The sequence below is a fragment of the Sturnira hondurensis genome, unplaced genomic scaffold (assembly GCF_014824575.4).
Source record: "Sturnira hondurensis isolate 20B ecotype Veracruz unplaced genomic scaffold, ASM1482457v3 Scaffold0006849, whole genome shotgun sequence".
Taxonomy (NCBI): domain Eukaryota; kingdom Metazoa; phylum Chordata; class Mammalia; order Chiroptera; family Phyllostomidae; genus Sturnira; species Sturnira hondurensis.
In genome coordinates, this window is record NW_028079480.1 from 3,066,876 (window position 1) to 3,170,170 (window position 103,295).

Below are 103,295 nucleotides of genomic sequence, written 5' to 3' on the forward strand. Positions count from 1 at the left end.
ATAAAAAAAACAACAACAAAGTCACACAGTGACAGGTAGTATAAAAATAAATAGAAAAACAGAATAGAGAGTGCAACTGGATGGATATTGTTTTATTTATTTTTATTTTATTTTATATATAAATTTTATTGTTTTTCAAGTATAGTTGTCTCCATTTTCCACCCACTATGCCCCCTGCCCCACCCATCCCCACTTCCCACCCTTGAACTTGCCCCATTTGGCTTTGTCTAGTCACTGTGGAAAACTATGGAATTTCCTCAGAAAACTAAAAATGGAACTGCATTTTGACCCAGCAATTCCACTGCTAGGATTATACTCTAAGAACCCTGAAACACTGATCCAAAAGAACACATGTTCCCCGATGTTCACAGCAGCACAATTTACAATAACCAAGTGCTGGAAGCAACCTAAGTGCCCATCAGTAAGTGAGTGGATTAAAAAACTGTGGTACATTCACACAATAGAACACTGTGAAGCAGAAAAGAAAGAAGGAACTCCTACCCTTTTTGACAGCATGGATGGAACTGGAAAGCATTATGCTAAGTGAAATAAGCCAGGGGGTGGATATTGTTTTATAAGGTGAGGTGGGCAAAGGCCTAAGGGAAGTGAGGGAGCGTGCAGATATCTGATGGCTGAGTGTTCCAGGAAGAGGGAACAGCCAATTTAAAGGCCCTAAGGAGGCCCTGGGAATGAGTATGGAGGCCAGTGTATGCCTGGAGTGAAGAGGAGATAGGAAAGACATTCCAAGTCTCAGAAGTAGTAATCAGGAAAGGTGTGAAAGTTAAAAAGGCAGAAGTACATAATAAGCAGAGTAAGGAAACTGCAAAGAGTGCAGTGTGCCAGCAGCATAAGGCACGAGACAGGTTTGGCAAGAGATGAGGATGGGACCAGATTCTCGGAGAGCTTTTCTAACTGTAGGCAGTGAAAAGCCACTCATTTAAAACTGTTTTTTAAAAAAGAAAAAACATGCATGCAAAAGGTAAAACATTCAAACAGTGAAAAACTGTATGTGACTAGAGAGCCCCCTTCCCTCCTCTGTTCCGGTTCTTCCCAGAAGCAACATTATTACTATTTTCTTTTGACAATTCTTGTGATATCCAGGTTTTTATCACCATGCATATATATAATGCTCTTGCACCATTTTGGGCACAAGTAATAGCACTTTTACTAATACATGTAATTACAAAATTCATGTAATTATTTGTGGAATGATTTAAAGAACTTTACAATTATATGTTAGACTTAAAGTATTTCTTAAACAGTCAAATGAAAATGGTTCACTGCAGACAATTACACAATTTGGGGGAAAAATTTTATTTGAGAAGCACATACAGCACACACGTAAAGAAATGCATTTAACACAGAAAAGTCCTGCGTGCTCATCTATGAACACTTTCTGCCTTATTCTTAAGTGACCTATCAATTCTAAAACCATAAACAACTAACACTAGCTGTGTAGACATTCTAAGTGCCATGGAAATGAACTGCATGAATGCAGCATTTCTTTGCAACCTTGTCTTTCCACAGATAACAGTTGGCGGTACCACAATCAACGTGAGAGATTTGTTAATAACAAAACTTCATATACCCTTTAAACACAAACATTTAAATAAAAACTAAAATTTTGATCAGTTTTCTCATACACAATTAGGTTTTAATGTGGGAGAAAAAAACATTCCTTCACTCACCTCTCTACTTTTTTTTACTTTTCAATCTCAAGTTTGGTCTAAGACTGACATCACTACAAATAAATAAGGTCTTCTCTGGCACCAGCCTATGCAGATATATTGTGGGGAGGATGCAGAGTGAGGGGTCCCAGAGGCTGAATTTGCAGTCCCTGCTGTCTGTGGGAGTGACCCAAGAAGCCCCAGTCTCCTGCAATGTGAGAGGTGAATTTTCTTCCTCTTACCCTCACCTCATAGGAAACTTCTCTCATCAAACTTTGGAAATCTGCATCCTTTGATGTTTTTTGAACAAGTACATTGTTATATAACATTTAAGTAAACTGTATAAATACTTTTCTTAGAACTATAAAAAACTATAAGAAACTACACAGTTTCCTAATTAGATCTCTGTCCACCCTTTCTTGAGGGGCTTCTAGGGTCTCAGTGGGCTGCCTTGGGGCCACCACTGGGAGAGGAAAGCAGCAGGAAAGTGCCAGAAGAAGAATGGGGAGTTCACTAAGAAAAAAAAAAGAAGTCCTAAGGACACAGGGACAAAACCAAAGGGGGTAGGTTCGAGGGTTGGGGGAGAGGGGTATGGTGGGATGAAAATGGAGATAACTATACTTGAACAACAATTAAGCAAAAAGAACTTTAAAAAAAGAAAAGAAAGAAAGGAGTCTTAAGATTTGATACAACCATTTTCTCCCTTTTTCGCAGGATCAGGAAAACTCATTAGTTTCCTGGGAGTCCCTTACAAATACTTGGAGCTGAAAGAACTTCACACCAGCAGCAACCCAAGTTAAAGCTTTTGAGAAGCTCCCAGAAGCTGACCTCAGTCCTCAACCCAACACACCAGGTTTTCCTATTATTCTTCATCAGCGAATTAATCTTTTACTTTATGAGAGGCAGTGATCTGAGGGTTTCTTTCTGAATAACTTTTCTACCTGGGATTGCATCAGGCCAGCATCAAACATACCAGCTTTACTTTAGTAACTATAACACTGTAAGGCAGGGTTCTCGTTCTTAACAGGTCATCAGAATTACCTGGGGAGCTTGTTTAAAATACTGTAGGTTCTAGATCTCCACTCCCAGAGGTTTGGATTCAGTAGAGGCCTTGAGTGGAGTGTGGGAATCTGCATTTTCAATGGGGCGATCCAGGTGATTTTGATGAAGGTGGTATGAGGCCCACAATTTGAGTAACACTTAACACTGGCTTTAGAGGGAAAGGCCGGAATTGCTTCTTTCCCAGAATAAAACCCAAGGCCACCAGACTTTCCTAAAGAGTCCTTCTTGAAGAGGTACCTGGTGAGGAGGTCATCTAGACTCATCGTTAAGGACTTAGGGAGTGCGTTTTCATGGTGCCCCATTCTATAAGTGAACCAAAAAGTGGGTTCATACTTGGCTGAACTTGAGGATAAGTTGCAAAATACCAAAGTACTGGAAGAGTTCAGGTTGCTTCTGGTCTGGGAGCCCAGGGTACAACTTTTCCTTTTCCCTTCTTCCTTTTCACTGTTGTCGAGTTAAGGAAGCCAGATAGACCCATACAGATAATATGTTGTTCGGGTATGGATGAATGTACACAGCAAGAGCAAATTCCGTATGGGGAAATTCAGAGGAGTGAATTCCAGTTTGATAGACGGCATCAACAATTGACTGTATATCAGTGTATGGCATCTGGATAGGAAATCCTGCAATCTGGACCAAAAGACAGAATAACATGTAAACCTACATTACAATCATGTAAGTAATTGTATGCAGAAAGATGACAGAAACCTCAAAGAAATGGTAGTCATAAAAAAGTCATAATTATTTTGTGGTTGCTTACTATGTCCTAGGTATAGTGCTAAATGCTTCATATACATACCTAGTTCTCAAGCAAACATATTTTACAGAGAAGCAGAGCCAAGTTGTTTGATGCCAAAGCCTGAATGAACACTTAGCATTCCACATACTTGCACCCTTTCTAGAATAGCAGATTGCCAACAAGAAAATTGCTTGGTCTTATAAATGAGGGATTTAAGTGAGCATGTTGGAAAATTTATTTAACATTGATTCAGTTTGTATTTATTAAGTGATAACTGTGAGACAGGAGTAAAGGCGTATGCAACACAGACCTACATAAAATTACCCAAGAGGAATCATGAACCTCCTTCAGGCCTTAGACTGTTCACTTCAGGAGGCTTCCTCTAATCCTTAAACCTGTTCACATGCTCTTTTCATGTGATTGCATAGTACACTGTCCTTCCTTAGCTTATGTCACAAAATACATTGCAATTACATGTTTTCTGGTCTAACTAGTTCACAGTTTCTATGAATGCAAAAGGTTGTAGCTGTTCTGCTCACTGTCATAACGCCAGTGCCCAGCACGCATTTGTATCCTGGCACACAGGATACAAATAATGGCTCGCATTTACTAAACACTTGCTGGACGCTAGGGTAAATATTACCTTACTTCATCCTCACCACCACAACCACAAAACAGATCACTGTTTTTATCCCTATTTATATTGCACAGAGGAGTAGAAAGTACAGAGAAGTTAGGTGGCTTGGTTAAGCTAGTTAATTGTTGAGCCAGGATTTCAGTCCCAGCTACAGAATTTAGTGCAGGTTTATGATTGTGTATTATCAAGTAGTCAGATAATTTTAAAAAGGACTCCAAATTTTAAACCTTGGCATATATTTAACTGTTTCACTTATCAGTTTACCCCTAATTCTATTAAAATTAAGGCAAAACAAAACAACTGACTCCCTATTCATGAATGAATAGTAACTACAGATCTTTCCCTTGCAACCCAAGTACCAACTCCCAACAAATTCCTTCCTTTCCTCTCTCAGAGGAGACATATCTCTCTACAAGATAGAAGGGAGAAGGAATCTCACTCTTGGGAGGCTGGGCCTTTCAAAAATCCACTGGACCAGTTCACAGAAAAGAGGAGTAGGCGGGTTCCCAGAAGGGGGGGGGTAGGATAAGGAAAGAAAAGGAGGATCCTAACAATATACCAAATGCCAACCGAGTTTGGTTATGAACTTGATGAATTTGAGATGCCTTTTTATCATCCAAGATCTTGTCAAATCTATGAGGGAAAGTCAGGTGAGAAGTTGAGGGTCGATGTATAAATTTGAGAGTAATTTTCATAAAGAAAATATTAAAGCTTGCCTGGAGTCCCCTTGCCCAGAACCAAAGACAGGAAATTCATTCTATGACTACTACCTGGAAACCATTTTTCAGTTTCTCAGTTGCAGGTGGTTTCCTTTTGGGCATTTCTTTCCAAAGTTTGTGGCTTACACATCATAAAGCATAAGACTGATTCCAAGAAAACGTTATGCAGCTTGATCAAGGAAATAACTGTTCACTACATTTAAATTCTTTTGGTCTATAAAGAAATGCATCTATCATCTAGGATCAAGATAAAAGGTATTTCAGGGATATTTAAGATGCCTATTACAAGGCAATTACCAACACAGATAAAACAAATGTAATTAATGCATCAAATAATATACAAACCCAATAAAATTGTAGTAGTCTGTCAAATTCACTCTCTTCTTCAGAGGAAACAAAGCTTCCGGTGCCAAGTTCTAGCTTAGGAAGAATTTGTCGCAAAACAGAGGTACATTGTCGATTCCAACGTGTTGGCTGATTAGGTCGCCATTCCATAATTTTACATTTCAGAGTTCTTTCAATCCTACCATAAGATTGTATTTATGACAAATTACAACTCATTTAGTAAATGTGAAAGGAATTTTGCCATTTTTACTTGAGCATGAGAATGATACATATTTAATTTAGGAGGAAATCAGACCTCTATGGCTAGGGATATCTGCCACTATTCACATTAGTCAAGTCTGAGAGAAGAAAGTGCTTGCTTGGCTTGGGAAAGCGAGAAGCTCCCTGGGGTAGTCCAGTTACCAGTGTGTAGGTTGCTACCTTTCAGGAGTGATATGACATCTACTGCCTGATTACTGGGTTGATATTCCTATTCTCTAAGATTATCCTTTGACATAAGATGTTGGATCCCTAAGAGACTGCAAAAAATCCGAATCACAAAAATTCATATATCAGGCCTGGGATGTTAGTAGAGATGGGTTTATCAGATCAGTGAAATCAGTACGCAGAGATGGGAGGCTGGTAAGTGTGATCATCTGTTTCCCCTACAGTTACGTACACTCCATAGAGCGGGGATTTTGCCCGTATACCCAGCCCCCAAAGTAGTGTTTGGTGATGAACTGTTCCAGGGAGGAGAGAGGTGAGGCACAGTGTGGGCTGGTTGACGGGCTTCCTTCTGGGAAGCCTGTCCTCTGTGCAGAATCAGTGTGTGCTACAGAAGAAGCTGCTGGGACCCCCTCTTGGCCGAGTACATAGTGTAACTAAGTAGCTTGGAGTTAGCAGGTAGTCTCAGTAGTAGCTAGGCAATAGAATCACCTTGTAGGACTTTATCAGAATGTTGATTCAACAAGTCTGGTCTGATACCTATATATTTAAATAGTTCAGAAGGCAATTCTGACGAAAACCAGAAGTTGGGAACCACTTCCCAACTGCATTTCTTCCCTTTTTGTTAAGAACTGGAAAAGAAGGAGGGGAGCAAGAGGTAGGGGTTAAATGCTAATGAAAGAAGGGAGTGTCAAAATGATTTTTTTTGTGCTCTGTTTGGATTAGTGGGCATCAGCTTACATGCCAACCTGCTATGACAGCATTAACCACTAGAGCAGACAGATCTAGAAGTTTCTAGCATAGAAACTTCTAGACACACCTGGAGTAGGAACAGGGCCTGCTGCAAAGATTGTGACCCTTTAAGCTTGACTGAACAACTCCTTAGGGTGTGTTTGTGTGGGGGAGAGAGAAAAGGGGTTAGGGAGGGGGAGACCCTAGAAGGTTCAGTATTGATGTTTCTACCACCCATCTTGGATGTTTTTACCAAGTTGTGGGCCATCTACCTTCATGTCATTTAAAGAAGTATTAGCTACTGCATTATTACCATAGAGTCAACAGGCGTCTGTGTCGAGGACTTCCCAGCAGCAGCCCACAATGTCTCCCACAGGCAACCATTTTTAACTTGGCCTGTCATGTCAAGGAGCATCTGGGGCGGCAGAGGAGCCACTTTTCGATGCCTGCACCAAGAGACAGCTGGCTCAACGGGGGTAACTATATGATCTCCACTGCACGCTTCTGTTGCTGAATCTAATAGGTATTTTGAGAGGCTGGTTTAGAGTGCAATAGAGTGAAATAATCAGCGCTCTGACTCTATTTTGCTCAAGGCTGCTGTGTTCTTGCATACAGACATTCTACATTAGAGGAATTCTCCTTCAGGCTTGAGTTTTTACAAAAACAGCCCCTTGCTGGAAGGTGCCTCTCCAAAGGAGATAGGGTACATGTGTACAAAAATAATGACAATTTATCAAAGATTTGCAGGAGCCTCAAAACTGGACTCATATTAGCTGGGGTCTTCCTCAGACCCCTGCTGGTACCCAGATATCTGCAGTCATCAATCATCTCTTGCCCCTCCATTTCCCCTTCCCTTGACATAAAAGAAGCCTGAATGCTGTACTTTCTTAAGATGGATTTGAGAACCTGCTAGGGTTCCCATCTTCTCAGTTAGCACCTCCTCAATCAATAAACCTTTCCTTACTTTAAACTCTGACATTTTGAGTTTAGCATTCAAAGTGTTGAGCACTAGGACTTTGAACCAGTCATGAGGACTGCAAGGTGGCTGAATGAGGGATTAGGGAGAAAACATGACAACCATAATATCACTTTATAGAGCATACCTGTTCTTTAGATCATCCACCATGCCCTTATTAGTATCAGAATAAATGATTTCTTCAGGCTGAAATACAAACAACTAAAATTAGAAAAAATTCTAGGGGGATTGCTAAGTATAATGAGGAGGAACTAAAACCTGTCTCATGTGGCAAAACCACTGAATCACAGAGGCACAAAGGTAAAACACAAATAACAGAGTTTTCTTTGATTTTAAATCTACTTTGCCAGAGCATGGGAGGGGGGGATGAATTTACAAAAAGTATTTTTCATGGGTTAGACAACTATGCTGCTGTCAATTCATGTATTCAAACAAGCATTTGACATGCTTTTTGATTCTCCCAGATAATCTTTGCAGCAGCACAGGTCTCTCCCACTTACTAACTATGACCTTGGTTGAAGTTACTTAACCACTCTCAGTCTCAGTTACGACATCTTAAGAAAGGGACAATAATGTTACCTACTTCTTTGGGGTTTCATGAAATTCTTAAAATAAAGTAGTACATGTAAAACCTGGCACATATTGCTCAATAAACACCAGCTATTATTATTATCATTCTTCTAATGTAGTTTATCATCTTTACTCTTTTGAGTACTTGTTTCTTTCAGCAGCAGGAACCAGGTTTTTGCATTTTCACGCGCACACACACACACACACACACACACACACACAGTCCATCTCAATCTCCCCTGTCCCCAGGACCTTGCTCCGGCACCCCACCAACAGAGATCAATGCTCTACCACATTTCCCACCAGCAGGATTTGCTGGGAGGAGGGGAAGATTTCTCAAGTTCACGGCTACCCCAACCCAGTCCTCCCCTCCTTGCAGGGCTCACATACACAAGAGTGAGGGGCTGAATTTATAGCTTTTACTTTGGATATATCTGAGCTGAGAAATGGAGGCAGATAGAGAGACAGGAACAGATGTTTCTTCCTCATGAGTGGAATGAGGGTTGTGATTTACAAAGGAGGCAACACTTGTTAGGCCTCTCAGTCGCAGAAAATTTCAGGAGTGATTTGAGAACGCTGTCTGTCAGATGACGACCTAAACCAGAAGTTCCTAAAGTGTGGCCTGGAAACCTGTTAGAGATTCGGACTATCTACCCCCATCTCAGACTCACTAAATCGGGAACTCTGAAGCTGGCCCAGCAACTCCTGTTTCAGCAAGCCCTCCAGGTGGTTCTGATGCCTGCCATAGTTGGAGACCCACTAGATTAGGAAATGGGGTCAGGACTGCAAGTTCCCCACAACAGAACACAGCAGGAGATGGGAGATACTGGAGAAAGGCAGTATGAAATCCAGCACCATCTTGCAGGGGCCACCATCTATTCCAGGCTGGACAGGTAGACTAGACTGAATTCCCTAACTGCTGTCACCAACCATTATCTGCCCCCTCCAGACCATGTCCCTTCCCCCATCCCCACCTCCCTCTTTCCCAACTGCATGATCCAGGCAACTCTTGTGGATTAGTTAGGCCCCCTTCAGGCCTGAGAAAGAGATCTGGGTTACACTGATTAGATAAATTTATGGAGTATTAATACACTTTCTTTTTCTAGCAAAGGCCCCTTTCTTTCAGGGAACTCATAACCTTTAAAATTTTAAAAGAGGTGATCCAAGATGGTGGTGGAGTAGGCAGAAACTATATTAACCTCCTTCCAGGACCAAACTGGAATTACAACTAAATTATAGAAAAATTATCCTGAAAAACCAACTGAAGACTAGCTGGAGAAAAATCTTATAATCAAGGACTTACAAAGGAAACCACACCATTGCATTGAGACTGGTAGGAAGTGTGGAGGCACAAGAGGGCTGGCTGGGCTCCCACACACAGCCTCTGAAGTTCAGGAGAGATATTTCAGTGGCTGGGGATTCCCACTGAGAAGTGTGGGGTCTAAAACCCAAGCCAGGCTCCCCAGCTTAGAGCACCAGAACCAGGAAAGATGCCCACCTAACACCCAGCTGTGAAAAGCAGCGAAGTTTTTGTCTGCCAGGGAGAGATAGCTAGAGATGTGCAAAATTTCATTTGTAGTCACTTACCCTGGGCTCTGGTGGAGGGCAGACAGGGCAGATTAGAGCCACATGAGGAGAGTCTGGGGTTGATGGCTCTAGGGAAGGAGCTGAAGGGTCAGCTGCCAGGATCCCTGTGCTCAGTCATTCCTCATACTGCAGAAGCCATCATTCTAGGGCAGAGCTCTCTCCTCCATGCAGTATTAGCCTTGGGATGAGCAATGGCCCCACCCACAAGAATTTTTCCTGCCCCACCCTGTAGATCTTAAACCATGCCAAGGAGTACAGCCAGAGGCCTTTTTAGCAATTAAGCCTAATGGACAGCCTGCAGGCAGAGGCAGATCTCTGGGTGCCCTGAGACTTTAGTTGACCATCCCCTAGGCTTGGTGCTGGTAAATGCCAGCCTAGTGTGCAGCTTGGGCTTGGCAGAAGTAACCACGAGCTGATAGTTCCAAACAGATTGCCCAGGGTCAGTCACTGGCAGCATCTGATGTAGTCTTTGCAGATCTACCTAATACACAGAAACAAATAAAAAGAGGCAGCCAAAATGGGAAGAAAAAGAAACAGACCTCAAGTGAAAGAAAAAGAGAATTCTCCAGAAGAAGAGATAAATGAACTGGAGGCAAGCAATTTATCAGATATAGAGTTGAAAGTAATGATTAAAAGGATGTTCAACAGCATGAAAAAAGACATAGACACCATAAAAAAGGTCTAGTCAGAAATAAAAAATGCAATATCTGAAATAAATAATACACTGGAAGGAACACACAGTAGATTAGAGAAAGCAGAGGATCAAATTAGCAATTTGAAAGACAAAGTATAATAGAAAAAACACCAAATCAGAGCAATATACAGAAAAAATAAATTAAAAAATGAGGATGGTTTAAGGGACATTTGGGACAACATGAAGCATAACATCTGTGTCACAGGGATACTAGGAGGGGAAGAGAGAGAGCAATGGATCAAGAACCTATTTGAAGAAATAATGACAGAAAACTTCTGTAACCCAGTGAAGGAAAAAGACACACAAATCCAGGAATTGCACAGAGTCCCAAACAAGAGGGACCCAAAGAAGCCTACACCAAGACATATCATAATTAAAATGGCAAAGCTTCAAAACAAGAAGAGAATCTTAAAAGCCCCAAGAGAAAAGCAGGTAGTTACCTAGAAGGGAGCTCCCATAAGACTGTCATCTGATTTCTAAACAAAAACACTTCAGGCCAGAAGGGCATGACGTGAAATATTCAAAGTGATGAAAAGCAAGTACCTACAACTGAAGCTACTTCACCCAGCAAGGCTATCATTTAAACACTGAAGAAGAAATAAAGTTTCCAAGACCCCTCCCCCAACCGAAAAAAAACTAAGGAGTTTGTCACCACTAAACCAGAATTATAAGAAATGTTAAACGGCTTATCTAAAGAAGAAGGAGAAGGAGGAGAAGAAAAAGAAAAAAATGAGGAAAATAGTTAAAAATAAAATGGTAATAAATACATATCTATTAATAATCACTTTAAATGTAAATGGCTTAAATGTCCCAATCAAAAGACATAGGTAGCTGAATGGATAAGAAAACAAGATCCATTTATATGTTGTCTTCAAGAGACCAGCCTCAAAATGAAAGACACACACAGACTAAAAGAAAAGGGATGGAAAAAGATATTTCATGCACATGGAAAGGGAAAAAACCTGTGGTAGCAATACTTATAGTCAACAAAATAGACGTTAAAGCCAAAGTTATAGTAAGAGGCAAAGAAGGACACTACATAATGATAAAGGGAAAAATCCAACATGAGAATATAACCCTAGCAAACATTTATGCACCCAACATAGGAGCTCCTGAATGTGTAGAGCAGATCTTGATGCATATAAAGGGAAGGACTGACAAAAGTACAGTCATTGTACAGGATTTTAACATCCCATTACTTCAATGGATAGATCTTCCAGACAGAACATCAACAAGGAGACAGCAGCCTTAATGACACACTAGATCAAATGGAGCTCATTTCACCCCAAAGCAGCAAAATAAACATTCCTTTCAAGTGCACATGAAACGTTTTCTAGGATAGAGCACATGTTAGGACACAAAACAAGTCTCAATAAATTAAGAAAATTGAAATCATATCAATTACCTTCTCTGACCATAATGCCACAGAACTAGAAATCACTCACAAGGAGAAGACTAAAAAATCCCTAAAGACATAGAAGCTGAATAACATATTATTAAACAATGAATGGGTCAATAATGAGATCAAAGGAGAAATAAAAAGGTACCTTGAAACAAATGACAATGAAAACACAATGACCTAAAATCTGTGGGACATTGGGAGAGCAGTCCTAAGAGGGAAATTCATAGCATTACAGGCCTATCTCGAGAAAAAAGAAAAATCTCAAATGTACAATCTAACTTCATGTTTAAATGAGCCTGAAAGATGATGACAAACAAAGCCCAAAAAATGGGTAGGAGGAAGGAAATAATAAAGATCAGAGCAGCAATGAATGAAATAGATTCTAAAAAAATACAAAAGGTCAATGAGTCCAAAAACTAGTTCTTTGAAAAGATAAACAAGATTGACAAACCTTTAACCAGACTCATCAAAATAAAAAGAAAAAGGATCCAGATAAATAAAATCAGAAAGTAAAGAGGAGAATTAACAACTGACACCAAAGGAATATAAAGGACTGTAAGAGAGTATTATAAACAAGTATGTTCCAACAAATTGCAGAAGCTGAACCAAATGGAAACTTTCTAGAAACATAAAAATTCCCAAAACTAAGAAAGGAAGAATCTAAACAGATTACAAGTAGTAAACAGACAGATTACAAATAGTAAAATTGAAGCAGTAAAAACAAAAACAAAAAACCAAAAACTCCCAACAAACAGGATCCCTAGACCAGATGGTTTCACAGGTGAATTTTACTACACATTCTAAAAAGAACCAACACCTCTCCTTCTCAAGCTATTTCAAAAAATTCAAGAGGAAGGAAGACTTCCAAGCTCATTTTACAAGGCCAGCATCATAGTTATTTCAAAACCAGATTAAAATACTACAAAGGAAGAAAATTATAGGCCAATATCCCTGATGAACATAGTCGCTAAAATCCTCAACAAAATATTAGCAAACCAAAAGTAATACATCAAGCCCTGGCTGGTGTAGCTCAGAGGATTGAGTGTGGGTCTGCAAAATAAGGGATCACAGTTCAATTCCCAGTCGGGGTGCATGCCTGGGTTGCAGGCCAGTTCCCAGTGGGGAAACGCATGAGAGACAACCATACATTGATATTTCTCTCCCTCTCTCCTTCCCTTCCCCTCTAAAGGTAAATGAATAAAATCTTTTTAAAAAGTAGTACATCAAAAGATCTATACCATGATCAAGTGAGATTTATGCTGGGGATGCAAAGTTGGTACAATATCCTCAAATCAATAAACATGATATACCACATAAACAAAATAAAGAATAAAAGCCACATGAGCATATCAATAGATGCAGAAAAAGTATTTGATAAAATTTAGCACCCATGTATGATAAAAACTCTCAGCAAAGTGGAAATAGAGGGAACACACTTAAACATAATAAAGGCTGTATATGACAAAACCATAGCCAACATCATACTCAGTAGGAAAAAACTAAAAGCATTCCCCTTAATATTGGGAATGAGACAGGAATGTCCACTTTCACCTCTCTTATTCAAAATAGTACTGGAGGTCCTAGACACAGCAATCAGACAAGAAGAAATAAAAGGCATCCAAATTGAAAAGGAAGAAGTAAAACTGTCATTATTTGCAGATAATATGATACTATACATAGAAAACCCTAGAAATTCTACCAAGAAACTACTAGAACTGATAAATTAATTTAATAAAGTAGCAGGATTCAAAATTAATATCCAGCAGCCAGTTACATTTTTATATGCCAATAATGAGATATTAGAACAGGAAATTAAGAAAACAATCACATTCACAATTGCTTGAAAAAGAATAAAATACCCAGGAATTTTATTCCTAGAATGTAAAAGACCTATACTTGGAAAATTACAAGACACTGAAGAAAGAAATTGAAGAAGACACAAATAAATGGAATCATATACCATCTTCACAGATAAAAAGAATTAACATCATTAAAATGTCCATACTACCCCAAGCAATCTATAGATTCAATGCAATTCATGTCAAGATACCAGTGGTATACTTCACAGGACTAGAACAAATATTCCAAAATATTATATGGAACCACAAAAGACCACAAATAGCATCAGTGATCTTGAGAAAGAAACAAATTTTGAGAAATCATGCTACCTAATATCAAACTATACTATAAAGCCACAGTAATCAAAACAGCATGGAACCAGCATAAGAACAGATAGATACACAGATCACTGGACCAGAACAGAGAGCGCAGAGATAAACACATGCCTTTATAGTCAGTTAGTATTTGACAGAGGAGGCAAAAACATACAATGGGCTATAGGCAGCTTTATTCAATAAATGGTGTTAGGAAAATTGGACAGATATATGCATAAAAATGAAACTAGACCCCCTTCTTATGCCACACACAAGAATAAATTCAAAATGCATTAAAGACTTAAATGTTAGACTCAAAACCATAAAAATCCTAGAATAAAACATGAAGTAAAATCTTGGGCATTGCTTGTGACAATATTTTTTTCTGATATATCTCTTCTAGCAAGGGAAATAAAAGAAAAAATAAATGAATGGGACTACATCAAACTAAAAAGGTTTTGCACAGTAAAGGAGAAACCATCAACAAAATAAAAATACAACCCACTGAATGCGAGAACATATTCACCAATGATATATCTGATAAGGGGTTAATATCCAAATTTTATAAAGAATTATAAAACTTAACACCAAAAGCCCCAAACAATCCAATTAAAAAATGGGCAAAGGACCTGAATAGACACTTCTCCCAGGAGGACATACAAAAGGCCAATAGACATATGAAAAGATGTTCATCACCACTAATCATCAGAGTGCAAATAAAGCCACCATGAGATACTACCTTTCACCTGCCAGAATGGCTACCATCAAGAAATCAACAAACAAGAGCTGTCGAGGATGTGGAGAAAGGGGAACCCTTCTTCACTGTTGCTGGGAGTGCAGATTGGTGCAGTCACTGTGGAAAGCAGTATGGAGTTACCTCAAAAAATTAAAAATGGAACTGCCTTTCAACCCAGTAATTCCACTTCTGGGAACTTATCTGAAGAAACCTGAAACACTAATTTGAAAGAACATAAGTACCCCTATGTTTATCTCAGTTTTATTTACAGTAGCCAAGATCTGGAAGCAGCCCAGGTGCCCATCAATAGATGGGTGTATAAAACAGCTGTGGTACAAGAGAATGCTACTTGGTGGTGAAGAAGAAGAAAATTCTGTGATAGCATGGATGGACTGGAGAACACTATGCTAAGTGAAATAAGCCAGTCAGAGAAAGGCAAATACCATATGATTTCACTCATACGTAGAATCTAGTGAACAAACTGAACTAACAATCGAAATAGAATCAGACTCAGAGAGAGCAGGCAGGCTGACAGCTCTGGGGGGAATGTGGAAGGATTAAGCAAAAAAGAGAAAGAACTCATGGACAAACACAACAGTGTGGTGATTGTGGGTGGGGGGAGGTAGGTAGGAGGAGGTGGAAGAGAGTATAAGGGGGATAAACAGTAGTGGAAAAATACAATAAAAAAGAAACTTAAAAAATGAAAATAAAAAGCTTAAAGAGAATTTCCGTTTACTCATTTCTGAGTACACATGTTGTCATCATGCACACTCAAATTTGTGTTCTCAATTATGATAACAAAAGCATTGTTCACAGAGTGGTTATCATGGTATGTATTTGTCAAGGCAGAAGATCAAGGGCCATCCATTAACCTACCAGAAAAAAATCAGTAGAGATACAAGTCAGAGGCAACTATGAGTTTTACATTTATGGTTCTACTTGGCAAAAGGTTTAGAGTCCACCCTCAGCCAGAGTGGCTTTCAAACACACAATTTTGATCATGGCAGCCCTTGCATTTGTAACGTTAGTTGTTGACTGTCCTGAGGATAAAGGCCCAAATCCCTACCAGAATTCTGCTCATTCCTGAGCTCATCTTTGCTCACTCCCTGACAGCAGCAAAACTGGCCTTTGAGCTGCTTGACAGACATCTTCTTGCTACTGCCCATCTTTATGCCCACTGTTCCTGCTCTCTCCTGGGACCATTCTCTTTTCTGATTTTATTCCAGGCCAGCTCCTGCTCACCCTTCCTCACTGTGCTGGTCATAACTTTTTTCCAGGAAGCCTCTGCAGCTCTCCTTCCTGTCAGGTCCTCTAGCTATGCACCCCCAAAGCACATTCATTACTTCTCTGATAGCAGTTATCACTCCATACTGCAAGTGTTTGTTTCCTGCTCTTTCTTCCTCCAGAACACAAGTCCCAAGAATACTGAGACATGCATTTTTCCTTGTGGCACCTTTACCTAGCATAGTGCTGGCTCCTAGTGGGCACTCAATAAACATTAGCTGCATGAATAGAAGAATGATTAATAGTAAACAACAAACCTCACTTCTAAATATATCATTCTCCCTCTAGAAAAAGCAATGTTTCACTCACAACTTTGGGATGGGACGAGAAAGATATGGCCTGTGGGTTCTGCAAATGTGGTTTGCACAAGAGAGATAAGCACATTTCCCTTATAACAACTTAACAAACAGGAAATATATATATACTCATATATAAATATATATTTGTATAAGTATATATCTATATATAGGTATTATATATGTATATATTTATAATACAAGGGATATATATTTACACATTAATTTATAAACATATATCAGGTACATTTATATATTTATCTAATATATATGTATATTTATATATTACACCTACTGTATATAATATATTATAACTAATATATATGTATATATAATATACATATATATTATATATAATATAATATTTTATTAGATAGTAGAATGGGAAATTCAGAAAACAATCACATTCACAATTGCTTGAAAAAGAATAAAATACCTAGGAATTTTATTCCTAGAATGTAAAAGACCTATACTTGGAAAATTATAAGACACTGAAGAAAGAAATTGAAGAAGACACAAATAAATGGAATCAAATACCATGTTCATAGATAGGAAGAATTAACATCATTAAAATGTCCATACTATCCAAAGCAATCTATAGATTCAATGCAATTCATGTCAAGATACCAGTGGTATCTTGACAGAACTTCACAGAACTAGAACAAATATTCCAAAAACTTATATGGAACCATGAATAGCACCATATACATATATAATATATGTGTATAATATATAATATATAATACCTATTATATGTAATATATATGACATATATAGGTATAAATATATACCTATATTTATATGTTAGGTATATAATATGTATAATCCACATATATAAAGCAGATAAACATATGCTTGCAGCTGCATGGAGAATGTTTAGAAGGATGCATAGAATGGTTATTTCTTAGAGAGCAGAAAGAGATGTGGAAAAGGAGAGAAACTCTTCACTTTATATGCTTTGGTACTGTCTGATCTTTCCCCCCAACCACCCAATCTTTGCATTCTTTCATATTCAATTTAGATATTTAAATAAAGTGAAACAGTACATATAGACTTGAAGTACACTGTATACTTCTCTCTGATCTCATTCCTTTATTTTATTTCCCCAAAGGTAACTTTTAACCTGAGCTTGGTATTTATCTTTCCTATAAATGCTTTTATGCTATCATTACATGTCTATATATACATAAACAACGTACAGTTTTCAAACCTCATATAAATGTTTTTGTGTTATATGTGTCCTTTGACAAGTTCTTTATTTTGCTTAACATTACATTTTTTGTATTCATTCATGTTGCCATACATGGCTGAGGTCAGTGGTTCTCAACCTTGGCTGCACACTTGAATCAATCACCTGGGGAGCTTTATATACAGAGATATAATGAATGCATGGTCAAGTTGAGAACTATTGTAAACTGGTTCATACTTTTTTTTTACTGCTGTATAGAAGTTTTCATAGTATGAGTACTTCACAAATCATGTATCAATTTTCTGGTTGATGAATTTTTCCATTTTTTTTCTATTTCAAACAATTCTGTAATGAACATAGTTATACTTGTCTCCTTGTGCAAGGTCCTATAGGGTATACTTACATACTTAGGAGTTGGCTTGGAGAAATCAAAGTTTGAGCATCTTCAACTTTACAGATATCACCATACTGCTTTCCAAAGTGTTTATAGCAATTTATACTCCCACCATTTCTCTGCCTCTTTGCCAACACTTGGTATCATCACACTTAAAAATATTTTTGACAATCTTATGCATGTGAAATCGTGTTTCATTATTTTAAATTGTATTTCTCTGATTATGAGTGAGGTTGAGCATTAAAAGTTTCTGCTCCTATGAACTGTCTCCTGCCTATTTTTGTATTGTTATTTTCTCTTTATCTCATCCCCTCCCTTTTCCCCCTGGGCTCATAGCTTTCAGTTTTTGGATTTTGCCATTGCCCGCAGCCTGCCACACCATGGCTCATTCAGAAACAGCAGTTGAAATAGAATTTGGAATACCAAGGACAAAGCAATCCAGAGTGTGTCACAGGTCCAGTGTGACACACACTGAGCCCATGTGTTGATTGAGTTGGTACCTCAGCCCAGGTTTGCGCTTTGCTTGGCCTCCTAGCCCTGGGCAGGGAGTCTGCTGCTTCTCTTTCCTGTCCTCTTTCCAGGTTAGCCCAGACTCTGGCTTGATGACAGAGAAAACTAGGCTTTATTAATATTGCCAAATAATTCAATAAGTAACCAGCTATATAAACATAACAAGAGCTGTCAAAACTGGTAAAGATTAGAAGCAAGGGCAACTTTCACACTGACACAGCTAGAAAAATATGATTTACCTGTATGCTTTGTGCTTGTGTCCCTTGAAAATTTTTTGGAAGCAACTGTTTCCAGAAACTTTCCTTTGAATAGTCAAAATATACAGCCATTGGTGTATTATTTTGTTGAATATTAAACCAGACCTATTAAAACATTAATATAAAATCGGTACAGGCCCATGCGAGAACAAAACCCATGGCTGGTTAGGATGGAGCAAAATTTTACAGTCCTACTACCGGATGAGGTGGCAGAAGCCAAGGCAGGTTCTGAGGCAGAAGGTAAAGGCGTTCCAGGCTTACGTGATCATTAGACTGCTCATTGGTTATTGGCCCTCAGCCTTGGAGGCACTACAGAATCACCTCGGGGTGGGGGGATTTAGGGGTAAAAAATTTCCCTGGACTCACACCCCAGGGATTCTAATTGAACTTTTATATTTACTTCAACATTCCTCATGTGATTCTAATGTATAGCCAGGGTGATGGATCACTGATTTGATTTGAGGAGGTAGCTCAAAGATTTTTCTCACACTGTACACTTACATTTCCATCATCAAACAAACAGTCTACACTTTGTAAAGGACAAAATGGGTCAAACTGCTTATGACATTGTCCAGTTAATGGATTCCAAAGCAAATATTCATCAGTTTCATGAGTTAATACATAAGCCATGTGCCCCTGTATGAGGAAAAGAAGTTAAAGTCATTTGAGGTGGGTACTTGATTTAACACATTTTTGAATGTGAAAATTACAATGTAAACACGTGATATCTTGGATTTCTAAAAGCCTTTTCTGGGGCCTTGAACTTTTTTTGGAAAGGAAAAAAAGTTGGAGCTCCAGAAACCTTTAGGCCCAGGCTAGCGTGAGGATTCAAATGAGAGCTTTTGAGCCAGTGCTGCCTCCTACGGTGGGTCCTACAGACGCCCCCTCATGGCAGTAAGACACACTGTTCTAGCAAAATCAGGACAATTTCCTAACGGCTAGTGTTCTGAGGTAGGGGCACTGTTGTCTAATTCACACTACGGTGCTACGTGGACTAGCCCTGTTTTGAGTAGCATGTACTCAGAAGAGGGGGTGAGCACCACAGAGTTTGGGAACAGAAACTAGCTTTAGGCTCTGAAAAAGCCAAGTGAAGTTAAAAAGCTATTAAACTAATTCTGAGAAAAAAATCAGGAAACAATTTGAGAAATAAGAATCATTGTGTTATTGAAGTGCAAACTTCTCTTGGCAAAGAATTAAAATTTCAGGTAACAATAATAATGACTATTTCCCATTCATCGAGTGTTTATATACATCAGGTACTCTATTCAGCATTTGCACTGATTTTCCTGCTTTGATTCACTCCAAATTCTGTGAGATAGGAATGATTGTTATGCTAATTTTCCAGATAACAGTCGGTTAAGGGACACATCTAGGGTAACAGTAAAAGGCATGGTTCCTGTTTTGGGAGAAGATAGCTGAAGCTCAGAGAAGTAAAGGTAGAGAGCAGGCTGACGGCTATGGGTGGTGGTGGTTAGGGGGTGGAGGGATAGAGGAAAAAGGAAAAAGAACTCCTGGACATGGACAACAGTGTGGTGACTGCAGGGTGGGGGGCATAATGAGGATAAATGGTAATGAAAAGACAATTAAAATAATTTTTTAAAGAAAAGAATGAGATCACAGAGTTAGTAAATGGCACTGCTGGTTTTTAAAACCCTCACTGACCAACCCCCACACCCATTCTCTTAACACTGTACTGGGTAGCCTGCTTTCCCTAGCTCCAAATCTCCTGTTCTCTCTCACTGTGTTCATCTCCTTTACAGTAGAGCTGAGGCTTTGCCTCAACCACAAAACTGAGTTTAAACACAGTTGAGGGGTGCTACCCATGATAGTAACTCACAGGTCTAAAAGCAAATGTTTATTGAAATATTGTTGACTGTTTGCTGCCATCTCGTGGCACTTAAAACTACAGCAGGAGGCCATGCGGGGAAATTAACCATAGGCTTTCAGCTGACACAATTGTGACACAAAAATAAAAGCTATGCCAAGGGAATGTAGAGAAATGAGCCATTAGGAAAAAAAAACCCATAAAACTAGACGGGAAATTATAACACATATCAAGACTATTTAGGTTGAAATAGAAGAAGTTTGAAAGAAGACAGCTTTTTGGATGTATGAATACAGGAGTATATAATTAAGTTGCAAAAATTTCAGGTAGGTAAACATGAATTTATGGCCCATTTCTTGTGCAAGTAAAAACAGCAATGGAGAGTGGGGAAAAGTCTTTCTTAAGGATCTTAAAATACAGTATTAGGAACACGAGAAGATGATGGTGACAATAGTGGTCACAGCCACTACAACTGCGACTGTAACTCTACCACCACCGTCCCTGAGCAGTTACCTCGAACCAAGTGCTCTTCTCAGTGCCAGATATTTACTGTTTAGTCTAATATTTCTAGTAGCCCCATATTACTAGTACTGTTTAGAGAGAAGAAAAACAAAAAGAAGTCATTCTTTACACTGTAGAACTTTTGATGAGAACCAACATTATCCAGACTAAATAATTGCTTGCCCACAAAATTCCTTAATTAGCTAAAGATGGAAACTTGGGGTTGAAATCTTTCAAACCTGCAGCTGATAGCTGAATATTTCTGCTTACACTATTTGAATACTAACTCCAGCACTTACCTCTAACATTGAGGTTCCCAGGAGGACCAAAGCTTTCTTTCCGAAATACAAAAAGAAATTACAGAGAAGTATGGCATGCTCCTCCTTGTTTCCAATAGCCAAATCGATGCAGCGCTAAGGCAAAACAAAAGCAACAGGAATAACAACAACAAAGAGATGGAGGAAAGAAAGTTGAGTAACGAAATCAATACCAGGCTGACTGCAAAGCCAAAAGCTCTGGGACTGTCTGCCTGACAAAACACTAGGGCGTTAGGAGGCGAGAACCTTACGGTGGAACACAGGGTTCCCTTTACTCCAGGACAGTTAATGTGGGCACTGCGTAAGTGACCAAGTAATTTATCATCCAAAGTGGGACATTTTTATTTAGACAAATAGTAAACTGCCCTGGGCATACAGGGGTGTGTGGACTGGTATTTTAGGGAACCTCATCTGATAGGAAATAACAGAGTGCTGGTGTCCTCTGAGCAAGGAGGAAGGGATCCTTTGGGCAATAGTGCTACACTCTGTTCTGTGCCAACACAGTGCTTTCATCTCAAAGAAAGAAAGAAAGATCTTAGCTGGGACTCAGTCAGGAAAGAAGACTGAAATTTCTTCAACTCAAAGTGCTGAACAGCTGGGCTGGGTGTATTCAAATACAGGGGTGGGCAAAAGTAGGTTTATAGTTGTAATACAAATAAATAATATAAGAATAAATAACACTATAAGAATAAACTCTGTTTGGCATACTCACAACTGTAAACCTATTTCTGCCCACCCTGTAAGTGGTGCCTAATAATGCAGTTGTGGCGGAGACCAAACACGGCAGAGGTGGCAGACTGGTGGACTGCGACCTGGTTCTACTGTGCAAGTGTATTCTGTTTGGTCCCAGAATGTTTGTTCAAATTGGGAGATCTCGTGATAAAACTCTGGGTTTCTGGCTTCTCTTGGAAATTGAAACACATATGGGCCTAAATGTTTTTGCTGCAATTGGCTGTGGCTGCTGAGTGGCAGCCACGCCGTTTAGACAGGACATGTGCTTTCTAGCTCATTACAGTCCTAGCGAAAGGGCTGTGGCAGCCAGGGAGACCGGGAGGAGGGAGCTCAGGAGGTCTCAGAAGTGACCATTTACCAACCAGTCTGAAAGCTTCCTAACGTTTTTACTACTGATATAGCCACATCAGTACACACAGGCTGAATGTGATGGTGGGGGATGGAGGTTAGGGAGGACGGTAACATAGCTTTTCTGAAAGAAAACTGTGGACAGAAGAGTGAAGAACAGAATATGAGTAGTCTTCAATGTCCGGCCAACAAGGTCCCCTGTCTGGATCTCATAAGAGGAGGAAATGGATGAAAGTAAGAAACCAATACACTGAGTTCCAGATGCTTTGTGTGTGTCAGCCAGTCAAAACCCTTGGATGATACACATGAGGAAATTAAGATTTGAACCAAGGTGTGACCCCAAAATGTTAGGTAGGAGAAAATAACTCAGGTCTTGTTACAATCTAGTTAGTTATCCACACGGACACCACATGGCCAAAGAGTTCATGTCGGTGGGAAGACATATGCCAAGAAGAATCTCACGCCTGTAGTAACATCTAAGTTATGGGTAGTGTTTGGAGTTGAGGGGGGTGTATTTGCCTGATGATTACATTTTAGTTCTGTGAGAGTCTGCCTTTCAGCATGCTGCAGGGTCATACTATGCCTGAGCACATTCTAATTAGTGTGAAGAGTCTCAGAAGAGTCTGGAGTTAATGACACCTGTTTGAGTTCCACCAGACTTGAATCACTGAATCCCTAGTACCACATGCTTGTGTCTCCCCGTGTTCTCACTGAGCAGAACACAGGGAAACCTGCCTGTAAACTAACCCTGTGCTCCCTAAATCCAATTCAGCTCAATAGCCTCTAAAACATTCTGAATACATTCTGGGATCATCAGGTCCAGATAGAAAGTGTTTCTCTCCTAGACTCCCATCATACTAATATTTTCCAATGAAAAATATTTATGAAATATTTTTATTTATAATAAAAGAAATAAATAAATACTGCCTGCAAAATTTATAAGTGCGGTTTATAACTGCTAAGTATAAAGATAAATAAGAATCAAGTCTTCCTCTTAATAAAAGGAGATTAACCTTAGGATGTACGTGTAGAGAATGGGTTGGGTCAGTACATAAGCAACTAAATATTGTGTAAGGTAGAATGGAAGAAGCGCTCTAAACAGGGTTGCCAGATTGGGGGCAAAAACAGAATGCCCCATTAAATTTTAATTACAGATAAACAAATAATATTTTAGTATAAATATGTCCCAAATATTGCATGGTGCCTGTATTTTAGTTGGCAACCAATCTAAAGAGAACTTCAATTCATGTGCTATACAAGCTCTTCATTCAAATGTGAAGAGACTGGGAAACCTGGGGGGGGCACTTGCCCTAGACCTCAGGGTGTGGCAGATCCATAACATCAAGCCATGTTTCTCTCTGGAGCCTGTCATAATATTGTACCCCTAAAACTCCTATCAAATAAAAGTGTCTATGAGATACCACATATAACATTAAGGTTTTTGGTCTTTCAGAATTATATCTATGGACTGTTACTAGAACTGCAAATGATTTGTTTAATTATCAAATGCTTTCATTTTCACCAGGCAAAGTACTACATATTCTAAAAACAGGTTTGTTTGAGGCCCTGGCTGGGTAGCTCAGTTGGTTAGAGCCCTGTCCTGGTACACCAAGGTTGTGGGTTCATTCTCCAGTCAGGCATGTGCAAGAAACAACTAGTGAATGCACAAATAACTGGAACAACAAATCGATGTTTCTCTCTTTCTCAAATCAATAAATGAAAACAGTTTCTTTAAAAGAAAAATAATTAAGAAATACTATAAATTTTTATTATAAAATGCAATTTGTTACCTCTGATGTCATCCATATATCAAAGCCATCATTTTCATCCAGTATATCAGGTATAACAGGGATTAAAGATACAAAATGAGCAATGAGGTCCTAGAATAATATTAAGCAACATTTATTGAGTGCAGACTATATGCTCATCACAATGTTTTAAATGCCTTATTATTGCATTTAGTGTATCCTGTGAAGTACATACTATTATTAATTTTGTTTTACAGAAGAGGCAACAGGCTTACCTTGCCCAGCACCACACAACTAACAAAATATATGGGGTCTCTAGGAATTAGCCTAAGTCAGCCTGATTCCAGAGCGTGCCTGTTAACCATTACATTTCACTGTAATAAATTATGAAAAATTTAAACATAATATATCCCATATATATTTAAAATATTACTGTTAAAATTAAAAAGAGATGTTGAAGAATAGCATAAGTTTGATTTGCTTTTAGGTTCAAAATTGGAATTATTTTTATTAATATAAGCTGTTATGAGCTTTCCCACTCTAGGACTGGAGACAAGGACTCAGGCTAAAGTAGGAAAGAAGAAATGGATACAAAACAAATAATAAGTTAACATAGAAAGTTCACTAATATTTTCATTAATTTACAATAGCTGCCACTTATGAGCTATTATGACCTCCTACACTGTCATTGTTCACAGTCCTTGACGAGCAGAGGAGGTAGGTTTACGTTTTTAAAAAACACAAATACTGTCTTTGAAATAAATATAAAAGCACTAATATCTCCTTGGACTTGGGGCATCAGGAAACGCAGACAGGAAGAAACTCAGGAAGGAAAAGAAGAATGTAGCAAAAAACAACCTAAATTAGAAATTTTGGTTTTAGCTTAAAGAGTCCAGCGAAGGGAGCTTAACAACAGACAAGTAAATATTCTGAGGAAATCCAATAAACTCAATCAAAACTGAATCACTCAAAACAAAATGTATGAGTGATTTTTCCTAGACGTTCTTTAATCAAAGCTTACTTTTTTTCTCAAAGGGGAGACATTATGTACTTCTGACTTCATATTTTGCTTTCTCAAAGTGGAAGAAGCTATATCCTCTTGAGTCAATACTGAGTATATCTTCATTTTATATGAAATTAAAATTTGAGTATTTGTCTCTTTTGTCAGCTTGCAAATAGATGGGCATAAAGTCCCATAAGGGTGGGGTGGAAAGCGTCAGCTGGCAGTTTACACAGAAAAATACAACACTTTTCTGCATCCCCACATACAACAATGAGTAGCACTCCTGTGAGAAGCAACCCTTAGAAGGACACAACCCCTTCAGGTACATAACTTTTTATTTTGCCTGAAAGTCAAAGAAATCGTTGCATCATTTTCCAAAGATTGATAGAAAAGCTGTGAAGCCAGGATGCTCATGTGAGTGGGTGTGGCAACAGCGACCTCTAGTCAACGGGGATGGGGGTGGGGGCAGAAACAAAGGGGATCAGAAGGATCTTCCATCGGGGCTTAGGAGGACACATTGCAACACCGGTGGTTTTTCTCTCAGGAAGCTATCTTTGAAGGCAAAGCAATTTTAGTAAGAAATTTGGAGTTGAAATTAATGTTAAAAATAAGCTAAAATATATAAATTTTGAGTGATGAAAATGGAGATGGTTGCACAATTTTGTAAAGATACTAAAAATCACTGAATTGTACTCTTTAGATGGGTTAACTATATGTTATATGGATTTTCTCTCAGTAAAACTACTAAATAAATATAACTTACAAGAGTTGCATTGGAATCATGAAGAAATATGTCCAGGAGCTGTTGAGGTGGGTTCAATGCCTTGATATATCTTGTTACTAAGATTTGTTTCCCATCATCATTAAATACAGTAGTTATGATTCTTCGGTTGGGAAATATTGCTTTACAACTTTTTTTAAAAATCTGTGCTCTGTACAAGACATCTGTTTGATCTGAAAACTAATATCAAGTTTAAAATATTTCAATACTGGTCCACATTGTTCCCACAGGAAAATATAAAAAACTAATGTTTTTCTTGCCAGCTCTGAAATTATTGTTATTGATTTTTAAAATACTTTACACTTCTTTAGTGTGAGCAAAAATAATTCAGTGTCAAACATACCTTGTCTAGTTCTGGATTACAGGTGATATAGGATATCTGAGGTTCAATGGTAGCAAAAATATTTAAAAAGGTACATTCTTTTAAATTCTGCCCATTATAATCTTCTTTAGGAGACATGTAAGTCTTACTCCAAGTATACCCAAGCAAAATGGGTGGGATATTTACTTGGACTGTTCCATTGATCTGAAAGAATGTATTAACACAATCAATTCTGCACAATGAAAACATCGGCCAAACGTAGTGTAGCCCAGCTCTGTCTTCTCCACTGGACGAAGCAGGCTTGCATGGGCACGTGCTGGTTCAGCTAACATGTACTTGTACAAGGATGATCAGGTTCTCCATGGTGATCTGTTCACAGGTGCCCTGGACACCCTGGGTCTCTGTCTAACATGTGCTGTGCAAAGCGGGCAGGAGTAAGAAAGGGATAAAATGAGGAAGTTACTGTACCAGAGTGATAAGAACGCTGAAAAAATCTAATTTGGGCTCAGAGAAAATGCTCAAAGACAATGTCACAATTTTTCATTGGGTCTAGAAAGAGAAAAAACTGCCAGAGCAGGAAGGGCAGCCCACAGGTCCACAGGAGGAAGGATCCTGTGTGTATGTGTGTACCTGTGTGTGCAGGGAGGAGCTACGTTAGAACCATAACAACTAATGATCACAGCTGACAGTTGTTGAGCACTGCGTATGTGCAGGGCACTGTGCCCAGCCACAGATACAGATCACGCCCTTCAGTGAGGTAGATACTGCTCTTCTCTCCATTTTGTGGATAAGGAAACCGAGGCTCAGAGAATTTAAGTCACATGGGCAAGATCACAGCACAGGCAATAAGTAGTGCAGCCTGGATTATAACCCAGGTTCATCTACCTTTGAAGCTCACATTCTGAATTTCCTCTCCATACTACAGTCCTGCTGAAACTGAGAAATATCTCCAGGGATTTACAAATGCAGAAAGCCCCATTCCTTCCAACAACTTAAATTTCTATTGCTCTTTACTTGCAACACTTTATATTCACAACATGCTCCCTCATGCAATCCTGTGATTGCATGTTATACAGACATTCCTACTCCTCTCCCTAATACCCAGTCTCCTTTCTCACCAACAGTTTTAGGTGGCAACATGACAGCCACGTCATGGGTAAGTCACATTCACAAGATATAAGAGGTCTGCAAGGATTTTCTGCTCAAGTGTCTGTTTTTCTGGTACGGGCACTGCCACGTCTTGCTTCATCCTGACTCCTGTCTGCAACATGACTATGAGGCTGGAAGTGCAGCGAACAATTTGCAGTTATAAAGATGAAAGACACGTGGTGAGGACAGTGGAACGGAAACCCAAAAGTAGCTTGGATTCTTAAAGATATTCTCGAGCTGCTGCACTGGCATCTAGACTTCTTTTTAGGTGAAATAAATAGACCCCTTACCTCAGCCACTGCTAGGTTTTCTGTGGCACAACCAAATGCATTATTAACTAACACACTAATAAATCCTTCTGAGTCAAATGCTCTTGTTTGCTTGACAAACTCATCTCTAGGACTTGACTCAAAAGTTATCTCCTCTGTAAATATTTCCCTAATCTTTCATTCTCCTCCTCATTCTCCTCTTACCCTCCCAACCCCTCTGAACAACCCCCTTCTTCGACCCCTCCAAACCAGGAAGAGTAAGGTGCTCCCTACTGTATCATTGTACCTACCTCATAACCCTCTCGAAGCCCTACAGCATTATGAGGTTGTACTGTAATGTGAGATTTCTTCTACAGACAGTGAAGTCCACTAAGGTAGAAAATTCATTTCTGAATATGCTACATCTGGCACAATTCTGTAAGTAAGTAGCAGAGCTCAAAATGGAATCTAGGCTGGAGTTTTTATATTTTGCTGGTCATGTAGGCATATTCTTGCCACATCACCCAATAGCAGAGCCCTCTGGGAGTATAACAGAGACAAGTGCTAATCCTAAGTCTCAAGGTTAATGATAAACACTGTCGAGAAGCTGAAGCTCCTGAAACCCATGCTTACAAAGCAACATCCTTAACCAGAACATTTGTGAATTTGGTCCTATTAAAAGTTATATCCAAATATAAATGTTGCTTAAAGACCCAAAGCTAGCTGTGCCATCTGTATCAATATACACTTTAAAGTTTTAAGAAGTAGATTTGGGGGTGTCTTCTGTTCTGGAGACCGCTAAAACCTTCAAACACTCCAACAATTCAGTGGCTCTCAAATAAAAGATCCCTTTAACAGATGTAACAACCTGCCAACCACAGAATCTAATTCAGAGACATCAGACAATGTTTCTATTGGCCAAAGGTAAAAACTTAGAATAATCAACAAAGAATAATTTTCCATTACCTCAGATTGTTGCAGAAGAGCAGAGAAAGGGAATACAATAGATCCAAGCCAATTATTTCTTATATATGAATGACCACTGTAGTTCCTGAAACAGTGATCCTGTTAAAATAAATAATTTTTCTATTATTTACTTTATATCATGTGATGAATAATTTTACAAACTTATAGGTAAGTATAAAAATCATTCTCTTTCTTTTAAAAAAACAAGGCATAGACAGAAAAAGATATTTTTCTCACTTTTTAATGTCTTTAAAACATAATTGACTATTTAAAGCCAAATAATAACCAGTTGTGGAGTTTATGACATATGAATGACTATTTACACTTTTAATGTAAGACATTTACTCTAGTAGATATACTCAGTGCAGCAAACTTTAAACATCTACTAAAGAACACACTAAAGAATGTAGGAAAAGGCTCTAACTGGGGTGCTGGGAAGCCCTGTTGGCCAGCATGGTGCTCTTCCTTTCCCACCCACCATCTGTGCTGGAACTACCCTCATGATGCAGAGTCTCCTGAACAGCCTTACGCAGAGGCCATAGCTCTCAGGGTTGGACCCTTGGATACAATGGGTTGGCCAAAAAATTTGCGTTTTTTTCCCATAAGATGGCTCTAGTAGTGCGTAGTTGTCTTTAACTTTATTCAAAACAACTTTGTTAGATTGTGTTGGGTATATGCAGCTTTCATACCAGCGTGCATATAAAAACCTTAGCAAGTTTTTGAATTTTTGTGTAACCATTTTAATATTGCAGATGGAAGAATAAAAGCAACATTTTTGGTATACTATGCTTTCTTATTTCAGGAAAGGTAGAAACACAACTGAAATGCAAAAAAAGATTTGTGGACAGTGTATGGAGAAGGCGCTATAACTGATTGAACATGTCAAAAGTCATTTGCAAAGTTTTGTGCTGGAGATCTCTTGCTGGACGATGCTCCATGGTTGGGCAGATCAGTTGAAGTTGATAGCAATCAAATTGGGAAACTAATTGAGAACAATCAATGTTGTACCACTCCAGAGACAGCCAACATACTCAAAACATCCAAACCAATAAAGGTATTGGTGAAAATGAAAAATATGTCCTTTATTTTATGGAAAAACTAAATGGACATTTTGGCCAACCCAATAATATAAAATGTAAAGGCCAAGCTCTAGGATAAGAGATTCCTCCTGATCATCAAAGAAATTTTTTTGCTGGCAAGCAACTGGAAAACTGGAAGATGGACATACTTTGTCTGACTACAACATTCACCAAAAAGCCCACTCTTCATCTTGTGTTGACACTTCATCTTGGTGCTAAGAAAAGGAAGAAGTCTTACACTACTCCCCAAGAAGAATAATCACAAGAGAAAGATGGTTAAACTGGCTGCCTTGAAATACTATAAGGTGGATGAGAAAGGCAAAATCAGTCACCTTTATGAGAATTCCCTTCAGATGAATGTGGTGTGGGATTTTTTTAATCCTCACCTGAGGATATTTTATCATTGATTTTAGAGAGAAAGAAAGGTAGATAGAGAGATAGATTGGGGGGTGGAGAAAGAGAAACATCGATGTGAAAGAGAAACAATGATCAGTTGCCTCTTACACATGCAACCTAAGTATCTGCCCTGACCAGAAATCAAACCTGCAACCTTTTTGGTGTACAGGATGTCACTCCGACAAACTGAGACACCCGGCCAGGACTGGTGTTGGAGATTTTATGGCCTGCCACTTTGACAGACAAAATGGCAAATGTTGTCTGCCCTATGGCTTCAAGAAACCAGAAGACAAATAATTGGAGCCAGGAAGGTGTAAAGCCAGGGTGATATGAAGCCAGGATGACTAAACCAGGACAACACATACCATCACCTGCCTTATTAGAATGGACTGTGCTTGCCTTCACATAGGGAACTTTCTAACCCCCTCTCATGATCTCCTTATTCTGCTGCCTATTTCCCTCTTTACAAAAACCTCTGCCTGTACTGAGATGTTGAGACGGGCTTTGAGACATGAGTCCCCCATTTTCCAGATGGCTTGTGTCTGAATAAACCACTTTCCTTTACATCAGCACTTTTCTCTCGAGCGTTGGCTTTCTGTTGTTATTGAATAAAATCCGTATGCTTTAGGTATCAGACTTGGGTGTGACAATGTTGCCATACTATTTAGTAAAAGAAAAATCCTGGCTTATATTCTTGCCTGCCTCTCATAGACTGGGTTGTAAGGTAATTATAGGCCCCAAAATTTCATTTTCTGCTCTAATTTTTATGATTTCCTTTCTTCTACTCACTTTGGGCTTTGCTGTTCTTCTTCTAGTTTCTTTTAATTGTAAAGTTAGATTGTTTATTTTAGATTTTTCTTGTTTCTTGAGATAGGACCACAATGCTATGAATTTCCCTCTTAGGGCTGCTTTCACTGTGTCCCACAGATATTGGGTTGTTGTGTTCTCATTTTCATTTGTTTCAAGGCATCTTTTGATTTCTTCCTTGATTTTGTTGTTAACCCATTCATTGTCTAGTAACATGTTATTTAGCCTCCATGTATTTGTGTGTTTTACAGGGGTTTTGTGTGTGTGTGTGTGTGTGTGATTTATTTCTAGTTTCATACCACTGTGGTCAGAAAAGATGCTTGAGAGGATTTCAATCTTCTTAAATTTACTGAAACTTATTTTGTGTCCTAACATGTTGTCTATCCTAGAAAATGTTCCTTGTGCACTAGAAAAGAAAGTATATTCTGCTGCTTTATGGAAAAATGCTATGAAGATATCAATTAAGTCCATCACTTCTAGTGTGTCATTTAAAGCCGCTGTTTCCTTGATTTTTCTGTCTGGAAGATCTATCCATTGATGTCAATGGGTGTTGTCTTCCTCTCTTTTTATGTCCATCAAAATTGGCTTTATATATGTAGATGCTCCTATGTTGGGTGCAGAAATGTTTATGAGGGTTATATCCTCTTATTGGATTGCTCCCTTTATCATTATATAGTATACTTCTTTGTGCTTTATGATAGCCATTGTCTTAAAGTCCATCTTGTCTTATATAAATATTACTATCCCAGCTTTTAAAAATTTCCATTTGTATAAAATACCTTTTTCCATCCCTTTACTTTTAGTTTGTGTGTAGCTTTTATTCTGATGTGGGTCTGTTGTAGATGGCCTGTATCTGGGTCTTTTTCTCTTACCCATTCTGCTACCCTATGTATTTTGATTGGAACATTTAAGTCACTTACATTTAAAGAGATTATTGATAGGTACATATTCATTGTCATTTTACTCTCTGAACTCTGTTCCTTTCTTCTTTCCCTCCTCCTCCCCTCCTCCCTGCTTTGTCTTCAAAAAGGGTTTTTTTAAACATTTCTTGTAATACTTATAATGAACTCCTTTAGCTTTTTCTTGTCTGGTCAAACCAATCATTGAGATAATTCATTTATGAAAGAAAAAGTTTGTAAAGCATTCTTTTGGGGTTTCTAAGCTCTACTTTTTGTTAGTTTAGATCATCAGAAAACTATATTCAGTTCAGCTTTTTGAACAGCCATGACCAAATTACTCTTTAATATTTTACCCTCAGACTTTATTGAGAGTTGATAGAAAATGTGTTCATAATACTATGTCTGTAGCTCCTGGACTGAAAAACATTGTCTTTGTGTTTCTTAGTAGTTCTGATAGAAGGCTCATCCCTGAACCATACTTCAGGGCCTAGTTCAATTTCTCGGAGGTTGACCCCCAATCCCTCCATGTAGAATTAATTGCACCTTCAGCAGTGTTGCCATAGAATTTGTTAGACATTCATATTAAAGCTTAATCAGAGCCCCAAGAGAAAAGGAAACACTTTTAGTGCCAACTTCAGTAGAAAGGAAACTAACATTTATTATAGAGCTTGCTATGGTACTAGGCACTGTGTTGGGAACTTTTATTTATGCACAAGAAAGACAGTAAAGAATTTTAAAAGTTTGATGGAATAAAACTGCCTTTCAGGAACCACTTGGTCTTTTCTGTAGAGGTAGTCTATTTTCTTGGATCAGACCATGAGAAATATATAATCCATTTTTGCTTATCTTTCTTTCTTGGCTACCAAGAAGCTCACATTTTAATGTAATATTCAATGGCAGAAAACTAATTCTCTAAATTCTTGGTATATTTACCCCTCTTCCTCTTCCTACTATATATGGTTTATGATCTCTGCTATTTTTGAACTGACTTGTTACAAGTACGGTTTTATTTTAAGCTTCCCCAAATCCTTTTTAGAAAATGTTAGAAACAGATATTGCATCTATGTTACTAGACTTCATTCAAGCTGACCTTAGAATTATTTCAACATTATAATTATTTTACTTTACCTCATGTTTTTCAATAATCATTTCATCAAAAATGTTGATATATATATTATCTCTTATTTTAGATAAACTTGAGAAGCTATAATCATGTCCTGGTGAACTGTAAATAAGAAACATATTTAAATGCTTAATTTATTTTATAAGAGCATTATTTATAACAGACTAAAATTGCCTGTGTTTTTTGTTATAATGTGTAAGCTAAGAAAAAAACTATGTACTTTGAAGACAACTGCTATCTTTTATTAAAGCCAGTATGTGCTTTATTTATCTCTTAAGATAACTTGTGTGAAGAATCAAAATGTTTAAGTGCCAAACAGAAAGACTTTCTACTATAGGCATCCAATGCAAACAAATTATCTGGAGTACAGTGCATTAAGATGTTCCAACTATCTTAAATTCTGCTAGTTTATGCTAGTTCACACACACATGGTTAAGCTGCTCTTCTGCTCTCAGCTAAGAACTTATTCTCTTCCCCACATTTATTTTCTCCAACCAGAAACTGAAAAATGGAGTTCATTCAATTTTGCAAGCTGTCTGCTAATGGCTTACTTGATTAGATACATTTTTGAAGGTAGCCGAATGAATAGTATAGTATATCATAAGCAGAGAGCTTTCACGCTCAGCTCCAGCTCGTGTATCGAATCTCAGTGTAACTTAACAGCTCAGAGAAGTTAAATAACTTTCTCAAGCTAATGCCACCAGCAAGTGACAGCCCTAATCTGAACCCAATTTTGACTGCCTGTAAAGGCCAGGCTCTTTTCACTATACCATCTGCCAGTGACATTATTTGTTGAAACTTGTTGCTTAAGAAAACAGCTATTATTACAAAGAATTTCCAATAGCTTGTCCAACTTTCTGAGGCCTGCAGACAAGTGACAACTGAGAAAATGTTGAGTTTAGAGAATAATTTGAAAGTAGAAGACTCCTTATTTTTCTAAGTGATCAGCCGACTTCCCTACCCTGCTCCTTCAAGGGTTCCCCTTCATGCTGCAGTGTCTAAGACAGGACAGGGAGGCCATGTGAACTTACCACCTTATGCCAGCAGGAGAGATGATAATTGTCATCTCCAAGACATTTTTGACTATGTCAACTTAGTACATACTTCAAATCACTCAAGTCCTACATTATGTTACATTTTGCATTCTACTCAAATTTTGCTCAAATTTCACAATTTCTTTTCCAAGGTAACACTCACAAGGCTAATATTTACTATTTATTTATTATTTTCTCTACCCCATTTGAACATGGTTTTTAGTCATTAAAATGTCATGTGGAGAAGGGAATAGAGCTCTTGTATCTGAGGCCATGAAAAGTGGTGGCTGAACGGTGTTGCATTAGCTGAACCCTCGGATCCACCTGGCTGTAGTCTGAGCGTGCTTATGGCTTATTTCACTGCCATTATTTCAAGAATGCAAATACTCTACAGCCTCTTTCTCTTTAGGTCACGTATAAATTTATTTATCTTACTGACTAATATATGCTATCCTAAGTTCATTAATTTAATACAGTATACTTCTTCCAATTCTAATGTCTAAAATAAAATACCAAATATCTCCACACATACAACCACATTTTACACCTTTGCAAACTTTTTAACCACATACACTTTTATATACTAATTACTTAACTTAATGTTATACAATATAACTGATTTTCCTTTCAGTCAATATTCCCCTTCACATACAAAGAGTAAAAATAACGGTCAGGTAAGCAGATATCAGAGAACAAGGCAAAACAAGAAGGACAAGGTCCACACAGGCAGACAAATAACAAGGCTATCTGCTTAAGAACTCTGGCTAAAGGCTCTAAAAATACCATGAGCCTTGTTGAATCTGGAAGAACAGACTTGATTTCTGCTAACAGCAGAAGTGTCAAAAGCCGGTAAAATTTCAAGATATACCAGTCTATTTTTTCCCTCAGGCTGAAATAATGGCACCAACAGGATCCTTCTCTTCTTGCAAATCTTGGTTAGGGGCCACAGGTTTTCACTTTAAGGAGTGGTGGCTGGGATGTGAATTTTCAAGTAGTACAGACAATTTCCTTCAGTGGGATAGGTAGGGGGTTCTGTCAAAGCTCTTTGGCAAGGCAGGCCTGGGGAAAGTACTGGTGGTTGCTGACTCTGTGTTCCTACAGCTTCCATCTGAGCCCTCAAAGCTGTTAGTTTGTGTGGAAAGTGACTGAATGACTGTAGAGTTTTCTGGTTAGAGCCTATAGGCAAGACTTCATTTATATAATCTTCTAGGAAAGAGAGTGGCTGGAAATTGAAAGGAATAGACAGATTGTTTCATTCTGAGAATCAGGACCCGCAAAGAGCCAAGGTCAAGAACACAGTTGCTGGAGGAAAAAGCAGCACTGGAAGCCCAAGTTCCAGGAGACCATTAGGTTGGCATTCAAAAGAACCGGGAGAAATTCAGGAGTTAAAGTCAGAGTGATGCCTTCATTAGGTCCCTGCAAATAGTCAGGAACCACATGATCTACAGAAAATATTTGGAGGAGAAGGAGGAAAGGGCTTCAGGAGAAGAGAGGGGACTTTGATAATGGATAGAGTTGATAGTCCTTTATATAGCCTTCATCCCAGTGAGAGCTAAAGATATATAAGGAATGACAACTGAAAATTGCTAATCAAGTTTAGAGAACAAATTTAAGCTCTGTATCTCAAATTTGTTTTTATCAGTGTACTTTAGTTCCAATAACAAAACCTATTTATATAGCCATAGCATCAAATATAAATCTTGAGAAAGAAGATCAAAGGTGGAGACATCAGTTTCTGATTTTAAACTATATTACAAAGCTATAGTAATCAAAACAATATGGTACTGGCATCAAGCCAGACATAAAGACCAATGGTATAGAACAGACAGCGCGGAAATAAATCCTTGCATCTACATCAGGTCAATTTATCTTTAACAAGGTTGCCAGAAATATGCAATGTGGAAAAGCTACCCTCTCCAACAAATGGTGTCAGTAAATCTACCTACATGCAAAAGAATCAAACTGGATCCTTGTCTCACACTATTGACAAAAATCAACTCAAAATGGATTAAAGACTCAAAATGTAAGACCTAACATTGTAAGGACCCTAGAAGAAAACAGGATGGAAAAGCTTCATGAGATTGGTTGTGGCACTGATCTCATGCCACAACCAAACACCAAAGCATGGGCAACAAAAGCAAAAGTAAAAAAGTTAAGCAACCTTAAATCTTCTGCACAGAAAATAAAACAATCAACAGAATGAAAAGGCAACCTATAGCATGGAAAAAATGTTTGTAAACTATATGTCTTGTAAGGGGTTAATTTCTAAAATATATAAGGAACTCATACAACCCAACAGTAAAAAAGCAAATAATCTAATTTTAAAATGTGCCAAAATGTTAACAGCTATTTTCTAGAGAAGACATACAAATAGACAACAGATATAGGAAAAAACACTCAATAATTGGTAACTAATAATAAAATGCTCACTAATCATCAGGGAAATGAAAATAAAAACTACAATGAGATATCATATCACACCTGTTAGGATGGCTATTATCCAAAAACCAAAATATAAGTGTTGGTAAAGATGTGGAAAATTGAAACCTTTGCACACTCTTGGTGGAAATGCAAAATAGTACAGCTGATAAGGAAACAATATGGAAGTTTCTCAAGAAATTAAAAGTAAAACTACCATATGATCCAGCAATCCCACATCTGAGTATCTAAAAGAATTGAACCAGGATCTCAAAGAGATGTTAGCAATCCTATGTTCACTGTAGCACTATTCACAATAGCCAACAGAGGGGAACAACCTAATGTCTGTTGACAGATGAATGGAGAAGGAAAATGAGGAATACACACACAACAGAACACAATTCACCATAAAAAAGAAGGAAATTCTGCAGTATGGGACATTGATGAATCTTGAGGACATTCATGCTAAGTGAAATGAACCAGCCACAGAAAGACTAATNTAGTACAGCTGATATGGAAACAATATGGAAGTTTCTCAAGAAATTAAAAGTAAAACTACCATATGATCCAGCAATCCCACATCTGAGTATCTAAAAGAATTGAACCAGGATCTCAAAGAGATGTTAGCAATCCTATGTTCACTGTAGCACTATTCACAATAGCCAAGAGATAGGAACAACCTAATGTCTGTTGACAGATGAATGGATAAGGAAAATGAGGAATACACACACAACAGAACACAATTCACCATAAAAAAGAAGGAAATTCTGCAGTATGAGACATTGATGAATCTTGAGGACATTCATGTTAAGTGAAATGAACCAGCCACAGAAAGACTAATACTTCATGATGTCACTTATACAAGGCATCTAAAATAATTAAATCATAGACTCAAAGAGTGGCTGAGTGTGGGATGGGGTGGGGAATGGAAAGTTACTTATCAAGAGGCCTAAAGTTTCAAGCAAGCAAGATGAGTACGCGCTAGAGGTCTGCTGTACAATATCGTACCTACTGTCAATAATATATCATACACTTAAAATATATTAAGAGGGCAGATTCTCCTTCATGTTAAATGTTCTTCCCACACTGAACAATAAGTCAGTAAATTCTGAGTACAGCAAATTACCCTAAGTAATTCTGGCTTACATGGTTGTGGGACAGGCAAGTTGAAAACCTTTAGGGTGAGCCGGTAGACTAAAGGCCCAGAGAAGAGTTACAGTTCGAGTGTGAAGGCAGTGTGCTGGCAGATTTCCCTCTTCCTAGAGGGAGGTAAGTCTTTCTTTCCCTTAAGCCTTCAGCTAACTGGAGGAGCCTCATCCATGTTAAAGAGGGACACGCACACCCTGTTGGTTCTGTTTTGCAGGAGAACCAAATTAATGCAATGTTATGCTGGAAAAGGCAAAACTACAGAGGCAGTAAAAAGATCAGTGGTTGCCAGAGATTCCAGGGGAAAGATAAAGGGATGAGTAAATGAAGCACAGGACATTTTTAGGCCAGTGAAATTGTACTGTATGATATAGTGGTGGACACATGTCATTATATGTTTGTGAAGACCAATAGAATGCATAACACAAAGAGTGAACCCTAATGGAAATTGTGGACTTTGGTTGATACTGACGTGCCGATATTGGCCCATCAGTTGTAACAAGTCACCACAGTGATGCTGAGGGAGGCTGTGTGCGTGTGTTGTGGGGAAAGGATACGTGAGAACTCTCTGTACTTTCCACTCAGTTTTATGGAAAGCCTAAAACTGCTCTAAAAAATAAAGGCTATTGTTTTTTAATGGGAAAAAAAGGAACTCAGTCTCAGAAATCAGGGAATGTAAGTTAAACCACAATGAAAATATCATTGTAGATCCACCACATTAGAAAAATAATTTTTTTAGAAAAATAAATTTAAAAGTACAAAATGTTGTTGAAGATGTAGCACAGTAAGAGCTTTCATACATTACTGTTGGGAGCATGTATTAGGATAATCACTTTAGGAAAACAGTTTGGTATTATCTGGTAAAGTTGCAGTTGAATTCAACTACTACCTAGCAATTTCACTCCTAAACATACGACCTACAGCAGAGGTTTTCAAAATGTCCCTTAACTAGTGGTATCAATAACACCTGGGAACTTGTTAGAAATGGAATTATCAGGTCCTACCCTGGACTTACTGAATTTGAAACTATGGAGGTGGGCCCAGAAATGTTTTAAGAAATTGTATAGGCATTCTCCTTACCAGGAGCATGCCCACACCTTTTTTCCCTAGAGATGTGCATCTCCTAAATTCTAAGGGTCCCCAGGAGGCTTGCAACCAGGGGAACAATGGACAGTGACAGCTCATCCCTGGGTAACCCCCTGAACCTGCCCCCAAGGCCCCTTTTCTCCAACTTCCCAGTGAGCCAAAGCAGCCCCACCTGGGGTGGGGGTGGGGAGAGGAGCAGGAGAAGGGAAGTGAGGGGGAGGGGGAGGAGGAGAACAACCACCACAGGTGACTTCTAAATCACAGAAAGGTTTAAGAGGTACTGACTTATAAAGAAACTCTTGCATGTGTGTGCCAGATGACAGTACGAGAATGTTCAGAGCAACACTATTGCAGTAGCAAAACATTAAAACAAGCCAAATGTGCATCAACAGGAGAAAGTATAAATTATGTCTTTTTATATTAAGATGTTATTTATTTTTAGAGAGAGGGGAAGAGAGGGAAAAAGAAGGAAACATTGATAGAGTGCCTCTCACATGCCCCCAACTGGGGATCTGGTCCACAACCCAGGCATGTGCCCTGACTGGAAATCAAACCAGTCACCTCTCGGTACGCAGAGCAGCACTCAGTCTACTGAGCCACACCAGCCAGGGCTACACTGTGCCATTGAAATACAGCAGAATACTATACAGACGTAAAAATGAAGGAAGGGGGGGAGGGAGCGATTGAGGGAGGAGGGGAGGGAAGAAGGAATACGAGTATAAACAAGGATGAATCTCTCAGTTAAGAGTAAAGAAACAAGATTGCAGGTGATTCACTTGATATAAAATTGAAAAACATGTATAAGTAAATACTACATAGTTAGGGATAAAGTGATCTAAAATTATAAGGGAAGAGAGACAGTGGTAAACCCAAATTCATGGTTGTTATGTGTGGGGGGCAAAGAAAGGGGATTCTGTTCGGTATTGGCACGGGGGAGCCTTCAAGGGTATGGGTACTATCTACTTTTTAAACTGGAAGCTGGGTATACAGGTATTCACTTTATTATTTTCCTCATAACTTATATTTGTATATACATTAATATACATTAATATCTATGTAAGAAATATCTCATAATTTAAAAGCTTAAAAGCAAAGCTTATCTTACCATTATTTTAAATAAATGACTCAAATAATTTTATTTGTTTTTTTTAAGAAGCTGATGAAAACGGACTCCCACTTACATAAAATCCACTTTAATCTCCTCGTTCCAGCATGGATGAGATCCACTTGCAGTACTGGTCTGGTATGCAGTGCGCTGAAAGGAAACTTCCACAAAAGGGTGGACAGTGTCCTGAAACACATGGCGAACACTGACTAGGTTTCTGTAATATTTTACAGAGTTGACAAAAGACAGAAGGCCAGGAAATTACTTGGTTACTGGTGGACAACTGGATGGCTTACTTTTCCTACCTTTTCAAACAACCATTATTCACTCATTCACTTAATAACAATTTATTGGTCCTATTCAAGATCTAAAGATATTACTTTTCTAAGATCTAAAGATAAATGAAACTTTCCTTTATGGATTTTATAGTCTATTTGGGGAAAATAAAGAGGTAACTGAATTGCAGATGAATTAACTTACAAATAAATTACAATTTATTTGAATTACAAATGAATTGAATTTGAATTTAAATGAATTACAAATAAATTGTAAATGAAATGTGAGAAATAAAATAGAAACCTGTTCCAGATACAACAGTTATTCAGGACAGGGAATGTATTTTCTGGGGGTGAGGCTCACAAGAAGAGCGTCACAGAGAAAACACTGCCCCGGCTTGAGTTTACAAATGTTACCTGATAACGTAGCCGATAATATGGAGCTGTGTGGAGGCTACTGCAGGCAAAGGCAAGGGTATGTGCACAGGCTTTCTAGAACAAGCAGTAGTATGTGCCTAGGTAATATTGCTGTTGGGTGGAAAGAGATATGATGCGGCTGACTGGCTCGTAAGGGCCAGATCATTACAGAATTTTGTGGGCATTCTAAGGAGTTCGAACCTCATTCCATAGACCGTGAGAACAGGGGAGCAGGGAGTGAAATGGTTACAGTTACGTTCTACAAAAAGCACCTTCATTGTGTTACAAAAAGTAAACTGGAAGTCTAACAGATTAGAGATGGGAGAGACGAATTAGGAGCCAGTTGCAACTCAGGGCAAACGTGATTGAAACTGTACTTTATAAAAGTGCTAAATACTTACCTCATTTAAGATCTCATCTGAGGCTACTGATTTGATTGTTTCTTTATGTCTCCGGCGAGATGCGGATGATGTCAAATAAGTAGGTGCATCCAAGGCTCTTCAGGAAAAACAATAGAGAGAGAGGCACTTTAATTAGTTTGTTAGTTTTGTTTGGAGTGGAAGATTGCTGCCTCTGGGAATGGATATATATAATCCAGTTACCCTGGACTTTACAGAGTTCACTTTGGATTTTTATATTGCAGGTGGTTAGAGCTAAACATCCGAAAATCACTGCTCTGCAAGGGTGACTCCGACCGCTGGAATATGGATCGGGTCCAGTCTACGATCAAGTTCTCCTGGGCAAAAGGAGAAAACTACAGCAGATGATACTTTGAGATGATATCCTCCTCATTTTACAAGTTTTTTTTTTACAAATTGATGATTATAGAAAACGGTGGTGATTTTATGAGGTCATTTCACAAGCAGCATTTGAAATGTGCATTTGTTTCGAGAATATAAATTCTGTTAAATAAATAAGGTTGGATATAAACATAAGCAAAACATTGAAAAGGTTTTAACTACAGATTAGTAGTTAGTAAGCAAAATACCTGTTTTTCACATGCAGAATTCACAGGGTGTGTTAGATATCAGATAAACAATAGAGCATGTAGGTTGTAAACATAGAGAGGTACATACTCAACTTTACTGAGGCACCTGGGCACTAATAGCCATTTATGAACCATACATAATACTAAATAGGTCAGAGACACTCAATATTCAGGATACACTAAATATACATGAGTATTTAATACTCACAATGCCTTAAAGTGCCTTGAGTGATCTCAACCATGATACCCATTCTGGCCCCACATATCCTCTGCACAAGAAACACAAATAAACCCCCTGAATGCTTGCAGAAAGATGGGTAAGACCTGATTTCTGCAGAAGTCATCTTAAATGGCAAGTTTAAAACAGAATCTACTCTCTGCAGTGTTGTAGTTCCAACACTGAGAGGGGTCGTGGCAGAGAATAATGTCCTTGGCAACAGTGGCTCCACAAGTTTTCCTAATATGGACCAGAGATTTGATACAGTATCCGGAAATATACATGTTCAAGTTACTTTGGGCATCTCAAACTTCTGAAAACTCTTAATACACGGCAAGTTTGACAGTAAGTTTGACTATCCAAATGAAGATTTCGACTGGTTCAGCTTCTGTGTATGGAGCATTAATAAAGTGCAAAAATAAGCAAGTTGGAAAGCATGGAAATTTACACTTAAGACAGCTCTTTGGTAACTCTAAAAATTGGTGGATATTGAACTTACCTATTAACTGTTGTTTTCCGACAAGGAATATTATAAGCCCTCAGGATTCTGACGAGAATCTTAATATCTCCATCACAGACAGTCTGTGCTGCCACTTTTTTCCTTTCTTTCCTCTGAGGCTTTAACTTTCTTCGTCGTTCAACAAGCTTACAAACTACATACGTCAACTGACTGAAGAGTAAACATGATGAGTCACATATATACAAGATAACTTAGTTTTAAAAGATATCAATTTTAAGAATTAATTATTATAGATGAGGCCATTATTTTGAGCCATATTCTCTCTGTTGTGGAGGGGAGACAGCTGTTCCAAACCCAGGAAGGAACACTTTTCGGAGCACAGAGGAGATGCCATGCTCACTCTATGCCCTTTGTGGACATGGGCCAACAAGAGACAAGGGGACAGAAAGGTAATTCATTTGAACATGATAGTCTTCAGAATAACACATTTTTTGAGACTCATTATCTTAAAAATGATTAGAAACTCAACCTTTCTACATGAATTTGAAATAGGAGCTATTTACATATGCTGCCAACCCTGGTAACATAAATTCTAGCTCTACGGTCACACCCATTTTTCCCCAAAGACTGAAAATAAAACACAATAGATTTCAGCAGCCTAAACCAATTAAAACCTTACATTGGTAATACCACCAACTTGCCAGTGGCCCCAGTGTGGCTTCCCAGAAGTATCCCTACTCCTGTTCCCACCCCTAAGTTCCACAGATGGAACACTATGAAGACTGAATTACTCCAGCCAAGGCTCCCCCATCTGCTGTCCCTGGACCACAGTGCCCTTGCAGGGCTCAGGATTCCCGGTTTTCTTTTTTCATTGTTGTTCAAGTACAGTTGTCTGCATTTCCCCCGCCACTCCCCCCAAACCCAGCCATTCCCATCTCTCTCCCCTGATCCCACCCCTCCTTGGTTTAGTCCATGTGTCCTTTATAGTTATTCCTGAAAACCCTTTCTTCTTGTCTTCAATTATCCTCTCCCACCTCCCCTTTGGTTACTCTGTCAGTTTGTTCTTAATTTCAATGTTTCTGGTTATATTTTGCTTGCTTGTTTGTTTTGNCCCCCCCCCCAAACCCAGCCATTCCCATCTCTCTCCCCTGATCCCACCCCTCCTTGGTTTAGTCCATGTGTCCTTTATAGTTATTCCTGAAAACCCTTTCTTCTTGTCTTCAATTATCCCCTCCCACCTCCCCTTTGGTTACTGTCAGTTTGTTCTTAATTTCAATGTTTCTGGTTATATTTTGCTTGCTTGTTTGTTTTGTTGATTAGGTTCCACTTAAAAGTGACATCATATGGTATTTGTCTTTTACCACCTGGCTTTTTTCACTTAATATAATGCTCTCCAGTTCCATCCGTGCTATTGTAAAGGGTAAGAGCTCCTTCTTTCTTTCTGCTGTATAGTATTCCATCATGTAAATGTACCATAGTTTTTTCATCCATTCATTTATTGATGGGCACTTAGGTTGCTTCCAGAACTTGGCTATTGCAAATTGTGCTGCTATGAACTTTGCGGTGCATAGGTTCTTTTGGATTGGTGTTTCAGGGTTCTTAGGATATAATCCTAGCAGTGGAATTGCTGGGTCAAAAGGCTGCACCAGTCTGCATTCCCACCAACAGTGCACTAGGGTTCCCAGTTTTGAAAGGGTTAGATTACAAGATCAGTGTGTGGGGCCATCCGCCATGGCTTTCTCACCAACAGTCTCAGGACAGGAAAATCTTAAGGTAAAACCAGCCCAAGACAAAAGTTTTTCTTTTCTTTCTTGACCTAAAAACTACCAATAAGGAGAGTACTAAAAACTAAAATACTATAAAATTGAGAGTACATGTCATACCAGTATGTCAAAAATGCAATATTAAAATTATCAATACATTTTAGGTTACTATATTTCATTTCATTCTTTAGACATATAACTTAATTAACATAAATACAGAGAACTTATTAGAGAATTTTGAGGGTATTAGCTTAAAGTTTTATATTTCATACTTCATAATAATTTTAGTACGTACCTTGCAGATACAATTTCTTCATAATCAGCCACAATATCTGATAATTTAAATTTGCTAACTTTGACAATCCTTTTCATTATCAACTTTCTCATCTACAAAAAAGTTTAGAATTTAAGAAATGTGTAATTTATATTTTAAGATCACATATACAATGCTACTGGCACCACTATTTTCACCCCTAATTTTTGCAAGTAACGAATAGAAAGGTGGATTAGATGAGTGAAAATATGGTTCTGTTTGCTTTCATCGCTGCAATCATTTTTTTACCCTCATCTGAGGACATGCTTATTGATTTTTTAGGGAGGGGAAGGGAGGAAGAGAGAGAAGGAGAGAAGCATCAATTGATGGATTCTAGCACACACACACCCCAACCGGGGACAGAACCAGAACCTAGATTATGTGCCCTGACTGGGAATCAAACCTGCGACCTTTTGGTTTACAGGACATGCTCCAACCTACTGAGCCACACCAGCCAGGATTAAAATCATTCTTAACTCTCACATTAATGTCACACAAAAGCAAAGGGATTTTTTCTATTTTTTTTGTCCTTCCATGTCCATTACATGTCATCTCAACACATTACATGTGTTCTTATTTATCTCTTTTTACACCTAATTCACAGTCCACATGTACAGAGCCATTCTTCACCAAAGGAGATGATTACCCTGTGAATGCATTTCTCTAACAGCTGCTTGTAATGGACATGAATCTTGATAATCAAACTCAAAGAAATATAATCACGTTTCTGTATTTCCTTTCAGTCAATTCTGTCCGAACTTTAATCATCCCTTTATTCCTTGAACTGCTGTGGTCTACTACCTTCCTAATAAATGTAAGGATTGTGGCAAAAGGCTGATACCTTTCTTAAAGTGAACTTTTAGGTTAAAACCAGTGCAAAAGTCATTAATGTTCATGTTTAAACAGGAAAAGTTGGGATGTGCACTAATAATGAGTTTTCTGTCTATTGAAGTAACCTCAGCATCAACAGTGTAGACCAACAGTGTACATTTACAGATGACAAGTAGCCAACTCTGAAAACAAATGAACCGAACAGAAAACCCCTCAGTGATGAGAAAGAAGTGATGAGTAAGTGGGTTTTTCTGTGTGACTCTCTGGGAAGAGTATAGTACCGTAATATCCAGCAGACCAGTTTTCACAAAAGTAAATGCAAACATAAATGGTAATATTATTTTGTTGTTACCTTTTTCATAAAATTGGCAGAATTAATCCTCTGTGCAGTAATAGAATTCACATCTGAAAAGGACACATCCTTCTCTATCTGACTTTCACACTCCTAAACAGAGAAATAAGTTAGTTTCACTTCTTGAATGTAACAGTTATATATGGCATGCTCCAATAAAATGCTAAGTATTTATTCCACTTCATGTGTAGGAGACATTGGCAACACTCTGGCACTGACAGAAAAAAAACACATTTCTTTCACATTCTCCCACTAAGAATTAGCTAAAAACAGTTTATGATTCTATTCTGTTTGCTTCTAGGATGAGGTCCTTCCATCTTTTAAAACAGAATAATGATTGAGAAATATTTGTGATTGAGAAAATCATGAGAAAATGTGACGATGATTGAGAAATATTCTGCGTACATGCATTTATCTGGTGATCGCTAAAAACAGGAGTGGGAAATGGTATAACGGTCAAGAGAGTGGGCTTTGGAGGCACAAAATCCTGGGTTCAGCAACTGTGTGGTTTGGGAGAAAGTCGATTAACTGCTGCAGATCTGTTTCCTCTCTCCTACTAATCGTAATAATAATAGTAATATTAACAACAACAATAATAATAATATAATACAACCACCTATGTCACAGGATTATAATGAGACTTAACTGAAACAGTATCTGCAAAGTGCATGACGCATACTAAGTAGTCAATATGTGTCGATTATAACCAGCAACTTTAATTTTACATCCAGTAGTTGGTATGAGATTATTTGTCAGGATGCTTCATCTACATAATTTAAAATAAATTTGCATCTGTCAATCTACATTTGTGAGGTACATCCCTAATGCAAATAGAAATCATTACATATTATAAGTATCTTTAAGACTACACAAAAATAATGAAGTAGATACTTTAGAACTAATAGACCTGTTACAACAAACACTATTATCAGAATTCAATTTATTGAAATAAATTTTGTTGTTAAGTAGAGAGTTTTACTTCATATTATATTAATATTTTATATTGCTTTATCTATTTTTAAAATATTCATATTAACTTATAGTAGTTACTTAAATACTGTGGATATTATTTATTTGTTATATGTGTTGGACATATCTTTTCCTAATCTATGGGTTTTAACTTTAATATTATCAAATTACTCATTTTCTTCTTCATAATTTATGCATTTTTAAATTACAGTTACTGGGGTGCCATTAGTTAATCAGATTATATAGGTTTCAAGTGTTTTTTTCTGTGGCACATGATTTGTGTGTTGCATTGTGTATCCACTACCCAATGTCACATCATCTTCTGTCACCATATATTTGGCCCCCTTTACCCTTTACTATCTCCTACCCCCTTCCCTCAAATAACCACATTACTGTTGTCTGTGTCGGAGTTTTGGTTTTATGTCCCATATATGAGTGAAATCATATGGCTCTCAGCTTTTTCTGACTCTCTTATTTCACTTATAATAATATTCTCAAGGTCCATCCATGTTGCAAATGACGGTATTTCATCTTTTCTTATGGCTGAGTAGTATGCCATTGTATGCATGTACCGCATCTTCATCAACAAGTCATCTATCAAAGGACACTTCAGTTGCTTCCATGTCTTGACCACCATGAATAATGCTTTGAAGAACATAGGAGTGTATGTATGAAGTCTGTCTGGAAAAAGTCCAGCCATTATTAATATATTGAGAATGGTTTGTATGACATTGATACAACCTGGCAGTCAAGGAGAGTGGACTGGAATGCACATGTGTGAACAATGATGACTTCACTGTACTAATCAATGGTGGCAACACACACTGTGAACATGTGTACTGCGTGGCCATCATATTCAACATGAATGAGTAGAGCAATGAATCTGCACCACATTTTTCATTAAGCTTGAACATTCCTCCATGGAAACTATTCAGATGATTCAGAAGGCCACAGCTATGGGCAACTGGTGATCGGCAGCTTCATCATGACAATGTGCCCACTCATATATCATGTCTCATGCAGAGTTTTTGGCAAAACATGCAATCATCAAGATGACCCAGCCCCCTACAGCCCAGATTTGGTGCCCTGTTACTTCTGGCTTTTCTCAAAACTAAAATCACCTTTGAAAGGGAAGAGATTTCAGAACTTGATGAGATTCAGGAAAATAAGACAGGCAGCTGATAGCCACTGGAAGAACTGTGTGAGTTCCCAAGGTGCCTACTTTGAAGGAGATTGAGGTGCCATTGTTCTATGTACAATGTTTCTTGTACCCTCTTTAAAAAATATTTATTTTTTCATAGCATGTGGCTGGATACTTTATGGACAGACCTTATATCTCTGAGAATAAATGTTTTCAAACTTTTCAGGTAGATACCCAGAAGAAGGATTGCTGAGTCATATGATAGCTATATTCTTAATTTTTAAAAGAACTCCCATACTATTTTCCATGGTGGCTATACCAGTTCACATTCCCACTGGCAGTGAATGGAGGGTTCCTTTTTCTCCACAACCTTTGTAACACTTGTCAATAGTTCTCTTGTTGATCATAGCCATTCTAACAGGTGTGAGGTAGTATCTCATTGTAGTTTTTAAATTGAATTTATTGGGGTGACATTGGTTAATAAAATTATATGGATTTCAGGTGTACCATTCTATCATATATCATCTGTATATTGTGTATTTCATTGTAGTTTTGATATGCATTTCCCTAATTACTAGTGAAGTTGAGCATCTTTTCATATACCTGCTGGACATTTGTATGGCTTTTTGAGAGAGATGTCTGTTCAGGGACTTTGCCCATTTTAAAATTCTATTGTTTGTTTTTGTTGTTGAGTTTTGTGAGTTCTTTGCGTGTTTTGGATACTATCCCCTTGTCAGAGCTGTTGTTTGCAAATATTGTAAACTCCCACTCAGTTGGTGGCCTTTTTGTTTGTTGGCAGTTTCTTTTGCTGTGAAGAAGCTTTTGAGTTTGACATAGTCTCATTCATTTATTTTTGCCTTCACTCCCCTGGCCTTTAGGGTCAATTCATTAAATCTTCTCTAAGATCAAGGTCAGTAAGTTTAGTTCCTGTTTGCTTCTATGTAATTTTTTGTTTCAGATCGTGTATTTAGGTCTTTGATCCATTTTGAATTAATTTTTGCACAGTGTAGTCTAGTTTCATTCTTTTGCATGTGGCTTTCCAATTTTCCCAGCACCATTTATTGAAGAGGCTTCCTTTTTTCCATTGTATGTTTTTGGCTCCTTTCTCAAATTGTTTGCCCATATTCATGTGGGTTTTTTTCCTGAGGATTGCTTTTGTTACTTGGGGTCTTTTGTGATTCCATACAAATCTGATGGAATCAGATTTTATTATTCCAACAAGGAATAGATTTTTCATTCTATTTCTTTTAAAAAATACCATTGGGATTTTAATGGGGATTGCATTAAATCCACATATTGCTTTGATTAATATGAGCACTTTAACTATGTTGATTCTCCCAGTCCATAAACACAAACAGCATATCTTTCTATTTCATGTGGTTTTCAATATCTTTTAATAGCTTTGTAGTTTTCATTATATAGGTCCTTCACATCCTTTGTTAAGTTTATTCCTAGGTTTTTATTCTTTTTGTTGCAATTCTAAAAGGAATTATTTTTTTCATTTCTTTTCCCCAAATTTTATTGTTAGTACATAGAAATGCAGTGGTAGAAGTTTTGGGTTTTCTATATAAAGAATCATGTCATCTCCAAAGAGTGACACATTTACTTCTTCATTCCCATTTTGGATACTTTTTATTTCTTTCTCTTGTCTGATTGCTCTGGATAGGACTTCCAGTGCTATGTTGAAGAAGAGCAGTGAGAGTAGACATCCTTTTTTTGTTCCTGATTTTAGAGGAGGAGCTTTCAGTTTTCATCATTGAGTATGATATTAGCTGAGGGTCTGTCATATATGGCTTTTATTATGTTAAGATACTTTCTTTTTACACCTATTTTTTAAAGATTTTATTTATTTATCTTTAGAGGGAAAGGGATGGAGACAGGGAGAAAAATATCAATGTATGGTTGCCTCCCATGAGTCCCCTCCTGGGAACTGGCCTGCAACCCAGGCATGTGCCCTGACTGGGAATCGAACCATGATCATGTGGTTCGCAGGCCCACGCTCAATCCACTGAGCTATGCCAGCCAGGGCTTTTTATACCTATTTTAATGAGTATTTTATTCATAAATGAATCTTGTGTCTTACCAAATGCTTTTTCTACATTTATTGGTATATCATATAATTTTTATCCTTGATTTTGTTAATGCAGTGTTACCACATTGATCTATTTGCATATGCTGAACCATCCTTGTCCTCTGGAATGAACCCCACTTGATAGTAATGTATTATTTTTTAGTGTATTATTGTATTTGACTTGTATTATGTTTAGAATTTTTGTATCTGTATTCACCAGTGATATTTGTTTTCAGGGTTTTTGTATGCATGTTATCCTTTTCAGGTTTTGGTATCAGAGTTATGTTGGCCTCATAAAATATGTTAGTAACTATTGCCTTTTCTTCATTTTTTTTGGAAGAGCTTCAGAAGGATAGGTATCAAATGCTGTTTGGATGTTTGATAGAATTCACTAATGAATCCATCTGGTTCTAGACTTATTTTTCAAGAGGCTTTTGATGGTTGTTTTAATTTCCACACTGTTGATCTATTTAGATTTTCAGTTCTTAATTCAGTCCAGGAAGGTTACACATTCCTAAGAATTTGTCCATTTCTTCTAGGCTGTTGAATTTGGTGGCATGTAGTCTTTCATGGTATTCTAGTATGACACTTTGTATTTCTGTGGTCTGTGGTAATTTCTCCACTTTCATTTGTTTTTGTTTGTTTATATGAGTCTTTTTTCCCTTTTTCTATCATGAGTCTAGCTAGGGGTTTGTCAATTTTATTAATCTTTTCAAAGAACCAGCTATTCATTGTATTAATTTTTGTATAGTCTTTTTATTCTTTTTCATTCAATTATGCTCTTTTATCATTTCCTTTCTTCTGCTGACTTTGGGCTGCTTTTGTTCTTTTTCTAGTTCTTTAATATGTAATGTTATGTTGTTAGATGACATTTTTCTTGTTTCTTGAGATAGGCCTATAATGATATAAATTTCCCTCTTATTACTGCTTTCGCTGCATCTCAGAAGTTTTGGTATGTCATACTGTCATTCTCATTTGTCTCTATGTATCTTTTGATCTCACCTTTTATTTCTTTTTTGACTCAGTCATTTGTTAGTGTGTTGTTGAATCTCTGCTATTTTTTTTGGGGGGGGGTTACTTCCTTTTTGCAGCTGATTTCTAACTTCAAGGAATTGAAGCCAGAGAATATGCTTGGTATAATTGCAATCTTCTTAAACTGTTGAGGCTAGTTTTGTGACCCAACATATTGTCTACCCTTGAGAGTGTTCCATGTGTAGTGGAGAATGTATAATCTGATGTTCTGGGATGAAAGGCTCTGTAAATGTCAATTATGTCCACTTGATCTAATATGTCATTTAAGGTTGAAATCGTTTATTGATTTTCTGTTTGGATGATCTGTCTAGAGTTGTCAATGGAATATTTACATCACCAACTATTTTTGTCAGTTTCTCCCTTTAGTTTTATTAGTAGCTGCTTTATATATTTCAGTGCTCCCTGACTAGGTCTATATATATTGAGAAATGTTATATCTTCTTGATGCAGTGTCCCCTTTATAAAATATCGATCTGATTCCTGTTACCTTTGTTATCTTTAAATCTATTTTGTTGGATAAGTATGGCTGCACCTATTACCTGTGGATATTATTTGCTTGGAGAATCACTTTCCATCCTCTCACTCTGAATCTATCTTTTTCTTGCAGCTAGATGTGTCTATTGAGGGCACCACATGGTTGAATTTTGGTTTTTGATCCAATACTACTCTATGCCTTTTTAACGGTGAGTTTGATCCATTTGCATTTAAGGTAATTATTGATGTATGAAGATTTCCTATTGCCATTTTATCTTTTGTTTCCTGGTAGCTCTGCACCTCCATTTGTTGTTTTCCTTTGTGTTTTTCCCATCTGTTGTTTTTGTTTGGTGTTATTCCATATCTTTTCCTCTGTTTCTTCTTCTTTTTTTTTAAGTTACATGTCTCTATGTGTGTATGTATGTGTTGTCACCATTAGGTTTATGGAAAAAAAGTTTCATACATATAGTAGTCCTTTTTCTTTTGAATGCATCTGATTTCTACCCTCTTTTGCTAGGAGAACCTGGCTGCCTCCTTTGTTGTTTTGCCCTCCTAGCACTGGCCACAAGTGAACCTCTATGGAATCTCCCCTGTGCCTCCACAGACCATGAGATTAGTCACAGAGTGTGCCATTTGCTCAGAAGCGTTTCTACAGTGTAAGTTCTCAGGGTTGCAGATAATGTGCTGTGCATTCTGACACAAAGGGAGGCAAGCTCTAAGAGGGTTATGAGAGGTGAACCGTCTCCATGGCTTTGTTTCTGGAAGGCCAATTGCTAGACAACTGTGGCCACACCTCTGCGCTTTGTCCCTGCCCAGGTCACTGGGCTCAGTTGCAGCTCATACTTCCCACTCCTGCAGGAACACTCACTGAGTCTCTTTGCTTCTCCTGGACGATAGGAGTGCTATCCACAACCTGATTCCTCCTCTATCCAGGCTGAGCCACACAGTGACCTCTGGGCTCCAGGGCTGTGTCTGTGCCTCCTTTGGGCTCTTCTTCCTCCTCGCCTCCCTGGTTCACTCCCACTTGCCCACCCTTAGATGTTTTAGTGTGTGGATCTCTCAAATGTGTTTATGTGTTGAGTGGAGAATCTGTTTTTGAATTATAGCTGTTCAGATTATAGTGGAATTAGCTTTTACAATTCACTATTTTAAGACTAGTAATGTAGCATCCTTAAAAGCTAAAGGATGACTGGGTGGAATCCTTTTTTGAATTACAGGTCTTCAATTTGTTAAAAGTTCAAGGGAAGAGACCAAGGGGATCTCTCATGTCACCATTCCTCTGATGTCACTCTATAATCTATATACTTTATTTCATATAAGAAACACTTTTCTACCCCAGATTAAAATACCCATTTAGAGTTTTGCTTTTCACATGTAATTTTTATTACACATGACATTTATTGCTTTTTGCGAGGACTGAATCTAGTTTTCTTTTTTTTCTACATGGATAACCAATTATACCAGAATCACTTTAAAAATAGTCCTTTCTTTTCCAACTGATTTATAATGATACCTATGTCAAATAGTTTCTACATATGTATAATAAGTCTGTTTGAGGCCCTCTGTTTTATTTCACAAGTTTGGAATTGCCTTACTACATTTATAGATTAATTTCAGGAAAACTGGCATCTTACAATGTTGAGTCTTCCTATCAGTGAACATTTATTCAGATTCTTTACATTGTTAGAAATGTTTTACAATTTATTAAGCTCTTGCACATGTTTTTAAAATATGTTCCTGGTGTCCTGGTGCCATTGTTATTTAAATGTCATTAATTTGCTTCCCCCTGTCACCTGTGAGACACACCAAAACTGTTTCTCATACAATCCATTTGGTTCAGATCATGAATATCCTCCTACTACAAATTGAGCCTTAAACGTAATGAGGTCTGTATAGTTTTGCTTATATCTCCTTTGAATTAGTGTATACAAGTAAAAGCTAAAAGATGACTGTGTGGCAAAAGAAATAACAAGCACATACATTATATTTTGAAATAACCCTTACTATTTTAACTATTAAGTGACTTACTGCAATTTCCCTTCAGTCTAGAAGAAAATGAAAGCAAATGTTTTTTTCTCATCAATTGATTATATTTCTCCTTAGTTAAACTAATAACTTATTATAACCTATTTTAGCATAAGGCATTCACTTTTTCTGACTCTTTAGATAGAGTATCTTACATCAGAATCTGATAGCCTTATCTAAGTTGGCTGAGATCACCCTACACTGGTAATTCTACTGCAGAGGCATTGTGTTCAGGGAAGAAACACCCTTTCTTCTTGAACCATCTCTTAGCAAGCTCAAGTATTATAATTACCACAATTGGTTATTTCACAAGAATTAGTTCTTAACAATCCACTATTTTCAGACTAGTGATGTAGCAGTAAATGTTCAACAACCAGTTCTCTGGAAGTGGGAGAGGAATCCCCAGTTTGTAGCATTTGTTGATATATGGTATAAAAATTTCCCCAGCCACAAATTTAAAGCAACAACCATGAAGTCGTTGAAGGAGAGTTGGGAAGAGAGGAACACATTAGGCTCTCCCAGCTGGCGATGGCAGGCTCCAGCATGCCACCCCCACATAGCATAAGACTAATTTTTTTCACCACATTTTGAAGTTTCTGAAACTGAGGTGTGCTTTATAATCAATATGTAAATTTAATGTGGTAGTGTTTCTCTCCCTTATCTCCAAAGGCTTCTTTTAATTTAGTGATATATTTTATAATAGCAAAAATACAGTATTTACATAAATTTAAATTTTAGGCTGTGGAATACATTGTTTGGACAACTAAGTTGTAAAGGCAAGCTAAGAACTTTATGGAATTTGGAGACCTGTACATTTTCAATGTACAGGAAAGGGGGGAGGTCTGTCTACTGATTATCAGTTAAAAAAAAAGAAATTAAGACAGATTTAAAGCAGCAAAACATTAACATCATATAAATCACACTCAAATAGAAACCAAGTACCTGGAAGACTGAATCTGGAATCTCTCTGTCATAAAGGGGTATTTGCTGCAGAGGGAAAACATCTAATTGACCTGAATTTCTAAGTTGCAGGAGCTGAAAACGTTTACTCTTTTTCATTTCCTCTTCAGAAACAAAGTTAAATTCATCTTGCAACTGTTCAAGACGAAAATACTTTGGAATATCCTTCCCTTTATGTTTCATGTACTGTAAAACACAAATAATGTAAAGTCTTGACTTCATATATTAATTTGTTTTAAATTCAAAAATAATTTCAAAGCATATTGTAAGGTATGAAAATGTTGAGTCACAATATTATGCACCTGAAACTAATATAATGTTTTATACCAACTACACTTAAATTTAAAAATTAAACAATGGAGAAAGGAAAGATTTTTGTTGGGTAAATTGGAAAGCCACAAGCAAAAGAATGAAACTAGACTGCTATATGACACCATACACAAAGATTAACTCAAAATGGATTAAAGACTTGAACATAGCACCTGAAACAATAAAATACATAGAAAAAACATAGGTACTAAACTTATAAACCTTTGTCTCAAAGGGGTTTTTGTGAATTTCACCTCAAAGGCAAGGTAAATACAAGCAAAAAAAAAATGGGACTACATCAAACAAAAGCTTCTGCAGAGCAAAAAAACTATCAACAAAACAAAAAAGTAACCAACTGAATGGGAGAAGATATTTGCAAATAATACCTCTGATAAGTGGCTAATATCCAAAATATATAAACACTTCATACAACTCAACAACAACAACAATAAGCAAATAAGTAGAATTAAAAAATGGGTAGAGGAGCTGAAAAGACACTTTTCCCAAGAAGACAAACAGATGGCCAACAGATATATGAAAGATGCTCAACTTCACTCGCTGTAAGGGAAATGCAAACTGAAACCACAACAAGATACTATCTTACAGCTGTTAGAATGGCTATTATCAATAAGACAAGAAATCACAAGTGTTAGAGAGGATGCGGAGAAAAGGAAACCCTTATGCATTGCTAGTGGGAATGTAAATTGGTGCAGCTTCTAAGGGAAACAATATGAAGGTTCTACAAAAAAGTAAGAATACAGCTACCATATGATCCAGCAGTCCCTATTCTTCTACATATCTGCCCCCCAAATTTGAAAACAGTTATTCATGAAGATATATGTACCCCTACGGCAGCATCACACACAATAGCCAAACCATGGAAACAACCTAAGTGTCTTTCGATGGATGACTGGATAAAGAAGTGGTATGGATACACAATGAATACTACTCAGCCATTAAAAATGATGAAATATTGTCATTTGCAACAAGTTTGGATCTTGAGAGTATCATGCTAAGTGAAATAAGTCAGTTGGAAAATGTCAAGAACCATATGATCTCACTTGTGTGAAATATAAAACTGAAATCAATAAATGAAAAAGAAAATAATCATAAACACAAACAACAGTATGGTGGTTACCAGAATGGAAGGGGGATGAATAGAGGATGAAGGGATGGGTAAAGAGGGTCAAATACATGGTAACAGAAGGAAACTAGACTTTGGGTGGTGAGCACCTAATGCAAGATGCAGATGATGTATTATAAAGCTGTACACCTGAAACCAATGTTACTACAAGAAATTCAATTTTTAAAAAAATTTAAAAAGCAAACAATGTTTTTTCCTTCAACTGTGAGGTCTAAGAGTTTGCAGATAAGTAGGAAATGGAACTATTAAATTTGTAAAGAGATAGAATCAGAAAACAATAATACAAAACTCCAATGTACATGGCTTCTGAACCTCTCTGTCATCATGACTTATATAGAAAATGAAAGTATTTGTACTGTAAATCAAAAATATGAATAGCAATGAATACAAATCTATCAGCAATTACTTTAAATGCAAATAGATCAAATACTCCAACAGACATACAGTGGCTGAATATATAATAAAACAAGGCCTTTACATATGCTGCCTACAAGAGACTCACTTCAGATCAAAAGACACAGACTGAAAGTAAAGGGATGAAAAAAAGATAGTTCATAAAAATGAAAATAAAACCAATAAAAAATCTTGGGAAGTGATACTTATGCCAGACAAAATGGATTTTAAAACAAAGGCTATACCAACAGACAAAGAAGACCCAGCAATTCCACTTTGGGGTATTTATCCAAAGAAACCAAACACTCTATATCAAAAAGACACATACATCCATAGGTTTACTGCAGCATTACTCACAATAGCCAAGAAATAAAAAGAACCTAAGTGTCCATTAATAAATAAATGGATAAGGAAGTGACGCATATATACAATGGAATATTATCAGCCATATAATAGAATGAAACCTTGCCATCTGCAACAACATAGATAGACCTAGAGGGTATTGTAATGAGTGAAGTAAGTCAGAAAGACACATGCCAGATGATTTCACTTATATGTGGATCCTAAAAAAATAATGAATGATCAAGAAGAACATAAACATACTCACAGATGCAGAGAACATTTTGGTGGTTGCCAGATAGGAGGGAGGTTAGGGATGGAAGAAAAAGATGAAGGTATAAGAAGTACAGATTTCTGGCCGAGATGGAGGCATAGGTAGAAACCCTTTATCCCCTGACACAACCAAAAGAAGGAGAGCAACCAATCTAAAATCAATAAACAACCAGAAGTGCCAGAAAATCAAACTACATGGAACTCTGACAACCAAGGAATTAAAGAAACATTCAACCATGCCAACCAGACCAGTAAGACGGGTGGCCAGAGAGAATCCACAGTGAGGTGGCAGACTGTGTGGGCGGGGCTGGCTGAACAGGAAACTGAGACTCAGAGCTGACTGTGGACTATGGTGGGGGTTGCTGCAGTGGGAGAAACTCCTAGTCTCACAAGAGGGTTGGTTGGAAAGTGGGACTAGAGCCAAGCTGGTGAGCTGCAGGCCCCTCCCCGACAGACTGCACTGAAGTGCAGTGAGGAGGGGTGCCCTGCCCTGGAGAATACCTAAGGCCCTACCCTCTTACAACTTAACAGGCATGCAGAGACAAAGAAATAGGGCCCAAATGAAAGAACAGAGCAAAACTCCAGAAAGAGAGCCAGGCAATGAGGAGATAGTCAACTTACCTGATGGAGAATTCAAAGCCCTGGTAATCAAAATGCTCACAGAACTGACTGAGCTTGATTACAAAATGAAAGAATGAAAGAACAAATGAAGGATACCTAAAATGGAATAAAGCAAAATGTTCAGGGAACCAACAGTGACAGGAAGGAAACCAGGACTCAAATCAACGATTTGGAACAAAAGGAAGGAAAAAACATCCAACTGGAACAGAATGAAGAAACATGAATTTTTAAAAAATGAGAGGCTTAGGAACCTCTGGGACAACTTTAAACGTTCCAAAATCTGAATAATAGGGGTGCCAGAGGGAGAAGAACAAGAGCAAGAAATTGATAACTTATTTAAATAAATAATGAAGGAAAACTTCCCCAATCTGGTGAAGTAAATAGACTTCCAGGAATCCAGGAAGCCCAGTGAGTCTCAAAGAAGTTGGACCCAAAGAAGAACACACCAAGACACATCACCATCAAGCTACCCAAGATTAAAGAAAAAGAGAGAATCTTAAAAGCAGCAAGAGAAAAGGAGACAGTTACCTACAAAGGAGTTCCCATAAGACTGTCAGCTCATTTCTCAAAAGAAAACAGGCAAGAAGGGGCTGGAAAGAAGTATTTGAAGTCATGTAGGGCAAGGACCTACATCCAAGAATCCTCTATCCAGCAAAGCTTTCATTTAGAATGGAAGGGCAGATAAAGTGCTTCCCAGATAAGGTCGAGTTAAAAGAGTTCCTCATCACCAAGCCCTTATTATATAAAATGTTAAAGGGACTTATCCAAGAAATTGAAAAAGATCAAAAACGATGAACAGTAAAATGACAACAAACTCACAACTATCAACAAATAAACCTAAAAAAAAGAAAAACAACAAAAACTAAGCAAACAACTAGAATAGAAACAGAATCAGAGGAATGGACATCACACAGAAGGTTTTCAGTGGGAAGGGGGAAGGGAGGAGTAGGGGAAAAGGAACAGGGAATAAGAAGCATAATTGGTAGGCATTAAATAAACATGGAGATGTCAAAAATAGTACAGGAAACAGAGAATTCAAAGAACTTATATGTACAATCCATGGACATGAACTAAGTCAGGGGGAATACTGGAGGGTTGGGGGGGGGTGCAGGGCAGAGGTTATAAAGGAGGGAAATTTTGGAAAAACTGTAATAGCATAATCAATAAAATATACTTTAAAAAGTAATGAGAAGTACAAATTGGTAGTTACAAAATAGTCATGGGATGTAAAGTACAGCATAGGGAATATAGTTAATAATATTATGACTTGGAGGAGAAACCAGAGGATCAGGAGGATGGCGGAAGGAGGACAAAGACAGGAGAACAATGCTTAAAAGGAGCAGACCAAAATTATATATTCCCTGGATTATATATGTTCCACTTTGGAGACTTCCAACCTAAAATCTTCACACATATGCCCCAGAGATACATACAATAATATTCATTGAGGAAACTACTTTTATAATGAAAAAAATTTGAAGCAATCTAAATGTCTATTGAGAAGATGCAGGTGTAGGTAAACATGCTTCACCTCCTTTCACAACTACAGAAAAAATTACAACTAGATTACAAAACAAATAGCACCCAGAACCATCAGAAAATCAAGCTGTATGGAAGCCCAAAAACCAAGGATGTAAAAAAGCCACATTCATCTAGACGGGTCTGCTCTTCTACAATAGGCCATGCTAGTAAGACAAGAAGTCAAAGCAGCTCTACTTAATACACAGGGAGGCTGCCAAATTGAGGAGGCAAAGAAATATGGCCCAGTTGAAAGAACAGGCCCTGGCTGGTGTAGCTCAGTGGATTGAGCACGGGCCTGCAAACCACACGATAGCGGTTTGATTTCCAGTCAGAGCACATGCCTGGGTTGCAGGCCAGTTCCCGGTAGGGGACACACCAGAGGCAGCCATAAATTGATATTTCTCTCTCTCTCCTTCCTTTCCCCTCTAAAAATAAATAAATAAAATCTTAAAAATATTTAAGAAAAAGAAAGAACAGAAAACTCCAAAAAGTAATGAAAATGAAATGGAGATAACCAACCTTTCAGATACAGAGTTCAAAACACTGGTTAACAGGGTGCTCAAAGAACTCACTGACAACAGCATAAAAAAGATCCAGGCAGAAATGAAGGTTACACTAAGTGAAATAAAGAAAAAACTATAGTGACCAACAGTGGAGAGGATGAAACCGAGATTCAAAGCAATGATTTGAAATATAAGGAAGAAAGGAGCATGCAATCAGAAAAGCAAGGGGAAAAAAAGAATTAAAAAGAACGAGGATACAATAAGAAGCTTCTGGGACATCCCCAAATGTACCAATATTTGAATTACAGAGATGCAAGAAGGAGAGGAGAAAGAGCAAGAGACTGAAAACTTATTTGAAAGAATAATGAAAGAAAACTTCCCTACTTTGGTGAAAGAAATAGACATACAAGTCCAGGAAGTACAGAGAGTCCCAAACAAGTTGGACCCAAAGAGGACCACACCAAAACACATCATAATTAAAATGTCAAAGATTAAAGATATAGAGAGAATCTTAAAAGCAGCAAGAGAAAAGCAGAGTTACCTACAAAGCAGTTTCCATAAGACTGTCAGCTGATTTCTCAAAAGAAACTTCCCAGGCTAGAAGAGACTGGCAAGAAGTATTCACACTGATGAAAAGCAAGGGCCTATAACCTAGATTATTCTATCCAGCAAAGCTATCATTTAGAATTGAAGGGCAGGTAAAGTGCTTCCCAGACAAGGTAAAGCTAAAGGAGTTCATCATCACTAAGCAATTATTATATGAAATGTTAAAGGGACTTATTTAAAGAAGATCAAAACTATGAACATTAAAATGGCAACAAATTCACAACTATCAACAAAACAAACCAAGCAAACAACCAGAACAGGAACAGAATCATAGATATGGAGATCACTTGGACACTTATCAGTTGGAAAGGAGAAGTGGGGAAATGGGGGAAAAGGTACAGGGATTAAGAAGCATAAATCAGTAGGTACAAAATTGACAAGGGGAAATTAAGAACAATATTGGAAATGTGAAGCCAAAGAACTTACATGCACAACCCATGGACATGAACTAAGTGAGGGATTGCTGGAGGAAATAGGGGTACCAGACAGGGGGGGAGTTGGGGGGAAAGTGGGGTAGCATAATCAACGAAATATAATTAAAAATAATATTATAATAACTACATGTAGTGTCAGATAATTACTAAATTTATTGGGGTGATCACTTTGTAAGTTATCTAAATGTCTAATCATGGGGTTGTACACCTGAAACTAATATAATGTTGTGTATCAACTGTAGCTTAAAAATAAAAATATTGAAAACAAACTTTTAAAATAATCATACATTAAAAATATCTGTATTGCACACCAGGTTGAAAGATGAGTCTGTCTACATCTGGTTATCCTATGAGTTGAGAGAATAGATCTCTACACATGTAACCAATTTAGCGCATTAGTTGGGAAGCTCTGATCTAGGCAAACTTAACTGCAATAACGCATTTAAGCACTGCTTTATTCAATGAATGCAAATAGGAGTACATGGCACATGTAAGGAAAATACCAGTTGCCATAAGAGAGATGAAGATGTATTAACTGTAGTTCCACAAGGAGGGATAAAACACATTAACGAATAGCTGCAACCTAAGGCATAATGAAATTAGAACCATAAATGTTTATAAAAAGAAAAAAGTTAACAGGAGGGTAAGGAAAAACAAGCACATATTTAACTTATGTTACCAAAGACATGTTTTATCAGATTTGCAGGGTGGGTAAGATAGCCTCTGTGGGTGGCCTTCTAAGAAGAGGGAATGACATGGATAAATATGTAAAGAAAGCATATTTGGGGCACATGTATCATATTTCTATGAGCAGTTCAGTTGACTATAAGGAAGAGTAGGAGACATGAATATATGGAGTCTTTGAGGGAAGAAATATGCCTGCAAGTCTCCTTTATATCCCTAGCACCTAATAATATACCTGGCACTCAGTAAGTGTACAACAGATGCTAGCCTGAGGGTTAGCCGCTAGGGTGTGCTGTGGGCTAGTAGTGGCAAAGTATCAATCATGAGGCCTCGGATTTAAATTTACATGCCTCCTAGTACCTAGAAAACTATGCAGCAAACTATGCAGGTAACTATAAATGAGGCAGAGCCTAAGAAACAGAGTGTATTTCCAGAATTGACATTTGCTATAACTTACCATGATAAATTCCATTAAATCAGAATATTCTGGATTATTTGGGTCAATTCTGACTTCATTTGCCCATTCAAAAAGCTTCTGTGTATTAATGAGCCATGGAATTCCAGGAACCCCTCTTGCATCTACATTCCTTAACACACTAACATGAAGAAAAATATTTTGTCAGTATGCATCCAATATGCAGGTTATACATTTGTTATGCAGGGGAAACCTACCCATTTTAGGTATTTAAAGATGAAACTATCCATCCCCTACATTTAAGGATAAAATAGAAGGCTAAGATGTGATATCTCTTCTGGTTCTCAGAATATTCTAACTTGTATCATAGCATTTTTAAAAAGATTTTTATTTATTGAGCGAGGAAGGAAGGGAGTAGGAGAGAAAAGAAATACAGATATGAGAGAGAAACACTGATTGTTTATTTCTCATAGGAGCCCCACCTGGGAACCACACCTGCAACCCAAGCGTGTACTCTGACAGGAATCGAACCAGTGACTTTTTGCTTTGCTGAATGACACCCAGCCAACGAGCCACACCAGTCAGGGCTATCACAGCATTTTGATAGAGGTTCGGCCCCTCCCTCAAGAGAAAGTAAACTTCTCGAGGGTAAACTCTGTAAATATTCATCTGTGGCACTTCCACTCTCTGTGTAGTAGCGAAAAATACTCATAGTAGATGCTGAATAGTGTGCAGTGCTTGTTGGATGTATTCTGTAACCCCTGAGCATGGTAAGTTATTAAATATTTTCTTTCCACAGGATGCTAGTATTGAAATTGAACCAAGATGTTTGCTTAAGCAAAATTAATAAAATCTACAATATAGAAAGAATTGTTAAGCTGAAACATAATATAGAGTAACAATTCATTGGGAAGTATGTGCCCAAAGAGTATCTCTGGTAGTACGAGGCCATCTTTGGAAGTAGGAGAACCATAAAAGATGAGGTAGACTTATAATGCATCCTTGGTGACTTCAGCTGTGGGCTAACTGCAGAAGGAATTCAGCCCTAACTTGAAACAGTTTCTTTAGAGCTATCAATTATCTCAGTCATTTAATCTCTGCCTTCATACATAATGTTTCATCATGTATAGTTAGAGGGATTTTGGACTAGAAGATTTCTACGACCCTTCCTATCAAGTAGTTAAGAAAAATTCCAGTCTACCAGCTGGATGCCCAAAATACAGTTCTGACTCAGACTCAATAACGTCTTCACCCAAACATGGACACACATTTTGCACTGTCAACTTTCCATCAGTGTCTATTCATATTTCTATGATGAATCTTTGGAAACTATTGCTAATAAAGCCAATGCCTGGTATGGTAGGATACAAGCAAAATTATAGACAGGTGAAGTTTCAGTATTCTTCCTTTCTTTAATTCCCATTTCTGCCCTCATATTTTGAACTGGTTTCATGTCTTTGTCGTAAGAGATCTCTAGGGCCTGATACCCTTGACACCATCAAATAAAAGAGTTTCCTTCTCACAGGAACAGTCTTAGCCCAGGTCCCTTAGAAAACAAAAGCCCGAGGCAAAACATAAATGTTAATCAATAGGTCAGGTAGTGAAACTTATCCCATCACAGTCTTTAAAGAAAGTTGTGATTGGATTGCAACATTATCCCATGATTTCTACCTCTGGAAAAGTAATAAAAACCTCAGAACATCTCCTACTCTTGCTGTAACGACTCCTCCAGCTGCCTCTGTAGGTGTTCACCTGTGGGCTATGGCAAAATGCCCCTCCCNAAGCAAAATTATAGACAGGTGAAGTTTCAGTATTCTTCCTTTCTTTAATTCCCATTTCTGCCCTCATATTTTGAACTGGTTTCATGTCTTTGTCGTAAGAGATCTCTAGGGCCTGATACCCTTGACACCATCAAATAAAAGAGTTTCCTTCTCACAGGAACAGTCTTAGCCCAGGTCCCTTAGAAAACAAAAGCCCGAGGCAAAACATAAATGTTAATCAATAGGTCAGGTAGTGAAACTTATCCCATCACAGTCTTTAAAGAAAGTTGTGATTGGATTGCAACATTATCCCATGATTTCTACCTCAGGAAAAGCAATAAAAACCTCAGAACATCTCCTACTCTTGCTGTAATGACTCCTCCAGCTGCCTCTATAGGTGTTCACCTGTGGGCTATGGCAAAATGCCCCTCTCACCTGTACACCTTCCTCCACAACCCAATGCCACAGAATTGAGTGGCTTTAAGTATACTCACAGTGCTGTACAATTACCATCAATACCTACTTCTAGAATTTTTCATCATTACAAACACTCAACAGTACTCCCCATTCCTCCCTCCCTCAAACTCTTCCTATGAATTAAGCAAAAAAAATGTTTAAAGTTACCAAGAAGTAAAGACAAACTGTTTACAAAACATCAACATTTAGACTGATAGCAGCATAGTATATAAGCCAGCATTATCATTATTTTTATAGTTTTACTGTACTTATTTCTAGTAATCCTATTTGTGGATATGATCTAGAAATTAATTCCAATTCTTCCAGGAAGTCTTGGGACACTGCATAAAATTTTTAGGATTTCTTTCCAGCCAACTGATAATGCAGAAATTATTATTTCATAATCCAGAATGACCGGGAGATATAAAGACCCCAGGAATAGAATCCTTGGGAGTCTTGGCCTTCACTTAGAAGTTCAGAACTACGGACCTGCCTCTCTCACCCCCATGTGGCTATAATCCTACGCATCAAAGAGATAAAGCCTGTTACATATAAAGATGCTTATTGTTTTCATAGAACATATATATATTTATTTACTTATAAAAACATCCAAATAATCGAAATTGCTCCTACTACTGCTAGTTTTCCTTTGTATAGACACAGGTTGTGTGTGATGCTTTGCTGAGGACTGGAATTACTTTTTTTAAAAATATATTTTATTGATTATGCCATTACAGTTGTTCTATTCCCCCCCTTCATTCCCCTCCACCCTGCACACCCCCTCCCCCACCATCCCCCCCTTTAGTTTATGACCACGTGTCTCAAGTTCTTTGGATTCTATATTTCCCCCACTATTCTCGCCCTCCCCCTATCTATTTTCTGCCTACCATCTATGCTATTTTCTGTGCCTTCTCCCCCCTTCTCCTCCTCCCACTCCCCTGTTGCTAACCCTCCATGTGTTCTTCATTTCTATGGTTCCACTCCTGATCTAGCTGTCCTCTTGGTTTGCTTTTGTTTTAGGTGTGGTTGTTAATAACTGTGAGTTTGCTGTCCTTTCACTGTTCATATTTTTCATCTTCTTTTTCTTAGATAAGTTACTTTTTAAGCATAAAAGTTTACTACCTGCAGTAGGCGGATCTTAATGACTGTGACATAGGTGTCAGAGGAACACCATTTTCATCTAAGGCCCATGATAGAGAGTAGCTTAATTTTCCTGATGTGAAAAGACAAAGTTCTTCAGTTCCACTTCCCTCAAGAACAAAAGGCACATCTGTTTATAAAAGGCATTAAAAACAAATAAAAAACTTTAAAAGCACGCAATTTGAACACACCGTAGATTTCTCTACTGACTTTTACTTGCGGAACCCAGGAGCTCAAAGGAACCTCTGTGCTGACCCCAGGCTCTAGTCATAGAGCCCTCCCTCATTGGCCATCTAAGATGCCTCAAGGCAGACTGCTCAAACAGAGGACAAAAAGAGAGGACAATACTGATCTGATTGCATAGAGATGGAGAGCTCCACTCTTCTCTTCTCATGGCTAGAAGCTTTTTAACCCTCTTTAAAGGGCTGGCTTTCAGGAAGAAAGGACCACCGGTGGTAGGAAAGAGGCAGACAAGGTACTCTTTGCACCCTTCCCCTGCATTCCTAAGTGCTCTTCCCCCATTTTTTCTCTCAGTCTCCAGAGAGCTTAACAGTACTCCTTGAAACTCTTGCCAAGTTCTTAATGTTCCCTAAATTTTTCACTCTTGAGTCTTTTCTCCTGGGTCTCCACAACCTCTTTATCTTCATCTGGACTGTAAGCAGACTATGCCCTCCCTCATTCTCTATCTTTTCCAGACTATTTTCTCTACTTATTTTCTTCTCTGTTATAGATAAGGACAATCATCATCTTAGTAATTATTAATATTTAATAAACTTATAAATATAAATTTAAAAAATAAATCGACATCTGTAGGGTAAATGGAGGCAGCCTGACTTTCTCACCCAGATGTCTGAGCAACTAAGGAAAACAGTTTCCCATTACCTTGAGAATGGATCTGATAAGTAGTGTTCTCATGGCCTTGAGACTGGGTCTGATAAATGGTTCCAATAGTCTTGAGTGGGCTCACATGCACAGAGTCATACTGTTATACAATGTATTCTGGCTTTCTGCCAGCTTTGTCTACATTTTAGTATATAAGGGAGGTAGGGGCTCCCCGCTGGGTGCCATGCAAGGGGACAGAGACATGCAGTGTGACACGCAGTGACACACAAGGGGCACGCTGCAGTGCGTGGATCACCCACCCATGAATAAAGGCATGACAGACCTCCCAAAGGCTCCATGAATATTCTTCTGTCTGCCCAAATCTCGTGAACCTGTCTGGCCTTGAACGGTCACAACACAACATCCAAATAAACTAAATTGCCCCTACTGCTGCTAGAATTTTCCTTTTTATAAACACAAGTTCATACTTCCTCCCTTTTCACCAGACGGACACAAGCAGTTGCAATACTCTTAGGAAGGTGAAAGAGAAAAATTCTAGGGGGGAAGGAGAGCAATGTCATTGTTCTCACAGACATGCTAACAAATTTAATTGCACAAAGAATAAAAACAATTGACAAACAAGTGAACAGAAACAACCCTTCTTTCCTCTCTTCCCTTTCTCCCTCCTTCTCCCCTTCCTTCTCTTCTTCGCTTCCCTATTCAGTTTAAAGCCAAACTAACATGAACTAACACATTCTGGAGCAACTTTGGGCTTCATTATAGGAGAGGCAGAGGCAGAGCAGTCTATTCACTCAGGGGTGGAGCTCGTCTCAGAAGGCCTGGGAAAAGCACAGGTGCGCATTGCAAATTTCCGATTTCCCAAGGATCTGATTCAAGATAAACTCCTTAAAAATGTAGCTTAACAACTGGAAGAACTTAATACAGTTTTAACCGATACTGTAAACATAGAGTTCTTTACTCACGTAGATGACCCAGGATCATCTAGGATATGGAGCTCACGAAGAAATAATGGGGAAGAAGCATTTTAAATAAACTTACTGCTTCCTACTTCTCCATACTCAGGTATGACCAGCTCATCAGAACTAAACTCAACATACTCCAAGACAGTTTTGCTTTTCAGCTCTGTGTTGTTAGGTAAAGGTATATATAGTTTCGCCAGTAAGCTTGTCCTTTTATTTATTTCATAAACCTAAATATAAAAGAAATGATTGATAGCTCATTGGAAGTAAAAAAATTTAAAAACTAAGATAAGGATCCTCAAGAACACATTTATATTCTTTTTTAAAAAGACTAGAATATAAAAATAGGTGTTGTTCTATAGCATTTCATCCATGATTATGAGAAAATTAGATAATTGTATGACCCTAAAGGTAGAATTCCTTTCACTGGCTTCAAAGAAAATAAACTGAATAAAAGGATTATAACTACAGTTCTGAGAATATCTTACTTTTTGTGTGGCACTTTTAAAGTTCATTATCTCATTTAAACCTGGTGAAGATGATAAGAAACAGGTATTATTCTTTCCAGTTTATGAGGCAATGGAGTGTCTCTATGAAACTACTAGTTTTTATTATAAGTAATAGAAACCCAAGCTGAATTGCTTAGAAAAAGGGAGATTCATCAGCTCAGGGAATCCGACGACAGATTAAACATACTATAGGGATGGAGGAAGGTGGAAAAGTCCCAGAAGGAGAAAGGGAGGAGTTCAGTAAATAGTTCCACAGAGGTCCACTGGGTACCAAACCCCTGTCTTTTGATTCTGTGGCCTGTACTTTTACTGCAGTTCCATCACTGCCATGATGATGAACCTGAACTTTTTTTCAATAGCAAAATCTTAATTTGACCTGTACTATGTTGCTGCTGTTTGGGAAAACAGCTATATATATACTCTAAGAAGAAGGAAATTAGGGGAGTTGGAAGGGATGGAATGCCTCTTGAAAGATAAGAAACAAATGTGCCAATCAAAAGGATGGTTGATTAACTGAGAACGCAGAGGAAAAAGGGAGGTCAAAGAGGAAATATTTTTTCTGGTTATCTAAATACTGTCCCTGTAAAAGTTAATTTAAGCCAATACATGGGTCCCTTTGACGAAAGTATCCCTTAATGCCGAAAGGTTTGTAGGAATTACAGTTAATGGACTTAAAATACTCAGCTCTATGAAAGAAATTTCTTATTGTAAATCAGTTTACTAGCTAACTAAAGAGACACAATGAACTGATAAATGTATTCAAATGATGGGGTGGCATTCTGAGTTGACATATTAGCCTGGTAAATTTGTTTAGTGTATGTAGCTGTATTCTCAGGGAACTGCCCTACTCTCTTTCTGAGACTGCAAGGCTGGAGGTCGGTCAGAGCCTGGACAGAAGTAAAAGCGAAGGTGAATTCCACGTGGTGAAGTCTCCCTGAGGCAGCTTTGTTCCCCGATGGCAGCAATCAACACCACTGACTGGCAGACATGGAGTGTCAAGAATGGAAATGGGCATTGTAGTGAAGGAACTAGAACATTCAAAAGTTCAGAAGTAGGAAATTGCAAGGATGTATGGAAAAAAAACAAGCAGTTCACTTTGGCTGAAGTGAAGAACCAGTGAAGGGGAATGTTAAGAAATAAATAAGAAATATAGGTTAGAATCTGTTAGGCTAGGACATATATATATTTATTTTTTAATTTCTGCAGTTGCTAATGGTGTAATTTATCCCTAGCTAGTTTAGCCTCTTTTCCTGCCTCTTAGTTTGCTAGGCTTATGTGCTAATAGAACAATAAAAGGTTCATGAGGTGCATTTATCTATATTAGGGAGCATATTTTAAACCTCAAGTGGTTGGATTATTATATCATATCACAATTTACTCTAGGTACAAGAGCAGGAAAGTATAGTCAGTATATTTTTAAAATAAGAATTTAAACAGAGGTACATTTTAAGATGACAGGCACTTGATAGTACTGATGAATGAAATGAATACAGCCTTTGATCAAGGATAGTACAAAGTTATTTAGGCATTGTAAAAATAACTTCGACTTAGATTTGTAATTGTAATCCTCTCTCTACTCCTCTAACTTCACCCCACCCTCACATACACAAACCTATATCCCTTCAAAACTTTTGTTTCAGGTCTAAATGCAAGTTTAACCCCTATATTATCCATCAAGGCTTCTCATCTAGATTCCTTTACGGTATCTAATTGTTCTCCATTGTCCTGCTTTCTTTAGTAGTGCAGGGGTTCTCATGGTGGGGTCTTTGAGCAGAGACAGAGGTCTGTTGTGTGTGTGTTCTTTCATTAGATTCTTTTTTAAAATATATTTTATTGATTATGCCATTACAGTTGTCCCATTTCCCCCCCTTCATTCCCCTCCACCCTGCACACCCCCTCCCACCCACATTCCCCCCTTAGTTCATGTCCATGTGTCATAGTTCTTTAGCTTCTACATTTCCCACACTACTCTTGACCTCCCCCTGTCTATTTTCTACCTACCATCTATGCTACTTATTCTCTGTACCTTCTCCCCCCTTCTCCTCCTCCCACTCCCGTTGTTAACCCTCCTCATGATCTCCATTTCTATGGTTCCACTCCTGATCTAGCTGTCCACTCAGTTTGCTTTTGTCTTAGGTGTGGTTGTTAATAACTAAGTTTGCTATCCTTTCACTGTTCATATTTTTATCTTCTTTTTCTTAGATAAGTCCCTTTAACATTTCATATAAGGGCTTGGTGATGATGAACTCCTTGAACTTGACCCTATCTGAGAAGTGCTTTATCTGTCCTTCCATTCTAAATGAAAGCTTTGCTGGATATAGCAATCTTGGATGTGGACCCAAGGAGGAACCCACCAAGGCACATCATAATTACGTTACCTAAGATTAAAATGAAGGAGAGAATTCTAGAAGCAGCAAGAGACAAGGGGACAGTCACCTACAAAAGAGTTCCCATCAGACTGTCAGCTGATTTCTCAAAAGAGACCTTACAGGCAAGAAGGGGCTGGAAAGAAGTACTCTAAATCATGAAATGCAAGAACCTACATCATTAGATTCTTAAAAAGATCCCAAATCCAAAACCAGATAAAGAACAAATATAACAAGAGACTGAAATTGAGTCAGGGCTGGGGCAATTTGGAGATATCCTTCAATATTTACAATAGCTATACTGCTCATTATAACTTAACTAACCATCTTCTGTCTCACTAGCCAATGAATAGTAAATACAACGCATCAAGGATTAGTAGAAATTTTAGCAGGAAAGAAGAAAAGTATTTAGAACAACCATTAATGAATAATTTTGTACTTATAGCATAAAAACTAATAATAAATTACAAATATATTATTTGTAAACATCTTGTTTACCACAAAGATCAGTTATCTCAATATAAAAGAAATAACATTACATATAACAATAGCTAATAAGAAACTTAAAATTATGTATGGCATAAAGTAAAATACAAAGTAAATGACAATGACATACCTCCAGGCAAATTGTTTCAGGCCAATATATTAATTGGATATTAAAAATCTGCTGAAACATGACTTTAAAATCAAACTGTAGAGGAGATTTTGAAGTACAAGAAACCTGTTTATCATTGTACAATATTTTAATAAAATATTTAAGCTTCTGAATTTTGGCTCTCCTCCTTTGTTCGTGCCTAAAAATTAAATAAACCTTTCAAAGACCTTTGAAAAGCAAAATGGATATAAAAATGTTCATTTCAAAATGAACCTTAGCATGTGAAAATATGATCATATTAGAGGGTAAATGGTTTCTTTAGCCCCTATATATGTGGATAAAAGCCTCTCCTACCCAGTAAAATGTTTTTGGTTTTGTTTTCTTTTGTTTATTCTCACCCAAGGACATTTCTTCATTGCTTTTAGAGAGAGAGGAAGGAAGAGAGAGAAACACTGACTGGTTGCCTCCCATATGTGTCTGGACTGGGGATTGAACCTGCAACACTTCACTTACAGGATGACACTCCAACCAACTGAGCCACACTGGCCTACCCAGTAAAACGGTTTTTAAGAAAAATATTTACTCAAAAATAGAAAAAGAACTAAAATCAAGGTTCTGTAAATCATTCAGCTATCTTTCTAAATTATACTTCAAAGCTATTGCTTTACTAAAAGTAATATAAAATTTTACTAAAAGCAGTAATTTTACTAAAAGCAATATATAAATTTATTAATTTACTATAGTAAATTATATTTTTACTAAATTATAATGTAAAGATATTATAGCACTTATACACCATGTCTTAAGAGAGGAGGAAACTGAGGGACTTAGTAATGGGGGTTAGAAAACTTGAATCAAGAATTCAAAAATATTTTCTAACTCTTAAAAGAGTGCGCATGTGCACTGCATGTTTCTGATAACTCTAGGAGGTGGTTCTAGGTCAATATAGGCTTGCTGTGCCTTATTAAAGAATTCTGTAAATCCCTTTAGGCTTTAGGTTATACACCCTTTTTCTCCTGGACATTCTTTCTCTGAACCCAAAGATCTGAGAGACAAGCAAGAGTGGTTAGTTCTCTGGGGCTTCTATAAAAACACTTGTTGGGAAGTAAATCAATCCCTTGAGTGACATGACATTCCTAAAGAGAGTCTTCCATCCATTCATTTATTCATTCCCTCAACCACCATTCATTTGAGTATTGTTTTAGCTGTAAAGAAACTGACCTAATGATGTTTAAGAATTGATACACTTTTTTAGAAGGGAGAATGGTTGGAAGATAAGGCGTGGTTGAAATATAAAAATCCCCTTCTGTTCTCCACCCTAATGGTCCTATTGGCCCAGGATTTCCCTGTCTGCATATAAGCCCATCTTCTCAGTAACCTTCTCAGAGGGTTCAGGGACAAAAGATTAATTACTCTCCCTGTTGGCCTCTTCTAACCATATTCCCAATTACCTTTATAGAAATACCTTAATAAATATTGCCCTTCATGTTATCCTTTGAAAGTGGTTTTAATAATGAGCTCATAAACTGATCATGAAAATTTGTTAATTCAGGACGATATTTATCTTCAGGCAATCCTGTTTTTTTCTTCATCTTTAAACTTTTTAATTCTTCTTTATTCCTATATTCCTTCATTCCTGTACTCCTTTCATCTCTATCCTTGACATCAATATATTATTCTAGCATCAATTCTTACTCAACTGGACATTTTAAATGGATAATGAAAGCAATGCCACATAACTGCAATAACTTTGAAAAGATATAAAGCATCATATTTCATTTTGCTGTGACTTCCACTAAGTTTTAGCTTAGGCTTTCCAGCACAAATACCTCCCTTCCTCTTTCTCTTTCTCCTCTTTACTTCCAACTTCCATTTTATTGCTCCTATTCTCTTGTCCTCATTTAAATGGTCCTTTTGCACGTGTGTCTTACATAATAGATGATCTCAGGCCCTTCTGAGAAGCAGGTGCGGAACAGATAAAGCGCTGCTTCACTGGTGCACTTCTCTGGTCAGGAAGCTAGTTGTGATCATTGTGCCTTTGTGTCTGCTACTCTTTATGTTCATTTTAAAATGCAACTATCCATTCATTCGTTTAACACATATGAATATCGGTTGGGCACCCACTATGTTCCAACATTGTGCTAAATGACGCACATTCACAATATTCAAAAGTGAATTGTTACAAAACATCCTCTGGAACAGAAAAGATGAAAAGTTGGACATAGTTCAGTGCTCTGGGTTGCCATATCCTCTTTTAAAAAGAGGAGATCCTTAGACCTACAGATGGTAGAAATGGGGGTCTGTGTGACACTTGTTTTTGCAAGAAGCATCCCAGGAGTGGGAGAAACATAGCTCAAGGAAGAAGTCACAAGTGTGAAGGAAAGAAGTTTATGGCAAGGTAGAAAACTGCCCAGAGGGGCCTGCTGATATAGAATACATTTTATGAAAGCAAGGGGTCCCTTAACAAGCAAGGGCTACCATATAATCTTATTTTTTACAGTGGCTTTATATCCCACCTATCCACATGTGAACAAAAATTACTACCATGAGAAAAACAAAAAACAATAATCAAAGCAAGCTGGTTTATCTCCCACCTCACTGATGGATTAGAGATGTGAGCCTGGCGATTTAACCTTCCATAAGCATAAGTTCCCCCATCTTTAAGATGAGGATAATAGAGCTGTAGTAGCAATTAAATGTGCAAATGTATAAAAAAAGAGTAGCAAAGTGCCTGGCATATGGTACTCACTCAGGGAATTTAACATTATTATTAAAAAATAGATGATTCTTGTGAGGCAAAGGGTCGCTGGTTCAATTCCCAGTCAGGGCACAGGCCTGGGTTGTGGGCCAGGTCCCCCGTAGGGGACACATGAGAGGCAACCACACATTGATGTTTCTCTCCCACTTTCTCCTTCCCTTCCCCTCTCTCTAAAAATAAGTAAGTAAAATATTTAACAAAACAACTAGATTAACAGACAATATACAAGAAAGAAATAATCTTATAAAATGCTTACTGTGAACACTTGGACACGTTTGTTAATTCTGCAGCAAAAGAAAGTTGTGGCACCAAAGTAATTGGCTTTATTCTTTCAATATCTGTTTCTTCAAGTTCTGAAGCTAAATATAAGAGATTCTAGGAAACCCAAAATATAAATATATAATTTACAATGTAAGTTCATTGCTTAGGACAATTATTTTTTAGGACAATTATTCTTAAAATTAAACTTTTATTTCTTATATTTGTCATTTTGTTGGGTAACTGCTACAAATACCAAGTTTTCCTATTCTACCTGACAATGAAATATTATAACTAGTTGGGTTGAATGTTATTTTTCAATATAAATACCTCCTGTTTTTCCCCATTATTATAAACTTTTTCTTCAGTTTTCTTATATGCTTTTCCTTCAGTTTTCTTCTCAGTCTCAGATATTTCTGACAGTTCTTCTTGGTTTTGTTCACCACACTTATTTATTTTTATCCTAATTAATAATAAATAGAATTATTTAAAGCAGTAACATTGAAAGTATTGGAGAATTATAATTGTAGTTGCACAACTCTGTGAATGCACTAAAAAACACCGAACTGTACACTTTAAATGGCTGAAAGACCCCAAATAGCCTGAACAATCTTGAGAAAAAAGAACCTCAATACCTGACATCAAACTATAAGTTCACTATAATCAAAACAGCCTGGTACTGGCATAAAAACAGGCATATAGATCAGTGGAACAGAACAGAGAGCCCAGAGATAAACCCACACCTTTATGGTCAATTCATATTTGACAAAGGGGGCAATGCACATTCTCTTCAATAAATGGTGTTGGGAAAATTGGACAGGTGTATGGAAAACAATGAAACTATACCCCCAATTTATGCCATACCCAAGGATTAACTCAAAATTGATAAAATACTTAAATGAAAGTCACAGAACTATAAAAGTACTAGAAGAAAACACAGTCAGTAAAATTTCAGACATCTCACGTAGCAATATTTTTGCCGATATATCTCCTTAAGCAAGAGAAACAAAGGAAAAATAAACAAATGGGACTACATCAAACTAAAAAGCTTTTGCATGGCTAAATAAGCCATCAACAAAATGAAAAGGGACCCCACTGTATGGGAGAGCACATTTGCCAATGAAATAACTGATGAGGGTTTAATTCCCATAATATTTAAAGAACTTACACAACTCAACACCTGGAAGACAAACAATCCAATTAAAAAATAGGCAAAGGACCTGAATAGACACTTCTCCAAAAAGGATGCACAGATGGCCAATAGGCATATGAAAAAATGCTCAATGTCACGAATCATCAGAGAGATGCATGTTAAAATCATGAGATATCACCTCAGACCTATCACCTCATACCTTATGGCATCAGCATAAGTAAACAAACAAGTGCTGATGAGGTTGTGGAGAAAAGGGAACGCATTTGCACTGCTGGTGGGAGTGCAGACTGACTGGTGAAGCCACTGTGAAAAACAGTATGAAATTTCCCGAAAAATTTAAAAATGGAACTACCTTTTGACCCAGCAATCCCACTTCTGGGAATATGAGGTTTGTCTGGAAAACGTCCAGCCATTATTAATAAAAGAGAATGGTTTGTGTAACATCAGTGTAAACCGGGCAGCCAAGTAGACTGGAATGCATGTGGTGTGAATGATCACTTCACTGCACTAGTCAGTGGGGACAACAGACACCATTCAGTCATCATGTGTATTATGTGGCTGATACATTCAAAGCGACTGAGTGAGTAGAGCAATAAATCTGCATCAAATTTTGCATGAAGCTTGAACATTCCTCCGTGGAAACTATTCAGATGATTCAGAAGGCCACAGCTATGGGCAACTGGTAACGGGCAGCTTCATCATGACAACGTGCCTGCTCATGCAGCATCATGTCTCATGCAGAGTGTTTTGGCGAAACATCAAATCACTCAGGTGACTCAGCCCCCCTGAAGTTCAGATTTGGTATCCTGTGACTTCTGGCTTTCCCCCAAACTAAAGTCACCTTTGAAAGGGAAGAGATTTCAGATGACTGATGAGGTTCAGGAAAACACAACAGGGCAGCTAATGGAGATTGGGAGAACCCAAGGTGCCTACTTCGAACGGGACTGAGGCATCATTGTTCTTTGTACAATGTTTCCTGTATCTTTCTTAATAAATGTCTCTATTTTTCATATTACATGGCTGAATACCTTCTGGACAGAACTCGTATATCCTAAGAACCCCAAAACATAGATTTGAAAGAAGATAATGCACCCCTATGTTCATAGCAGCATTATTTACAATAGCCAAAATCTGGAAACAGCCCAATTGCTCCTCAGCAGATGTGTGGATAAAAGAGCTGTGGTACATTTATGCAATGAAATGCTACTTGGTCATGAAAAAGGAAGTCGTACCTTTTGCAACAGCGTGGAAGGACCTGGAGATTATTATGCCAAGGGAAATAAATGTTAGTGAAAGACAAATACCATATGATCCCACTTACATGTGGAATCTAATGAACAAAATGAACTAACAAACAAAATAGAAACAGAGGCATGGATATACAGAACAGACTGGCAGCTGTCAGAGGGGTGACAGGAGGGGGTACTGGATGAAAGAAGGTTAAGGGTTTAGCCAAAGAACATATATGCAAGACCCACAGATACAGGCAACAGTGTGGTGATGGCCTGAGGGAAGCGGGGGCTGAGGGCTGGCAGGAGGTGGGCAAAGGGGAAAAACAGGGACAACTGTAATAGTGTAAACAATAAAAATAAAGTTAAAAAATAAATGGGTGAACTGTATGATATGTGAACTTATGTCATTAAAATTTCTAATAATATGTACTTTGCCTTCTGAAATAAATCAGAATAGTGGTTTTTTAAGCTCCCCCAAGTGATTACAGTGTACAGTAAGTTAGAATAGAGGTGATTTAATACCCAGAATCCCCATTGAGGGAAATTATTGAGACAGTGTTCTTGGGTCCCAGCTTCCTCCCTTCTGTTCAATAGCTCTGAGAATGTGACTAAACTAAATGTTGTGGATTTTCCTGCTTGCATAGCTTGAACTTTCTTTATCTTTTAATAAGTCCCTTCGACAGTTATCTGGATTTGCTCCAGGTGGGTAGGCACCTTACAGAGAACACAGATAAAGACAACATACAGGAATCTAGTTTCTCTGTGCTATTCACCAGTGCCATGGTTTGGGTTCAGTAGCCAAAACACAAGGTCTGTAGCTACTTGCCCAGCCAGTTTCTCTAATATTAACACAGTGTCACATTTGACAAGGAGAGTTTACCTTCTAAATGAGAAGGGCTATGTCCTCAACCTCTTGCTCTCATTCTACCATTATCACCTCATAAAACTTGCCCTGAGATCAATAATCTCTGTGTGAGGAAATCAAATCCAATGCACATTTTTAATCCTGGATTTAACTGATATTTCTGAAGCATGAAACACTATTAACCACTCCCTCCTACTTAAAATACACCCTTTTCTTTGCCTCTGTGGCAAAACACTAAGTGGCCTTTCTCAGCGGTACCTCCGAAAACAGTTGGGTACAGTATCTGTCTTTCCTCTGGTTTCTTCTACCAAGCCATTCAAAGTATTTTCTCAAAATTTGGTCCTCAAGTCCTATTCTCATCTCATTCTCTACCCTCTCTAAGCAGTTTCATGAACACATAAGGCTCTAACTAAAATGCTAGACTTTCGTATTTTCCTTCTAGCACAAAACCATTCATCCAGCTGCCAATTCAACTGTTTAACTGAGGGATATATCTCAAAGACCCATCAAATTCATTAGCGCCTAGGTCCCAGGCCCTCCTGTTGTAATTACTATCTTTCCTGTAGGCCACGCTACAAGCTTATTCAAGCAGGTGTCCAAGGACCGTGACTGTTGCGAGGTCATCAGTGGTAAACCTGGCCAGGAAATAGAGTTCCTAGGAACATCTTCAAAAATACCACTTTTCTGATTAATCAAAATGATACTTTAACTGCTCAAACTAGATGTCCCAATTTAGGGTAGTTAGGGCTACTCTGCTGGGGCCCACCTGGTACTGCTGTGGAGAAGCGGATGGCTTCTGTGGCTCTCCTTTTCTGCTCAGGGGTTCACAAAGCATGAGTCAATCAGATTGATTCAAAGGACCAGAGACAAGACAGCAAGTTTATGTGAATTTAGGAGTCTTTGATAAATAAAATTCCATGGTGGAGCTTTAGAAACTGTCAGAGCATATTCATTAAAAACCATTTCAGCAGGAAAAAAAATCAACAAAGTAAACACCTTTCTTAATTGCGTGAAATTACACTGATCCTTTATAGTTTGGGAAAGAAAGACCCAGGATCAGTGGGTTGTAGGGAGGGAACCAGTTACCTCACCGAGTCCACAAACAGCTTCAGTGAATAACAAGTATATTGCTTCTCAGCCTTTTAGCTAAGATGAAGTGTAGTGAGTAATAAGTGTAGTTTTTAATTTTAACTATATCTTCCACTAGACATGTTTTGATAACGTGCATGTTTTACCTAGGGGTATGACTGCTGAGTCCACGTTAAACTTTATAATACTGTACCCAACTGTTTTCAAAGCCTGTATAATTCTGCATTCCCACCAGCAATCAATGAGTTCCTACTGCTCAGCATCTTTGTCAGCATTTGTTATTGTCCTTCTTTTTTATTTTTGGTTTGGTTTTGTATTTAAACCATTTTAATAGGTGTGTAGTATATTCCATTGTGGTTTTAATTCATATTTCTCTATTGATATGAAATGATGTTGAGCATCTTTGCATGTGTTCATTTGCCATCCACATACCTTTAGTGAAGTGTCTGTTTGAATCTTTTGACCCCTTATTTTAACTGAGTTGTCTTAAGTTGTAAGAATTATTTACACATTCAAGATATGTCTTTTGTTGACTATATCACATAGTTATGTAGCTTCTTTGTTTTCTCCCAGTTACTAGGACTTCCCAGTTATTCATGTGCTGTTCCTTAGGAAAGTCGTCAGGACAAAGAGAACCACCACTCACCTCTGAAACTGTAACTTCACTGGGGTGCTCGTAAACCCTTGCTGTAGTCGAAGGAATTTTATCTGTTTCCAAGTCTGTAATATACTGTGTAGAAGGGAGGAGTCCTTTTCCCTTTCTAATTCATAGAGCTGTTTTGTATTACTACAACAATAGTGGTAGATAAAAAATATATTGGTAGATTAGAACTATTCAGACCATTAAAATACCCTAGAAGAATGTATTATACTAATTCTTCTAAACTCCCTGCTCTACCTCATGATTTTTTTTTGCATTTGACCAACATTTTTTATTATTTAGAGACTGGAATTCCATTTAGTGATTTATTTCTTTACGGCTTAAAAAGTTTTCACTATGCAAAAGTTCTCCACTAAAATCCATGTATTTCCAGATTTTCTGCACATTCTGGTTCATATTTATTAAACTTGTTTCAGATTAACAATTAGAACCATTGCTTCAAATTTAGACATTCTTTTCCTGATCAGACATATTATTTGGACACTGGAGTAACACATTGCTTTAAAAGATGCTCATTTTCTTTGTCTCCCCCTTTACATTCTCCCTTTCATGAAAGCTAACACCTGTTTCCATAGGATCTCCTCCTAAACTTTCCAATTAAGATGAACTTGGCTTTAACTTCTGCCTTGGCCACTCCACGAAGCTGTTTGAATGACGGTCAAGGTTATTAGTGTTTAACAAATACACTCCTTGTAAAAGCTGGTTTTACTTCTAATTTTTAGGACTTTTCCTTTTGTCTTGTTTTTGGCTTTTGTAGATTCCTTACCTTTTTGCCATTTCAGCAATATGTTTCTAAAGATAATATTTGCATTTTATCAGACATTTTTGGTTGTTTTCATCAGAAGGGCCATTCGGGGAATCTAGTCTACCATTCTGATAGAAACAGAAGCCTACTGTCACTCGTTAATTCATTCAGTAAATATTTACTGGATGCTTACTACATGCCAAGCGCTGTGCCAACTGAGGGAGAATACAAAGGGAAAAAGACATCCTCTCTGGGTCAAAGAAGCTTATATACATGCAAATTAATTAACGCAGTAAAATGTTATAGGCATTATGATAGAAATACACACAAGTCAGAGTGTGGGCATAAATAAGAGGACAGTAGACAACTGTTTACTTCATAGAATATGTGACATTCAATTCAAATCAATAAATACATAACAGGTAACTGCTACTTTAGTAGTAGTGGCAGGAAATACTTTAAGTACAGGTAATTAATATCCCAGGAGGGAAAAGAGTAAATTATTACAAATATGATGAGTACTATGAAAGGGGAAATATATAAGTGCTCTGAGAGTATAAAAAAGAGAATTTAATCTAAAATAATGGGTGAAGTAAGAGCCTCCTTGAGAAAGTAACATGAAATTCAGTAAAATATGTATGCTGACTAAGTGTTAGGTAGAAGATAATGAAAGAACCTTCTAGATACAAGAGGCATTAAAACAAAGATATATAGACATTAAAGAGCATAGTCCATTTAGGGCACTGGATTATAAAGTTCCAGGGCAGAGAACCCCTAAAATGAGGCTGAAGAAGTCACCAGAGTCAGATTATGTAGATCATGCTAAAGCTATTGAATTTTATCTTAAAGGTAACAGAAAGCCACTAATGTGGTTTTATTACTTACAAAATCACTCTGGTTTCAATATGGATCATGGTTTAAAGAGAGGTATTTTAGACTATCTGAGTAGTCGGGCTATGAGATAAACACCTGAAATAACTCAGAATCAGTGAGAATGGTTGTGCTCGGATGTGAGGGAGGAGAGGAGGGGCAAACAGAGGGGTCACAAGTGACCTGCAGGTGTCTTTCCTGGGTACCTGGTGATTGTGGGTACTAGGCATCTAATACACAGTCATTAAAGGCTGAATACGTAAGTGCCATTTAATTTAATTGTATTACATGTACACAGCTTTTCTAATAGAAACATTATTTTTCAGATGTGTGCAAACTTGCCCTTTGCACACTTTGCAGCATGTCAACGCCACTCTGAAAATATTTCTCAAAGTAAATCTATTACATTGCTTTTTATGTGCTTTAATAAAAGCAATGATCCCTTCAAAGCCTTTCCTCCCAGCCACACACACACAGAGTGGTAGACTCCTACTTTTCTTTTTCTCTGTGTTATAGTTTACTTCTTGTGTTCATTAAGCCAATGTCCGTTCTTTGCTTCCAGTTTGTTTACTTTATAAATAACACTAATTTATTGTTTTGTAATCTTCTATTCATATTCACTCAACTAATATTTACTGAACACTCATATGCCAGCCCCTGTGTGAGGTGTATGTCAACCTTCTCAAGTAATATTGCTTGCATTTAACTAGGTTATTCTAGGAAACCAAGTATTTAAATCAACTAAGTTTGTAGAACTATGTCCAGTCAACAGGCAGGGAGCCAAGAAAATTCTTTATTTTTAAAAAAGATTATTTATTTATTTTTAGAGAGAGGGGAGGGGGCAGAAAGAGAGGGAGAAAAACATCAGTGTGCAAGAGATACATCAATCAGTTGCCTCTTGCATGCCCTTAACTGGGGACCTGGCCTGAAACCCAGGCATGTGCCCTTACTCAGGATCAAACCAGCAACCTTTTGGTTCATAGGCCAGCACTCAATCCACTGAGCCACACCAGCCAGGTCTCTAGAAAATTCCCTAATTATCAAAACCCTCTCATATACATTGACAACTGTTTTTCTTTTTGAGCAGTGTAACTTTCTACTCAGTAAGTACCTTCCAGCAAGCTTTTCTGCTTTTGGAGATTCCTTGACACATAATTATGCTTCATCTTAAAATCATTTTTTCCAGTTATTTCATACTTTCCTAACTTCTCTTCCCAACTAGTCCATAATCCATTGGTTCCCAATTTATAGACCATATTTTTTAAAGAAGGGTCCTTAAATCTATGTGCTCTTTGAGTGCTGTCTTTAGAATGAATAATATCTACACATGAGTATGTAGAGTAATTCTCAAACATATACAAATGCTTGAGATTAATATAAGACAAATCAAATGAAAAGATTAGTAAACTCATATTTAAGACCAATGTTTTTTTTCAAACAGTTTTTTTAATTTAATTATTGTTCAAGTACAATTTTCTCTCTTTTACTCCCATCCCAGACCAATGTTTTTTTAAATCAATGGATATTAAAACTACAACTATTTTTATGTTACATGTCTGTGAAATATTATTACACACAAAAAAATGGGTCTTAAGGGAAAGGCTGGCATCATTTCTGTAAATGCCTAAAGAGCAGGGATCTCTTCTTTTTCTTATTTTATATTTCCCATAGCAAGTGCAGTGCTCTGTCTAAAGAATTTACTTAAAAAATGCTTGATGAATACATGAATGGCCCCAAACCTACCTTATCTGCCAATAGTAATCTTGTAAAGATTTCCCAGTCAACTGGCTTATTTCCAAATTATTATTTGCTAATTTGGTAGCATGTGTCAGTGCTTTAAGCTACAACAAAGAAAAGAGATTTTTTGGTACACTGATTTAACTAATCACTCTACGAAAAGTTTTAATATATATCCATAAAAGTCATATGCCTTTTGAATGTGTTTTATATATTTTCATCATATTCTGTCACTTGCTTTTTAACTTTATTTTTTATATTTTTGGCAAACATTTAAAATTTATTTATTTATTTATCCTCACCCAAGGACATGCTTATTGATTTTAAAGGGGAAGGGAGGGAGAGACAGGGAGAGAAACATTGACGTGACAGAAAAACATCGACGGCTACCTGTTGCATACACACTGACCAGAGACCAAACCTGCAACCCAGGCATGTGCCCTGACTGGGAGTTGGACCAGTGACCTTTCGCCTTGCAAAACAATGCCCAACCAAGCTACACCAGTCAGGGCCATGCACCCTTACTCTTGACCAAGAAATCTGACTTCTAGGACTCTGGCCTATGGAAGTTTTCACAGGTGTGTGCAAATATGTAAGTACAAGGATGTTCATTGCTTCATTATCTGTAATCATAAAAAAAGGAAATGACCTAAATGTCATGAATGGAGAGTGATTAAACATATTAAAATATAGTTATATTACGGATCTATACATAGTGATGTGGAAAAATACAGAATTAATTTTTAAAAACCAAATTGCTGAATTATACATATGGGGAGATCCAATTTGTGTTAAAAACTGTTATGGCATATGCATATACATAGATACAAGGAAAAGAGACTTAAAGGTTGTACTCTGAACCATGAGGTGAGGAATGAAGTGGGACTTTAACCCTTTGAAACGTCTGTAGTCCTGTCACGTTGGAACTGTCTTTTCCAATGAGAATGCATTCCTGTGTAACTTCTGTAATTAAAAAAACACTAGAAGGGAAAAGAGCAGATACCTGCATAGCTAAATATCCTTTCTACCGTCTCATACTGTCTGCAACATTTCTCCTTGTTCTGTAAGTGGGATTCATACTTATGTAAAGGGACACATTCCAGTTTAAGAATTCCCTGGGTGACAGTGAGTCTTCCACTACTCTGAACTTGGTTTGACTACAATGGCAACGAACAGAGCCATACATTTCAAACTTAAGTTTCACATACATACATATACACTTAATACATAAGAACATATAATACATAAGTTATAAATCAGTATTTTGGTGAGAGATCAAAGAACGCACTCTAACACTTTTTACATTTTACTGGGAGGTTAGAGACAATGTTTATATGCGTATAAGAGAATAAATTGAAGAAAATTAAAATCAATTAGGCAATTATTTTTGGTTCCTAAGACTTAATAGTAATAATAATACTGAAACATGTTACAATCATGATCAAAAAAACCAAAATGTTATTTTATACCAAGAGCCATGATACATAAAAGTACAGTCTTATATATAGTGATAGAACTCTAATGAAATAAAATTGATACTGCTAGATGAGGCTTTAAAGATTACATATTATTTTTGGAAAATTATCTGTATAGTAGAAATCCATAAATCAAATCACTTTTTTCAATGGTCTACATCTGAATTTCAGAGTTGGTTCCTCTATTCATAAAAATAATAACCAAATTATACTAAAAGTTAGGACATTCAATATTTGTTTTAGGAAATACTCCAACATTATTAATGCATGGTCCTCAACTATTAAGTGCCCCACACAATTGCTACATAAAAATTCAATTGGATGGATTCAGCTCTAGGAATTTTGCACTTGTATTTTTAAAAGCAGATATAGGTGAATCCATCAGGCTTGAATGTTTAATTAAATACCTCACTAAGTTTATATTTTTCAAATGTATTCATTTGTTGAATGAGACCTAGGAAAACATCTTTTCAAAGGAAACACTAGTTAACAAAATGCTCACATATCAGAAACTCAGCAGAGTTTAACTGAGAGGCGCAAATTCCAAAAATAACCAGTGGGTACTCCTTTGATTTCCTTTCAGGCTGTATGTACCCTTTATGATGTCATTAAGTGGTATTTGGATTAATCATTATTGAACCAAGACTGCTCACATTTGATATGCGATTCAATATCTCTAATATTTTTACCAAAAATGCTCTATTACAAGACTAAAAACAGCCATATGACTCTTTTAAACAGTAATCATTTCAAATACTTTTCTTGAGTCACAGGAACAACAATACCACTGGTTAGTAAACCATTGGTAAGCTCTACATATTCTGCAGAGCTTACAGTCTTTGAGGCTGCCCACCTGGCCAGTCAACCCTAGTTTCTTTTCAGAAAAACTGAAGTTAACCATTGCTTTAATTGGTTAAATAATTAAAGTGCTAAGGGAAAATGTTCTGAACTAAGTGGTTTGTTTACTCTTTCCATATTAAATGTTGAGCCCAATAATATAATAAAAACCATTCTCACCTTCTCCAAAAGCAGCTGAGATAAATTCTGTTGCTGCCTGTCCTGAAAACACTCATAAAGTTGGAGCAGCCTGGCACATAATACTTGTTCTTGACTGAAGAGAGGATGATGGCTAAATTGCAAACCCACAATATTGAGATCTAATTGGTACCTTTTCCTTTGACCTTCCATTTGGGTCCTAATAGAGCTTTCTAGATCAGATTTCATTGCCTTTTGGAGAAAAATAGGTATACAAAGTTAATTTGACTCTATTTCTTTTAAAATTACAATTAACTTCTCCTTATAAAAGTAACATGTTAATCATAACAAAATTAAGAGACACAAAAGCATAAACCAGTAATTTGATCCTTCTTCCTTGAAGTTGACTATGGCCCTTGATTTCATATATTTATACAGCATTACAAATTATTGCTTATAATACTGTTTTATGCCAGTAGAGGCTGGACTCTCAAGTTGTAAGCTCTCAAATAACTTCCTATAGGAACACTGCGACAAATGGTGGTCCAAACTGCTGAGTGACTAGTTCAACTACATGATGGTATAATAGTCATCTGTGGGCAAGAGTTAAATGGTAAACCCTTATTAAGACATTGTTCCAAAGTGAATATGTTGGTAATCCCCTGGAAAATTCCCTGGAGGGGCCTGGACCTTCTGAGCAAATGCTATCTTGTAAGGAGACCATTTTTTTTTTTACACACAAGGCTGTATACCAGGTCATCTCTAAATGACCTGAGGTCTGTAAGCCTTAGATTATAGGTAAAATGATTCAACAATGTTTTAGTACCTTACTTTGAATTCAAGCACATGTTTCAATATGCACGTGACTGGTTTTTAGTGATATAATTTGAGAAGGCTAGTAGGTTACTTAGCATGTATAACCCAAGTCAGGCATGCCCAGCCACTCCCAATAGGAGGCAAGGTTGCATCCACCTAAGAAAACGAGCATGAGCCCTCTCTCTGGATCACTCGGGGGTAACAGGACAGGCCCTCCAGTCTGTGCCATTGCTATTATAACAACACAACTGCTGTCCCACCCCCGACCTGGTATGGCAGATTCAGTGCTTCTCAGGACTGTAGTTACCAGCGCGATGCCTACATCTCTCCTCCCTACTCTCCCCTGACCTAGGAATCTTCCCCTTTAAACCTCATTGTGTTGAAGGTAGGCAAGAATACAGCTGTAAGGCTTTTGTTTCATTTAATCCTTGTCTTGTCTCTATTCTCTTTGTAAGGGCCAACTCAAAGGGGAAAACCTGCTCTAGATTCTATTTATAAGATTTAGTTAATTGGTAGTAAATTGGTCAGTAACCAAGCAAAACCACCAGGAAAATAAACAGTTCCCATGGTAAACAACCAAATTATAAATGAACTTCTGAGAATTAAAGTTGGTAAGCTAGAGATGCCTGTCTTATTAAGCAGATTCAGTGTTAGTCGAATGGCTGTGCTGCTTACTTTCTTTGGGTTCTGTTGGAGTGATGCAAGCCCCCGCCCTTGGTCCTGTCCTACGAGTACCTACTGACTGTGGTGCTCATAAAGTAGAGAATGGTAACTGAGATAGACAGTGGGTATCTAGCAAGAGTCAAAGGAAGTGAGTTTAGACTGGAGGACAAAAACTAAAGCTTGGAAGTGACCACAGGCTTCAAATAGCTAAAGCCCTGTTATGTAAGTGATGTACTTTATGAGTTCTTTATGACCAAACAAACAAGGTCAAATGAGTGGTAATGATCCAGGAGGCAGATTTTAATTCAGTACAGAAAACAAAAAGTAATTAGAACTGGCTAATACCGAAATGAATTCTCTTGAGAGGTGGTAAGCTCCCTGACACTGGTTATAAACAGCAATTGACTAAGGGGATTAAGTGAACTTCTAGAACTAGGTAAGTGTGTTAGAACAAAAGCACAAATATCTAGGTAACAATGATTCAAAGGCCAGATACAAGCACAAACACATCCAAGCTGATGACATGTGTAAAATCCTCATAAATATATGAGTGCTAGAAGAGTGAGTAAAGGACATAGTCAAATAGGTAAAACTAGTCAGCAAAGAATGAGCAAATAAGGCGTAGGGTAGGAGAGGTACAACAGGGCATTAAAGTACATAGCAGAGGAAACAGCAAAGAGAAGACTTTGATATTCAGGCAACTATTATCTCTCCTTCAGTTGTCCTCATATTTATTTATTCTGGTGAGAAACCCCAAGTGAGCATTGTTTTCAAGGCTGGCTGGGCAGAGTAAAAAAAATGTGGAGAAAGGAGAAAAGCAGGCAAAAGCATTTGTCTGATACAACTTCTAGCACATTATTCGTTAAGGATGCTACAGAATGAATTTCAATACTCAGGTTAGATGCTTGGTGAAGAGACACACACACATTTACTCCCAACTCTAAGAGTCCACTGAATACTGGAATTGTGCTTGGATGATGCACTGGAGGAAAAAGTTACTTGTTCAGTCCGGTGTTCCCAACTTCAGAATCCAGCCCTGACTGGTGTAGCTCAGTGGACTGAACACCAGCCTGTGAATTGAAAGGTAGCCAGTTCGATTTCTGGTCAGGGCACATGCCTGGGTTGCAGGCCAGGTCCCCACTTGGGGATGTGCAAGAGGCAACCAATCGATGTATCTCTTTCACATCAATGTTTCTCTCTGTCTCTTTCTCCTTCCCTTGCCCCCTCTGTAAAAATAAATAAATAAATTCTTAAAAGAATCTGGAGGTTTACAAAGGCTAATACGGATGGTGGTTAATCTTTCTCCAAAAATTGTATGTTTTGCATTTACTTACCATCCATCCTTTTGTTCATTCATGTACTCACTCATTCAGTAAGCTTCCACTGATTCAGGGACCTCTCTCCCCAACAGGAATGGTCTCTGATAATCGTGTTAGAGTATCTATGCTGTATCTCAAGCAAAATAAAAATAATCCTATGTCCTGCTATCTAGAGATAATTAATAACTCTGATCTATTTTCCAGTCCTTTTATCCAATATATGTGTATGGATATACCTGTCCATTCATTAATAAATTACCTACTTTTATAAAATTAGGATTATATACAATTTTTCACTTGGATTCTTTTGTCCACTTCATATTTTGAACATTTACCCATATCAGTAAATATTCCTCAAAAACATAATTTTAATGGCTATTTAACCTTTCATCATAGTTTGACCATTATATCACTAGATTTATTACCACCTATAAAACATAAATTAATACTACAAAAATAAGTTATAATTGATATTACAAGAATTCTAACCATAGTTACAAACAAACTGTTGTTGGTTACCTTCCTGTATACAGTCTTTAGTGCTGGATTTAAAGGTTCCTGGCTTATGTTTAGTCTGAATTTCCAAGAATGTCTAACAGGTGAAGGTAATGACATTATTTCAGCACTTTCTTCAAACCAACACATTCCCTACCAAAAAATAATTAAGAAACAAAATAATGAAACATTTCATCAAAAACAAATGCCACACACTATCAGCGAGTGGTTTAACCTGTGAGCTGGCGCACTTGCCTCTTCTAGTTGAAGCAGCCGGTTTTCCATCTTGTTGCAGGTCTTTTTATAGACTTCTGGCTTTCTCTGCATATAGAATCCTTCGTCTTCTAAAATGCGTGGCATCATGTCTTTTGGCAGTTTACGATGGTTGACCACTTAATATCAAAAACTATATATTACTTTAATGTCTGAAATATTAAGCTGGTATTGACTGAATAAGGAGCAAAAGGGAACTCTCATGTACCTCCCGCTAAAGTCTAGCCTGACACACACACACACACACACACACACACACAGCATATGAGTTCTCTTAACCAATTCTCTTCAACTTAGAGAAGGCATGAAAAACAAATATAAAAAATATTCTATAATTTTAGATCAGTACTTTTTATCTATTCAGCATACAAAAAAACTATTGTCCTTTAAAATGATTCAGTAAGGACTCAAATATTTTCTTGGGGGAAAGTGGTGGTGGGAAAATGGAGATAACTGAGTTAGAACAAAAAAATTTTAATAAGATAAAAAAAGAACTTTACCTGGAGAATTACTTGGCACAAAAATATTTGCCTGTTGTTTTTTTATTTGCTCTTGATCATCTTCATATTCAGCAGCTTTTACTTCAAGTAAATCTGGAAAAATCACTTCTTCCATAGAATCTTCATCTTGGCTTTCAGCAAAACCTTGTAAATTATCACCAGGTGAAAAATGTTTGGAATAACTTTTACTTACTGATCTCTGTTGAGTACCAAAAAGAAAAACAAGTATCTATGATTGTCTTTCTCTTCTATGCCTCCCAGTTCAAGGTCAAACTGAAATTGTTACAATGAAATTTCACTGAACAGGGGAACTCATTTAAGACTTCATATTTTACAGTATGATTTTTCTATAGCACTTCTTTGCAATTAGGATTGTAATTCAAGCCCTTCTCTCCTATGGAGAATATTCTGAGATGTTGGATATGACATATCAGTCCCTGAGAATTCACAGTGTAGGGCAAAGCCCAGAGACATCAGGCCAGGTGGTCTTAAACCCCATTTTTTCACTATTCAGAAAACAGTAGTATCTAAAGTGATTGTGGAGCATTCCTGATGTTTTCTGGATGGTATTTAAGAAAAAATGAAAAAAAGTAAAGATTCAACATAGAAGTCTATGGCAAGTGATTATGGTGAAATTCTAAAACATGATATATATATATATATATATATATATATATAAATTATGATCTGAATATAGGTGTTGAAAGATATTTACTAAATATAAAAATGCACATTTTATATCATAATCAGAAATCTTGAGTTTTTTCACACCAAAAATCAACAATTCACTTTGAATGACTTTACTGTCCAATTTGAAACCCACACATACTGAAAAAGAGAAGGAGACAGAGTATGTGAGTCATGCAAATAAAAACCTTTCAATTTTCAAAATCATATATTTAGGGATAGATAATTAAATAGAATGAATTAATCATACAATGTCTCTGAGTAGAGGACCTCACACAGCCTCCGTCAACTCTTGATCAGTATCACCTAGGTTCCTATCACATCATTGCATCATCATACCCTGTTTCCTATCCTTGTCATGAAATCAAGAAAATATTTTATACCCACAAATCTTTATGGTATCCTCTTCAGAATTCAAACAAGGCATATGGCACTGACATACAGAAGCAAGATTTGGGGGATTCCCACATAGGGGATCTCTGTAGATTTCAATCACAGACAAAAGGGGTTCTCTCTGTTCCACCTGGAGCTCCCATTAGCAACCTTCCTGTACCAGACCCCAAGGCTCTCAGCTTGCCTTCACAGCTCAGGTCTGCACTGGTGGCCAAGTAGGGCATGCTCTCACCTTAGATCCCAGCCTTTTTTTTAAATGACCATATAGGTCTCTTTTATGAACCCCACCCTACTCATGGGTCTTTACTATGCAGCTGACAGCAGAGCAGTGCCTATGCTCTTAGCTTGTTGTGTAACAGGGAGTATGAGGTCAGAGGGCATCCACCTAACCCTATATGCATGTCTAGATGGATACACCTGAGTATGGTGTGAGAAACCAAAGATAATGTCCCCCACCCCATCTCACAGAAACATGCCTTGTAAAATGTGGTATGATAAGTAGAACCATCTGAAAGTAACCCTGGGCCTTTCCCTGGGTTGCCCAGACAATACATTTGGGATGAGCGCTCCCCTTTCTCCCAGTAGGAAGGGATCAAAGTCAAGCTCAGCCTCCCACAAAACAATAGCTTTCTCTTCCCTGTGATGAGGACAGTCCTTTCCTATGGGCCCAAAAGTCACGATGGATGTGGCAGATGACTTTTCCAGACCACTCTAAAAACCTGCATCTAAACTGGGAATTCCTCATGCCCACGTATCCTATTTCTCCCACTGACCAATGTCTTAGTTACGTGTCACTTGAACACAGACCCAAGGTAGTGAGGGAGAGAGCACGAGGATAAGGGAGCAGTTTTCTCCACAGATAAAAGTTACAAAGTCTCTGAGGCAAGAGCATGTTGTGAAGAACACGTAAAAGGCCAATGTGGCTAAAGGTGGGTGGGAGAAGGGGAAAGCAGTAAGAAATTAAGTCAGAGAAGTACCAAAGGGGGCCAGGTCATGTAAGACTTGGAGGGCCCTGTAAGGACTGTGGCTTTTGTTTTGAGTTATATAGAAAACCATTAGAAGGTGTAAGCAAAACAATGGCCTCTCTCAGATTTTAACAAGATCACTCTGACTACCCATGTGGTACAGAAATAGTTCAAGCAATAGTGAAAACAGAGGAAGACCATGGCAATGACCCAGATGAGAGGTTATGGTGGCTTCGACTAGGGTTGTACCAGTGGAGGTAGTAAAAAAATCAGACTCTGGAATACATAAAGATAGAACCAACAGGATTTGTGATGAACTGAATGTAAGGCATGTGAGTAAAAGAGGATCCAAGTATAACACGAGGCTTGGCTGAGGGACTGGAAAAGTGAAACTGCCATTTACTACCATCATTCCATTTGTATAAAAGTCTGTGTGTGTGCCTGTACTGGCATCGGTACAGAGAAAAGTATGAAAAATTATAATGGTGGTTTCTCTAAGGGCAGTGGGATTTCATGTGATTTCTATTTTCTTCTCCATGGTTTTCTGCACTAAGTTTTTATAATGTATATACTTCGTTTAAATTTTTAAAAGATAAAGCTACTTTTGTGGAAAAAACAACAATAATAAAGAAGGAATGAAAGGACTAGGCACAGTGCAAAGGGGAATGGAAGACGCTGGGAAGAAGTAGGAAGGCAAACAGGGGCCTAAGAGGGACTCACAAAAGGACCTGAGGGATTTGGACATGACTAAGAGGTGTTAGCAGATAGAAAGAACTCTGGGGAACAGGAGGCACTGGGGGAGGAGGCTCGAGGAAACTGGAGAGAGTTGAAGGTAGAGAGAAATTAAAGAAAAACACAGAGGAGCATGAACAGACAGGGCGACCAACGATAGAGACTGACAAATCAGAAAGTGATGGGAAAAGACTGGTGAGACTGAAGAAAGGACAAAAAGGAGTAACAGAAGGGGCCCAGGAGTTTGAGAGGAACCGGGAAGAAGTGACAGAAATTGGAAGGCTCTGGGATTAGATTAGGAGGGATGGAGATGGGGACTCTATGGAGAGTAAGAGATGTTAGCAAGAATAATGCAGGACACTTGGACAGGACAGGAACAACCAAAGAAAAACACAGGCTTTGGAGCTGACAGCCTATACTTCCCAGCTTATCAATGCTTAACCCCCATACCTGAGTTTCCTCACCTACATACCAGAGATGAAAATAATGCCTGCCTCACAGGGTTTCTCTGAGGATTGAATAATACAGTCCACACTAAAAGTTTAGTATATCACTGGGCATCCAGTAAGGACTCAATAAGTTTTAGAAATTATTATTATTAAGAGCTCAATTCAAAAAGAAGAAGGTGGCTCAAAAATAAAAATTTCCGAGTATTTCATTCTTTGCCTTTAATAAGCGTTATTTTTCCTGAGAATGAGGGTACGAGAGGAAGGGGAACACATCCAACCTGCTCTGACGACTGGCCCAAAGCTGAGCCTTCTTCACTGCTCAGAGTGAAAAACGAAAGGCCTGCATCCAAGGGGACTTCAGTCTGTGGGTTAAACAACGGTAAACCAGTACTCAGGGGTGAAATGAATACTTTTTCTGCTTATCAATGAAAGAAGTACTTTTCTGCAATGAGGTAAATAGTAACTATTATCTTATTTATGAGCAAGGAGCAGCAGGAGAGACAGTATCAAGTTATATTTAGCTTTGAGTCTGGTTTATGAATTTTTATTTTGAAGGTTCTGTAATAAAAAAGTATCGAGTCCAAATCTGCTCCATCTTCCCAAACTAACTCTTCACTCCAGTCAGAGTATTAAGGGATTACCTTACAGTCTGATCAAAGTGTGGGCTCAGGGAAAATGCTTCTTTCTCTCTCCCTGACGTCAGGTGCTCTCACATACGTCTGTGCTCGCCCACGAGCCCCACTCTACCTCTCTACAACCTTTGTGGAGTGAGAGGTAGTCAAAAGTATTAAAGGTGACATGTTCATAGTGACAAACTTGCTGAAAAATAAGCCCTCCTTTTTCAATGCTGTAAAGTCTGAATCTTTCAAACGTAAAGCACTTACTGCCCTGACTGGTGTGGCTCAGTGGATTGAGCGCCGGCCTGCAAACCAAAGGGTCGCCAGTTCAACTCCCCGTCAGGGCACATGCCTGGGTTGCGGGCCAGGTCCCCAGTGGGAGTGCGTGTGAGAGGCAACCACACATTGATGTTTCTCTCCCTTTCTCCCCTCCTCTCTAAAAATAAATAAGTAAAATCTAAAAAATAAATAAAGAAAATTAATGTAAAGCACTTATCACTTCTTTCTCACACATATATCAAAACAAACTGTTTTTAGGGAGGTATGAGAGAGAAATTAATTCTATAAGAAAAAGCAAAGTCCAGTCATTAAGAGTCAAAAAACTTAAAAATACATAAAACACAAAAGCTTATTTTATATCCTATTTATATCTAGATGTTTAAAATTGGGTTATAGTGTTGATTGTATAATTCTGTAAATTTACTCAAAATTACTGAATCATATACTTAAAATGGGTAAAGTTTTGCTATTTAAAGTATAAAGTGGTTTTTAAAGGTTAAACAAAGTTATTCACCTTAGACCACTGATTTATCTTATTATCAAGGAACAGATGGGTTGAAGATTTTTCACTTTGATTAATCTGAAACAACATAAATGGTATAGAAAAGTTAATCTTAACAGGTATAAACATAATTATACTCCAAAGTCTTTTTTCAAAATAGATTAAAAACCAAGACTTCTCAATGTCCCTCTCTTAAAAAGTGTGCACATATTTCCCCCTGAGACGTCTTATATAGTTACCATGACCAAACCACTAAACTTTTCTTGGATTTAAGTTTGAAAAAAAAAGCATGGCAAGGAACTCAAAGTTTTTGGATTTAAGGAGCTATATTAAGACTGAATTTTGGCTCCTTTTAACACAGAAAAGTTCATTTGATACTTACTGCACCTAAACAGTAAATTTAAAAACAGAAAATAAGCATTACCTTAGCATTTTTTAGCTTTCCTCTTACTTTGCTTCTCAACGTTTCAATTATGTTTTGATTTTCTTCTGCATCTAAACCTACCAAGAAGCCAACACAATACAGAGCTCATGATGCTTTTTAAAATAATTAAACAGCAATAGCAGCAGAAGTACTTACTGAATACCTAAACTACATGCATTTTTAAAGATCATGACAATTATGAAGACTGGGTCATGGCCCCATGAGAGCTTAGAACCTCAGACAAACGGATGTCCCCTCCCCCTCCTCCATCTGGAGTAAACACCTTTATGCATGGTCAGGCTGAAGTTTGTTTCCTCTTCCCTGTGCGTCCTCAGCTACTGGCTATAGTCCTTCTTTGTAGTCAGGCAAAAAATAAATAAATAAACTTTCAGAAAAGCAAATCTTTACCTTTTTCCTTTTGGGAAAAAATCTATTAGAACTGTCATAGTCTATGTAAACTGCTCTACAGAATATACAAATATTAAAGTCAGGTTACTTCAACTTGATGAAACTGGAATGGAATCTAAAAGGAAGAGGTAAGTTTCTAGGTACTCATTTGAACTACTTGTGTTAGTTTTGTAAAATTTGCTGACTCCTACTTCTGCCAGCTCTTAGCAAGAAACAGTCTCATAGGGAATAAAGACGCCATATATTGCGTGCACTCCAAACCATGTGTTATTTTTTGCTCACCCACCAGATGGACTGAGAAAGACAGCAATTGGGCAGTCCTAAATACAGTAGAAATGGAGGACCTTTTGGTCATTTTTGCCTTTCTTCTTCCTGCTTCTGAGTTACATAGAGGATGGTGGGAATAAAGGGTAAGTAAACGCCAAATCACTAGAGGTCATGAGAATCTTCATTCTCAACTGCAGTACTTCTTGTTATAATTTAAAAATTACTAGTTGGTTTGTTTATACTCTATTCCTAGAACTTAGAATGGCAGGTGGCATACCGTATTTACTCAATAATGATGAATGAACCAGGGTTCATTCATTATTTATGTATTTTTCTTGAAATCTATACAGCTTCCTGAAGCAGATTCTGTAACTATATATCTTTATGGACTAACACAGTCTCAAACACTAGTGGATTCTCCATGTTTACAGAGAGAGAGAAAATAAAGTCTTAACCAACAAAATTTTATTACATTTATAGACTTTACTAATTATTTCCATATGCCCGTCTTGTATTATCTAGAAAGTGTAGTTTCTGTTTGAACTCATCTCTTAAAACCCATGTTCCCAGTTGAAACAGCAAGGATAGGATTAGTCATTTGCATCTTTTAAAAATAAAAACTGACAGCATCTGAGTTGTGGTATACTTATTGAGGACCTTTTTGGAGATGCTTGTCTACATTTTCTTTCACTGCAATGTTATCTGTCACTTCTGACATCTGCAAAAAAAAAAGAGATGAAGGTTACCTTGCATCTTTTTGTTTTGGAATTGAGCATCTTTTTAGATGTTCATCAACCCTTTGAAAGACATTTTCTTTAAAATACCAATTCATAGCCTTTGTCTGTTTTCTTAAATTTCATCTTTTTATCAGTTGGTATGAGCTCTTTATATATGGTAGACTTTTAATTAAGAAATTGCTCTCTGTAATATCAAAAAGGACCTTTTAATGATAAAATCCAATGATTAGTTCTTACTGACCATATACCGATGCCTACTTTATATATCTTTTAGGAGGTTCAAATGAGGTCAGACTAATGAAAATACTTTGAAATTCAACACTGTATCAGTGTTAACTTTTACCTGATTACCCTGTAGTATCTGGGCACCTGATATCAGTACCCTGATAATGTTGGGCACCTTTACATTCTGAAAACTTTATACATCCTTGACCTCTACCCTTCTATCTCTGGGGCCACTTACTCCCTGTATCCTTCAATGATTACACTTCTCCTCACAGCTTAAATGTGGGCTCATTCCAAGGCTTTAGAGAGCACATGTATTCCTGTGGCCCCCTAAATCTGTCTCCAGCTCTGCTCTCCTGAACGCCATATTTCCAGCTGCCTACTAGTATTTGTAATTGAAGGTACTGCTATTAACAGTGTGCTATTTTATAGTTTTTTAAACCTCAATATTCTAAAATTGAACCATAATAGCAATGTTAAATCTTTTTTTAGAACAATATGGATAAGTTTGATCTTCACGTTAAGTTTAAGAAATGAAACAGTAAAACTCTCCTTAAATACCAACTGTACATGCTAACCAAACTAACGTGCAGTTGCAGTGGAAAGAACAAGCAGACACACATCAGGATTCCCACCACAGTAAAGACATGGATTTGTGTCAAATGCCAAAGCAAGGTATTGACACAATCTCAGTAAAAACATTATTACTGTCCTTGTCTACACACTTTCCAAAAGAACTTCAAAATCCACTAGGGGTTCCTACATCATTCTCAAGAACTACTGTATAAGGTCAATATGACCTAAGATGTTCTGTTCTGATTAATACTTCAGTATGTTCCTCAACATAATTAAAAATACCTAATTCACCTGTTAACCAAGGGACAGTAACCCTAAAAGTATGATGGGACACATACCCTGGCAAGTGATTGATAGAGGTCTCCCTTTAATTTCAAATAATCTCACCCAGCATTCCCCGAATTTATAACTCCCTCTCCCCATCTGTAAGGCAGGGGTAAAACAGGAATCTTAATTGGAGTTACTTTAAAAGACATGTAGATACCAGTTCTATACATGTTTCACTCTCTAAAAAAAGAAAAACATTTTATTTTGAGCAAAGCAGGAAATGGAGTACTGACTGGCTGAAAACAGATAAATTAAAATTTAAGGGAGGGAACAAATAAATAAGTAAATACATAAATAACTCACCTCCAGTGTTCTTTGTTATATAACAGACAGACCAAACAGTTTATCCCTGCTATCTCTTGTTGCTTTTTTTAATATATAAAGTGTATTTAAATACATCACAGTTTTCAGGATTATACTACATTGATATCTGAACTATTTATTATAATCAGAATCCTTATAAGCTCCATTAATACCTTACTTTTTTTTTAATATCTTCTTTTTTCTTTGAGATCTTTTTCATGGTGGTTCTTTCATTTCCACTTTCTAAATAAATAAAAAATAGTCTTAAGAATGATACAGTGTATTACTGAAATAAAACAACTATTATGATATTTGAGATAAAAGCATGTTATTTAAATTTTTTAATTTAACTGCAAATTAGGTAAATGTTTTCATCTTTAATATTTAGTACTTATTAGAAATTCTGGTTAATAAAATAAAACATGTAAAAAAAGAGGTATAACTATTGAAAAGGAGAAGACAAAAATCCTTGTCTGTAGAAATAAGTCTTTATGGTACATTTACACAACGGAATTCTACGCAGTAGGAAGAAAGGAGCTCCTACCCTTTGCAACAGCACTGAGGGAACTGGAGAGCATTATGCTAAGTGAAATAAGCCAGGTGGTGAAAGACAAATACCATATGATCTCACCTTTAACAGGAACCTAATCCACAAAATGAACAAGCAAGCAAAATATAACCAAAGACACTGAAGTTGAGAGCAGGCCAACAGTGACCAGAGGGGAGAGGATAAAGGGGGACAGTGAGGGGTTTGCAGGAGCTATTATAAAGGACACATGGACAATAACAATGTGGGGTGGAGATGGGGGAGGGAGGTGGGGAGGGCTGGGGAAGTGGGGAGGGATGGGGGGAAAGGCAAAAAACTGTACTTGAACAAGAATTTTAAAAATGTGGCCTCTGGCTGGTGTAGCTCAGTGGATTGAGTGCAGGCCTGAGAAGCAAAAAATTGTGGTTCGATTCCCAGTCAGGGCATATGCCTGGGTTGCAGGCCAGTTCCCGGGGGGGACACAGGAGAGACAACCATACATTGATATTTCTCTCCCTCTCTCCTTCCCTTCCCCCCTAAAGATAAATAAATAAAAATTTTAAAAAATGCCTAAAAAAACTTTTATATATAGAAAACCCAACATACTCAGAGAAAAAAGCTTAGACATAATTAGAAAGTTGTTAAAGGCAGAATAAAAGTATATATGTCAAAGTTAATAGCTTCACCATATGCTAACAGAAAAAATATCAAGGAATAACTTCAATTAAAATATGTGGTATCTATTCAAGATCTAATTAAAACATATTCCTGGGAGGCAGGGAGATTGGTTAAGAGACTATTTTAACATTCCTGATCAGAGATGCTGAAGATCTGAATCAAAAAATGGAAATGGAAAGGGAGGGTAGAGAAAAATTCATTTATTACTAGAATTAGAATGTACATCTCCCGTTATAAGATATTAAAATGTCAAATTACTATACTGAAACTAATAAAACGAACAGAATATTTAAATATTACTATACTGAAACTAATATAACTAATAGAACATTGCACACCAATATTTAAATTAAAATATATTTAAAAACAGATAATCATGTGATATTTTATAATCCATTTATGCTATTAATCTATTTTTAATACATTAATTTTATAATTTCTTGAATGACAAAAGAAAAAAGAGGCAGAATTCACAAGATTGGGTGAGTAATTACACATGTAGAATAAAGTAGGGGAAGAATCAAAGACTCCTAGTTTTTTGGCTTCAGTGACTGAGAGGTAGCCTCATTTCAATATTGTCAAAGTACAAAGGTAGTTGGGGTAGGAATAGAGACTTCAGTTTTGCAATGTTGCTTATGCATGCTTATGAGATGTTCAGGTGAGAGATCCAGAAGGTGATTAAAAATACTGAACAGAAGGGAATCATGTCTAAGCTAAATTCTTTGTTTAGTCTGTAGAAAAAGGCATTTAAGAGATTGATTTAATGACTCTTTAAAAGAATCAACCCTTTTTAAGATTCTTCCTACCAATATACAAAGCTTAGACACCACAGGAATAGGATACTAGGAAAAGAGAATTTTGAATTTACTTTCTATTCTGCGAGAACGTCTAAAAGAAACTTAAAATCAATACCTGGCTTACTGATGCCTAAACCTGTAAATTTAATCTGATAAACTATGAAAAACAGCAGTGGTAATCCAATAGTTACATCATGGTAAATTTTCGAATAAAAACCTTATTGTAGCCCTGGCTGGCATAGCTCAGTGGATTGAACGTGGGCCTGCGAACCACACGATCGAGGTTCGATTCCCAGTCGGGGCACATGCCTGGGTTGCAGGCCAGTTCCCAGCGGGGTACTCATGAGAGGAAACCATACATTGATATTTCTCTCTTTCTCTCCTTTCCTTCCTCTCTGAAGATAAATAAATAAATTTTTTTTAAAAAAACCTTATTGTAGGGGAAATTATTAATAATCTTTACATACCTGGAGATGTTTCTAGCCTGGTTCATTTATCATTCCATAAATGATAAAAGATGAAGGATTACAAACAAAATATTAGATAAAACTGAAGATGTAGACGAAAATTGCACTTGCTCTATTGAAAAATCTCATGTGGAAGTAAGGCAAAATTGTAACTCACACTTTCACCTTCTTACAGCAATTCAATTTTGTGTTAGAAAACTCACTCCAACAGTTAAATCCAATCTTCTCTAGAAGGCTATTGCTAATTTACAATTCTTGCATTTAAAGCTTTTTCTAAAAGATAAGAAAATTGAGGATTAGCTCTTTTTGTAAAAGAGGCCATGAAGGTCCATAGTGAAAGCCTGAGAATAAAAAGTCAAGTAGTTCACTCAGTGCTTTCTTGCTTAGCATTTAGAAATCTCTGGATTCCATATGATCTCACCTTTAACAGTAGTCTAATTAACAAAACAAATAAGCAAAATATAACCAAACACTCTGACAGTGACCAGAGGGGAGAGGGGAGGGAATTTCAGGGGAAAGGGGCAAGGGTTTGCAGGAACAAGTATAAAGGACACATGGACAATAACAAGGCTGGGGGGGTGCCGGTGGAGCGTGGAAACAGGACAGGGGTGGGGAGGGCTTGGATGAGGATAAAAGGCAGAAAACTGTACTTGAACAATTAAAATTAAAAAATAAATAAAATAGTTATAAAAATCTCTAGATTCTGAAAATTAATCCAGTAGTGCCTTTATCACTATGGATATTCCTCAAATAAAAATTCCTAAAACCTATTTTATTTTGTGTATAAATTTAGTACTCAGTCACCTTGATTACTTCAGTCAGATGTCATTTGGTTTCAGGATTATTAGCAGAATAAAGTCACAGGAAAAGTCTCTAGAGCATGAAATGGTCAGAAAATGCACATTCTGGTATATAGTACTATCTCTTTGGTTAATTATGAGCTAACTAGAAATTTGTTTTTTCCCTAAGTGTTGGAAACCTTTCCAACTGTACCACTTTCCTTTCTTAGTAGAACTGAATTTAGTCCAAAATCCAATTTTATGAATCCTTTCTGAACTCCCTGATAGTAGGGCTCTCAAATCATGCTCTTTCCAGACTTCTTTTATTCGAATTGAGATGTTACACCAAAAACTGAAAGTCTCACACAAAGTTATAATAAAATTAAGGCAATGAATACCACTTTGTCAAAATCAAAATTTATTAAATACATTGCATCAGCTACCTTTTACTGATACTAGGGTATGGAAAATGTGAAAGTTAACAAAAAAAATTCTACAATTAATTAAGTGTGACACAGCATTATTTCAGAGTGTTTTACAAAAAGTATCATTATTTCCAGGTGTTCCATTACCTGACAAGTTTAAAAATTAATACCTTTTAATTAACTGTGATCTTATTTTCTATAATAAAAAACTAGGGGCAAGTGACATGGCAAAGGATTTTCTGATATGTGAATTTATATGTAAGTCAATTTAAACTAAATGGAAAACTAAAAGCAGTAAAACTAAAGAATCCACTGTGGTCAGTACTAATCCCCCAAATCGTCACAACTTGCTCCTACATGTCAAGAAAGATTTAGGTCCACTTCCCTTGAGACTTCAGGTACATAAAAATAAATAAATGCCAAAACAGTTTACGAAAACCACAGTATCTTTTCAAAGTTTACCTCTAACACACAAATGCAATATAATTTTGTTATTAACCATAATTGGATATATAAAACTACTAATTCATGGAGCAACAGCAGCCATGAGTCCAGAAACTGGACACAATTAAGTTATATGATATTGTTTTTAATGTAAACCTAAAGATGTATCTCTGGGCCTGTATTTATAGTCTCCATCAGAGAGCAACTCGAAAGGAAGGCCGGTGCTGAAAGTGAGGCCTTAGGAGGCCCTCATGTCCAATGCACCACCAGAGCAAGCCCTCTCCATCACTCTCCAACATAAACCTTCGATTACAGCCAGGTCAAACTCTTCATATAGCTCTAGCACCCTCCACCTATTGATTTTTCCAACTATCCCCTAACAGACAGCATTATACGTTTCCAAGCCTGATTCAAAGCCCACGTGTTCCAGAAGTCCAGTCCACCCACCCCAATGTTGGCTCTTCTGTGACCTCCAATAGCACTTCAATTCTCCATCTCATCTTGCAAGTCCATCTTTCTGCTTACCCTAAAGTGTGTTGGACCGCTGGAGTGAACACTCACCTACCCTCCACCAATCCTGGCAAGGTGTTCAACACACAGCAGACATTCAATAAATAAAATGGTTCAGATATAATCTCACATATGTGTAATCTAATGAACAAAACAAGCTGCCGAACAAAATAGAAACAGAGGCACGGACACATGGAACAGACTGACAGCTGACCGAGGGGGTAGCGGGGAATAGATGAGAGAAGATGAAGGGATAAGCCAAAGAGCACATACACATAACTCCTAGATGTAGACAACAGTGTGGCGAGGGCAAGAGGGATGGGGTGGAGGAATGGGTGGAAGCGGGCAAAGGGGAAGAAATGGGGACATCTGTATTAGTGTCAACAATAAGAATAAAAAATAAAGTAAAAGTTAAATTAAAATAAAGTGGCCCAGGATCTAATACAAATCAATCACTGCTATCGAAAGGTCAGCATCTGGAGACTACAAGTCCCAGAGGCCCGTGCGGGTCTGGCTCCGGTTACAAAGACCCCTGCTGAGTTTTGTTTGTTCGTTTGTTTGTTTAACAGAACTAGACTCCAGACAAAATATTGGAGAGTCTGACAGAGAAGGGTTGGGGGGCTTTAACCAGCAGTACGACGTTCACCTGGACGAACAGTGCACTTTTTTGCTTTATCAAGACGCGACGATGGGCCGCACCAGTAACTTCAGACAAGAAGTCGTCAACCGTCCAGCACCGCTCCGGATTTGCTCAGTTTAAGCCCGCCGCCCGCCTCGCGCCAGGTGCTCTAGGCCTGACGTCAAGGTGGTCAAGGAGCATGAGCGATGCGGGCCGTCAGCCAACCGGGTCCGAGCGTCTGTCTAACAAATCTGCGTGCTACGTCTGTTCAGACGCTACCTGGGTTTGTAGCTGGAATTAAAGCGCTAGAGTCTGTCACTGCCACCGTCGCCTCAGTGCAACGCACCTGGGGGGAGCCTCGGCCTTGGTCACTCGCCACCTCGTTGCGTGCCCTAGTGGCTACAGCTGTCTCGAAGTTTGTTCTGGAAAGGGCCTCAGAGGGGTGTGGCCTAGGTCGTGGGAGCCCCGCTTCTGTCGCGTCCTGGTGAAGAATAGTATCCCCAAAGGGTGAGTACTGGCCGTGAGCTCCCCTGCTGGAGGCGGATCCGCGGCTACAACCGGAGCGCCGGGCTAAGCCGGCTTTCCCGAGGGAGGGCGCTTCCGAGTCCGCTGTGTGCGAGCGCTCGCGAGCGCCGTGGATGCGCGCTCCGTAGCCCCTGGGGGCCGAGCAGGGACCGGGGCGCGGAGAGGCTGGTGGCGCGGGTAGCGACACTCGGGGCAGCTACGCGACCTGCCTGCCACCTATCTCCCGGCCTGGAACAGCGGGGTCTTTTGATTTAAAGTGCGATTCAGCACGTGGCCTCCCCAAGAGCGCCCTTGATGCACTAGGGCTTCTTTTTTCTTTCCGGAGCTTGCTGTTCGTGTAAACAATTCAATGTTTTCAAGTTTTAAAAAAAGGGAATGCCAGGTCTGCTCGCTCTTGTCATGTCATCTTCGTTTTATAAACGAAACTGCTCACATTTGTTTATTTTCCCAGTGACTTACCCTGAGTTAGATAAATGTTTTGTGGTTTGAAACGTGCCCCGGTAAAACTCTACCAGGGACGACGTTGTGGAAAGCAGCACAGCAGTGTTACGGATGCTTTCATTCATTCAAACATTTGACAGATGTTTGCTAGCCGCGACCGCGCGCGCGTGTGTGTGTGTGTGTGTGTGGCGCGTTGTGCTTCGCGTTTCAATTCTAGAGAAATTAGTGTGTTTAAAACTTCTAACAATCCTGTGCATTGGGAAAAGGGGAGATGTGGAAGTGATGAATTGCTGCTAAAATAGAGTGATGTTCCAGATCATGTGGGTACTTTATGGCCTTAGTAGAAATAGTACTCAGAGGTTCTACCTTATTATTTGAAATAATTGCAGACCATTCAATGTATCCAAGCTGGAAATCATTTGGCCAGATCGTCGTTCTCAACAAAATTCTTTCTGGGTTTCCCGTGTTCATTTTATAGGGCTCTTCTGGTACAGGAATGTAGGGACAATGATAGAGCTCTTCCGTCACGAAACCAGAGAGTTTTTCTTCCCCTCCTCGGGAAAGGCAGCCGAAGCTGTGCATGGGGGTGAGGGGAAAGTCCCTGCATCCTGATTCTTACCAAACATTGGGTGAATTTAAACCGGGGCCTGGCTTTCTAATAAATATTCAGAACTGTTTATGTTTCTAAACAGTATTCTATAAACATACTATCTGGAGATTAAAATACTGCCTTGTGTTCTAAATTCTTTTCTTTTTTAGAAAAAAGATTTTACTTATTTTTAGAGAGAGGGGAAGGGAGGGAGGAAGAGAGAAACACGAGTGTGTGGGAGAAAGAGAGAGAGAAAAAAAACGGTGTGTGGGAGAAACGTGGATTGGTTGCCTCCTGCACACACCCTGACTGGGGACCAGCCGCAACCCAGGCATGTGTCCTGACCAAGAATCAAACAGGTGACCCTTTGCTTTGCAGAACAACACTTGACCAACTGAGCCATGCCGGTCAGGGTCAGGGCTATTCCAATTTCTTTCTTTCTTCAAGGGGTACCCTCTAGTTCTCCTTTGAAATTTAGTTACTTTATATGAATCTTTCGAGATTTTAAGCTTTATTTTTTGAAAGTACCTATTAATGACAGAAGAGTATAAACATCATTTATCTTTTTATTCTGAGATTCATTAATTGCCTGAGGTTTTTAGGATTGTGTTGTATTTTTTTTGTTTTTTTAATAGTATGCTCACCAAAACACTGATGTTTAACCTCAATAACCAAAGGAAGTCCCAAGTCTCTGATAGCTTAGCACTGGAACAGTATCATGTAAGCTTCACTTAAGATCCAGAGACAAGTACATCCCACCCTGTCTGTAGTTTCTATCGTACTTGGTAACCACCCAGATAATTTCACAGAGCCTCATCCCCACACTTTCTCCATCTGTTGATCATCTCATGGTCAACCTTCTAGAGACTTTAACTTTTTCTCTGGACTCCCCCATATGTGATGTGAATAAAACTCCTTTATATATCTTCATCTTCTCACAGAACATTCCTTTTTGTGATGTTTGGAACCTGGCTCCCTCTTAAGTACACTGTGTTCCCAGCAGCTCGCCACAGAAAGTGATGCCCCACATACCACCGGTGGCATCGGTATTGTCCATCTCCTTATTGCCTTTGCTAGGCCACCTTCTCACCCTTGTTAAACCTGATAGAAACTCTTCTCTGATTTTGCCTTTTATCCTTTCTCTTCACTGTCATTTG

General features: G+C 37.8%; 1 protein-coding gene across 4 annotated transcripts; it reads right to left on the minus strand.

The window, feature by feature from the left end:
- Nucleotides 1-1,717: 1,717 nt before the first annotated feature.
- On the minus strand, nt 1,718-100,696 carry CC2D2B (coiled-coil and C2 domain containing 2B). Of its 4 annotated transcripts, XM_037050855.1 has the most exons (35): nt 100,611-100,696; nt 95,517-95,581; nt 93,828-93,888; nt 92,496-92,572; nt 92,072-92,149; nt 90,952-91,035; nt 87,448-87,646; nt 86,930-87,066; nt 86,699-86,827; nt 83,424-83,633; nt 80,938-81,035; nt 77,565-77,705; nt 72,910-73,042; nt 72,578-72,696; nt 69,585-69,762; nt 66,173-66,323; nt 64,274-64,421; nt 60,978-61,116; nt 53,676-53,879; nt 45,022-45,114; nt 43,821-43,912; nt 41,802-41,972; nt 40,499-40,595; nt 39,482-39,591; nt 32,622-32,718; nt 28,313-28,411; nt 25,971-26,153; nt 25,610-25,807; nt 23,886-23,975; nt 20,998-21,111; nt 18,874-19,008; nt 18,355-18,477; nt 7,428-7,486; nt 5,170-5,347; nt 1,718-3,359 (listed from the first exon to the last, which is right to left on the minus strand). In XM_037050855.1, exons 2-35 carry the CDS (start codon nt 95,556-95,558, stop codon nt 3,171-3,173), a joined length of 4,356 nt encoding a protein of 1,451 aa, XP_036906750.1. In that variant the 5' UTR covers nt 95,559-95,581; nt 100,611-100,696; the 3' UTR covers nt 1,718-3,170. The 4 variants fall into 4 exon arrangements, with proteins under 4 accessions (XP_036906750.1, XP_036906751.1, XP_036906753.1 ...); XM_037050856.1 differs by lacking the exons at nt 25,971-26,153; nt 39,482-39,591; nt 40,499-40,595; ... (20 more) ...; nt 95,517-95,581; nt 100,611-100,696 and having other exon boundaries at nt 32,622-32,642; XM_037050857.1 differs by lacking the exons at nt 1,718-3,359; nt 5,170-5,347; nt 7,428-7,486; ... (21 more) ...; nt 80,938-81,035; nt 83,424-83,633 and adding an exon at nt 84,424-85,930 and having other exon boundaries at nt 92,084-92,149.
- Between the last annotated feature and the right edge of the window lie 2,599 nt (nt 100,697-103,295).

What these genes read in the sequence shown, in the direction of transcription:
- CC2D2B (XM_037050855.1), bottom strand. Translation starts at nt 95,558, where the DNA reads ATGAAAAAGATCTCAAAGAAAAAAGAAGATATTAAAAAAAAA. An exon ending in TGTGCCAAGTAATTCTCCAG is followed by an intron (nt 87,067 to 87,447) that starts GTAAAGTTCTTT and finishes TTTGATATTAAG; the next exon opens with TGGTCAACCATCGTAAACTG. An exon ending in TAAAGACTGTATACAGGAAG is followed by an intron (nt 83,634 to 86,698) that starts GTAACCAACAAC and finishes TTTCTCCAAAAG; the next exon opens with GCAATGAAATCTGATCTAGA.